The sequence below is a fragment of the Camelus ferus genome, chromosome 18, assembly GCF_009834535.1.
Source record: "Camelus ferus isolate YT-003-E chromosome 18, BCGSAC_Cfer_1.0, whole genome shotgun sequence".
Taxonomy (NCBI): Eukaryota; Metazoa; Chordata; class Mammalia; order Artiodactyla; family Camelidae; genus Camelus; species Camelus ferus.
This window is the reverse complement of record NC_045713.1, coordinates 31,234,429-31,366,404: the sequence shown is the minus strand read 5'-3', so window position 1 is coordinate 31,366,404 and position 131,976 is coordinate 31,234,429. Positions and strand designations below refer to the sequence as shown.

At 43.8% G+C, this 131,976-nt stretch overlaps 1 protein-coding gene, 1 non-coding gene and 1 pseudogene across 3 annotated transcripts; 2 read left to right on the top strand and 1 right to left on the bottom strand.

The window, feature by feature from the left end:
• Positions 1–53,031: 53,031 nt before the first annotated feature.
• USP31 (ubiquitin specific peptidase 31) lies at positions 53,032–123,081 on the bottom strand. 2 transcript variants are annotated; one of them, XM_032460877.1, is made up of 16 exons: positions 122,272–123,081; positions 93,245–93,382; positions 91,843–91,931; positions 91,659–91,751; positions 90,932–91,067; positions 88,523–88,667; positions 83,971–84,151; positions 81,305–81,416; positions 80,433–80,527; positions 78,935–79,012; positions 78,048–78,177; positions 72,178–72,297; positions 69,645–69,870; positions 65,161–65,319; positions 63,368–63,520; positions 53,032–61,288 (listed from the first exon to the last, which is right to left on the bottom strand). In XM_032460877.1, exons 1-16 carry the CDS (start codon positions 122,899–122,901, stop codon positions 59,721–59,723), a joined length of 4,053 nt encoding a protein of 1,350 aa, XP_032316768.1. In that variant the 5' UTR covers positions 122,902–123,081; the 3' UTR covers positions 53,032–59,720. The 2 variants fall into 2 exon arrangements, with proteins under 2 accessions (XP_032316768.1, XP_014421868.2); XM_014566382.2 differs by lacking the exons at positions 93,245–93,382; positions 122,272–123,081 and adding an exon at positions 92,481–92,563.
• Positions 75,372–77,239, top strand: LOC116657602 (annotated as a pseudogene).
• On the top strand, positions 75,698–75,824 carry LOC116657700. The gene has a single exon (XR_004312896.1). It is a non-coding gene; the product is annotated as a small nucleolar RNA SNORA22 (small nucleolar RNA).
• Positions 123,082–131,976: the final 8,895 nt, after the last annotated feature.

Genomic DNA, 131,976 nt, shown 5'->3' with positions numbered 1-131,976 from the left:
AAGAGGGTGAGAAGAGTCTCCCTTCTCCACAAGGCAGCACAGCTCGATGCCAAGAGAGACCCTTGCCTACAATTTCTCCCAAGGGGGAAAGGGAGAGCAGAGTGAGTGCCTGGCTTCCCCAGCCTAGAGGGACGTTGCCCAAGAAGCCCACTTCTGCATTGCCCTACCCGGTTCACCGAGGGGATCAGCACAGCCAAATAACTTGGGGGGAGCTAGGATCAGGGAAAAGGCACAGGGGCTCACAGCAATCACCCCATGGATCTCAAAACTCAGCCACAGATCCTTCTAACTGGCTCAGACTTCACCAAGTGGCCTGACCATGAATCCCTATGGAACTGCTCACCTGCAGCATCCCCAGCTGGCCAGTGCAGCCTGCAGTATGCCATGCATACCCCCCAAAACAGTGCATCTGAGTCTCTGCAAATGGGGTGCATGTACTCTTCCAGCAGGTACATCTAAACCCCCATAGACAGCACACCGGGTGTCAGCAGTGGGCGCTACTCTACAGGATTGGGAGAAAGCACAGACCTTGAACACTTCAAGGCACTGTCCTTAGCACCTGGCCTGACTGCAAGATCAGAGGAGGCACACAAGAAGGAATCCTAAGACTTTGCCCCCAAAGAGGGAACAAAAGAAGGGAATAGAAAGAATGAAGAAAAGAAATCTTTGAAGAAATAATGACTGAGAGTTTTCCAAAACTGATCAAGACACTCATTCTCAGACTTAAAAAGCACACAAATCCAATTTGAAAAAAAAAAGAAAACAAAACCACGCCTGTGCACATCACAGTGAAACTGAAGAATATTCAGGCTCCTCCTCAACACAACCCCACCTCCAGGAAGAAAGACCTTAAAAGCAGCCAGAAATAAAAGAAAAAGAAGGGGGAGGGTACAGCTCAGTGGCAGAGTCTGGGCTTAGCATGCATCAAGGCCCTGGGTTCAATCTCCAGTACCTCCATTAAAAAACAAAAAACAAACAAAAAAAAAAACCCTAATTACCTCTCCCTGTAAAAAATAAAGATACATTTTTTAAAAGAAATAGAAATTTGACTACAGAAAACATCTTAATAGCAGCAACGGAAACCTGTAGACAATGGAATGAGACATCAGTGTGCTGAAGGAAAGTAACTGTCAATTTAGAATCGTATACCTAGCTAAACTATCAGTCTCTAACAAGAACTAAATAATGCCATTTAAGACAAAATAGAATAATGTCTTCACTAAGGAATTAATAAAGGAAAGTATTTCAGGAAGGAAGACAATTGATCCCAGAAGATACATCTAAAATGTACAAAGAATTGTGCACAGAGTTTTATCTGTGGATTTGATGATTCTACATAAATTTGGCTAGAATCATAACAATAGAAGGCATCTCAATGATGTCCTAAAGCATGGATGGTTAGGTGTGCCTTCCAAAGATGCTGAAGTGTGCAAAAGCTCCTACTCTGAAACATGCTGGTCCAGAAAAATCTTTGTCCACCAGAACTTTTGAAAGCCTTTTCTGATGGATGTTCTACAGTTCCCCCATTGCTGAAGGGTACTCTCCCCTCTGGATGAAGTCAGCTTGCAACTTTACCCTCCATCAAAGCTACGGAGATGTTACTTTTCCAGATAATCCTTCAAATCCATATGTCAGATTTCTACCCACCTTACTGCAGTTCTGAATAAATCACCCTGATGCTTCATATAAGTATCAAACATATTTAAGGCTCTTATTTTATGTTAAACACAAAGTTTCCTTTGCCTTATGAAGACATCTGCCAGGAGAAAGGTAAGGCTGTTGGAAGCTTTTCATTTTTCTCATTGGTCTTTGATTCTGTGGCTAGAATTTTCTAAGATCTAGGAGCTTCAGGCAAATCTTTAGGCCCTGAGTCATCTAAAAGGTTTGTATCTTTATTTCACTACAAAAACCAGAGAAAATAAGACTAGTTGGGGTGCAGATCAAAGCTCCATTTTCCATTAGAGCCAAGTCATAAAATTTTAGACTTTGGTAACCAGATATATTGCTTCTCTATGAACTGAGTCCATGCCATTCTGCCACAGCAAAAAGGAAGAGCAATATTACATTCATGGGCTGAGGACATGGTTTTATTATCCTGAACCAAGATTTATTACCATGGACCTCATGAGATAAGTAACTCTGGTACTTAACTGCAATCATAAAAATAGCAGTCTTGTAAAAGTAAAAATTATTGTCTTTGGCAAACACTTCTCAAATTTATTTGATCAATACAGATCTTCTTTGACTTACAATGAATTTATGTCCTGGTAAACCCATTATAAGTTGAAAATCTCATAAGTCAAAAACTCATTTAATACCCCTACCCCACGAAGCATCATAGCTCAGCCTAGCCAACCTTAAATGGGCCATGCTCAGAACACTTACATTAGCCTACAGTTGGGCAAAAATCAACTAACACAACACCTGTTTTATAATGAAGTGTTGAATATCTCATGTACTGTATTGAGTCCTGTACTGAAAGAATGAGTGCTGGGTACAGAATGGTTGTAAGTTGTTTACCCTCATGATCACATGACTGACTGGGATGTGTGACTTGCTGCCACTGCCCAGCATCACAAGAAAATATCATACCAGGTATCATCGCCCGGGGAAAAGTTCAAAACTCAAAATTCAAAGTTCTGTTTCTACTGAACGTTTATCCCTTTCACACTATTGTAGAATCAAAAAAAAAAGTAAGTTGAAATATTGTAAGTCAGGGACAATCTGTATTAAATGACAGTCAACCAAGGTAATATTTTAGGGTATCTGTGTATATCTTGCTGCTAACTTAGGAGACTCACGGGGAGACTGTGTTGTCAACATCAAATGTCCTTGGAAGTGTGACTGAGGTTTTCCTAGTCCAGGCAAAAATAATAGTATGTACAAACTCATGATAGGGAGAAACAATACGGTTTGTTCAAGAACTATGAATAGCGTTCCTGCATGAGTACTGGGGGAGAAGAGTAGGATGTGAAATTGAAGGAATAAATAGTGGTCAGTTCGCAGTACTACGTCATGCTGACTATTTGCAACTTTATCTTATAACTAGATTTCTACCCAAAGGGTATTGATCTGGGAAGTAGCGTTAAAAGCACTTTATACTAAAAAGTATGGATGTATCCAATGTAGCATACAAAGGTGAATTTATAGCTTTAAATCATACTAATATCTAAAAAGGAAAAAAAGCATTTCATCTTAAATTTTTAAAAGGAGAAAAATCATACTCAAAGGAAAACAAAAGGAAGGAAATGACAAGGCTCTCAAAGCTCACTTTACACCTCATACTTTCTATTTTTCCTATCTCTTAAAATGTTCTTGTCCCTTTTTTGTCATATGCAAACTCCTATTCATCCCTCAAGACCCAAATCAAAGTTCTGTGAAATACTTCCTGAATCTCTCTATGCTAACACTGTACCTTGCACATACTTCATTTTTGCCATTATTTCTATATGTCTGTCTCCATCACTAGACTGTGACCTTCCTAAGAACAAGAGTTAGGTTTTTCTTTATCTTTGTATCCCCAACTCCTGGGACATCATCTAACACATAGTAGGTACTTTTCCCCATGTATTTATCAAGTGAATGAATGGCCCCCGTGGCTCTGGATTAACTGATGAAGTTATTTGATAGATATAGACTATTTAATCACTAGTCAATCAGGTCTTACATCAATCATTTGGATCAGGGGAGAAGTCTAGCTCAAAACATGTAACAGCCCCCCAGTAAATACTTTTTAGTGAGCCAGGAAGATGTGGTCCATCACAAAATAAGGAACTAAACCTCAGCATTATCATTATATTGATGTCCCATGGGGTCTGGGGTCAAAGATCTGTGACAAGGAAGTAATGCAAAATTGAGCCCTGAGACTGCAAGAAATACCAGAGGGCTCTAGGCCCGTATCAACCACCATGGTCCTGGGGACACTGATTGAGAAATTTGTTTATTGGGGTTGGCGACCTCTAGATTTGGATTTGTCTGTCTTCTCTCTAAGCCACTCATTAATCTGCAGGAAGTTCTCTGAGCCTTGATCATTACTGCCTTATTAGCATACCATTAATTTCTATGTCAAGTAGGGGTCACCGACGATCACTGTGACACAATCATTCTCCAAATGTAGGTAATTGAATCATTTAAATTTCTGAACAGAAATGAGAAGATACGTCTCAAAAAAAAATGGTCCAGTGGTAAGAGAACAAGGAGTATCCTTGAGTTAGAAACAACATTTTTGTAGAGTAGGAAAGAGAATGTCAAAAATTCCAGGCAAGGACTCTACATGTCCATGGTAAATGTCCAGAAAGGGAAAATCTGTAGGGACAGAAAGGAGAGTAGTGGTTGCCTGGGGCTAGAGTAGGGAAAGGAGGTTAAGTGTACGTGGGCTCAAGGAGTCTTACTGGGTGATGGAGATCTCTGAAACTGGATTATAGTGATGAATGCACAACTCTGTCCCGTTACTACAAATCGTTGAATTACACAGGTGAGTTCTGTGTATGATATGTAAATGATCCCTGAATAAACTTGTTGTTTAAACGATTTTAGCACATCGAGGCAGAAACAAAGTTTGGTCAGACACCACTTGTAGCAGCTTTGGATCCAGCCACACAGAGAATTAAGGAGACCGAGGCCAGGGAAGACCTAAGAAGGGGGTTGTGACAGAATGTTCACTGCAGCATGACTGTTTAACTTTCCACTCTAGAAAATGTCAAGCATGGATAGAAATGGAGAGAATGGTATCACCAACCTCCATGTACCCAGCACCCAGTTTGAACAATTATCCAACTTGTGGACAATTTTACTTTATCTAAATCTCCACCCACTTCATTAAGGGCATGACACAGCAATTAGCACCAAGATGGCAGAAGATTCAACTCCTAGTAGACCTTGAACTTCATTATCCGCTTATTGTGACACATTAGCATGGTAAATGGTACTCCCCCAGGTGCCATGATGGTTTCAAGGCTGACCATAAAAGGTCAAAAAGTGGGTGATGGCCCAATTCCTGGGAATCCCAGCCCCTTCCCCAAAGTAGTTGGAATAATCCTCATACTTGTTAGCATAGGAAGTTACCGAGCCCATAAAAACTAACAACATTGTACCTCCTGGTCACTCTCTCTTGCCTTCAGAATCCACCTGCAATCTGTCCATGGAGTGTGCATCTCTCTGAATAAATCTGCTTTTACTCAACTGTGGCTCGCTCTTGAATTCTTTCCTGTGGGAAGCCAAGGACCCTCGCTTGGTGGGACACATCCCAGGGACTCACCCAAGACCTGGGACACAGCCATCCTCTTGAGCTGCATTTTCCTGCATCACATCCTTTCCTTCATCTCATTATTATATCTAGAAGAGAAGCTAAAGGAAAGAAATTATTCAGTATCAACCAAAGAGTGGTCAGTCTTTGGTCAGCGGCAGCCTTGCCATGCCCAACTTGACATATGACATAGAATGGATATTCCAAGTTCTGTTGGAGGTGTGTAGAAATATTATGATGGACATGTTTTTCTGCCCAGCATACTATCACCCCTGTTCTGAAAAAAGCACCATGGTATTCTTATGTGGAACCACCTTCTCTCCCTGGCCCCCTCCCTTCCCCATCAACCGATAGGTTCCTGATGTTTAGGTGGGGCTGGTCCCACCCTCCGGCTCCAGGGATGGGCAAGTAAGCCAGTGAGGTCCCTGCATGTCCTTGGCTGCCGTTGTGGGTTCAAAAGGGAGCAGATGCCCACACTGAATCAATCAGAGCCAATGAATGTCATCCCAAGAGCCTTAGCTGGAACTATTGGGTGAAAAATTCTCTTTCTGTGAGATAAGCAAGCTAGTTGGATGTGAGCCTGGAGTCACAGAGGATCCGTCCTTGTTCCACTTGAGGAGGGTCTACCTGAGAATGAAGCCAACTGAGACAGTCCAGCAGAGCCAAGAGACAGAGACAAGTCCTCATCATGTTGTCATGGCTAAAGCCAACAGTGCCCTTGAACTTTACAGTTCATAAGCTAATAAGTTCTCTTTTTCTGTCACTTAAATCAAGAGTTCTGCCTCATGCAAATATCTGCCAGCCACCAGGAAGTCAGGATGGGATGTTTAAAGCATCCTTTCCATCTAACCTGTGGGAAATCTCTTTTTGAATACTAAGCTACCCTTGTCTCTCTCTCTCTCTCTCTCTCTCTTTTTTTTTTTTTTTTTTTGCTACTGGAAATTCAATATGCTAATTTTTTCTTTTCCTTTGGCATTCTCTAATAAAAAGAAAAATGGACTGCAGGGAACATTCTTTGACATGATACGAAGGTCTGTATTATCTAAATAAGTCATTCGGTTTAATAAGAAGCTCATCAAAACCCCAATAGAGAGAGACACAGGGGAAAAGGCAAAAGCAATTTATGCAAATACTGGGCAGGGAGGAGGGAATACAGGAGCCAAAGCATCCCCTTGGTGCCCAGATCAGCCTAACCCACTCTTCAGCGTCATGTGGCAGAGGCCTGGGGCCCAAGGACTGATAGCTTCCCGGATGAGGTGCGAATGAGGAACACCTCCAAACCAGAAAGAAGTTTTCCTGAGTCGTCTTGCCCCTTGTGGCTCTCCTGATAGCATCCTTGCCACTTTTCACGGGATGTAGATTGTATGAAGCTGGTGGAGAGGACTGGAGAATGGACTGAGAGAGGATTATGAATGTTTTTCCCCATAAAAAAAAAAAAAAGATTGCTTGCTTTATACAAGTTTTACGGGATAAGTATCACTTTGCGCCAGCCCTGCCCTGCTACACATTCTATTCCCATGATGCCAGACGGCACTCTGAGGACCATAAAATTTCCTACAATTCTTTAAGCCAGAATGGACTCTGCCCTTCTCCACATGACTCTAGAGCCAGGCAGCCTCACTGACTAAGCAGGAGAGGGTCCTGGTACTTCTCCCAGGTCACACCAAGTTGGTGAACACCAGCCTCCCTCGGCTACTCCAAATCTCTCCGACCCCTTTCTCCTCCCCACTCAGTATTGATTTCCAAAGCGAAGTGCTGTTCACAGGTTGACCTCCACTGAACTCCAAAATCACAGGGATTGGCTATCCTTGAGGGGTTGCCCCCTCCTCCCAGATAAGGAAGCAGTCATGCTAAAACCTCTCTTGTCCAGAGCCACAAATATAAAAATAATTCATTCACGCAGCAGCCATAATGATAAATAATAATCCATGCAAACTGTGTGTGTGTGTGTGTGTGTGCGCACCTATTTTGTGGCTGCACTCAATCAGGCAGGAAGAATACAAAGATAAACCAAGCTTGGTCTCTGCCCTCAAGGAGTTCTGGAAAAACTAAGCAAACAGTAAGTGGATGCCACCCACGTAAAATCATCAACTGTTAACAGAATTCCATATGAGGTTTGCTTGCAGATTGTCCACCTGCCTCTTTCCCACTGCCTCTGCGCTCCCTTGCAGTGCGCTGTCATTGCCCGACTCCCTCCCCAGCCCCAACCCATCCCGCCCACCCACCTACTCCCTCCCTCTATTTGCAGATTTGGGTTCCCTCCACCTTCCCCAGGTCCTGAACCCATCTTAAAAAGTTTTCCCTCCTGTGACGCTGAGCAGGGTGGATTTTTCTTGCACTGAACTCTGGTGGCACCCACAGCCTCTTTCCTGGCCACACCCACTCCTCCCTGGAATGCAGCCCTGCCCAAGAATGGGATTGCTGGATCATAGGATAAGTCTATTTTTTTTTTTTTTGAGGAATCTCCATACTGTTTTCCATAATGGCTGCACCAAATTGCATCCCTACTAACAGCGTTGGAAGGTTCCTTTTTCTCCACACTGTCGATGACTTATGAAACAGTGTTCAAAAATACACAGCTCCTTTGAGTTTGTTGGGGACACTGTAGTCTTACTGTTATTTGTAGAAAGTGTCACGATATTAATCAAACTTCAGAGGCGCTGTGATCCATTCTGGTCTCGGACTTTTCTGTGTTTAATCCTGGAGTCCGAAGAGACAGTTACAGTACCCTGTCACAGTCCAAGTAGCTTGTTTCCTCTCCCCCATTCCAGCTGCTCCTCCAATTCCTGAACCAATGGGACCCTTTCTGCCACTGCCCTGGCACCTCTCACTGTCTGCGTCCAGCTGGGAAAGCCCTGGTAAAACCCCAACAGCTGTGAGTCTAAGAAACAGGGAGTGAGAGAGACAGAAGATATTCCAGCTGCTGGGGTGGGGAGGTGGAATTCTGGCACCAGGACAGATTTGGAATGATTCAGCCCTAAATCGATCATCCATGTCAAGGGCCTTCTGTTCGGCATCCCCTATCTCATTCTGTTCAATTAGTCATCCATTAGAAAGACACATCAAATGTTTTACTAAAGAAAGTGGAACTCTAGTTTGAAACCCATTATTTTTCTCAATTAATCTTCTTCCTTCTGGTTCCTCCCTCCAGCCTATGTAATCTAGGTCTTGCAACTGAAAAAAATGCAGCAAAGGACACTGAATTTCCCAACAAATTTCTGTTTTATAAAAACACTCCCACCCAGGAGTATTATGTGCCAGGGTCCAGATCTGTGCTGCCCCGTGCTCACCCACGTGCTCTGCTTTTCAAGTAAAGGAAGGCACCCAAGGGCTGAGAGTCTTCCAAACTCATTAAGTAGAGGATTTACTCACTCAGTTTCTGTACCTACCATTCTGAGAGCCTGGCTGTGGCCTCCCCTCTCCAGCCCAAAAACGGTTTCCATTAATTCTATTGTGGAGTCTATATTAAGAATGTGCCAAATATAAAGGAAATTCTTAGCTACAATTTGTTTTTCCTGCTAAATTAAATTCAAATACCGTTTACTAAGCACGTGATACGCATTGAGCATTGGTGGGGAACACAAAACTGGGAAAATCTCAGTTCCTGTCCTCCGGGGGCTGATAAATTGAGATGGAGAGATGGACATACAGAAATAAATGAGCCACGGCAGATTCTGCTAGATGCTACGCGTGGGGCGTGTGATGCACACCACGTGGGCTGCCCAGATCTTCCCCGTATGACTTCATTCTCCCAGCTGCCGCGAGTGTTGGTTGCTGGGTCTTTCTGCCCTCAGCTGAGGGAATCTGGCTTGCTTCAGGTAATGCCTCCTCCCTGGGGGCAGCCTGATGCAATGAATTGCTGGTGTGGGGTTACAAGAGCCATATCTGAAGGGCTGTGGTACCCCCTGGATCAGCCAGAAGTCTATTTTGCAACTTTTTCAGGTAGTTAGATAAGTGGGGGCACCGGGCAGATAAGGCGGAGGAGAGCAGGGATGCTCTGGAAGATGGCAGCATGCCCACCTTCAGCACAAAGGGGCTTTATCTCCTCTAAGTGAGTGCTAGCAAGAAACTGGTTAGAATCCAACAGCCGCAACTGCATGGTAGTGACAAGGACCTAACCAGACCCAATGCTCATTGTAATGTAATTAGCATTGTGGTTTAGGCCCCTCCCTGGGTTTTTCTCTATGCATTATAGGTAAGGACGTGCACAAAAGGGATGCGCAAGACTAAGCACTCCAGGGGTAAGAGCCAGCAATCAATCAAAAGACCACCTCTAAGCGAGGGTATAAGAGAAGGGGCAGACAAGAACGGTCTGTTCTTGGATCAGCCCACCTTCTGCTCTTGGAGGTGTATTTTTCCTTTGCTAATAAATCCTTTAAAATTTTTCACTACACAATGCTTCGTCTCTTGTCTGAAATGTTATCTTTCGAGTATAACAGGCACTAGAGTCTTTTCCCTTCCTCTTTGGGGTGACAGCTTCGCCGTGGTTCAAATTTCTCCATCCACCCATTCCTGCTGCTCGAGCTCCCCCAGTGGTGCTGTATCCAAGACCACTCCCCCAGTATCTTTTCTACATGCAAATTTCTGCCTCAGACTCCATTTCCTTAGAACCCAAGCTATGATGAGGTACAAAGGGCAGAGGAATTTATTCAAACCAGAACATTTGGAAAGGCATTTTAGACCTTTATTCAACCACTGCCTATTGAGTACCTATTCTGGGGACGCAGCAACTGACAAGACAGACCTGGTCACTGCTCTCACAAAGAAACAAACAGGGATCGGTGCAAAGAAGGAAAGAACATGCTGTCAGCTAATGTTATGACAGAAAGTCATAGGGGAAGGCCCCTTTGGGCAGGGTGGCCCTCCCCCAAAATGTCGAAGGGATTGGCCATCTGCAGATAGGGGGGAAGCGAGTCCAGGTGGAGGAAATGGTAGGTGCAAAGGCCTTGAGACAGGAGGGCACTGAGTGTGTCTAAGGAACAGAATGAGGACCCACGTGACAAGATGAGAGGGAACACGGCGGGACCCAGATCACGTATGGCATTGAAAATTAGGTGTTCAGATTTTATTCTAAGAAAGATGGAAAGGCACTGGAGGCTTAAAGCTGGGGAGTGATGTTTTCTGCTGATTATTAAGTGAAGAAGGGATGAAAGCAGTGAGCGCCTACTTGGACATTGCATCACAGTGTTGGGTAGGGGTGACAGTGACTTGCGCTAGGGAAGTGGCAGAGGCAATGGAAAAGTACTAGACAACACTGAAGACAGGACAGCCAGAAAGGCTTGCTGACGTCCTGCTAGGTATGGGCAAGAAGAAGCAGCGAGGCCAGGATGAACCCCAGATCTGGGGCTTCAGCAACTGGATGGACAGTGGTGCCATTTACTAGAAAGAGGAAGAAGGATGAGTGGCTGATTTAAGGGCAGGCATTAGGTGAAAAGGATTCCGGGTGGAGGTAATAGTGGAGCCATCCAGATAGGAAAATTCAGCACACATTTGAGAACCTGCTGCTCATCTAATGAGTCTAATGTGGTTGGAGTGTAAGGTGTGTGGGCGTGGGAAGGAGAGTTGGGAGTCATTCAACAGGATAAGGAACACAGAAAATCAGGTTTGAGAGAAAAGGATAATTGAGTCTGTCTTGGGCATTTTAAGTCAGAGGTGACTGAGTTGTCTCTGGGTGGGAAGCGCTGTTGGCAGTTAAAAGCACTTCCCTGGAGTTCCGGGAGAAGTAAAGGCTGCAGCCAGAGGCTCCCCCGGTGGTTGAAGCTCTGGGCGGGGCTGAGATCACACAGACAGACACACCCACGCGATGAGGGTGGGGCTGAGAGTGGAGTCCTGGGGAACAGGGTTGCCGGGCAGGGTAGGGATCTATAAAAGGAGACTTCAGGGGTCAAGGGAAGTCAGGACAGCGCCAGAGAGCTCGGGGTCTTAGAAGCCAAAGGAGGAGAGAAAGACTTTCGCAAAGTGCAAGCTTCTTAAAGAATAGCCACCCCTACTCCTTTGCATCTTGAATCTTGTCTTCCTAACAAATGTGGCTGAATCTGATGGTTTTTTCTTTATATTATCTGACTTTTTTTTTTTTTACCCTTTTATTGAAGTATAGTCGGTTTACAATGTTGTGTTAGTCTCTGGGGTACAGCATAGTGATTCAGTTATCTCTATATATATTCCTTTTCATATTTTTCATTGTAGGCTATTACAAGGTACTGAATACAGTTCCCTGTGCTTCCCGGCAGGACCTTGTTATTTACCTAGTTTATATATAGCAGTATGTAGCTGCAAATCTGCTCGCTTTTATGGGAAGAACCTCCCGCACCTTCAGCAGAGCGTAAGTCCCTGGGGCCAGAGAGCTCTCCCAGCGACCCACGCCTCCCTCCCCCACCTTCATCCTCTCGGCTTTATCCTCTTTCCTCCCACCATTTCTCGCAATACCAAGGCTAAGCTTGGAAATACTGCCCTCTGGAAAGAAGGCAAAACAGGAAAGCACTTCTCACACTTTGAATGCATATGAATCACTGGAGAACTTGCTAAACTGCCACCCCAATTTGGGTTCAAAGGTGTGAGATGGGGCCCGAGAGTCTCTCTTTGCTGCTGCTGCATGGCTGCTGACCACACTTCGAGGCGCACTACTGTAAAGCAGCCTGGATGGAAATGCCGACTTCCTGTAGGCAGGCCTCTGGAGATGTACTAAGATAATAAAAATAACAGCAGGCGTTTATTGAGCTCTTACTATGTAGTGCTCACTGCTAAGTGCTTCCTTTGCGTTATCTTATTTAATCCTAAAACAACACTATGAGGGAGGCACGGTTACTAGTCTCATTTATTCTCAGAGAGTTTTGAGTAACTTGCCAAAGCTCACACAGCTTTGGCAGCGCTGAGGTTCTGTGTCTGTGTCCTCCCTGTGAGCCTGTGACCTAACCAGAGCTTACAACAGCGGCCCAAGCAGGTGGGATGTGCCAAGAAGCCGGCATGCTGAGGACTCTGCCAGCCCTGCTAGCAGAGACCTCTTGTGATGAGAATGGCCATCTGTCCATTGCAACAATGGTCCTCATCCACTCCCCATCATTGACGCGCATACTGGTGAAATTCACACAGACCCCAGCAACGTTTCTACTTTGCGCATGGTTAAAAAGTAAAAGAAACTTGAAGCAACTATAAATCACGACTCACAAGCAGTCCAATAACTCGCAACTGTCAGAGTTAAGACAACAACATCACAGCAACTGTCGATCACCGTGAACAACAGCCAAGACGAGACAGTCTGCACATGTGTGTGATTCTTGACCCACTAACTGTGATGCGGAGGGGTTGCCTTGTTTATGTTCCCTTTTCCATTCTCTGCTCTTTGGAATCGTGTCATTAAGTCCAGACCAAGCCCAAGAGAGGAGGTAATTAAGCTGGTTATTGATAATTTCGAGCCTCTGGATCCACCTACACCTGAAGCCGAACACTTCCAGCCTTCTCTTGAAGGCTGACATGATTCAATATGTTCTTTTATTGTTGGAACCAATTTGAGTTGAATTACTGTCACCTGCAAATGAAAGTCTACTAATGGATGCCCCTACCCTCTCCTTGTCTTCTTCCAATCCATCTTCTGCACAGAAGCCAGCATGATTGCTTAAGTGAATGTATGAAAAGTTCCCAGAACTACCACTAGGTCACAGCTTATTTGTACAAACGGTGTGATGAACATCTCTTGAGCTCTCAAACTGATGTAGCCCTGAGGCTTCAAGCCCATCTGCCTCTCTGGAATAATACATTCTGTTGACCCAACGCTGTCAGGAAAGCAGTCTATTTAGACTTGCTGTTTTACCACATTTTAAGAGCGTGGACACCCAGCAGTAGTTATAGACCTGGTCTCTAGCAAGGTGGAAGGAGGGGGTGCTTTGTCGATCTCAGTGACCCAGATTGGAGGTTAATGATCTTGCTGGGGCTGTTAAGTTAAATCCTGTGATTCTGCGTATTTCACAGTAATGAGAGGAGCCCTGATATACTGGAACCTTCAGTTCCTTGACTGTTCATTCTTTCCTTCAGTGACTATTCTTTGAGTTTGTTATGTACCTAGTACTGTGCCAGACTCAGGGAACACGATGCTGAACAAGACAACATCCTTACCATCGTGGTGCTTGTTTCTAGTGGGGAAACAGATGATAAAGAAGTAAACGAGGAAATAAACCAGGCGATTTCAGACGACAAGGTCCATGAGGGAAATAACAGAGAACTGACAAGAGAATACCTGATCGAGGAGGGGAGAGGAAGGCTTGGCATGGAGAGATATTTGCATTGGGAAGATATCGCTAAAAACCAAAAGGAGAAAAGGAACCAATCATGATAAACACTAAGGGGAGATCTTTCCAGGCACAGGGAACAGCAATGCCAAAGCCAGAAGGCAGGAAAGAGCTTGGTGTGTTCCAGAAACAAGAGAGAAGCCAGTGTGCGTATGATGTGGGGAGTGATGTGGGGAGAAGAGCAATCAGAGATGACATTGAAGAAGTGAGCAAGGGCCATCCGTAGGACCTTTGTAGCCATGGAAACAAGGCGTTGCAAGAAAGGAGCAACATGCTCTGGTTTATGTTCTCAAAAACCGCTCTGGCTGCTCAGCAGAAAATGGATTGCGAAGGGGCAGAATGGAAACAGAGAAGACCTGTGAGCTGTCGCTGAAGTCCAGGCAAGAGATGATGGTGACGGGATCCTACGCGGTGGCTATAGACTCAAGGACAAAGGGACAGATTTCTGATAATAGGACGTGCTGGTGAATTAGAAGTGAGGAAAACGCTGGTTCCTCGGTTTGGGGCTTGACACTGGACCATCACCTGAACTGAAGCAGAGAGTTCCACTTTGGACGCACTGCCTCTGTGACGCCCATTAGTGAGTAATAAAGCCGGGCATCTGCTGAGAGGGAGAAGTGGGGGAAAGGAGGGGGCATGAGAAGAGATGGAAACATTTGAAATAGTAGTCTCAGAGAACAAGTAAACAAATCTCATAGAGAACATGTGATGAGGTTTCTGGGGAGGGTTGTGTGCCCCTTTGAAATTTATGGTCCTGAAGCTAGCGTGAAGCGAGGCAGCCGAGAGGCATGATTTTCTCCAGAAGTATTCAGCTACACGAGTACAGACTGGTCCAACCACAGTATTGAGTTTTTCTGGATGAACAGATAAAAGGATAGTGGAGGATGTTTGAAATGATGCGATGATAGCAATGGGACATGGAATCTGCTTTGGATAAGAAATAATAGGAGGACATTCGAAAGGCTGGATGAAAACTTAACTGGGTCAATGGACTAGAGCTGCTTTGTCCAATATGAGAGTCACATGTGGCTACTGAGCACTTGAAATGAGGCTGGTCTGAACTGAGATGGTCAATAAGTGTAAAGAACATATATTTCAAAGACAGTATAAGAAAGAATGTTAAATGTCTCCATAAATTTTATATTGATTGCAGTGATAACATGATCACATTTTGAATCTATTGAGTTACTTTAAATTAATTTATCTGTTTATTTTATATTTCTTTAATGTGGCTACTAGAAAATTTTCAATGACATATATGGCTTGCATTATTTCTGTTGGACGGGGGCTGAACTAAAGGTTTCACTGAGTCGGGAACATGTCTGGAGTGGAGGGACTAGAGTAGGAGAGGAAACATCGGTCAAAAGTGGGAGAATTGAAATTCAGATTTAAGAGGTTGTACAGTTACTGTCAATGACGAGGCTGTGGGAAGTTGCTGAGGAGTGACGGGGAAAAGACCAGGGCTGTGTGGGGAGCTGCTGGCGCCATATTCTGTAGACTTCACTTGAAAAATTCTGGGTTTTTTTTTTTTTTTTTTTTTTTTTGGAAAGGAAAAATGTTTTGGAAGTAACAAAGGGGAGCCCTGAGGTACATGAGTTGAGACAGAAAAGCGAACAACACTTGGGAAGGCTGATCCGGAGGCTCAAGGAACTCTGGGCTTAAGCCAAGGCAAGAAACAAAGTTTGGAGGAGAAATTGAGAATATAGGGATGTCTGCTGGTTACAAACTGGGAATTTCAGAAAGCTCAGAGGAAATGTTCAGGGAGGGAAGTGAGGGGAGGTATAAAGTAAGCTGGTCCAATTAATGTGTAGAAAGCAGTACAGATCTAAGATTCTGGGTGATGACAGACACCCTAGAAGACGTGGACTTCTGAGAGTGAGTGATGCAATCAGCTATGTGCTGGTCCTGATCGTGTCCCCAAAGCAAGTGGATGATCAGCTGAAGCCATGCCCTGAATATTTAGCTTGATGGTTTGGAAGCCAAGTGACAATCTTCAGGCATCTGACATCCTCACTCTGGTTCTGAGAGATGTTTTAAAGTAACATCAATTAGTAACGATTTTAAAAAGAATAATTATTATAATGAGAGGTACCAGGAATAATCAGAACTTGCAATGATGTTGCTGTTGTGAAGATGACTTAGAAAGGGCTTTTGATTAAACTAGATCAATGACAAAAGATATTGGAAACAATGAGTGAGAATGTCTGCCAATGTGTCAGTGGACATGTGGGTGAAAATGCTGCTGGTGAAGAGTTTAAGAATGCTTACCTAGGAAGATGTGCTCCCAGAGAGATTTGTTTCTTTTCTAGCATTATTTAAACGATATATGTAGATTAGTTTATGCACTGAAAGGAATCAGGAGGAATCTACACTGACTAGTTAACTGAGGCCACCAATAGGAATTGAGATTTTAAAAAGGATGGTTACTTCTTTAGATTCTGCATATACATGATAGCATATATTTGTCTTTCTCTGTCTGACTTACTTCACTTAGTATAATAATCTCTACTTCCATTTATGATGATGCAAATGGCATTATTTCATTCTTTTTCATGGCTGAGTAGTATTCCATTATGTACGTATAACTGAATTACTATGCTGTACACCAGAAACCAACACAATGCTGTAAACCAACTATACTTCAATTTTTTTTAAAAAAGTGAAAAAAAGAAATGTTTACTATCATCATTATTTCTGTGATGTTAACATTTTTATAATGCACATATATTACTTCTGTAAACAGAATGTGTATACATACATACATGTATATATTTATATATAAATTTTGAAACTGCATTGAACAGAAAGCATACATATACATGTAAAATTTAAAATTCTATATAAATCCTTTCAAAAGGATTTGAGGTAACAATGCAGATGGTTAATATTTTAGGCTTTGTGGGCAACACGGTCTCTGTTGAAACTACTCAACATTGCCCTTGTAGCTTGAAAACAGCCATGGACAATATATAAATCGATAAGTATGACTGTTACTCAGTAAAAGCTGATTTACAAAAAGAGACAGTGGTCCCAGATTTGGTCCACGGGCCCTAGTTTGCCAACCCCTGAAATAATACACACACAGAATAAAGCAGTAGCCAATTGAAGAGAAGCAAAAAGGCAAGAGACATGGGCTTTCTCTTATGATTGCTTGACAAGAGTTATTTAATGTAATTCTGGGTGCAATTTGTACCTTGTTAAAACTTTTAAAGAGAAAAAAGATTAAAAAAAAAAAAAAAACAAGGCAAAGTTAATGAAACAATAATTTCAGACAACCTAAACTGATAAACGCCACTTACATTATCCAGAGGACTTACCTTGGAGCTTCTCAGAGGTCAAAGCAAAGAGGGAAACATGAGACTTTCAATCACCTCCCCTCAGCAGATAAAAGGAAACATCCCAGGTTAGCAGTAGAAGTTATCTTTTTTCCATTTTTTGAGCTTCAGGAGAATCTTGTTTTCCTTTGGGTTTTTATTTAGGGGAGGGTGACCACTTGAATTTTCCCAGGACTTTCCCACTTTTAGCACTGAGTGTTTTGTGTCTTGGGAAACTCCTCCATCCCAGTTTTAAACCTGGAAATCCTACATCCCAGAATCCAGGTAAAGCTCTCCTTAACTCCTGATACTGTGAGATAGTAAGCGGGTGCTGGGGAGAGGGAAATAGCTCAATAGTAGAGCACTGTCCTTAGCATGCATGAGGCCCTGGGTCAATCTTCAGTACCTCCATTAATTTAAAAAGCAAAAAAAAAAAAAATAAAAATATAAGTGGGTATTATTTTAAGTCACCAAGTTTGTAGTAATTAGTTACACAGAAATAGAAAACTAATATCACAAATTATCACTACCTGTCTCTGGGTTTACTAGATGAGGAGATACAGGATGATCAGGAGAGGAAATACTGCCCATATCTGGAGAACAAAGAAGAACAGACACAAGCCAGGGCATGTTTGCTCCAGAACTGCTGCCTGTTTATTGTGGGGCCCAGTTCCCCAAAGCTAACTGAGGACACCCTTTGCAGCTCCCTCCACACAGACAGCCCACACCCCAGTGCACACTCAAGCCTGGGAGGAGAGGAATTGGCAGAAAGAACATGGAAACAGACAGCATTACAGGGAAGGGGACACAGGCTAAGTAAGAAGGGAGCGGCTGAGGTCTGGGACTGCGTCGGGAGGAGCCTGGGTCTCCCTCGCTCCCAGGGGCTCTGTCTGTAGTGCTAACACCACACAGGAGAGTTATGTAACCCGAGCCTTGGGGCACAAATGAGGTCACGTCAGCATTTATACTCATAATCTGCTCGCTCAGACCCCTTCCTATTGGCTGTGCTAGTTGAGGCACAGGATAAGTTGCTGGAACAGAGAGATGCAAAAACACAGTCGTTCAAGCCAAGCAGAAGTTTGTTTCTCTGTCATGGAACATCCCAAAGATGAACGGTGGTCCTGAGCAAGGAAGTAAACTCATCTTCACAATATCACTCAGGGTCCCAGGTTCCTTCTACCTGAGGTTTTGTTCTCACCCAGGTCAGAGCTCATGCACCACCAAGTCCACATGCCAACCCCCAGAGAAGGGGAAAGAGAGGACACAGAGGCCAAGCAACATCCCACTGGCATGACCATGGCTATACCTGCTTGCAAGGGAGGCTGGGAAATGTAGTCTCCACTGGGTAGCCGTGGGGTCCTATTTCTAAAAGATGGGGAGATTACATTCTGCAGAGCAATAAGGAGTTCATGTGACAGCACCACTCCAGGAGAATGTCTCACACGTCCTTGAGCACCTCCTGGGTACCACAGTCCCTGTGCGTGGGCCAGCTCTGCTCCATCAGAGCTCCAGGGATGAGCACAGAAAGCTCTGACCTGACCTCCCCTTGGGCTCCCAGCACTGGGTGACAGTCTTAGTTTGGGATCCCACCAAGCAGAGCCAGAGGCAAGTATCTGGGTGCTGGTGGTTGACTTGAGAGGTGATCCCAAGAAGGAGGGGTAGAGGCAGGGAGAGTAATCAGGGAAGGCGAAGAAGCCAGCAAACGGCACGCTGCTGACCTGATCACTGCCGTGGGTAACTGCAACTCAGTCCCAATGTGGACACGCTGAGGAACCCTCTCTCTGAAGGACAGGAGCTGGGACATTTATCTGCTGCCTCTCTGTCCCATGGGTTGAGCCCTATGCCTGGGGGTGTTACCTCCCATGGAGGCAGAGAAGCAGAGAAAGAAGGGGGGCATGGAGGTGGACTTCCCATTATAGCCAAGGGGTGTGGGCTGGGCTGGGCTGGGGACATGGCCACTCTGTCTTCTCTGAGCCTTGAAATGAACCCTTAAAACGTCCTCATTACAGTTTCCTTGCTCTCATGCAACCCATCCTCCCAACTAATGTCCGGGGGTCCTGGGCTTCTACGTCCAGCCTTGGCTGGACACAGCAAACTTTGCCCGTTAACATGATTGTCTTCTGAATATTAAGTGAATTCACCAAAACATTGCCTGGCTCTCAAAAAATATTAACTATTATTATTATTATTATTATTATTATTATTATTATTATTATTATTATTATTATTATTGATTGAGGGCTAGATATGGACAATGCCTGATTGAGGGCTAGATATGGACAATTCCCACAAGGCCGGCTGTATGTAATATATAAGATAACATTATCTGGGGCCAAGATCACAGTTATTAAATGGAGCCAGGATTCATCCAGGCAACCTGATTCCCAATCTGACTGCTCTAGGCTGCTACGGCCATCCACCTCCACAGGGTAATCACCCGCAGCTTTATTATATCATAATATTGTGACGCTAATGTATGGGGCTACCTCAGAAAGCACCCAAGAAGAGTGCTCGGGGATGAGAAGGAACGCTGCAGGAATTCACAAAAGGAAGCCTTCAGGCAGCCTCCCCGCCCCAAGCAGGGCCAGACGTTCAGCCCTGAAGAGGCCGTCTCGGCTGCTATCATCACTGTGTCCTTCGACCGCTCCCACCAGATGGGAAGGATTAGGAGGCAGGGATGAGGTTGGGGCCTTGGTGAACACTAAATACTGCCGCGGGAGTTTTAGAGCTTTGGTATCAGTGATTTCAGCTTGGTTAGCTTTTTAGAACATGGCAAAGAAATTGGATATGGAGGGGCAGGTGCAGGGAGCAGCCGCTGGGTCTGGAAGGCTGCCACGCCACCTGCGAAGGGAGAGAGCAGAGGGGGAAGCTCATTAACCGTCTCCGGATCATTAACCCTGGTCCCCAGGGGCACAGTCACTGAGTTTGGACTTTTCGTCTCATCAGTTTGTCTGCGAGGGTCTCAGGGGGCTCCAGCCTGGGCCAGGGCTCTCATCACAGGAAGCAGGTGGTACAAGATGGAGGAGTCAGTAACCACTGTTATTTGGACAGAACAAAAAGACTATGGTTTACTGAAAGCATGTCTGCTGGGGTGGGGAAACTGAGGCTCAGAGAGGTTAATTAACTTGCCCAGAGCACACAGTTTGAAAGTGGCAGAGCCAGAGGCCAAATCGAGCCCATCTGGATCCCTAATCCGTATTCTTAACTATTACCTTGCCCTCTGTCTTGTAGGATGAATGACAACAGTTCTCCGTGGTCAGGGAGAGCTTCCAAGAATGTACCACAGGGGCCTGGACAGCAGCCAGAGGGGGGTAGACAGGAGGAGGCGTGTGGGTCATGCAAGTAACAGTCGATGATCCCTAGTTCAGTACATAGAGTAATTGGTCAGTATTTATTAAGTGCCTCCTATTTGTTAGGCTTTCAGGATGGAGGGGTGAATGAGAGAAACTGGGTCCCAGCCCCCAAGGGGAGGGTGCGGGAGAGGCGACACCACCTCCCACCCCAGGCTGGTTCCCTGTCCTTTCTCTGTCCCTCACACTTAGATTCTAATTTCTGTGTTAGATTTTCGGGCCAGTCTCTGATGGGTCCTGGTACAATTCTGGGCACAGAATCAGTGCTTCATTTGTCTTCACTGAACAGATCTGACCTGACCCCACAAGGAGAAGATGCTACCTGTCATAGGGTTTGGGGGACAGACCCTAAGGCCACCCAGCAGTGAGAAGCAGGTCAGACTTTGCCACTGCAATGAGATGGGAGCTGGTGGCCCAGCTTGGCTTCCCTCCGGACTGGGAACTATTTAGGGCTTCCTACTGGGGACTCAGGGGTCCTGCATCCCGGCTGCTCCAGGACTAGGCTAAATTCTGTCCCCTCTACCTGACCCTCCTCCACTTTCAGGCTCTTTTTCCTCTTTCAGAACTTTCTTCTTCACCTTCAGAGAAGCCTTCTCTCATCACCTGTCCCCAACCTCTAGAACTTTTAGCCCCTTCCCTCATCTTATTTTCCTCCAGAGCGCTTATCACTCTTAACATGCTATAGATTTTACAGACCGACTATTTTTTTTCTCGCTTGTCTCTCCAGCACAGAACATAAGCTCCGTGGAAGCAAAGATGTTTGCTTTTTGGTTAACTGCTGTGTCAAGTTCAATAAATATTTGTTGCATACATGGATGAATGAATGAATGAATGAATGAATAAATGAATCAATGTTACAGGAGCCAGCGGACTTCAGGCATCACCCGTAAGACACCAGCTACGCAGCGCAGCGGCAGCCTCCAAATAAGACAATTTGCATTTCAATAAACTCACTCAATGTTTGCCAATTAGCACATCCAGAAGGAAGGTATTTCAACACGTATGCTTTCTGTTTCGTACTTTAGTCTTATTTTTCTTTTGAAGTCATAGTGGCCGATCAGGGGAACACCATAAACCTTCCACTGCGTGAAGCCTTTAAATTCAGCCTTAAATACTGCAGCTCTCCATCCTGCCAAATCTTACCTATAAAACAGAGCCACCTAGCACAAAACTCAACTTACATTGTCTACATATTTTTTTAATTTTCCTCTAAAAGTTAGAACTTGTATCATTTCGATCTCAATCTTTCCTTTGAGTAAGTTTGACCTGGCTTGGGTATGGTTTAGTGGTGGGCGGAGGGGGTGAGGGGTGGAATGCAGATTCCTGGGCCCAGTGGGTCTGGGATAGAGCCTGGCCATAGACTCTGCTGTGAGAAACACCAGTCTTGCTTCTGTGAAGGATGGATTTCGTGTTTGAATCCATGGGAACATAAGATCGAAGGAGGGAGCCTCAAGCACCACACTGGTTAGTAAAAAGTCTACGTCCTCCAAATATTCTAAGTAGGCATGAAAAACCCCAAAGTGGTGCAGAGTCCAGGAGGAGAGGATGGGGACCTGCCCAGGACAGAGCAACAAGTAGATTTCTGCCTTGACTCCTGACAGCACTCCGTCCCCACCTCGTGTCCTGCCCAATTACACAATGTGTAATCTAATGCTGTGGGAGAGACTGAACACTGGGAAAGACTTTATTGTGGCCCTGGGAGAAGGTGTTTCCTATGGCCAATAAATGGGGCAATAGCATCCCCTTGAAGATAAGCTTGGAGCAAGTAACTAGATACATGATAATAGAAAACCCCCTCAATTTACTGCCAGCTAGATGGGCCTTTGACATCTTTTCAACTCTCCCAGAACCCAACTGAGCCCAATATACTAAAAAAAATGGGGCCCTAGCCGAGTCATCAGCCATGCATTTAAGCACTTTTGCTGCTAAGATGTTCACATCTCTCATCTCACTCTTTCTTCCCTGTAGGCATCTGGGTCCCTGAGCTGTGGTGGTTTACCCAAGGTCACCCAGCAAGTGTGGAAGGAAGCCCCTCATGGCACCTGTGATCTCAGCTCAGAGGAACTCTGGGCATCTTCCAGGGACAACCTCAGCTCCAAGGGGAGGTGCTGGTCACCGAAGGTAGACCAGTCTCACAGAGCAGGGGTTCCAACCCAGTGTCCACAGAGACCAGGTGGACAACACTGAAGACTGGAGTGGACTGGGCTGAAAACTGCATGCCCTCTACCTGGGGCAGCCTCTGCTCAGCCTCTTGCCACACAGATCCTACAGGTGTGTCAGGACCACCTGAAAGTCTAGACTTTAAAAGGAAATATTCTTATTTTTCAATGATGTCAAATAATTCCATTCTTCAAAAGTTGTGTGAGCCAAAGAAAATATATCCACGGACCTCCAATTTGCAATTCCCTTTATGGAAGAACGGGGAGCCTGGACAATACCTCTAGCAGGAATGTGGGATAAGAAGATGACTAGAAGCCTTGTTCTGTGACCAAGAGACAAGTTGGAAGCCCAGGACTTGGGGCCAGGAACCTCTTGATGAGATGGGACCGTCTCAACAGAAGGGTGGCCTGGGACTCCAGGACCCTGGAGATCAGCCTGCCAGGGGATGACACTCTGCTTCTCCTCACAGGGTCAGGTCTGCATCCTCCACTCTGGTTTGGTTTGGTCTTGGGACCGGGCTGGTCCAGCAAAGGGCTGAGGACGACAATGGGGAGCAAGGAGTGTGGGGGCAGGGGAGTGAAGAGTGGAGTGAACATCTCACTTCTGCCCTCCCAGCACCTACTCCTTCTTCTCTCAGTGTGGAATCACACAGCTTTTCTTTGGGGACCCACTCCTCTCCTGCCTCCAGTTCATGCAGTTTGATGGAGGTGACCTGGGGCTCCCACAGTGAGCCCATCATCCTGGGCTGTCCCTTGCTCCACAGTGATTGGCTCCAGGCCTGGCCAATCCACAAGTAGTATTCCACTCTCCAGCTGCCTTAGGCCATCAAAAATCCCACGTGCAATCTCCTTGACGGCTTGCCCATCACTGAATTAATCGCTATGCTCAGGAAATGGATCCTGATTGGACAGACCAGCTCCTATGGCCACCCTTGGAGCCAGGGATGAGGTCAGTCCCACCTGAACAGAGGGAGGGGGTGGGTAGTCACCTGACTTGTGAGTTCCTGTTCTATTTGTCCTGCAAATGTTTAAGCATCACAAAGGTAGGAAATCAAAACAGCCCTTGACTATTCTCTCATAGAGACATCCGCCATTGCTGCTGAGTGTGGATAAAAGTGTGGGCACCAGGTTCAGTTTCTGGTTATTCCACTCAGTGGCTGTTTGACCTTGGGTTAGTCATTTAGTATGGCATGCCTCAGTTTACTCATCCAAAAAAATGGAGATAATGCTCATATCTACCTCATTCAGCTATTTAAGAGAATCAAAGTTCTTAGGACAGTGCCAGCTGTTGTCTTCGTTTGAGATTCTGGAACCACTGCTCTTAGATCCCTCTCTCATGCCACGGTTTGGAGGGAGTCATGTGCAACCCTCACTCTGAGTTCCCTCATCTGCCAAAAGGATGTTGCAGGGGATTTGAGTCAGGCACTGCTGGGGAGGCTGGGTTCTAGATTCAACACTGAATGGGATGAAGTGGAGGTAAGTTGAATGCAGCAAAGGGGTGGGTGGTGGCTGGAATGAAACAGGAAAGATGGAGTAAATGGAAGAGAAATGAGTGGGGCAGATGGGAAGCAGAGGAGTGTGGGTGGAAGTGGGATGGGGTGATGTGAACAAGGGGAGGGGGAGGGGTGGTGTGAGGGGGGATGGAGGGAGGAAGGAAGAATTGGTGAAGTGGGGTAACATGAGGTAGGACCTGTCTCCTGATCAACACGGGGCACCCCCAGCATCGTTGTTATCTGACAGGGCACCACGGATGGTGTGGGGAGGGGTTCCTCAAGGCTGCCTTCCTCAGTAAGATCAACAAGAGGGAAGGGGAGAGAGAGGCCACGGTACAGATGTAAGTGTGGATCCCCCTAAGTGCACCTCAAAGCTCACCAAGACTTGTGTTTCCCTGTCCCTTAACCTGCAGAGCATCTCCCAGAGCCTTCTATGAGGACCTCAGCGAGGTGCTATGACCTTCATGCTATGACTTCACTCATGGTTCTGGTCCAGTTACTAGTGACAGAGGCCACCAGGCCCCCAAAATTAGTCTTCATGGTTGGGGGGTGGGGAAATCCCAGGCAATGAAGCAGCTATTCTCATCCCCTTTGAAACTGGCAGTGGTTAGGTGTCTTGCCCCATGTACCCAGCTAATGTCAGAACCTTGGTGAGAATCTACATTCCCAGAGTCCCAATTTAAGTCATTTTGGAGATGAGCTGACAAGTGAAGTGGGAAACAGACACCAAGTCACTGGCTCATTGTAAATTAGAGCTTCGTACTCCTCACTTCAGAGCACTGCTCCCATCCCACTCAGGACACAGCCTCCCTCTCCCCCTCCCCAGTCTGGGCTCAGGACACCCTGCAGAATGAAGCTCAGATCAGAATCTTCAGATACCTGGGAGCTCGCTGGCTATCGGTACATGCAGGGTTGTGAGTTCACTAATGAGTGCCCTGGCTGAGTAGGGCTTGGGTTGGTGGGCAAAGTGCTAGGAGGGTTCTAGTAAGCAGGTTGGTGATATGTTGGGACTTCTTGGCTGCAAAGAATAGAAAAGACACTCAAAGATACTTAAGCACCAAAAAAGTAAACAAATTGCCTTACATGCCTAAGAAGTCCGTGAGTTTGGATGCTTCAGTTACCAATACAGAGAGATGACATAGATATAGGTGGGGATACATATAAATACAGTTACAGATATACAGATACATATGCTCAGTTTTTATCATCAGGTTTCTGCCTCCCCTTCTCCATTCCTCACCTCTGATTTTGCTTTATTTTCAAGCTCACTGTTTCTACATGGTGGGAAAATGGCACTCAGAAATTTCTGTTTCAGTGATCCTTTCAGAACTGAGTCTCTTCTCAGTGCCCATGTTAATTCCTCTAACTCGACATGGCTCCCAGTTCCCCTGCCTCCCTCTCTCTGTGTTGTGGGAGCAGTGGGCGCAGAACTCACATGCTCAATTTTGAGTTTGGGTAAAAGCCTGGGTTTTGTAATTGAGAGTTCAAGACCCCATTATTGGTCATATCACTAGAGTCAGATGAAAAGAGGAAAGGGAGGGTCCCAGAAGTAGAGGAACGTAACAGTTTTCTATCAGATGTGGAGGTGGCATGGAGCAGAAAACGTGGGCCCAAGGCTCTGATGAGCCCAGGGATTTCAATCGTCCAGTGTGTGGACGTATCCAAGCATCTTTGCCTCCTCCCTCTGTCCTCTCTCAGTGATATTTCTTTCATTGATATTAAAAAAAAAACTTTTTATTTTAAGAAATTATAGATTCACATGCAGTTTTAAGGAAAAAATAGAGAAAGATCATAGCTCCTTTTACCCAATTTTCCCCAATGGTAACATCTTGCATAAATAGAATACAATATCACAACCAAGAAATTGACACTCATACAATCCACCAACCTTATTCAGATTTCACTAGTTTTACATTCACTTTTGTGAGTGTGTGTGTATGTGTGTGTGTGTGTGTGTGTGTGTGTGTGTGTGTGTTTAGCTCTATGCAATTTTATCATATGTGTAGATTTGTGTGACCAGCACCACAGCCAAGATCCACTACAAGAATCCTTTGTGGGGGTGGAGCATTTAGTTCAGTGGCAGAGTGGGTGCTTGGCATGCATGGGGTCCTGGGTTCAATCCCCAGTGCCTCCATTAAGGGGGGAGAAAATAAAAAATCCCTTGTGCTGTCCCTTCATAGCCACAGCCACCTGCCTCCCTCCCTTACTCTCTAATTCATGGCAACCTGGCTTCTTCATTTCTACAATTTTGTCATTTTTATAATTTTATCATTTCAAAAATGTTATTTAAATGGAAATGTACAATAAATAATCGTTGGGACTAGCTTCCCCCTGCCACCTCAGCCTAATTCCCTTGAGAGCCATCCAAGCTTTTGCATGTATCAATAGCTTGTTCCTTTTTGTTGTTGACCATGACCAGTCATTCATAGTATAGATGCTCCACAGTTTGTTTAACCATTCACCCATTGAAGGACATTTGGATTACTTCCAGTTATTGGTTATTATGCATAAAGCTGCTATGAACACTCATGTACAGGCTTTTGTGTGAACGTGAGTCTTCATTTCTCTGGGACAAATGCCCAAGGTACAATCGCTTTATTATAAGGAAAGCACATGTTTTATTTCATAAGAAACTGCCATATTCTTTTGGAGAGTGGCTGTATCATTTTACATCCCCACCAGCAATGAAGGAGTGATCCAGGTCCTTCACATCCTCACCAGCATTTGGTGTTATCACTTTTCTTTTTTTAATTTTAACCACCCTGATTGATACATAGTGCTATCTCATTATGGTTTTAATTTGCATTTCCCTCATGACCAATGATGTGAACTTATTTTCACACTGACTTCTCACTGACTTTTACAGGATCAATCTTGAGAACATTTTCTCACTTGGTGAATGAAGATAACAAGGACAGTAGCACTTACCACGCAGAGATGCTGTGAAAGTTCTCATGAAGCACCTGAATAATGATTGGCACATAAGTATTTTAAAAACATCAGCTATTACTATTCCTGTAAAAGAGGGGTTCACAGTGTAAGCTGCAGAGTCAAAAAGAACTTCACTCTACTGTAGGTGACAATCCCCTCCCTAAATCTAACTTCATTCCTCTATCAAACGGGAAGAATAGCATCATTTACCTTACAGGGTTGCCGTGAAACTCAGATAAGACATGCAAGGCACTTACTACAATGCCTAGAAAGTACTTAACTCTGTTTATCCCTCCAGTTTATCAGAGACCCCATTTAAGCCTTGTCTCCTTAACGGACTCTTCATGCCTCTCCCTCCATTGTTTTCCAGTCCACCAGGGTCAATCTGCTGGGGGTGGGGTTGCGGAATCCTGGGTACAAACTCTCCCTCTGAGGATTATTGTTCCATTGGGGCCCTCCACTGCTCCAGAAGAAACAGCCAGATTTGGCTGGGGAGCTGGGTGAGATCACATTTATCTGAGAAGCTTCCAAATGAAAACTAGCATTTGTACTTATTGCATTTCACCTCCAAATTTGATTACATTTCTCTCCCTCTGTAAATCTGCCTTCCCCTCTGCCAACTTATTATTAAAGCCAGGACGGAATTGGTGGAGTGGTATGTAAAATTTCCATCTTGGCTTTGACATTCCAGGAAGTTACAAACCAATTACAGCTGCTGGGCCTCAGGCCCTGATGAATCACAGAGCACAGCAAGGGATGGAAAGGGCCAGAGCGGGGACGTGAGGAAGATAGTGAGCTGGGGATCAAAGGTCAATTAAAATAAAACAGTCAATTTTAATTTGAATGTCTTGCTTATATTCACATCCCTTTCCCATAAATGAGAAAGTAAATGAAGCTTGTTCATTCGTGTGGGTGTGGTGTGTGTTTTTTGAGGACAGTGAGAGCTTTTGAAATGGTTTCAGCGTCTCAAAGATTTGAAATTTGAAAGGTCCCAGGGAGAAAACATGCAACCTGGTGGCGTGCCCATATGTCAGCAGCTGCCTAACAAAGAGCCATCGGCACTAGCCTTAGGGGTGTGTAGGTCTAAATGTCAGCAGTTCCAGCCTTGGGATAGGCACCTCTGTGTTTGAGCCTTGGTTCCATCACTTAACAGCTGTACGAGCAAAAGTGTGAGCAACTTCTCTGTGCCTCTATTTCCTCATCAGTAAAATGAAGATAATAGCACCTACCCCTGCTGGTTATTTTAAAGATTAAGATAAATAATGTACCCAAAGGGTCAAGCGTAATGCCTATCCAGGTGGTCAGTGTTGTTTCCTTTCTTCTTGGTCAGTGGATCTGAAGCCCAACCAGATGGCCTCAAACAACAATTTAACTAGATCTTAATTTAGTGGTATGCATCTTCCTGATGGGGGCTTGGGTTTCGAGGCAGTTGGTTTTAATTTCCTTGATGTGGGCGTCTTGATCCTGTCCCTCTCCTAGAGGCAAACGGTGGGAGCGGTTCAGCACCGTGGACAGCGAATATGCCGCCCGCCGGGTCATCGCTGAGTTCCTTCCGCAGACCGCGCCTTCCTGTCAGCTCAGGGCTCAAAGGCGCGCTGTGAGCTGTACAACGGACTTGGTGTTGGGCTGGAGCGTTATGGCTCTGGCCCTCCCAGGGGCGGACATTTGCTTTCAAGGCCATATTTCTCTTCTCCAGTTCAGAGAAGGGATTCTTCTTTCAAAAAACAAAACAAAACAGTTTTTTCCCCTGGGGCTGCTCTGTCTGCAGGCATGGGGTGCTGGAACAGGAAGGGAGAGACAAAGGTTACTAGAGAGAACTAGGAGTGGGAATTACCCACGGTAACCAAGGACAGTGTAGCTCAGGTAGAGAACTAAAAGAATTTTTTATAAGAGGCTAGTTGGTATGAATCTGAAGGATGTGGAAAAGAGACAAATGGGAGCATGGGTAGCAAATTCAATAGCCAGAGGAGTCAAGCCCGCGATGAAGCGAGATGTGATGCGTGGATCAAAGTGTTTCAGGACTAAGACCATGAATATAGTGGGCACCACAATGCCCTTTGGAGGTGATGCATAGAACATGCAGGAGAAGGTATCCACTTTAAAGGAGCTGGGTCAGCCTGGTGAGAACAAAAGGTAGCGCATGGTGCTGGGGGGGGTGGGGGGGAGGTGGACAGAGTCCAGAAATGGAGCAAAGCCCAGAGTGGTGGGTGAGGAGCAATGCAGTAGCAGTAATTTACTCTCCTTTCCCCTCCCTCCTCTGACCTTTCCTAGGACATTGAGAAAAATTTTAGCAAAAGTGGTGGTGATGGGGATTGTGGACATTTCCAAGAGGGAGGCAATAGGGGGGTGTTTCCCCACTCCATTCTCATATTCATCATTATGCCACAAACCATTGCCCTAGATGAAGAAGACAGCAAAACTGTGTACCTAGGGAAAAGTCCCAAATTAAGTCACAGTGTGCACATGGGGAGATTTCAAGAGCAGCTCTAGCAGAGGGGGTGGTGAGGTGGTGGTGTAAGTCTGAGACTGAAGGGAGAAGAAGGCAGAAAACACTATCCACACATAGCACACATCTACCTGGCATCAATCAACACCGGTTAATTCATTTGCAAGGTTTGGTTCCTGAGGAACACCTGCTCCTCTATTCCCTAAGCATCTGATGTTGTCCTTGAAACCAGAATGTCAGCTTCCCAGGGAGAAGCAGAGACACCAACAAACACAGCTGGCAGAAGTCACCAAGCTGGCCCTCCTTCCTCCTCCCAGCCCTGTACCTTTGCTGGCAAGGCCAACCCACAAGCTGCTCCCTCCCTCTGCCCACAGCTAAGACCTGCTCTGCAGGGATCCCTGGCATTCATGGTTGCCAAGGAATCCAGCCACCTTTCACCTGGTCCGTGTGCTGAGTGATCAAGTGGGGGCTCCAGGCCAGTGGAGAGGAAATCAGAGTCCCCCCCCCCCAATCCCCTCCTGGGTTCCTGCTCCTGCCTCTCTGTCTCTGACTGTGCTGCTCCTAGATCTAGATTAGGTCATACATGAAGAAGATTTTCTCATCTCTCCATAGCAGTGCTTTTCCAAGTGTGACCACAGTTTGGGACCCGAGAACCACCTGGGAAGTTATTCAAAATGCAAATTCTCCAGCCCCACCCCAGACCCACCCAGACCCACAACAACAAAAAACTCTGGAGATGAGATCCAGCAGCATGCTTAGGCAAGCCCTCCAGAGAATTCTGATGCACACTGATGTTTCAGAACACTTGTCTATAGGAACCACAGGAAGAAGATGCTGCAAATTCCATCATGTGTCATTGTTCCATTATTCACCCCAGGTGGTAGACTCCTGGATTAGTTCCCTATTTTTCTTACAACAACAAAAAGTCTGTATTGGACATTCTGTCATATATATCTTCATGAATCCCATTCATGTATTTCTGTAGGGCACAGTCTTAAAAATGGATTTGCTTGGACAAAGGATGCACGCACATTCAAACACTGACAGATACGCCAAATGGATCTCTCAAGGCACCAATTTGCATTCCCACCACAGAAAATGAAAGGGCACGTGTCCTCCACAGTCTTTCCAGCTTAAGCTAAGTGTTCTCAATGATTCCACTTTCTTTTCCAATCTGAGAGGTGAAAATGATATCTTGTTTTGGTTTGCATTTCTTTGAGAGTGAAATTGAGCATCTTTCCCTATGTTTATTAGCCATCTTAGCATCGTACTTTTTTTGGTTATCTCTATGTTCAGCAATCAACATGTATGGCTTGTATAATTAAAAAAAAAAAATAAAAAGAAAAATGCTGGCCCCCTCTTTTCTGCTAAGTGCTTTGCAGTCCACGAAGCAGCCAGATAAAAGCTTTAGGGCTGACTGTAGGGTGACCAACTGCAGCAGTTTGCAAGAATGGGCATGGGTGGGGTGGGGTTCCCAGGACATAGGACTTTCAGTGCTAAAAATGGGACAGTTCCAAGCAAATCGGAGTGAGTTGGTCACCCAGTTGAGTGATTTGCTCAGGGCATCACACAGCAAGTCAGTAGCCGGCCTGAGGGGAGGCTCCCAGACCCCTCATCCCCCGGTCCAGGGGTCCTTCTTCTCCCCCAGGCATCTCTGTGGAGAAACAAAAATGGACACGGGGGCACTAGGATTTGTCAATCTCATCCAACTAGACAGGAAGCTCCTTTTCCTCACTGACCTCTTAAACCCAGCATTTATGGCACAACCTGACAAAGAATCTGTAGCTAGAGTTAGACTAAAGGCATCATCACAAGGTTGAGGAAGGGAGAGACCCAACCCTGCATTACAGTCCCACTCTCGAATTTGGATCGAGGTTGAATGAATCCGCAGACACAAAGGGCTGACTGGATTCACTGTACTACACCTTTTTATATAAGAGACTCGAGCAGCTGCAGAGTCTGGTATCCACAGGGGGTCTTGGAACAAATCCTCTGTGGATACTGAAGGATGACTGTATCCTGAGCACACAAAATCAGAATCCATCCAATGATTTTTTTACAAGAAAATGTAGGTGAAAGATCATGGGTGTTGGACAGATTTGAGTTCTAATCATCCATGTACAATCACTTACAAGCTGCATAGCTTTGGAAAACCTCTCTGATCCTCAGTTTTCTCCTCTCTAAAATGGGACCAATAATACATACATCATAGCAGAATGTTTAAGACACAAGGAAGACACGGGGAAAAGAAGGCAAAGAGGGTAGATGATTCTTTCCCTCAAGGTGGGAGGAAACAGAACTGGAAGGGATCCATCCACTTGCCACAGGAAAATGAGCAGCATCTGCTTCGGGGCTGTGCACTCAAAGGCCTGGCCAAGCAGGCAGGTGGGCCTGAAACCCAGTCCACACTCCCCTCACCACGCCACGCTTCCCGGCACAGGGCTGAATGTGCCATGAGAAAGAGTCTCGTTTCTTCCTAGAAGGAGCCCTTCCCTTCTCACTGTGTGGCCTTGGGGCCGTGTCTATCCAGAGGAGGCACATTTTGCAAATGCACACAAAGATGCTGCCCAGACTGACAGCAGCCTTGATCTGCATGAGCCTTGCACACTGTGCCCTGCCCCACCACCCTCTCTCCAACCCTCAGAACATGGAGAATAGGCTCCTCTTCCTCGGACCCCAGCGCTGGGTCAGCCTAACCCCAACAGGTCATCTGAAGAGCAGTCTTCCACTCATTATGAATCATAAATCATTTGGGAAAGAGGACACTGTCTAAATGCTGGCATGAGGTCTCTGTGAATTACTATATGAGGCAGATGGCTGCCAATTAAGGAGGGACTGGCCATCATGGATCCAGTAGGGCCTCAAACAGGGCTCTGTTCCAGCTCTAAATCGTGAAGCACCTTTGCCCCAGCCTGGCCTGTTGTGTTTATAGACCCGACAGGAGCCCAGCTGTAGATACTGAGGGATGTCTTTGGGCAGAACACCAATCCTCCTGGCAGCCAGCCCCCGTTCAATTAAGAGAAGAAGAAAAGATGACTGCTGAATGTTCAGTTTATTTCCATCCAAAGATCCAACCCCAGGGAGAGGGTAATCTAATATATTCTGAGATGATTTAAACTCATTTAAATTTTAAAAAAATCTGCAGCCATGAGCTGTAGCAAAAAACCGGGGTTTGGCGACTCCACAGAACAAGCCAAAAATGTGACTCAGAAGAGAGAGGAAACCCACAGAGGTGATGTAAAGTATGACCACTCAACCAGCTAGCTAACCAACTAAACAGACAGGCAAATCAAGACCGGGCGATAAGCCTGCAACACCCTGCGAGGCCAGGATAGATGGTTCTTAGCTCTGCTTCCAATGATAAACCGGAATGAATTATCCTGGAGGAGAGAGAGCTGCTATCAATTAAACTGAAATAATACACTGATAAAAGAGCTGTGTGATGATCAATATTAAGCACATTCATTCAGATGCTGCACACACACCTCTCCTAGGCGCCTCATCCTTCACATCCACTCAGACACGGTGCCTGCCCTCCCTCTGATGCCGTCAGATGAGAAACCCCTCTCCCTCAGCCCAAGACCACCCAGGGACAGTGCCTCCACACACAGATCCCCACACACAGCCATCCCCCACCCACCCCAGCACCACATAGGGAAGGACCGGTGGCCAACCATCCGTGCCTAACAAGATGATGGAGATTCTGCAGCTCTAGTGGTGTCTCTCCACCCGCTATGGCCTTGTGTGCCCCCTGGCTCGGGTCACAGGATGCAAGCACAGCTCGCTCTCCCTAAGGGTGTAAGGACTCCGTCCACCTGGGGCTCCACGTAGGGAGTCAGGGAAATGCAGTCTTTGGCTGGGAACCAGGCACCTTCAGACTAACAGCAGGGGAGGTTGAAATCTCCTGGTGATTTCCAGCCTCACATTACTCTCAGGGTGTTACAGATGTTTGTGAATGATGAGTCCTTCCACATCTTACCAGGTGTGGTGGTTGTCACCCTCCGCCCCAAACAGCCTTCTCCTATATCTGCAGTGTGGAAGTTCCAAAGAAGAGGTGGGCAAAGTAGGGACATCTCAAAGGGCAGACAGCCTTCTTGAGTTCCAAAAAGCCTTACAGGGTGGCTTTTGAGTTGGTGCATTTCAAAGGTTCACAGTCCAGTTCTCAGTTTATTAAGCTGAAATGCTGTCTGGATTCTGACCGTTCCCCTGAGGTGGCCTCACTCAAAACTGGGTGGACCATGAGCTATAATTCCAAAGTATTCATTTCCAATGAGAAGTACAACTGTTCCATCAAGCCTAGGGGCCTGTACATTCTTTGCTCCAGAGAAAGCTGTGTGGGAAGCCAAATTATAGTCAAAAGTTTGCCAATTAAAAATAAAACTGAACAAAATGAGTTGGATTAACCTCAGATGTGGTGGCCTTGACGAGTTCAGCCAGGACCTGGGGCCTCTGACTTCTCATTCAGCTGCTGAACCCCACCACGGGTTCTCAAGAGAAGGCATGCTCCAGGGGAAAAGCACACTTTGCACAGAAAGGCTTTTGCCCCAAATCTAAACCTTTTGGCCCATTCCAGAGACAGGCCAAAGTCCTCCTCTGGCGCAAGTGGGTCTTCCTCTGGGCTCATTCCCCCTGTGTTTACTGCTTGATCTTGGCGCTTGTGGAAGACCCGGAGTTGCACCACTCAAGTGCCCCCTTCAAGAGATGCACGCTGCCCAGCGGCAAGCAGTGTGGGGGACTGACAGCCTCCATCTGGCAGCTCCTTCAGGGTCCTCAGCTTTTGAACCAAGGTCATACAAGGTGTTGTTACTACAGCCTGGCCTTTCCTGCTCAAAGCAGGACCCCTCTAATGGGCAACCTGTGCTCCAGAGCGCCCCCTCCTGGCAGAGACCTTGCAAGGTTTACAGTGTGGTCTCAAAGCACCTCTTGCCCTTCCTGCCTCCTCCTGTTACTCCTGGCAAAAACGTTTGCTTCTAATTTCATTGCAGGGTCCTGAGGAGCCCAGCCTGCAGCCATGCTCTAGATCAGAAGTCAACAAATTATGGTCCATTGGCCAACACTGACCTCTGACCTGTTTTTGTAAATAAAGTTTTATTGCCACACAGCTGAGCCTACTCATTTATTGTCTCTGACTGCTTTTGCACTACGACGGCAGGGTTGAATGGTTGCAGCCGAGACCTACAAAGCCTAAAATAGTTCACATCTGGCCCAGAAAAAAATTTTGCCAACCTTTGCTCTGGATATTACAAAGGCAACAAAAGACTAACGCAATGAGAAATGAGGGTCTCTTCCCAAGTCCTAGACCCACAAGCGTGAGACACAAACTCTGTCCCTCATTTCATGTGTGTTTCTCCCTGACTCATAACGGGTCTCGAACAAGACCCTGCTGTAGATAAGGAGCTACAAGCCCAGAGTTCAGAGCCTGAAAGTTATCAGAAGGTCAAGGATAGGATCTGCATCATTGTGTTCAGACTGGCTCCTCCCACTGGCCACCGCCTTCCTGATGAAGCAATCCTGCCATGCCCACTGTGTGTCTGAGCTTAAAGGGACCTACAGACTTTTGACCATGACCGTGAAAATCAGGAGCCAAGGTTGTGGGGTAATCTGTTAGTTACTCAGCAAACATCTACCACTTTGGGGAAGAGTACTCTGATTTTCCTTTGGGAAACCACCCCTCCCCCATTCATAATCACATGGTTTCTGCAGAGGCTAATCTTTCCTCTGGATCCAAGAATGAACATGTGACCTTAGCTTGGCTAATCCAAATGTTCCACTTCTCTGGACACCATAGCTGGATTGGAGGTGGGCACGTAGGCCAGGCTGGTCTTTGACCAGAGCCATTAGGAGAAGCAGTTTCTCTATCACCATTGCTGAAAGGCAGATCCATAACCCTGGTGCTTCCAGGAGCCACCTTGCCACCACCTAGGGAGAGCTTGTCTGAGAGTCATGCCAACACCTAGCAAAGCAGAGCTAAGGGTGAGGGAGACAGATTCCTACAGCCGTCATTTCAGCACCTGGATCCAGTGATGCCTGAAGCTACATCCAGCCATGGGGTTTTCAGTGACTTAAATCAACAGGTTCTGCATTTTGCTTAAACCAATCTGAGTGGTATTTTCTGTCATTTGCAACCCCAAAGACCTGGCTTGTACTAGGACTACATCCAGACCGTATCCTCACGACACTCTGGGTATTCCTGACAGAAGACTAGATGGAACTACTTGAAAGGGGGAGAAAGATGTCGAAAGGACACAAAGAAGTGACCTGGGCTTGTGCCCCTCATCCCCAGAAGCACAGGCAGGAGTCCTGGCTGCAGATACTCTGATCTCAGCGATGGATGGTATCTTTATCCCAAAGCCTCTGCTGTGATGGAGGTGCCCTCGGCAGGCATTTTTCCAGTTGCAGTGAAGCCATTCCTTCATGAAACAGTCTGAAGTTATTTCCAAATCCTTAAAGCTGGGTAACCAGGGGGGATGGTATTAGACGTATATATTCTATAATCCAGCATTTCACGAGACATCCAGGAGTTTCTTTTAAGCTGCCTCTCCTCTCTCCCAGGCAGAATTCTCATGTTGCTTCTCAGACATTAAAAATAAGATGAAAAAAACCCTGTCATTTAGGTCCAAACCAGCTTAGCTGAAAGGCTCCGGTCTCCACCCCAGCCAGCTGGTGGACACGCCCACCTTCCACCTCCTTGCTGTCTGTGCTGAGAGCCTTCATCCACCGTAGTCCAACCGACTTTTAGATCTGCAAGGCCGAGGAAACAGCTGAAATGCAACACAAAACTACACTATTTATATTTTCATTTCTATTAGAACTTTATAATGATTTTTTATTGAACTGAAGCTTAAAAGGCTCAAGACTGATCGTAATAGAACATTTAATTGTTTGCTTGTCTATCTCTCTCAGCCCTAATTAAATATTGTTTTTCACTGAGTAGCTTACACAGTGATGCTTTTTTCCCCGTCACTGAAGAGAGCAAGGGGACTGAGGCGGAATTCAGATGAGCCCAGACTCCCTTTGTGCTCACATCCTTTCATCCAGCAATGGGAAGCAGCGCCCTCTGCAGGGAGAATCACAGAGTTCTCGAGAACAGCTCCCAGAGGTGATGCTCTCATGCTGGTCCTCGGAGATGACCTGGCTGGTTAAAAGATGAGTTATGAGAGCTCACAGTACCTCGTAGGGTTTCCTATGGAAGCTACAGAGTCTTGGTCTTCAAAGCTGGTGTTGGAGCCATCGCTGGCAACTTTCTTTCTCTTACACCCTCCTTCTCAGCAGCACTGCCTTTAGTGTCACCAGAACTAGCCACTTCTCACCCCCATGCCATCATCCAGGTCCCAGCCACCTTCACCTTTCATGCAGATTATCACAGAAGCCTCTTAACTGGCCTTCTATATTTATCCCAGCCTCACCACGGTCAGCTCCCTCCGCAGCAGCCAGAGGACTTCCATCCCCCCACCCCCATCTCAGAACCCTCCAGTGGCTCCCAGCTCACGCAGAAGAAAGCCAGGGTCTGACAACGGCCTCCACCCTGCTGTTCCCACTGACCTTGTCTCCTGGTTCTCTCCCCTTTGCTCATTCAGCTCCAGCCACACTGACCTCCTTGCTGTCTCCTTGAATTCTCTTCACATGCTTCCTCTTTAGGGCTCTTCACTTGCCATCCCCTCCCCCTGGAATCCGACTCTCCCTGAAATCTGCATGCTCGCTCCCTCACTCCTTCCAGCCTTTATCCAAATGTCACCTCTCCGTGGGGCCTCTAACCATCCCATTTAAAATTCCAACTACCCCACACTCCCTATCCTCTATCTTGGTTTTATTTTTCTCCATAGATTTTACTCCTGACACACATTTTCAGTTCACCTGTTTATTTCGTTTATTGTTTATCTGCCCTTCTAGAATGTTAGTTCCAGGAGGGCAAGGATTTGTCTCTGTTGGTTTCACTGCTGAAACCCTGGTGTCTAGAAAATTCCCCAGCGCTAAGCAGGTGTGCAAATATTTTTTGAGTGAATGAAGTAAACGAAGTAAACGAATAAATGTCAATATGTACAAATGAGTGAATAGTCTGTCATTTGTCTCTGGCCATGAATTCCAGCGGCAAGGGTCTACTCTTGGCCAGGAGCCTGGATGCACTTGCATCTTGCATTCTAGGATTCTGGGCATGAAAGAAATCTTCCCATGGAGATGGAGATGCTGAGGGCATCGTCCAGTGGGCATCTCCGGAGACAGGACCCGACCTCAGAACAAGCCCTAATCTTCCAGCCATAAGTGCTGGTTTAATCCCAAGGCAAAACGGTGAAAGAGGAGGGAACTTGAACCTGAATTCAAAAGGGCCCTGGTTCATAGCATGAGAAGGGACAAGTTGACTTAGGGAGTTTCCCTGGAGGCATCAGATACAAGGACAGCTCAGTGAATGCATAGGACATCACTGTGAACACCCATAAATTTTGTGGGTGCCCTGGGAAGACAGATTTTGTCAGGGCACCAGGACAACCCAGGAAAAGCTTCTGGAATTGGGAGAGGGAAGTCCTGGTACAGCCAGGACCATCCCCTCTGAACAGGATTCATAGGATCATAGGGCCGAGGTCATGTGACCCATCTCAGAACCAAACTGATTGAGACACATCCTTCTCCAAATGCTGCTGGAGAGGCTGTTCCCCTTTATCCCCTACTCTCTAGGCCTGGAGTCCCAAACGTCTTACAAAAAAAGTATTTTTCCAAGAGACTTCATATTTAAGAACCTCATTCAGTTCAATCTAACATTTATTTATTCATCAAATTTTCAGGGTACGAGCATTTTACTTCTTGACATTTGTGTCAAACCTCCCACCGGAAATGTTGTACCGATTTATAGTGTCCCTTTCTCATAGCTTACTCTGAGTATCATGTTTTCACGTGCTTTGAGGAGAGTCAGACTTCCCAGAGATTTGTCTGTTTGATTTATCTTTTCAAAGTTCTAGTTCTTGATTTGATTAATCAATTCCACTGACTTTTTGCTTTGTGATTAATGTAGGCTCTTATCTTTATTAATTTCTTCTTCCCACTGTTATTTTGCTATTCATTTTCCAGCTCCTTATTTTGAATTCCTAACCCAATTATTCTCAGTCTTTCAACATTTAACCATATTTTTTTTAATATTCACAGAGATTTTCCTAAGGATAACTTTGGTCGCATCCCCATATGTATTTGTATACAGTGGTCTCATCACCTGAAAGACCTAAATAGGCTGTCTTTTCAGTATTGATTCCCACTTTGACAGAAGAGTTATTTTTTATTTTCTTTAATTTCCAAGTGGTTATCATTGATCTCAATCTAGGCATACTCTTGCTATGAACATGACCAGGAAATATAGTTTGGCATATTTTAATTTGGGGATTTGTTGTGGATTTGTTAACCTGGTACGTACCTCCTATCAGTCAGGATAGGTTAGGTTCAGCTGCAGTAATGAACAGCCAAAAAAAAAAAAATCTCAGTGGGGTAAGTAACAAGGGTAAGCTTCTCATCCCAGTCATTCAGGGGCCCAGGCTGATGGAAGCTCTATTCTGACACATGCTCCCATGATCAGAGGCAGCAAAAAGAGAGCCTTGCTCTTTAAACCATTTCTTTGACCATTTCATTGGCCAAAGAAAATTCAGATGCCTGAGTTCAACAGAGTGTGGATGTCTTATCCTCTAAAGGGAGGAGTACTGAGTACTCGTGAATAAACATCCTACCTTACACATTCAACAGATATGTACGAAGGACTATAGGCATATCTCCTACTATATGCCAAAGGCTGTTACAGAGATTGGGATGCTGGCATGTAATTGTTAGCTGGTATCCTGCTTCCTTTTCCCGTCCACTGTTCAGCCAGAGGTGGCCATGTGACCCAGATATAAATGGAAGAGGGTGCGGTTCCTGGGAAAGACTTTGCTTTTCTAATATTAGTGCTGCCCTGTCTTCTTCCTCCTTCTTTCTGTCTTGACTGCTAATGCGAGAACGGCCAAAAGAATCCCAGAAGTATTTGCCTTGACGTCACTGAGCATCTGAACCAACACCAGTGGCAACCTACCTCCAGATTTTCCATATGAAGAAAAAAAAATAATAACCCATGTTTGAACAAGCCAGTGTGGTTGTGTTACTTGTTACTTGCATCTGAAAGCATTCATGTGTCACAAAAGAATTCAGCATATAAACAAGATAGACAGTTTTCATCTTCAGCGAATGATAATCCTTTGGAAGTATTCTGTTGTGAGATAATAGAAAATTTGTGTGTGTGTGTGTGTGCGTGTATAGGTTTCTGACCCTGGTTCCTGCACAAATTTCCTAAAACCCTTGTAATCTCCTACGTGACAAGAACATGAGGAACATCTTTTGTTCTGATATTTGGTATCTGACCTCAGTGCCTGACATAAGAGCTCCTTGGAATTTCTTAGGTGACAGCAGTGTCTTTTGCTCTAATGAGGGGACTCTTGGCAGACTCCTGGGTGGAGGCTGGTCACCAGAAAAACCAAGACATAATTAGTAGCTTGCAATTTTCAACCCCATCCCCCCTAGTCTCCAGAGAGAGGAGAGAGGCTGGAAGTGGAGTTAATAATTGATCATGCCTATGTGAGGAAACCTCCATAAAAATCCAGTCGTATGGGGCTGTGGAACATCCAGGTCGGTGAACACATCCATGCGCTAGGAGGAACAGAGTTTCTGTGCTCAGGACCCTCCCAGACCTCACCCTATGTATCTCTTCATATGGTTGTTCATTCGTATCCTTTATCATCTCCTTTATTACCCTGGTAAATGTAAGTAAGGGTTTCCCTGAGTTCTGTGAGCTATTGTAGCAAATAATTAAATCCACAGCAAGTCGGGGCGGGGGTGGTTGTCATGGGAGCCTCTGATTTATAGCCGAGTCTGACCGAAGTTGTGGGTAACCTGGAAATCTGCTATGTGCAATTGGCAGTCTGAAGTCGGGGGCAGTCTCCTGGGACTGAGCCCTTACACTGTGGGGTCCGTGCTAACTCCAGTTAGTGTCAGAATTGAATTGAATTGTAGGACACCCAGTTGTCATCACAGAGAATTGCTTGGTGTGGGAAAAACTCCACACATCTGGTGTCAGAAGTGTCGCGAGCGTGGTAGGAAGTGAGAGTGAAGGAGAAAGACACAAGAGGACTTTTTTTCCTACCCATCTGTAGACAGCTGAAAACAAGGCTAAATGTGCATTCTAAATATGCAAAGGAGTTTATATGGCTCCAAATTATCATAAATCTCTATCTTTAAAAATATCCTGCGAAATTAGATTTGCAAAATGTTGATGACTGTTGAACAAAGAAACGATTCTTTCCCAATAAAACATATTTTTATCAATTACAATAGGCTTAACAAGCATACAAACAATTACTTAGCTTTCACTGTTCTGATTTTCAATACCAGCTTTATTGAGATGTAATTCACATAATCATATAATTCATCAATTTAAAAGTGTACAATTCAATGGATTTTTTAGTATATTCACAGAGTTGTACAACCATCACCACAATCTATTTTAGAATACTTTCAGCATCCCAGCAGGAAACTCTGTACCCGATTAGAATGTCTTCCTATTTCACCCTAACATGCCCTCAACTCCACTCCCATCCACAGCCCTTGGCAACTACTAATTTATTTTCTGTCTCTATGGATTTGCCTGTTCTGGGCATTTCATATAAATGGAGTGATACATCATGTGATCTTTTATGACTAGCTTCTGCCACTTACCGTGTTTTCACGTTTCATTCATGTTGTAACACGTATCAGAGCCTCATTCCCTTTTTACTCCTGAATATTACTCCTTTGTATGGACATACCACATTTTTATCCATTCATTGGTAGATGGACATTTGAGGTGCTTCCTTTTTTTTTTTTTTTTTTTTTGCTATCATGAATAATGCTGCAATGAATACTCAAGTACAAGTGTTTCTGTAGACCTGTTTTTGATTCTTTTGGGTGTATACCCAGGAATGGAACGGCATAGCACCCTGCTCTTACTCACATCATTGCTGTTTCCTCCCAAGCCCCTCCCCAGGAACGTGGCTTCACAACGTGTCACTTGCTCTGAGTCCTCAGGAACTCACTCTGATGAATTTCTCCATGTGTCTCGAGAGTTATCTCAGAAATAAGGTGAAGGCAGTTCAGTGTCAGTAGCTGAAGAAGTTTCATTAATGATTCCTCATGCTGATGAATCACGAGACCCAAGGAAAAGGAAATTCTACATTAGAATATTTGGTTATCTCACTGACCTCAGTGGCAGAAAGTTGAGATAAACACACGCCTCTGTTTACGGCATATTGTCTTCAGTGTGTGAAAATCTTTCTTTGCTTATTTTATTTATGCATTTATGCAGTTATTCCCCTCCCCCCTTAATTCATAACTGCCCTTTCCAGTTGGCCACCTAACACGTGCCGATCATGGCAGGATCCCCACCCTCCATACCTACAAGTGGTGAATGCAGGCTCCAGGCAGCACTGCGGGCACCCCACTCCCTAGAACCTCCATCCGTGGTTGGAAGCTCAGGGCTTGTCTCTCTGATGGTTCTGCACTCACCAGTCCTTGTCCTGATCTCCTTACTGACTCCTCAGATGCTGTGGGGTTTAGAGCAGTTGGCAGTGGAGGAGTCCTTTTACAAGTTCTTTGGCGAGTATCTTCTCAAGGTCACAGGTTGAGCTACCCCTTTCCCTCCACGCGGACTTCTCCACTGACGCCTTGTGAGGCTTCAGGCGTGGAGGGACTCCACTTTCATTTCTAGGCGTGGCCTAGAGCTTTCTCTTTTGTTTAAACTAAGACACTTCAGTGGGATACTGGGAGAGAGAGTCAGACACCCAGCTTTAAATTGTCATCTGGTCCGTAAAAATCCTTTTCTCCAGCTTATTTCTTTGCTGCCTCATCAGAGGGAAAAGCCTACATCACAGGAATCAAACTGACACTAGAATTCTTCCCCATTTCCAAGAGAAAAGCTACTGATGGCTACTGTGGCTCTCTTATTGTTCTGATAGAGCTGACCAGAGGAGACACATATAAATGTTTCTCTGTGAATAATGTGGGTCAATGAGGTTATTCCGTTCAAATCTTTCCCCCCACTGGGAGCTACATAAAGTCAGAGCATGTCCGTTCTGACCAACACTCTATCCGCGGTGTCTAGAACAATGTAGCTGAGGCACAGCAGGCATTCAATAAATGCTTGTTGAAAGAATGAGAAAATTTTCAGCAAAACACATTCCACAAGTGGAGTCTAAAATGAAAATGTAGGTGGGTGGGGGGCTTCAGCTGGACCTGCAGTTCCATGTTGGGACCCCAGAAACAGGGCATGTGGTCTGGCTGTAGATCATTGCTTCCTAATGACAGTGGGACAAGGGGGTCAAGGAGTAATGTCCTCCTGCCCTGGCGGGTTCTGGACAACAAACCTAGAACCAGAGCCAGTTGGGAGCAAACCCGGAGGTGAAACAGGAACCAGAGGGGTTTGTACTGCAGTTGTGAGAGATGCTGTAAATCAGGGTTATGTGGAACGCAAGAGGCACTTGACAGTGATGTTGGAGGGGGATGGACTTGGTCACCGGAGCCAGGGAAGGCTCTGCTGGTACTTGAGAAGAGACTAGCACAGATGAGCTAGGTGACAAAGGGAGAGGGAAATCCTTACTGTCTCGCCTCACTCTTTCCTGCTTCCCTTCTTTTTCTTCTCCCTCCTCTTTCTATTCATCCCCGTCCTCATCCTAGCATTCCGACTGTGCCCAAGTTAGTGCCAAAGGAAGCATGTCTTAGCTAGGGTGCAAGCTATGCTGCGGAAACAAAGCCCTGACCGTGGGATGCCTTAAATAAAATAATAGGCTTTGCTTTTCTCTCACGCGCTAGTCCAGAGCTACAGGGTTGTGACGTGTGGCTGCCATTTCTGCTCCAGGTGCTACCATTTCCCACCAACAAACAGGGGGAAAGAGAGGACGTGGAGGGCACCCTGCCTCCTTCTAAAAAAAATTGTGACCTGGACTTTGTGCACACCGCTCCCCTCTTACGCGATCCCGGCCGGAGTTCAGTCACATGGCCGTACCCGCCTGCAGGGAGGTTGGGAAATGCAGCCCCTGGCAGCACAGAGAAGGGATCATGGAGGACAATTACCAGTTTCTACTGCAAGAGGACAAGATCATTAACCCAGAGAAGCAAAGTCACTTCTCAATGCCTCTTTGCCTTAATTTTTTTTTAACTGAAGTGTAGTCAGTTTACAATGATGCGTCAGTTTCTATACTCTCAGTGCTTCTTAACCCTTGCCTGAGTGTTGACAGCTGTCCCTATTTCATGGGCTAGAGCAGGGAACCTGATGCAACCCCCACCCCGCCCCAAACCACAGTGAGTGGTCCACCCCAGAGCTTTTCCCAACTCTGACCATTTTAGAACCACCTTCATAATCTTTGCCATATTTATCATATGTGTCCCATGCGAAATCATGTCACAGCCCTTATATCAGAGGCGCAGGTGGCTTCCAGACCTTGTGCTACACGCCTCCTGCAGATGCTTCTGGCTCCTTCATGTCCTCCCTCATTTAACAGGGAAAAGCTAAGCAGGGAATCACAAAAATACACTCTCATCCAAGCCTCACCTTAGACCCATCAGATCAGAACCTTAGGTGAGGGTTCCAGAATTTAGAAAAAATTGTAAACTCCCCAGAGAATTCTACTGGGCAATGAGGGAAGAGATCTACCGCCTTAACACTTAGAGATACTCCTAAATTCCCACAGAGGGCAGAAAAGCTTTGTTCCTTTTTATTTCATGAAAAAAGGGTGCCTTGCTCAATCCTGGCTTGGAGGAGGGTCGTTCATCTCGTAAACCTAACATCACATTTCTGCTCATCCTTGGTGGAAAAGGGAGGCAAAGAGGGTTTCACTTGTCCAGTGGGTCAAGTAGACAGAAGGGGATGTATATTTCCCCACTGGCCATTCAACAAGTCAGCAAGCTCTTAACTCCTGCGCAAGACCTTTCCAGCATGGCTCCAGGCTGGGTCACTGAGCTCCAGGACCCTTCCTCACCCACTCCCCTTGCATGAAGATCAGGGAAATCCAATCACTCATCCCACTAACGCCAAGCACCAGACGTTTTTCTAAGTACTTCGCATATATGACACTGAGGCATAAAAATGTTAAACAATTTGCCTGAGGCCATAAATTGAGGAAGCGGTAAAGCGGTGGTCTGGCTCCAGAATCCATGATTTTACTTGTATTGTTTGTTTTCTGAGGGGAAGGTAATTAGGTTTTCTTCATTGACTTCTGCTTGGAAGAATTACTGGGAATTGAACCCAGGACCTCTTGGGTGCTAAGCATGCGCTCTACCACTTGAGCTCTACCCTTCCCCTGAGAATCTATAATTTTAACCTGCTACATTACACCACCCCTGCTGCAGGAAGGAAGGGGCTACTCCCATCCTCTGCCCACAGGTCAAAAGGAAGCCAACATGAGACTCAGATTGAACAAACATTTGTTGAGTATCTGAATGTGCAGAGAAACTCCCACTCTACCTCTCGTGGAGGTTCCGAAGCAACAGACACTCGAACCCTCCCCTCCTCCCTTCCTTGCCCCCTCGCCCACCTGTTCCCCAGAGAATCCCACTCGGGAGCCTCCAGAACAGCTCTGCCCCAGTCTGCCATCTGAGAACCCTCTGGGGGGCTGCCTTCCTCCTCCTTCTCCAAGTTCAGGGTGTCTCGGCCAAGGCTGGGCAACTGGTCACCCAGCTCTGCTCCCACTGTGATGGGGAGGAGGGAGAGCCTTCTAGACACGTGGTCTGGGCTGCTGCGCGGAGGCAGGCTCTCGGCCCTCAGCCCCCCGGGAGGGTCTGGCTGCTGAAGCCCCATTAGCCCAGACACGCCGGCTCAGGGAGAAGGCGTTCAGGGAACACGAGAGTGGTTGTTAAGTAGAAAGCACCACGCGTGTCCCCCCTGTTATTCCCTTTCTGCACTGTCACTCTGACAAGCTCTGACACAAGGGCATTAATTTTTCATGCCATGCTGCCGCAGACACACAGATTTGTTTAGAGCAAAGATAAATGAAATGCAAATGTGGCTGGAAGCCAGGGGCTGAGCCGCTGAGACAACAGGTCACACCCTGCTCCCGCCTCATCTGCCTGTCCCGTGACACCTGCAGCCACCACTTTACATCTGCCACATCCCGTGGCTCCGGGGAGCCAGAGGTGACTGCCGGGGACAGGGAACGCAACGTTCTCAGTGGGCAGCAGGAAAGTTGATTAAGAAAAATTCACTCCCTCAATGCATTTTCTGATTTCGTGTTTATCTTCATTCGAACCATCCTGGGTAGATGTGTTTTAATTGCAAGCCACTTCCATTCTTTTTCCAGAAGCAGGCAGGACATAAATTATAAAATAAATAAATGATTAAGAAACATCTAATTATTGTTACTCATTTCTTCCTTGAAGGTACTTCTAAGCCGCTTCTTATTAAAGTCATTCATCAAGGAGCCACCGTGCCCTTTCTGCAGGCGCTGCTCCCAGGACCGACGTGAGGCTCGCTGTCTCCCGAAACACGCACTGCTTAATAAACACGAGAATATTGATGGCTGTGAATTCCTCCCTCAGCCTAAACTCCAGCTTGATGGATTGATGCTTCCTAAACATGGCGAATATTTCTCCAGCCATTCATCAGCCCCACCACAAATACAGGTGGCAGCCCGAACAGACGTCAGCCTCTAACTGCTGCCCTCAGAGCAGACGTGGAGAGAAAGCCCGCATTTCCCACACGGGGACCTCATCAATTTTTCATGTGCTGCAGTCCCTCGACTTATTAAATATTTATAACAATGTCATTATTTACCAAACAAGCTACCAGGCTGTGTCCGAGGTCCCCAGAGCCAGACTCCTGCGTGTACGGAGAAGGGACCTCCCTCCTGTCCCCTCTTCCTCCAGAGAACCTTCTTATTAGAGACCATTGGGTCATGCAGACAGGTTTCTCGGCCATCCTGCACAAGCGCCTCTGTAGGTTTTCTCCAGGCTTTGGTAGAGGGACCTGCAGGGCGGAGGTGGATGGTCCAGCTGGGGACCAAGGCATGAGGAGGCTAAGGTGTCGTGAGTGAGGGCCGCCCACTAGACCCACGCCCCCTCCACCAGCTGCCATTCTGCCATCCTTGCCACACTGACCTCACCATTCCCCTGATCTGCCCCCCACATCCCTCTCTTCTGTCTGATTCCAGTCCAGAGCCCTAATGCTTCCAGGTAATGGCAGACCATGTCTCCAGCAACAAAGAACTCATTGGCCTCACAAAGATAAACTGAGCACCTGCAGGTGTGGGGCACTGCCCGGGGTGCTGGGGACAATGCGCGATGGCAGGCACAGGGGCTGCCTCCCCAGCACTCATCCCCCTCAAAAGCTTCTTCTCCACGGGAACTCCCTCCTCCCATCCCCCGACACTGGCTGGAAATGCCAGACACTCCCTTTCTTCACTTTCCTTGCAACTTGGTCACAGGCAGGAAATCAAGATCCTGGTCAAATGGGAGGTTTTCAGAGACCAGGGGGTGGCTCTGAGAAACAGTCCCCTCACTGGTCAAGACCCCTGGGCAGAGAGAGGTCCCATCTTTTTCAAATGGATGCTGCCCCTAAGGACAAGTCTGAGGACAAAGGCCAACAGGCCGAGAACTCAGATTGAAGAGCCTTGGTCCTGGCTGCCACTGTCAAGGCACTGAGCCCACAATGCACCTGCTCCGCTTCCAGACTTTTTGTTAAGTAAGTTTTTTAAGATGTCCTTCTTGCACCATCAGAATACTCCCACAATTAAAAATTGTTGCAGGCAGGATCCGCTGCTGGATGCTAAAATTAGTGGGTGCAAGTGTGAGGAGAGACAAGATATTTGCACAATCTGACATTAACTCCAAGACATTTATTAAGTTCACGGGGAAAAACAGTAACCTGACAGAGGAGAAACCCAGAAGACACCACCTTAACTGAATGGCCAAGGTTTTAACACCACCAGTCACAAGACATATCAAGGTCACGTTCTCCCGGGGACGCATTGCTTTTGTGATAATCTTGTCAAAAAATGCAAAATTTCAATCTAACCATGACAAGGTATGAAACAAATCCGAACAGAGATGCAGTCTGTATAACAAATGTCTCATAATCCTCAAAACTGTCAAGGTGGTGAGAGAGTGGGGGCTGTCAGTTTGGAGGAACTAAGAAGACACGACACTTACATAACATGGGACCTGGGATTGGTTTCTGGAACAGAAAAAAGACATTAGTGGAAAACTGGTAAAAATCCAAAGTCTGTAATTTGGTGAATAGTATTTTACCAATGTTAATTTCAAGCTTTGACAAGTATGTTGGTTTTGAAATATGCTGACATTAGGGGAAGCTGGGTGAAGAGTCTATGGGAATCTTCTGGACTATTTTTGCAACTTTTCTGTAAATCTAAAATTTTTTTTTTTTAAGTGTCAGAAGATTAAGCCAAGGAAGCTCTCCTTAGTTGTTTCCAAAAAGTAACAGTTTTCTCTCTTCCTGGATTTGCCATCGTAAAAACTACTCAGAGATTTCACATGAAAAAAGGACTTCATAGAGTGTAGAAGGAGTCCCTGTCTAGCAACTGCATTACTAAATGCAGCCGGGTATGTTGATTATCAAAATCCCTTATTTAATACAATGTAGGGTATTGGAGTAATAATCTAAAAAAACCCCACAAGTTTTGAAGTAGTGGGACTAGGTTCACATCCAAGATGTACCAATTGTGACTGGTGTGATTGTTAAGAAAGTTAATTACTTTATCTGCGCCTCAGTACACTTATGTATAAAACTGAAATAATGGAGCCAACCGTGGTTGGACATTTTGTTCCTTATAGCTGACAGCATCCAAAATGATACAAGTAACAGAGCAAACACAGACAAAGACTCTGCTCTCCTGGTGACTATAATCTGGTGGGGAAGACACATGATAAGACTGGTGCTAGTGAAGAAATAAATAAGATTGCAGAGACTGAGACGTGCTATGAAAATAAAATAGACAAGATAAAGAATGCCTGCAAAGTGGGACGATGACATTGGATTTAGGGGTCCAAGGAGGCCTTCCTGGGGGTCCACTTGAGATGAGAAAGGACTTGCTATATGAACCTGTAGGGGTAGAGTATTTCTGGTTAGAGAACCAGCAAGTGCCAAGGTCCTGTGGTCAGGACATTAAGGTGGCTTCTGTGCTTGCAGTGAAGGAAGAATGTGACATAAGATGGGATTGGAGAAGTGGGCAGATTAAAGAGGCTGATGCAAAAGCCCAGTCAAGAGACTGTGGTAACTTGGACTCAGGCGTCATCAGTGGAGAGAAAGAAGAGTGGACGGATTTAGGACATAATTGTGGAGGTAGGCTTGGTCACAGCTTGCAAATGGATTAGATGTAAGGATGTGGGTTGAGGGGAAAAGTGGAGTCAAGGGTGGACCCTGGGCTTCCAGACTGAGCAGCTGAAGTGGATGTGAAGCCATTTACTGAGCCCTAGAAGCAGATGGACAAGTGGATCAGAAGTAATATTCAAAGATATAATGGCTGAAGTTTCCCAAGTCTGATTCATGAAGTTCAGGATAGAAACAAACAAAGAAAAAAACCCCACACCTAAGCCCATTGTAATAAAACTGGTGGAAAACAAAGAGAGGCATCTTCAAAGCACTGATGGAAAAAAAAATCTTCAAAGGAACAGCTATAAGACTAACAACCGACTTATTCACAGAAATAATAAAAGGCAGAAAACCATGGAAAGAGAATGAAAGAAAATAACTTCCAACCTAGAATTCTATTCCCAGTGAAAATACTCTTCAAAAAGAAAGGCAAAATAAGGACATTTCCCATCAAATAAAAACTAAGAGAATGCCTCATTAGCATGGGCTTAAAAAAGAACTGCTAAGGGGAATTCTTCAGGAAGAAGGAAGATGATCACAGAAGAAACACAGAAATGCAGGAAGGAATGAAGAGCAACGGAAAGTAAACATCTTGGTAAATCTAAGTGAATATTGACTTCCAACTTAATAATGTTAGTGATATGAGTTATATACACAGACATCCCTTGGTATCCATGGGAGATTGGTTCTAGGACCCCCCTCGTCCCCCGCACTGCAGATACCAAGGTCCGAGGATGCTCAAGTCCCATACATAGGATGGCATAGTACAGTCGGCCCTCCATATGCACAGGTTCTGCCTCTGTGGATTCAACCAACCACAATACGGGATCCACAGATATGGAGGATTGACCGTTCATGTATGTTAAGTACACATAGAATTACAACACACAACAAATGGCAAATAGCAGAAAGGGTGAAATGGAAGTAAAGTGTTCTAAGGCCCTGAAGGGGTAAAAATTACTAAGCTGTCTTGGACTCTTGTAAATCAAGAATGCATGCTGAAAATATACCATAATAATGTAAGATTTTAATAATAGGGGCAACCGAGTGCAGGATATATGTGAATTCTCTTTACTATCTCTGCAATTTTTCTGTAAATCTAAAACTGTTCTAAAATTAAAAATTTATTTAAAAATTAAAAAAAAGAATGCATGCTGAAATCACAAGGATAACCACTAAAAGAAAAACAGAGGAATTAATAACAAATAAACAGAGGTGGAAAACTGGGATTCAAAAAAATGTTTGATTGATCTAAAAGAAAGGAGAGAAAAATATAAAACAGGTGGGATAAATATCAAAGAAACAGTAAGATAGTAGATAAAACTAAACATGGTAGTAATTTTATTAAATGTAAATAAATCAACAATGCCAATGAAGCCTCCCAAAGATCATATAGATACTATTAACCACACTTAGCAGGTGAAGAATTTGAGGCACAGAGAAGTTAACTGACCAAGGTCGTCCGGCTGGGAAGTCATGGTACCAGGATGCGAACCTAGCGGCTTGCCCTCGGGGCCCGAGCCTGTCACCTCCCCAGGGGCTTCCCTCCTCTCTGACCACCCATCACTGCTCTAGGTCAGCCCTTCCACAGGGCTGTACCCAGATTCCTGCAGCAAGTTCCTAACCCGGGGCTCCCTGTGCCACGTTGTTGCCATGGTGACCATGCTAGGTCACAGACTGGATCTCGGCTCTCTCCTAAGTTAAAGTCTCTTCCTGGATTCTCATGTACTTCAGGACAAATGTAGGGGGTCATAAAAGGTCCAACCAGATGAAGCCTCCGCCAGCCTCCTTCCCGCTTCATCCTCTGCTTCTTGCCTTCCTGCCCCTACATTCCAGGAAGACTGGACACCTGGGGTTTCCAGAAAGTACAAGCAGTTTCCCCAGCCTGGAATGTGTGAGTTAAGCTCTGGTGCCCGCTCCTCTGTAAAGCTCCCATGAGGGTCAGGGTCAGCCCTTCATCTCCGGAGCACTTACTCTGTGCCAGGCTCTGTGCTGAATGCTTTGTGGGCATCCTTCCTATTTAATTCTCACAAGTCAATGATGCAGGTACCATTCTTCTTCATCTTCTAGACAGGAGGGCTGACGCAGAAAGGTTAAGTGGATTTCCCCAAGCAAATCCATTAATTCTGTTAGTAACTATGTACTTAGGAACTACCATGTGCCTGGCACCCTCCTAGGTGGTGGGGGAAGAGCAGCACACAGAACGGGCAAACACCCCTGCTCTCCTGTGAGCATATAGACCACATCTGCATACGTTCAGTATATTGCATATGCATCGTACAGATACTGCGGTTGATGGTACTAAGCAATATGAAGACGGAGGGATAGAACATGAAGCTGGTTGCAGTGTTTTAAAAGGGAGGTCAGGGAAGGCTCTGACATCTGAGTAAAGATGTAAGGAGATAAGGGAGTGAGCCACGGGGCATTGTCTCTGAGACAGAACACCAGGAAGTGCGCTGGAGGTGGGGTGTGGACGTGGAGGTGCCTGGAGGGAGGAGCAGTGAGTACAAGGCGTGGCAGCGCACATGGAAATGTTCATTTCCTACCAACCAACCTGACCCCTGGCTAGACAGCGAGCTCCTTGGAGAATGGTCCTCTTTCCAGACAGGAGGCACTGCTAACTGAAGAAACTTGGATCTTTATTTTGAGTAAGACAAAGAGGCACCCTCCCCAGCACCACATTTTACAGACTTGGAACCCTGAGCCTGCGCCATCCCCCACCCCACGCCTTCCCCCCCAAGTCTCCGAAGGAACCAAGTCTGATGTGATGTCCCTGCATCTTGGGAACTGGATCTGTGTGCTGTGGGCCTCCAGGAAATCTTCCTGAACAAAGGAAAGGGAAGGAAGGAAGCCTGCCAGCAGCAGGGAGGCCTGATTCTGACTACACCACTGGCTTCACTCAAATTATCTTCCCACTTTCTTTAAGAAAAACTGAGCTCTTACAATTCCACAGAGCAGGTCAAATTCATGTCATACCCCTGACAGCTCTAAGAAACGGGGTGCAAGGCTGGTGGGTTTGGGGCACAGTGCAGAAACCCATCCCTCGGGGAGAGGAGAGCCCTTGTCCTCTGCGTGGCAAATGTCGGCAGCGGGTGAGAAACATGGCTGAGGCCGGACCAAGTCAAGACTGAATTCCAGAGGGTTCTACGTGAGGCAGAACCAAGCCCTGCCAAGAGGTGACGTCTGCCAGATGACCCACGTGGAAACGCCTGAGACGTGGAACAGAGCCGCAGAAAGGAAAACTGAGAGACCCACCTGGGAGAAGTCAGGAGCGGGTCTGGGAAAGAGAAAGGGGGTGGGGGGTGGGACAGGCCTCTAGCCACACCCTGTGGGGTGACGGTGGCCTGGAATCACTCGCAGGGCACGCAGAAACACGCGGTCCAGGGCGAGGGGCCTCATCGGGACTTTGCTTCTTCCCGGAAGACTGACAGAGGAGGGAAATGTTCAGGGAGATATTGATCATTCAAATATTTGAAAATTATCGCCAAGTTCTAAGGAGAATGCTCCTTAATATTTATATGACTGTGAAGTGTGTACTTTATGACACACAAACTCCTTCAGGCATAATGATGCCTCTTGAGTGATCACTGCCCAGCCTCAAGCACAGTATTACCATTTAGAGACATTTATAGCGCTGCACTGCAGGTTTTATGGCATGTGGGTCACACTTGCCCTCAGTTAGGAACAGTCTCCCTGCCCCAGCCCTCAACCATAATGCTCTGCTTTAGAAAAGTAAGATCTATGATCTGCATTCAACACCTTTTAGGAAAAATGATGGCTGGTGGTAACTTATCTAAACTGAAACCCTTGCTCCCCCCTGAAAATGCTACTCAACTCATATTGAGTAAGCATTTCCATAGAGGCTAAGAACTTACAGGCTGGACTTTCTAAATGCCTTTGATAACGGTGATCTCTAGTGCCCCCGAGTGCTCGTAAGTGGTATGACATCCTTAACAGGGAGTTCTGTCCTGAGAGGTGGTAAATTTTCACCAGCCACCTGGAAGTTTTTGTAAGAACAGGATGGTTGGAAACAACGATACCAGGGGCAAGAGAGGGCCCAGAAAAGGATGGTTCCCTTTATCACTGCTATTTCCTCCTATGATAAAAGTTTGGTAGAAGAGGGTAAATTATAGGAAATGTTGAAAGTCCATTAGAATTGAGTTAGAAATGTGAGTTCTTCTCCAGCTCTGTGGCCCAGGACAAACTGCCTCCTGGAGAAAATGGGAATATGAACCCTTGATTGTGAAGATTAAATAAGCATGGATATGGTTTTTTTGGTTTAAAATTTTACTTATAGAGTATCTGTATGTATCCTCCTGTCATGTTTTCATTTTAACACTACGATTTTAAAGCATTTTGAATACATCAGTGTAGTACAAGTACCTGCTTCATTTCCAAGGTTAGTCAACACCAAAAATATATAGGTTGGCAAAGGGGAGAAAGAGGAATGGCTTGAAGAGGGCATCATGTAATAAATTTATTATATTTTGTTACATTTTCCACTTTTCTCTTAATTCCAACTGTATACTATATAATCAACTGCTGTTCCAGAAATAAAACGTTTTAAACATAAAAATATAAATTCTGCTTCTTAAAAGTGCATACACCTTGAATAATAAAACATACAAATAAATAACACAAGTCAGTGACACATCGCATGCACTTATTCTAAAATAATTTAAAATGTATGTATGATACACTTTTTCTTCCAGCCTCAAGGAACGACATCCTGCCTTCCATATTACTGTGCAACTCAAGAAGGAAATTATATACAAATCACTATGAATGGTACGTGAACAATACCAAAACATTTTGTGTACAGTGATACGACATGCAGCTTTTAAGACAACTATAGAAATTCCAGTGTAAAAACTGAAGAGTTTAATCAAGAAACGATTTTTGTAATGGGGCTTGAATTCAATTTTAACCTGTGGTGGGAGGCACAGTTGGTGAGCAAACCTATAGGGAACATAAACGCATATTTGAAAGGCCCCCAAAGAGAACTTAGGCTTCAGAAAGACCTTCACTGCCTCCCCATTTGGTATAATGACACCTCACCGTTTAGAATAGCACCTAGGAAAATTCATATTGCATTTCCACCATTACAACAGGTTATCACTGCTCTGGGCAGCCTTTCGAAAGGAGCATTTCTAACTTGGGTGTTTACTTATATCTTATGACTTGAAATGCTGAAAACACCAGGTAAATTGTGTTTATTTCCTTTCTTTGTAGGCAGCATAATGCTCAACAGGATCAAACCACCTGAGAAGCAGAGCAGATTATTATTTTGAAAATGTTGTAGTGCATTCAGCTCACCACAGATGAAAACTAAATTTCACTTGCCTCCACAGGTAACAACATATACTGCCAAATTTGGGGAAGAACATTATTTGATTTTTTTTAATTACATGAAAAAAAAAATACCAAGGGTTACTGAAAAAAGACCCCCAAATCAAATGCTTCACATTAATTTTTAAACTAAAAAATTATTCCTGAAACTACATTCTGGAGAGTAGTGAGCTAAATAGGAAATTGGACGGCAGCCTAAGGTTTGCTATTATAATTACTACAAAGAGACAGTCTAGCAAAATCAGGGACCGGTTTTCCAAGGCCATTGAAGGCTCTACTTCAGCATTTTCTAACTCAGAGTGACTTCTCTGTGCCCCCGCGGGCCTGGCCCTGCCGAGGCCTCCAGGGGAAAGGCTCCAGGGAGGACGCAACCCCCACAGGGCACTCCGCCTGCTCCAGCAAACCAAAGACCACGGACCCCCACCAGATGGGCAAGTGCTGAGGCACAGACAGAGCTCCAGGCCCCTGAATCGGGCCTTGAATCAGAAAGGCTCCCCCCGGCCCCTTATGTCACGCAGGAGGTTGATATTAGTTCTCAGTCTCTCCTTGTTTTCTTTCCTCACCAAAGCAATAGAGGAATCTGAGTTGCTCCTGAGCACTTCCCACGGCAGTGATTCTCGCCATAGGTCTCAGCAAAGGGTGTGTCACAGTGGTTCTCAGTTCTGACTGCGAAGTAGAAACACCTAGGAGCTTTAAATCTCCGCGGTAATTCCTGGGACCTGCCCTTACACTAACTAGATCACAAGCCTGGGAGTGGGACCCAGGCATTTTTAAAAGTTCCCTAGATGATTCTATGAATGCTGGGTATCAGAATCTCAGACAAGTCATTCAGAAGAGGCTTGATGGAATCCTGGGGAGAGTACATGTGTGAGATTTGAAATAGCCTCCCGAGTCTGCCACAAATCTCCCTTCTCCCCTAAACTGGGAAACACCGGTTTTAGACGAACGTTAAGATGGCCCTAGAACCCAATCTACTGTCAGCATTACCGTAAATCCCACAGCTTAGTTTCATTGTAACCAGTGGCTGGGAAGCTCCGAAGTCTCTACAAAAGTGTTTTAAAATTATTAGCACGATTAGAAGCCACATTCTTTCCCTGTGACCGCGATAGAACCCTAGAAGATATAAAAAATTAAAATCTATAGAAAATGGCAGGTTATTTTTAGGACAAAATACTTTAGGAAAGTCTTCAGGCTAAATACAGTATATAAACCAGGGTGTGTTCAACATACCAGTTCCACTCTTGCTTGCAAAAATACTTATTTTACACACAATCTTGCCAATGATCAAAAAAAAAAAATTCCACAAAGAGAAACACGTGCAAAGCAAAAGAAATCACATTCATGCTCTGATACTGATTAAGCCACATTAAAAAAATTACAAATTCAAAAATAGAACTCCATGATCTAAGAGTTGCCTTTTTTTTTTTTTAAGTTATGCTGAGTGTAAGTAGTCTATATTTTTTCTACATTTTTTTATGAGTTGCTTGCATAGTAGTAAGAGCATGCTTTCTGGGTTAGGTGGAAGCCATGCAGAATTGTTTTCATTACTTGGGGGAGAAAATGATTGGTCATGCTCAAAAACACACACATCTGCCAAAACACACACTTTGAGAGTTGATCGAAAGGCAGTATAAGACAGAGTGTTCGTTTAAATAAAAGCACAGCGTTCCCTCCCCAAAATATGCAGTCAGGTTGAGCAATACCACATCCTTTAGGAAACTAAAGACAGCCAGCCTGCAGTCACAGCTGCTTCTTGTGTTTCTGTTTATGATAGAGGCACTGATTTGTCAGCAAGTTTTGCTCTTCTCAGTTCCAAATAATGCGAAGTTCAACGCACCTCATGGAATATGCGTTTTATTGAAACTGTGCTTATGATTTGCATTCTATCACAAAAATCCAACCTGGAAATACTAATTATCTTTGCATCCAATAATTATACAGCCTACCTAGGAAACAGTAACTTCAGCTGTTCAGTAATTTGTCAAAATGAAATGTAACGTCAGGTGTCAATCTACTTTTAAAAACGTGTTTATTTGAAATAAATGAGCTTTGTTCACAGCTCTTCTCTGTTCCATTGTCCCTAAAGGCTGCCACTGCTGATTCCTGTACATTCTGTTCCTGCTTTTCCCATGATAGTTATTTTTAAACGGATGACCGTTTTTCTCCCCACCCCCAACCCCCAACCAAAACCCTCACCTCCATCTCATACAGACACAGATGACCAAATTCTAATGCAAAGTGACTTCATAATGGATTTCCAACCCCTAAGTAGTAGAGACAGCTCTGAAAAAGAGGACGTGACAGTAAAACGTCTCTAAAGATGAAGAAGGGCACTTTTGGTTTCCAGAACAGAACAGACTTGCTCGAGAGGCCCATAAGCCTCAGCCGGTCACCAGGATCCATTTGACCTTTCTGTTCGGGAGGACTGTCGCTCCGTCTAGGACATCATCAGCATCCCCTGGGCTCCTCAGCTACAGCAAACTCCTGAAGCTCTCAGCTTGCCTTTACAAGCGAAGCCGGCCCTCAGTGATCGTTTGCAGAATGAGTGAATGATTACCGGAGAGGTGAGGGCAGCCTCACAGACAGTAGCAGTATTCTATCATAACAAATACTCCCACATCCATTTCTATTGGTCCAGCGTAGCGTTACTTACTTTCAGTTAGGCTGCTTTTAGGGTAAGGAAATACAGAAAAAGGTGGGAGAAGGTCTTGAGATGACATGAGCTTAACAGTCTCTTTGTGCTTCCACATTATCTAAGGGATCACAAAGGCAAGGTGGAGGGCTGTCTTAGGGAATGATACAGCCTCAGTGTGCTGGATGTTTACAGGAAAGGAAACCAAGAATAAACAAGGTTTTAAAAAGCAAACAAACATTACAGATGCAACACCAGTATCGGTGATTATTCTGTGCCAGCCAGGAAATGACTGCTCTCATCAGGCCCACTTGGTTGTCAACCAGAAACCCAGGGCTACCATCCTTAGTAGGTGAACTTTAACCCCAAAACCTATGTGCTCATTATGCCAAACATCATTGGGAAAAGGGAAAAACAAAACAAAACACCGGGTCCCTAACTCTACCAAAGGACTGCGTTGACCCAAGTATTAACTTTCTCATAAGACACTTCACACCACAACAAACACCTCCAAACTTCTGGGCAAAATATTCTTTCCTGTGGCTTAAACGTTGCACCTAGTAGTTAGGGATGAAGTTTTCATTGTTTGCCAATGTTACAGAAACATCATGGCCCAAAGACGCCTAGGCGATGCCATAACACGTCTGCTTTTCTTCCCATTTAAACCTGAAATAAGAACTAAACTCCACAGACATACAGTTCATAGATACCGAAAGTTTATTTCTAGATCCCATAGAAAATTAATGGAGCTTGCAGAGTTTTTGTTTTGTTTTGTTTTCTTAAGACACTATACATAAACAGAAAACCCATTCCTGGAGGACTCAAAAATAAAAATATTTACCACTGTGAAAATTAAACTAGATCCTATTAATGCTGAACTGTTTATAGCCCCTCCCAAAACGTACTGTTAAAACACTTTGTGTAGACAAACTGTGATTCTAAGACTGTTCAGAGCTTCTGATAGGAGATTTCAAATGAGATTTACCTATTAAAGAAAGACGAGAGGGTCAAAGTAGACAGATGTTCAATTCTTGGTACTGACGATCCCACATTTGGCGCATCTTTTTCAGGAGATAAAGGTGATACAGGAAAACTAGCAGTGACTAAACATGGATCGGGCTGTCAGTGCGCCGTTGGAAGCAGTAACAATATTGACGGCAGTCCCAGCACAGCAGAGGAGAGGGATGTTGCTCTGGGGAACGGGACACCTGCACGGTGAAACGAGGACACCTAGCAAACTGGTGAGTCCAGGGTTGAGTGCGGTGGGCAATAGGCTCATGTTAGATGGGTTTCACGAAGCACTAGTGTAACTTTCACAAGGCTGAGTGTGTTGTCTTCAATATTGCCAGGGTCTAAAATTCCAGCAACCCTCGACATAAGTTGCCTCCAGACTTGCAAGTTACCTGCTAATGCTCAAATCAGCAGCAAGATAAAGTTAAGTAACCCACTGGAAACATTTCCCAAGAGGTATTCATGGAAACAAAAGTGGGGGAAGGCAGTGTAGAATTCATAGTTATGCATGTAATAATATGTGTTCTGGTGACTTCACACACAGCAATACTGAAAAGGGAGATTATAAATGGATCTGTGCACCAAGAGTTCAGGAAGAACTTGAAGAGTCCATGACTTAAAAAAAAAAAAAAGCTAAATGTAAAAGTATATAAACTTAGCATGCTGTATTTCATGGCAAAGTGACATGCTATTCAGAGAGAATCAGAACCACGACTCCCTTGACATTTAAAAAAAAAAAAAAACAAAACAAAAAAAACCCAAACAGAAAAAAGCCCAAAATTCCAGAACACCTCCTAAAAGCTTGAAAAATATATATATCTTGCTTATCTGTGAATTTCTGTGCGGTTCCCTTTTTTTCCCAACAAGAAATGCAATTTGCACTGATAATGCCAGACGGAACGTGCTCCATCCTGCTTGTGAGCTCTGGGTAATAGATTAAATCTTCAGCACAGAAAAGAAATGACTGCGTTCCCGAAGGGGCAGTCACAACTAAGACTGACAGGCAGGGCCAGAAGTGCGCATGTAACACTCGGTCACACGTCACTCTAACGTACTGTCACTGACAGTTGGCATTAGGAAACTTCTTTCCTCTCCAAGTCATGAGACGAGGAGACACGGGCATGCACACACCGGAGGCACAGTGCTTTCAACTTCTAACCCAGAAAAAAACACCACCAGAGAAAGAAAATGGCACAGGCTCGCACATCCGGTTCAGAATCCATTTTTTTTTTTCTAGGCATCTTTTGAAGGTATTACCTGCTCTACTACATTTCAAAATCCCAATGGCCGTAGCTCGCAAATTTAGAAGGAAAAAAAAAATGAACTACTAGTGACTGGCTTTCTGGCTATCCAACCTGCCACCTCTTTAGGACGTATCCCAAGGGTCAAGACACCCATGGTGCACACATCTTTGCAGATATGAAGCTGGTGAAAGGCTTCACTTCTACCTCTAAAAACATCTATCTGTGGCAGTAGGAGAAACGACAGCCACCCACAGGCCACCTTCTTCTTCAACCCTTTCACTGACGCACCCTCCTAGACTAGCTGAGTATATACCTGAGAAACAGTAGTGTTAAAATATTGCCCTTTACAAAAACTGGTAGATGGGGCCAAAGTGCAGAGAGCGACAGTTTTCCCTCGGTTTGTTTGACTGTTAGTGTCACAGTTTTTAGAGCTCCCGGTGCCACACGACAATCCGCAGTGAGGACAAATTCCACTCAGATGAAACCCAAGTCAAATAATTCATCCTTCTACAGAGCACACTAATGGTAGCTTAACTGGTTCACAGGTTTCAAATCCCTAGTGTCCAACAAAAGTCATTAGAGTTCTCTAGGGAGAAATATGCACAGTTACTAAAGGGACCGCCCAGGGAATCGACTACGATGACTCCAGTTAGCTTGGTATCAATGCTTTGCCTATGGCTGTTATTTGGTTCAATGGCAGAATAAGGCGACGCTTTTAACAATTTGCAATTCAGTTCTCCTCACGCACACACAGACACTCAAACGTACACACGCACGCGCGCGCACACACACACAGTCAGGCACGTGACCCAAAAAATACAAAACAAAAGCATAGAGGGCTTTGGTGGGAGGGAAGAGGTTCTAAATAAATAAACATCTTTACAGATAAAACACTTGGACTGCAGAAGTATCACTGAGGTTTTTGAGAAGGCCGTGCAGAGGTTTGCATGCTAGAAGGTAACTTTTTTGAGGGTTTCTCAGCAGACTGCCTGCCACCAGGAGACGAGGGCACTCCGGAATCTAGCTGGGAAGACTTGGACCTGCGAGCGGACAGCAGGGAATGTTTAGCAGAAGTGGGGTCCTTAGAGATAAGCTGCTCCTTTCCGACTGCACTGGCATTTGGCTGCTGCGAACCTGGCGGCTGGCAGCCTTTCTCAGCCTTGTCACCCACGCCGCTCTTACAGACCGCCTTGACGGCGCTCCCGCCAGCCTTCTTGGACAGCAAGGTTGTCTTGCCAAGATCCGTCGACCGCCGGGTTTCCTTCTGCCTCAGGGCTGACTTGAAGAAGGACAGCCCCTTGTCCTCAGACTTGCTGTCCCTCTTCAGGCCGGCCTTCACGCTCATGCTGGGGGAGCGCAGGCTGGCCATGGAGGAGCTCCGCACGTGCCTGCCGTCCCCCCTGCCGTCCCCGGCTCTGGCCTGGCTCACGCGAGGGGAATTGGGTTTGGAGCTGGAGGTGACGCTGGCTCTGTCGGAAACCAGGCTTTGTCTGGAGCCCTCTCTACTCAAGCTCCTGTCAGAAGTCCTGCTCTTTCCTGGAGGGAAGGGGCCCCTTAGGGCGGGGCCTGAGGCTTTTTTGGCAGATGTGGAGGAAGCAGCGTGAGCGAGGGAAGATGCCGACTTCTGCTTCTGGAGAGATGGGGATGACACGAAGTCCTGGGATTTGGGGGAGGATTCCTTTTTTGGGGCAGGGGCAGGGGAGGAATGCCGTCCACTGGCCCGGGAAGAAGAATCTGCTTTGCTTCGGGAGCGGGAGGGCTTTGTGGAAACTTTGACAGGAACAGGAGAAGAAGGAGACGTACTGGAAAGAGATGATTCCTGGCTTGCCAAGACTGGCCTCCCCTTCCGCAAGCTTCTTTCTGCCTCAGAAGCGCCTTTGGAGCTGGGCGATCTCTTGGCTGTGCTCTCGGGTTTCTTTGCAAGCGAGCCAGGCTGGCTCGGGGGTTTCGCCTCTTTGACGGGAGAGCTGTCTACAGAATCGCTCTGATCCACATAAGCAATCTGGTTATTGTTATCAAACGGATCAGAGACAGGAGGCAAGTGATCCCCTTGTGCTGAGCTCTCGCTCTGTGTGTCTACAACACTGGAGTTCAATCTACGGGCGTCTGACTCGTCTTTGAACACACCTTCCATGACAGCCAGAGGCGCCCGACCCACAGCCTTGTGCTCCCGTCGACTGTGACTATCGCTTGAGTCCTGGTAAAAGCTAGAAAGGTTCCTCAAGCTCCCAAAGCAAGAAATGGAGACCTTGTCGTCCGCTGCCTCCCCGATCTTCTCCAAGGTGGAGGCGGAGGTGTGAATCGGAGAGTCCCCTGAGAAGCGGGAAGGGGAACTGGAGCGCATCTGCAGCTTGGCTGACAGGGACCAGGAGGGTCTGATGCAGTTTTCGTTGACCGCCAAGGGGCTGGTGACGGAAGATCTGGACGACAAGCTCTGGCGCTGGACGCTTCTCACGAAGGGGCGAGTGGAGAAACCTCCTGAAGGCAGCAAAGAGAGTATCGTTAAGCTAAGGCGACAAAACATCTTGGTAATACCTAAAGATGGAAGGAAGATGGAAGGAAGGCGTGGGGTGGGAGGAGCGTGACCTCAGAGCTCGTACATCTAGGGTCAAGGGGCAGCTATGTGACTTCAACTTTTCTGAACCCAGTTCCCTTATGTGTAAAATAGGGACGTTCTAACTTAGGGATCAGCAGTGCCCCTTCTTGCTCTGTAACAGGGGTCAGCAGACTTTTCCTCCAAAGGCCCCCACACTAAGTATTTCAGGCCTTGTGGGCCAGCTGCTCAACTCTGCCACCACAGGGCAAAAGCAGCTGCAGGGAACACATAAACAGATGGGAGTGGCTGTTCCAATATTTTTTTTTTTTTTAAATAAAGGCAGGGGCCGTATTTGGCCTGTGGGCTATACTTTGCTATCCCTTGTTGTAACTCATAGAGCTGCCATAAGGATTAAATAAAAATCTTAAAAGTCCTGGGCCCAGCACCTGGCACCATGTGGCTCCTCAATAAATGTGCGCGACTTCATTTATGGCTTCTTCATCTTGCTGAGGACATCGGGGCTCACAGCAGGGACCCCCACCCAAGACCACACAAATATTTAGACACAGCTAATACCAGAACCACAGCCCCCTCCCCCTGACTCAGTGCCACGAGTAGGCTGCCTGTCGTTGACTATGAAAGCGGATCCGTGGAAAGAACTAAAGAGACAATACATTCCTACCTCGGGTGACTTAAAACTTCCAAGGAAAATACTCATAATCAGAACAGAATACTCCTATTTTAAGTGACTTAAAACTTCCAAAGAAAATATTCTAAATTAAATTCTGCACACACTTGATACTGCAGCTTTGGTATTTGTAAAACTCTGGATGAGATCCTAAGAGATGGGCCCTACTCTGTGGGCGCCACCCTCCACCACTGCAGGATCATGATGCTTCAGCGGGTATCAATTTCACCAACTACACCGCTTAAAAATAGATTGGGGCAAACCATATCTAGGCTTATTCTTAAAACAGCAGTCAATGTTAAGTTTAAAGGCTGCGTTGAAAATAACATGTAAATAACAAACGAGCCAAGGTTCCTGGTCAGTTTTTCATAAAATGTCAGGAGCTACAGACATTAGCTTAGCAATTTATAGCCCAAGACTCTTATTCTACAAGTAAAGAAGCAACAGCCAAAGGAAGGGGGGCAGAGCTGGAACCCTGTCGTAGGTCCTCCTCTGGCATCCGTCTTCCAACCTCCTGCTCCTTCCCTCTATTTCACGTTCTCAGAATTACCCACCACCACTAGAGGCGGCTTACTAGAAGCCATCGAAGTGCCGGCCGCAGAATGAGACTGGCCGGGAGGTGAGTCCCCGTCCTCATTAGAGACGTGGAGCTCACTCCCTTCTCCTCGCAACTCTCAGCGCTCCGCCCATTCCTGCCCACACCGCCCGGGGGTCCCTGTGAGAGCTGAGGGCTGTGCTGCCATGTTCAAGCGCTAAGTGAAGGCAGAAAACCAGAGCTCAAGTTGTACCAAATTTTCAAAGTTTTTATACCGTGACGATCTTCTCAATTCCTAAAAACTACCTTTATGCAGAGGCAACGGTTTTGTTCTAAATGCTTCCATACTTACAAGAACACACGTCAGATCCCTCTAAGGGACTAAGGGACAGTGTGGTGGGAAGGTGAGAAGCCGAAGAGCCGGGAGCCTCCGGGCCAGGCTCAGCACAGCTGCTAGTCAGCCGGGGGCCTCACTGCGTCCCCTTACAGCTATTTGAAGATTTTAAAAAGCACTTTGAAAAAAATGTATACATTATTGCAGAGTTAAAGCTCCAGCCTCCACACAAGGCCTTAAAAGTGGGAAATAATGAAGTGGAAGGAACAAGTCCTAAGCCACAGGAAAAGCAAATGACCCTGTTATATACAGTGTCACTTACGATCGTAACCCACAGCCATGCAACCCACACTCTGCAGCCCCTTTTATGTTCTCCACCATAACTTAGTTCCTAAACGTGAGGGACCCTGTGCTGTGTGCCTGGGGTGCCATTTTGGAGATCGGTCACCAAAACCCAGACCCACCATCGTCTTCACTCCTTTCCCCCGTCATCTCCACCGACTCGGACAGCGAGGCCAGGGAGGTGCGTCTGGAGGAGGCTGCAGAGGTCACGCTGGCTTGCTTGCTGCCCGGGAGCCGGCTCACCCAGTGTTCGCACAGGGAGGAACTGGTGGAGCCTGCAGAAAAAGAAGCGGGCGTCGAGGTCAGGCCAGGATCTCGGGGCCCGCCTGCCCTGCGCACGCCATCAGGAAGGGCTGCTGCCCGAGCCGGGGGTGGCCACTGTCCTCACCACCAGGTCAGCCTTAACCCCCAGGCCCCACATTGTGCCTGCTCAAATACCCTGTTAGGATGAAAAGAAGGACAGACTCCTACACTATCTGCAGTAATAAAACCCAAGTACAGGAATGGGTACTTCATAACGCAAAGTCCAAGTCTTAAGTGCTGGCGATACAATGGAACAGAGACAATCGTTCATATATTCATTTATTCTGCAAACATTTGCTGAGGCTGAGCTCACACCCTCCTCCTTGCCAGTCACTGTTCTAAGCACTTGTAGGAATATTTCTGACACAGAGAGAAGAAACCAAGTAGCAGTGCACTGTTATTTTCTTGGCCTTACTGTTAAGTGGTATTTTAAAATCACTTTCACAATATTAATATACAAACACACGTGCACACACAGGGCTACGTGCCATTCTGTCCTGTTTCAGGGAGGCCCTTCAATATATATTAGAGCAACAGAAACTGTTCTTGAAATTGAGAACATGAGGCAGCGTGACTGTCTCAAGTAGACCTCAAGAAAGGGTAATTTCTGAGCATACCTCAGCCCCTGGAAAGCCCTGCGGGACGCAGTGGAGCCCTGGAGCTCCCACCTTTCCATTAACTAAGAGCACGCCTACAGACAGTGGGGTGTGCTGGGAGCGGGGGGTGGGGAGGGGGGGTCTGACTCCAGCAGGGGTCGCTCTGCTTCAGCGATGCTTCCTTTTCGTGGCGTTGAGCTTCAAGGGGAGCAGGGATTAAGATTCTCTAACCTGATCACACATTACCATGTCCTAGTCCTCTAGTCTCTTAAACTCCACTTCGGCATTAAGAAGCATGCATCCCCTGGTTTGGATTGCGTGTGGCTGCGTCAACATCGCATGTGGGTGCTGCTTCCTGCATTTATTAAACACAGCAGACTAGATCCCATCAAGCTAAACCCAAGCCATCGAATATTATTGCAACCTTCAATCCTTCCCCTAACAGAAGAGGCTGATCTTACGGGAAAAAAGAACAATTTCTATTGGTGCTTTACAAAAGGCTTTAACGCATGTTTACCTAATGAGACACAACAAAGACCCCAGGAGACAGGCAGCCTGATTACACCCAGACTACAGATGACAGGTACGTGGCTTGGGCAGGACGTGCTCCAAGAGAACTCGACCAAGATGTGACAAAGCCGAGTCTCCGTTCTATTTCCAGATCGCTCAGTCCCTCTACTCTGAGAGCAGCATGTCATGCTGCTTTTTTCACTCACTCAGACATGTGTTTGCTCCACAAGTAAACACCGCGGGCTTACTCTGAACCGGGCTCCACTCCAACTCCAGCCCCTGGAAAGCCCTGAGGGACACAGCCACTCCTAGTTCACAGCCGCTCCTACATCCCACCCCCATTTCCTTGACTGCAATCCTTCTGGTTTCCAGATTATATGCAACTGTGAGAATTAATCTGATCCAACTGACAGAATCATGAGACTTTCTGGAGAAACTCTCTGGACCATTAATTACAATTTTCTGCTCGGGGGAAAAAACTGCCCAAATGCAGAGTCAGGCCTTACCTGCCACCGAGCTGTTGGCCGACCATGATGGAATGGCTGTCCGCCTCTGGTAGAAGAGGATGTAGGCCGTCTGCGTGCAGACCTCATCTTCCGACAGCTGCTGCACCTCACTGTCGTCGAAGCAGTACCAGAGCCCGTCCACCGAGTTCTTACAGAACGCTGCCAAAAAGAGCCCACCAGCGATCAGCACCAGGCGTGGCGGCGCCGCTACTCCACGCCACCCACACACATCGTTTCTTTGGCTCACAGAATTAATTCAAGAACCTTCTAAGGCTACAGGTAGTAACACAGAGAGAGGTTAAAAAAATCCAAATTCCAAACCACATTTGGGCAAAATGTTTCAAGAAATTCCAAACTATTACAAATGGATGAAATTCTATTTAATCTCAGAAAACACAACACACTTATTTAAACCAGTGGGTCTCAGCCAGGGACAATTTTGCCCCCTAGGAGATATTTGGTAATGAATGGAGAAACTTTTGACTGTCACAGCTGAGGAGGGTAGGGGAGGATACTACTGGCTTCTAGTCGGTAGAGACCAGGGATGCTGCTAAACATCCTACAATGCTCAGGACAGCCTCACAATGAAGAACTACCCAGCAAAAACGTTAATAGTGCCAGGAGTGAGAAACTCTGGGGTTTTTTTGTTTGTTTGAATGGAGGTACTGGGGATTGAACCCAGGACCTTGTGCATGCTAAGCACTCGCTCTACCACTGAGCTATACCCCATCCTCTGTGAAACTCTGTTTAAAACATGTTGTAACATATTAGTGTTTACGAGAGATAGAAAATAGAATTAGAAATAATAGTAGCAGTGGATAACATTTGTTTAGCACTTACTACGTGCATCTCATTTAATCCTATGGGATATGTCCTATTATTATTCCCGTTTTACAGAGGCTCAAAAAGATTAACCAGCTTGTCCAAGGCCATGCAGCTGGTGAAGGGAAGGGCCCAGCTCATTTCAGGACTGTCCAATCCCTGAGCTTACTGTTAAACCCGACCCTACCCGGTCGCTCTCAGAGGTAGCACAAACGATGCCTCATGAAGTCCCCAGGCAAACCGAGAACATCTGAGCTCATGAATGCACGCGGCCTGCTCTCTGGTTCAAATTCTAAGCCTGAGATAAAAACAGAGCATCCAAGTACCAGCAAGAACAGACACAACTTAGTGTTTGTGAAGCCACATCACCCTGTAAGGACATATCAAGGAGCAGGTAAGCCTGATCCAGGAAGGTATGTTCTTATTACACTTGCTAAAAACACCCATTTATTTGGGGTGAAAGTAAGTGCGCGCTAGAATATTTGGTTAACGCTGGATCAGTAGGGCCCCAGGGGCACGAGGCGGGACTCCCCCCGTCGGCCGCTACTACTTTTCTAAGCACAGACTCCCAGGAGATGAAAGGGACCCGGGAGAGGAAGGGCTGTTCCAGACAGGTCTGGAAAAAAAAGAGCAGAATAAGACTCTGAGGCTGCAGGGAGGGAAGTGGTCCGCAGCTGCAGACTCACTAGAACCAGAGGGGAGAGAGCTGGAGACACATGCAGCGAACGGAGCAGGTAAGGCAGCACCCATTTGCTCGATGGCGTCGGGTCAGGCTTGATGCACAGACAATCCCGCTGGTGGGGGGCTGCTATTCGGGGTGGAGGTGGGGGTGACGGTAAGAGAAGGTGCCAGAGCAACCCTGTGCTAGCTTCAGCCTGTTTCTCTTCAGGACGGTCTGTCCTCAGGCATGGCGTGGAAACCCGGGCAGCACCGTGACTCACTAATGCATCAACGATGTACTTATAAAATAATTCTGTGTGCTTTTCTTCCTAGCACCACTTTCTGAGGTGTTTTCTAGACCGGTACTACTCAAATTGTGGCTCACAGACTGGTCACAAGATAAGCCAAAACGAGGTAAGTATTTTAAAAAGTTCATGGCAGTATGACACTGCATGATATTCTTAATGCATTTTTGCAAAAATACTGGGTTCATGAAAGACTGGAAAATTTTTTAAAGGTTTAAAAGAGTTTTTTAAAGGTTCTTCATCACAGATGGGTTGAGAAGCACCGTTCTAGAATCCTTACACAAGTCAGCCATGCACGTACCGTGTAATTATAGTTAGAATCAGTGTGAAGTAAAGACCACGGCAAAATAAACACTCCGAATGAAAGCTCAAAAACAAGGTACCCTTAACTCAACGATGCTGAGGTACTTCAAATGTTCTTCCCCGAAGAGCAGTGATACGGCCTAAGTACGGGAAAGGGGAAGTAATGCAGCGGGCTTGAGCTCCGCCCAGGTAACAGGCCCCGCAAGGAGGCAGGACCACTTCTGGCTCCCTCATGCGGTCGCCAGGTTAGAATAAGGGGCTCACCTGAGGGCACAGAGCTGGGAAGGCGTGTTTGGCTCCTAACCCACACTCCTCTCACCAGTTTGCACCACCTCCGAGGTAGGTACGGGTTTCCAGGCACTTTCCAGAGCCTGTTCTACGTAAAGAGCAACACGATAGGCTAAAATCTAGCACTATCCTATCTTCCTCAACAATTTCTTGCTAGAAACTACACAACGTGCTCATCATACTTTCCTGAGAAGCAGCATTACACTTTCCTGGAAGATGCGTTCTTTACCAGAGGAAGCTAGCTGAACACCAACCAGGGATGCTGGCCAAGGCGTCACTTCACCAGCTGAGTACATAATTCTGTGACTCAGCATCAAAGACCACAGATGACCAGTAATGCCACGAAAGCAAGAATCCAACTGGACACACAGCATTTATTATACAAGTGGCCCCCATAAAATATAAGTGTGAAATATGTAAGACACAAAAAAACAGTATTAAAATTTGGTTTATATCAAATACGAGGTAAAACATATTGAAACATTTAATTAATATTAACTTTGTGCTCTATGGACTGAGAGGATCTACTGAACTTCTCTATCTCCTTTTTTTCTCCTTGAACGTGCTTCCTAGGGCAAGTAGCGGCCATCCACACCGTTCCACTATGAAATACACTCCAAGACGGGATCACTCTGCTCACAAGTAACTGCTGCCTGCAACAACTAAATATTGAAAGAACTTGAACTAAAAGGGTCTCAAGAACGAAAGACTGTTGTATCCAGTCACCTCCCCGCCCCCTGCCTCCTGGAGGGAAGAGCAGGTTGAGAGATTAAATATAACGGGCCAAGGACGGGGTCCGGGGCCCGATGGGCTCCTTCACCTCGCTGGTGGGGGGTGAGGGCTAACTGCCAGGGGAGAGTCTGAAACACCAACTGGAAGGGTCTACCCTCCTCCACCTTCCCCTACCTTTGCGAACCACTAGCACCCTGGGGCCTTGTTGCAGAAACCACTGAGTTGAGGAAGAAGAAGTGTCCCACAGAAGTGTACGTGCCAGAGAAGCTGAGTGGGAAGGATGCCGAAATCCGAGTCTTGGCCACCCATGCAGTAGGGGTACCCTCACATCAAGTCCCCCACACGCAGGGGTCCCAGCAAGAAGCCCCCAAATCCACCTGCTTGCCCCAGGTGCATGCATGCCCTTACCCAACAATACCATTCCTGAGACTCAATCTCCAGGAAATACAGAAGTAAAATACAGAAGAGGTGACTATGCACAAAGATGTTCATCAATGTTATCTTCAAAGTTAAAAATTAGAAACAATGTATGTGTGTTCAACAATGGGGGACAGTCATATAACATTAGAGATCTATCAACAGAAGATTCTGTGGTCATTAAAAATAGTGTTTATAAGAATTAAGCATCTCCCCCATTAGCCCATAAGGCCCTCACGTGTGGGCAGCAAGTTGCTAACCCCTGCAATGGGGAGTTATTGTTTAACAACTATGGAATTTCAACTTGGGAAGATGAAAAAAATTCTGGAGATGGACAGTGGTGATGGCTGCACAAAGATGTGAATGTACTTAATGCTACAGAACCATATACTTAAAGTGGTTAAAACGGTAAATTTTGTTATGTATATTTTATCACAGTTTCTAAAAATGTTTAGAGTGGTTATTTTTGAGTGATAAGCCCATGGGTTGATGGTATTGTTTTTCCTACCTCTCTCCAGTCTCTAAATTTCATATGATGAGTACTGTTGCTTTTACAAATGAAAAAGTAAATTTAACCTTAAAATGAAAAATCTTGCCAAGTCACTTTAAAGACACTATAAAAGTGATTGACAATTGCTCCAAGCAAGGGAGATAGATGCCAGGACCTCAAGAAAGGAGAGCAAAACTTTCAACGGGGCTTGTAGGTGAGGTCAACAAAGCGAGTCCTGGGTGAGCCAGACGATGCCATCGTCTGCACACACCCTTCCCGGCTCAGGTCAGACTGCGACCAGACGATCCAACTCAGGACAGAGACCCAGAGGATGAAAACCGCCCGCACAGTTGCCACACTGCCTGCTGGAAAAGAAAGTGAGGCTCTAAAGCAAAGCAGCCCTGTCACAAGCAAAACGCGTCGGGAGGAATGGTCAGCATGGACGCCCGGCCTCTCGCGCTGCAGACCTGTGTAGTGCCCCCCTTGCATGGTGCCGTGATGATTGCACACAGCATACAGGTCATAGATGTAGTCCTCAGGGTCCCTCCCGAGTCCGTAGGGCCGTCTCCACGGAGACCAATGGGATGGCAAGCTCCAGCTGCTCTGGCTTCTCTTAACTACATGAGGTGTCATGTCCAGGCCAGTCAAAGGGAACTTGACCATGTTCTGAAGTTTCATACGCCTGTCTCCTTCCTGTTACAAGAAGAAAAACAAGTTCTGATGATATTTCCATGCAAACAGATGGCAGGTCAGTTCAGTGTGGAACGCAGACTCCATCAGCTGAAGGAGGTCTGAGTTACCTATCGGACGTTTCCCAAGACACACACGAAATAAGGAAACAGACTAATCGTTTCAACTACCTGGAGGACCAGGTATTAATACTTACCAGAAATGGAATCAGTGATGATCTACATGTACAGGATGATGAGCCTCTCTGAGTCTTCATTTCCTTAACTGATAAAGGGTTTTTTGGTCTTTAACTTGCAAAATGACCATTTCAGGTGGTCCATCCTGAGACCTCAGTCACAGAGACATGAAAAGTAATGGGACAGTAACACACGTGAAGGGCAGAGCCCGGCGCCGGCGGAGAACAGCTGTTCACACAGCAGGGCCTCTTTCCTCCCACCTCCCCCAGCAGGCACATGAAAAGCCAACAGCGACTCAGCCCAATACATTCATTTAGCTGACAATCCTGGGTAATCTGTACTTCCCATTAAACCCACTGAGAGATCCTTTGAAATCTGTCGGTTGAATAGATATTTACCAATGTTTCCTGCGTCTATGGGAGCTCTAAAAAACTAATCGGACACACATAATGCCGATCCTAAGGAGCTACGGGTCAGCCAAGGGAAGAAAATGTTCATAAAAAAAGGCAGGATGGGCCCTGGATGGTCAGGAAGGTCAGGCTAAAGAATCTGAATCTTGTTCTGCAGTCAAGGGGGAAGCACTGAGGCTATGAGGGAGGAGGAGGTGACGTCAGCAGAGTGGTCATAAACAGTGCCTGAAACACGGCAGAAAGGGAAGAGCAGTGTTGGTTAAGGAAAGAATTAAAAGACACTGCAATTGCAACCAGCTGGGAAGTATCAGAAGCCTGAACTGGCAGGGTGACACCAAGAATGGGGAGACGGGGACACGTACAGGAGGCAGTGGAGAGGCACAGCCAAGCTGAACAGGTGACTGCCCAGGTGACAGGGACAGGAAAGAAGACAAAGATGGCAATGCAGTTTTGAGTTGGGGTGCTGGAAGGGTGATCCTATGTCTTCAAAAGAAACAGGGAGCAAAGGAAATCAGTCTGTGTGTGTGGAAGGAGACAGAGAAGGCTAGGGTCCAAACCCTCAAGCAGCAGTCCACCTGCAGATCCCAATGGAAGATGCAGCTGGGACCCTCAAGGCAAATGCCCACTCTTCACTAGTACAGGAGCTGGACATCAAACCTCTGTGTGAAAACAGCCCCACCCCGGGGACCACGCACGTGTCCTCCAACACCTTCACTTCATCAGAGGTCCTCGACATCTCTCAAACCTATCCAGGTCCCTCCATCGGCACCACCGCAACCCTACTGCAAGCCATCATCATGCCTCCCCCGGATGCCTGCAATGGCCGCCTGCAGGTCTCCCATCCTCTCCCTGTGGCCTCCAGCCCTCCACACAGCAGCCTGAATGCTCTTCAAAACAAAGACTGGGAAGTGCTGCTTCTCTGCTTCAGAATCTCACTCTGCCTGCAAGGTTCTGCTGGGACGACCAACCCCACTCGCCTCTTCTACCTTAACTCACGTCTTCCCCTGGCAGCCCCCAGAGCCCCACCAGCCTCTGCTTTCAGCCCCGTGTGCATGCTCTGCACCCACGGCGCCCTCGGCCACGACGCGTGTGCAGCCCTGCTCCCCACCTCACCTGGTACAGGCCTCCTCCTAGTATTTCAGATACAAGCCTTCTCAAAGCCAGGCTCAGAGACCTCTCCTAGCGTTTACCTCCCATTTACCTCTCTTACGATAGGGCTGCCAGGACAACTCTAACCTTAGGAATAGAGAGCCTTTTTGGGAAAACTGGCTCACAAAGCAAGACAACTCAAAGCAGAGTTTCTTTGCATATACTTATGACTCATCTCCCCAACTGTACAGCAGCTTCTTGGAAGCAGGACGACACCCGTTATCACTTTAGGTAGAAATAGAATTCTACCCGCCCCCAGAAAGGAGCTCAATTGTTTTTTTAAATCCCAGAGTACACTTACTTGAGCACAACATTCTAAAATCTAAAGCAAATCCTCAGGAACAAAGTAAAACAGCTACAGTATGAACTAAAATGTTTAGGGTTTAAAGGGTCACAGGATGCTCGAACTTTGCTTTGGGAAAGAACAAAACATGGCCCCACAGGGACAGCTGTGTGTCTGTAACACAGATCACTGGATCAAACAGGGACACCAAAGACCACTCCATGCTCCCCACCAGTAGGGGGCGCAAGAAGCTTGGCCACAGCTTTTTTCCCAGGATAGAGGTCTGCCTTACCTGGCGAAATCTCTTCAGGTGCACGATAAGCACATCGGGCAGGGTCCAGAGGCTGAGTGTGATGCTCCCCTGCTGCAGCTGCTTGCAGTGCGGGCAACGCCAGGCGTCATCTGGGGCAAGCTGAAAACAAGGAGCACGACCTCTGTTAAGCGCCACTTAAGGCACGACTTTTTTATAGGAGACGGCTGGACTCACTTCTTGGCCAGGCCATGGTACAACTCAGAATCTCTCCAGAAACTACGTACGATGGGAGTCAGTGGGAAAACACAATCCAAAGTGCTGCCTGGCTAGAGCTGGCACCCAAACATTTGCTAAACAGATTACATCTCAGAAAGGAGCAGCTTGTCTAGGTGAACACTGTACAGAGGATGTTGAAAGTCACAGAAGCACGTCACGCTCAGCACACTCCCAAACTCAACTCATCGCCTTTCTAGCAATATAGTTCCCCTTCCTCCCCTCCCTGCATGTCCCACCTCAGCAAATACCATTACCACCCATCAAGAGCAAAATTCAGGGGGTTATCCCAAACCCTCAAGCCCTTCCCTCCTCCTCCGCTCCACGTCCATCCAAAGTAACGCTGCCGCTCTTCACACCTGTCTCCTCCTGTCCGTCCCCCTAACCCACCTTCATTGAAAGTCCTCACTCGCTCTTACCTGGTCTTCCTCAAGTTTCTTCACTGTCCTCCCGCAAGCATCAAACTGCTCCAAACAACTCTCCCTGCCTGCCATCAACAAGATCTTCCTCAACATCAGTCTGAGGCCCCAAATCCACATATGTCATCTCTGCAGGCAAGGATTTTGGGATGGAGACACAGAGGTACTAATACGGCATGTCTGATGAGAGATTTTTTAAATCTACTCTGGAATTCAGAAGCTGTATCAGACCTGGACCATCAACATGACGAGGTAAGGGAAGCCATGGGAATGGATGGTGATGCCCACTGAGATGGAAGAGAAAGGAGCCAAGGCCAGAGTCTTGGGGAACGCTGATTTCTAAGAGAAACACAAAAGTTGACAAACCACCAGAACCTGAGGACACACACCCAGAAAAACAGGCAAATCAGGAGCACTGCTTTTATGCATATCAAGAAAAGAGAGTGGCAGGCACAGGGTGGATACCATATCCTATGGAGAGGTCAAATGCAGACTGAGCAAAGGCCACTAAATTGAGCAAACTAGGGGCCACTGAAAACTTCGGAGAGCAGTGTCAGGAACGCAAGTCAGACAGATGACGAGGTTGGGGAGGGAGTAAGTGGAAAGACTGAAACCACTAATGGTAAAGTTAGGCAGAAAAGAGGAGAAAGACTGGCCTGGTAGTTTGAAAGGGAAGGAGAACTGAGGGGATTTTTTTCAGGACAGGGAGACTCAATCATGCGCGTAGGAAAGATGAGGAGAGACAGAAGTCTGGGTGGATGAAAGTGAATCAGAAAATTAAACTGGAGGGACCTAAACTCATCCGGTAAGTCCACATCTGTGTGACATGCTGTCTACATGCATGGCCATCCAGCTCAGTGCACGTGGTAAAGGAGCCAGGTGTGGTTAATTTGTTCTTAAATTCCAATACATCATAAACAGATACTCTTCTGTGAGACACAGTAAGAATGTCATGACAATGTCTAATAGCTTTGACAGTTTCTAAAACACTTCTCAGTTTCTGTGCTTATCTACAAAGAGCTCCGGGACCTGCACAGCACACGTAGGGCAACGCGGTCCAGCTAAATGCCTCGCAAATGAAAGGGGCTGGCTCCGGAGGCGGCCGGTCCGTTTTCAGACAGTCTTTTACCAAGTTCTTCCTCATATGACGACAAACTCACTCTCTCTCTAATTTCCAATCTTTAATTCTACTTTTTAGATAAAATTAAGTCGAATCCCTCATCCACAAGATGGTCCTTGAAGTACCTGAAAATAACTATCAGGCCCCACGTAAGGCTTCCCTCATCAAGACATAATCAGCCGTGTCAGGATTTCCAGACACACCATTCCCTACCCACGCTCTCTGTTTGTGCCCCAGCTTGTCAGTCTCTTAATGTGAACGTTTAAGGTAATGAGAAAAGCAGTGCTATCACCTCTGAGTTCTAGAACCTATTTCTAAAGCATCCTTAGACAACCAACTGCGGCTGACACCTACATGATGTTGCTGACGGTTACTGGTCTTACAGGCAACTTGACCCCAAGACTATCATCACACAGCCCACTGCTAAGTCCTACCTTCTCCTCAGCTGTATCTGTGTTATTTTTGGACCCAATAACTGGACCTAATAGCTATTTGAATCCAATAACTGAAATTCTCAAGGAATAGCCCCCTTCATGCATTCTGGTAAATATTTTTTGAATGTTTTCTATGTGCCGGAAACTGCTACACAGGCTAGTATTATTTTATGACGAGGATAGATTTTCTTACCTGCTGTCCCCCAGACACGCTGGACTCATTATTGTTTCTCAACCTTCCTTCCTATCCCAGGACCTTCACTTCCTTTAAGTACCTGTTTAACCCCACTAGACTGTAAAGAGCTTGAGGGCACAAATGTTGTCTGTCTTGGTGCCTGCCGTATCCCCGGCACCTAGCACAGCACCTAGCACAGCACCTAGCACACAGCACGTACTTAACAGACATGTACGGAGCAAACAAACCTCAACTAAAATATATAACCTAGCTTGTTTTGCTTTTGTTTTGTTTTGGGGGGGAGGGTAATTAGGTTTACTTATTTAATTTTTTTAGAGGAGGTTCTGGGGGTTGAACCCATGCTAAGGACCTCCTGCATGCTAAGCATGTGCTCTAGCGCTTGAGCAACACCCTCCCCCTAGCTAGCTAGAAAGATCACTGAGATGTTTCACAGTGTTGCATCTAGTAGATTGGCTTGCTTTAATTAAGCTTTGTGACATCCCCAAATCAATTAAAAAAAAAAAAGCTAAATAGGATAAGGTGCTACACAGAGCGTATAATCAACCAGTTTCAAAGCCAATTATTTTATATAAGCCCCAAATTTGAAAGATATGTCTAATGAAAAACTACTAAAGGCACTAGCTATTAACCGCCTGGGAGAGAAAAGACTCAGTGAGAAGATAAAAACCAATTTTCAAATATTTGAAGCATAGATAAGTAGAAGAAAATTAAGACTTGTCCTCAACCGTTCTTACTGAACTCAAGAGAGAGAACACCTGCTGGTTGTGGTAACTCGGGGACACAGTTCAGGTTAACTTCGGTCACCATGGGAGATACCCAAAGAGGAAATGGTGTCTCTTTAGTAAGCAAATGCCTCAAAACTAAAGCTGTACAAACAGCAGCTGAGCAGTCATCTATCTGAAATCAGGCAGAAGAACTCAACCATTAGAAAAAAGAAGTTTTAAAGTCCTCTCCAACCCTGAAATGGCATGATTCCCTCGACGCAAGAGTGAGTAACAATCAGTAGCCAGAATTATAATCCTAAACATCAACTCAAGATTAGATGAACTCCAAGAGCCCTCATCAAGGTTTCTCAAGGTGCTCAAACCTGGAGAGGCTGAAAAACCACATAGGCCTGTTGTGCAGTGGACACCAAGTGTGCTTTAGCTCCTTGGCTTTGATTCTGTGGTAGAGCAATGTCTGTTCTTTTCCTCTACACTGAAAGAACTACTTATGCTTTTAAATATATTCAGAACATCATATTAACGTTCAGCACATCATTTTAATGGTATTAAGAGTATGAATGACCCAGAATGCCCCTCTGTAAATTTACTTTATCATGAACTACAGTTGGCATCTAACTGAAGATCTCCCTGTCAGTGGTGGTTTTGTAACTATGCGTTTATTAGAGGGTCTTCATCCCAGAATAATAACAGAAGGATTTGAAGCTGCAAAGGGAAAGGGACTTCAGTTTGGGGAACAAGTCAAAATACGCAAAGAGATGAACAGGGAAAGGCTTATAGATGTGGCCAGAACATCTCTATGTACTAAAGTTCATGCTAAACTTGCTGAAGTTTTAACAGAAGCTGAAATGGACTTCATTTTGGCCATTAAAAAAAAAAGATCAATGTATTAACCTCTTCATGGCTGAGATCATGAAGATGAAATAAATTTTAAACCTATACAAGCTTAATCTTGTTTTGGACCATGGGACACGGCATCCTGATACGAAAAAAAAAAAGTATAAAATGCATACATCCTTACATGCAATGTACCATAGAACAGGAAAAAACAGATGTTAAAAAGAAAGTGTGGTGGTGATTCAGATGAAGAGCTTGTTATTAATCAAAATGGCATTGACCCCTTCGCCTTAGATGCTCTTGCAAAAGAAGGCACAGGAGCTCCGCAGAGAGCTGAAAGGAGAAATGTGGAAAGGCTGACTCTTGCTTGCAATGAGGTAGCCCTAAATTCTGCTGATGACCTAAATCCCGGCTGGGACACGCAGGACTTGTCTATGACTACACACAGGGAGAAGCGAAGTTTGCCTTTACTGAGAAACGAGAACAATCCTCACTCCATCACATTATTGGTCAAAGGACCAAATAAGCATGCCCTCACCAAATCAAAGATACAACAAAAGATGGCTTGAGGGCTGTTAAAACTGCTATAGATGATGGCTGTGTCATTTCACGTGCTGGTGCGGTGGAAGCGGCGACGGCCGAAGCCCTGATTAAATGTAAGTACAGACAGTGAAAAGGGCAGGGCCCAACCTGGGAGTTCAAGTATCTGCTATTGCATTGCTCACTATTCACAAGGTTCTTGTGCAGAACTCTGGTTTTGACCTTCAGGAAACACTAGTTCAAGTTCAACTGGAGCATTCAGAATCAGGTCAACTTGTGGGTCGGGTCACCTGAACACAGGTGAGCCAGTGGTAGGCATATAGGATAACCACTGTGTAAAGAAACAGCTTCTTCATCCTTGTACTGTGACTGCCACCGACATTTTATTGGTTGATGAAATCATGAGAGCTGGAATGTCTTCTCTAAAAGGCTGAACTGAAGCTTCCCCTGTATCATCTGAATCATGAAGACTCTACACAGTGAGCCTCGGAATAGAGCTATGGAATTTTGGTCCAAGCTTCAAATGATTTTCAAAGTTATTCTTTTCCCCATATGAAAAAAGGAGAGAAAACTGGCACCTATACAGATTTTGAAGTTCCGAAATTATAATTACAGTCTTTTTAAAACCACACTGCAATGTACACACAAACAGCAGGCTGTATTTATCCAATGAACAGGATGTTTTGCTTTAGCTTCAGTTATATAAAAATGTATGTTAGATAAGCATATGCGATCTACCTTGTTATTAAATGTTCTTTGTTGGGCAGAGAGAAAAACCACACCTAGGCACGGGCCCTGTGCATTACCTGTCCATCCAATCACTCAAATATTTACTGAGTCCCTACTACCTGCAAAGCACTGTGCTGAGTGGCCTAAAGCATGCTGTCCAACAGAACGTTAAGTCTGTATCTACACTGTCCAGTATGAGAGCCGCCAGCCACATGTGTCCACTGAGTCTCTGAAATGGGGCTAATGGAACTGAGAAACAGAATTTTTAGTTTTAATTAATTTTAATTGTAATTTAAGTAACTCATGGCACCTATGTTTTTAGTAGCAAAAAGTTGAGAACCACTGAATCTAGTTACTAAAGAAAATAATTTAAAATCTCTAAATTGAAACCAAAAAACAACTTTATCATTAATCATCAAAAAGTGAAAAAAGAAGGAAGTAGACAAAGGTTCGTTTCTAGAGCATTTCAATTAATCAAGAGTTCGAGAAATGTAAACTGCCTTTTGTTAAGGTCCTAAAAGGAATAACACTAAGATGCCCACCACAAGTGCAGAACCTAGTAAATGCAAAAATCCTGGGGAGTTTTCTGGGGTATAGTCTGTTCCTACCCTCACCCAAGAAACGCTGCCCAATCCTTACCCGTTCCTCTTTGGTGTAGAGTTGGAAACACTGGGATAAAGTGCAAGTCTGAGGCTGATGGTGACGCTCCCTTTGCAGACGGACGCTTTCTGCATCAGGGATATACTCATCTTCAGTATTTACAAACAAACTGCCATCGGGAGAAAAAAGCATTTATCAGAGAATGTCTTACAAAACTGACACAAAATACAATCAACAGCTTCACACTATAGCTATAAATTCATAACCAAAAAGACCAACAAGTAAGAAAGTAAAAGTGGCAATCCAACTTTTCAGTGTTCCAAAATGTTCTTGAAAAGTTCTCTATCTATAAAGTTATTTCCAAGAAATAACTTGGAATTGGTTTTTCTGGAATTGGCCACAAACTGTGCTGACTAATTCATACATTCTTGTCCTTTGTATCAAAGGGCATGCATTTGGCGTAACTGTCTAGAATTAATGGGCCTGTAACAAAAATCAAAGTAATCTGACCTACACAGTAGTTAATGAATACACAGCTTCTGTCTCATTAAGCAGCAAACAAATGTTCTAAGGTTTGGAGATCCAGACAACAGACTGTATAGGAGAGAAATTATTAATAAACTGCTTAAATAGGGGGGAAGGTGTAGCTCAGTGGTAGAGCACATGCTTAGCAATGCATGAGGTCCTGGGTTCAATCCCCAGCATCCTCCACTAAAAATAAATAAATGAATAAATAAACCTAACTACCTCCCCTCACCAAACAACAACAACAAAAAATAGAATCAGAACAAACTTTTAAAGGATTAGCAACATACATTTTCTTCCTTAAAGAGAGGTTTGTGTTTCAACTACTTTGAAAGATCAAAGTATGCTATTAAAATGAATTAAACAGTGACTCTATAAACATTAAGTAAAAAAGTACTTACAAATCTTTTGTCTCCTTGTCCCATTCTACCACTAATTTCACATGAGCAGTGCCACCTGGTCCACAAGATTTTAGGGCCCTGCAGGATGGGGAGTGGTGTCTCATATTATTTTCTAAATAAATTGTTTTAAATATGATTGTCCTACCTAAAATCATGTGATTACTAAAAGTCTCCATCATCATCGTTCCCCATCAGAAAAAGTTTCTAGTGAGACCATTATAATCTCATATTTAATAACTAGAGTACAAAGGAAAAATCCTTAAATTAAAACATCCAACATAGAAATAAAGATACTGGAAGAAATTTAGTACCACACTACAAAGCTATCCACAGTAACTCTTAGATGTTACCATCTTTCCAATTACTGTCCAGTTTCTCACCAGGACTGACAGGATGGCAGTCTCTCTGGGAACAAAGTCTGCTCCTGCACCTCTCCTCCTCCCCCTATAAACCATGCCTAGTCCCTGGACTGTGCCCACGCCAATTTAAACTTGAGGGGTGTCCTGCAAAGCACCCCCCAAGTTTCACCTCACTTTTCCCCCTGAGCTCCTTGGCTCCTTGTCATCTTCAGAGACACTCAGCATTAACTGAGTCAATATTACACATAAAATGGGTTTTTTTTATGTTTTGCAATGTTTTGAATCATTATCTAATCTATTAACTCTCACCTTTAAAACCAAACAGTGAGCTGTTTTCAAACGGAACAGTGTTGTACACTTTTTTGGAATCCTGACATGCAGGCACTACAATATTTATTGAAAAAACCATTATAATAAAAACGTGTTTTTATACTTATATGTATCCATAGCGTGTCTATATACACATATCTGTTCTTTTATTAATAATGTAGAGTGTTGTAATATAACAGAGGTGGCAGAGCAGAGTGACTAATTCTAAGGGGGGTGGGGAGGAGGAACAGTGTGAAGAGAGGCTCAAAAGGAAGGGATTATCAACGGAGGAAACCACACGTGCAGAGGCACAATACAACCAACTGTACGTGCAAACAATCCTCACTACTCGGATGCCGCTGAAGGTTTAAGACAGTGGGGAGAGAAGAACGAGGCCTGACAGAAGGGAAGTAACCAGGGTTCAAACTGTGAAGAACTTCCTTTACTGTGGAAACTGGGTTCCAGCTTTTAGGCCACGGGTCACCATTTAAGGATTTCAAGGAGGACAGTGGTCTGATTAGAATTCTACTTTGGAAAACTTCAATCTTGGTGAGTATGAAAGTGCAATTCATCTGCAGTTTTGAAACATAGATTCATTTACTTTCCTAACTAATTCACTTTCCTAAATACTCCAAGCTTTTCTGATTCCAAAAAAGATCATAAAACATATCCTACTCAAACAAGAATTTAAAATAAAGTAAGTGCTTACTTTCTAAATGAGCCTGAGTAACCTACCACACTTCCATGGAAATTGTATTAGACATCACTGGAAATCACACACGAGCATATACGAAATTCTAGAAGGTGATTTTAATTTTTTTTGTTTTTACCTTTCTACTGTTGGGTGGCACAGGGGCTGCTCCTCCTGGGGCAGCAAGTATGTTATTCCCACAACACTGACCACACGCAAACTGAACGGGCACACCTGCGTCAAATGGTAAAGGAGAATCAGGCCGGGTTTCTCTTCGAGGGCATCTGTTTCACAGAGGCATTTCCAAAACAGATTAGAGGGACAGCAAACTGTTCTGCAAAACGCTTCTCCACAATATTATGTTAGGTTGTTGGGCCGCTCTAATACACTTTAAATACAATTTACCCAAATGAAATTTACGTATCAAATATGTTATGCAAGACAAGTAATATGTTGCTTTAGCTGAACGTTAACTTAAGTTTTCCACGGATACCTTAACATAGTAATCATAATTCTGAAATACACAGACAGATATTCTATGAAATCTCTCCAAGTTGACCATGTGCTAAGCTTTATTAGACAAAATATTATAAAGGCGGGTGTGTATAGCTTAGGTGATAGAGCACATGCTTAGGAAGCACAAGGTCCTGGGTTCAATCCCCAGCACCTCCATCAAAAAACTAAACAAATAAATAAATCTAATTCCAGCCCCAACAAAAAAATAATTAATTGAATAAAATAATTTTTAAAATATTATAAAGGAACACCTAGCAGTTCACAGAAGACCTTGCAGTGGCCAGCTCCCTTGAGAAAATGAGGGATAATTCCTTAGTGTTAAAAATCTGAACACAGCTGACTACATTAAACATGCTTTCTCCAGGGCTTCCCAACATTCCAGCGCAGTGTTTAGTCTTCCCTGAGGGCAAAGGTATGAATTTCCAATTTCACTGCAGTGACTGTTTCTTCAGTGGTTACACACATGCTACACCGGAGTATCAAAGGCTTACACACCTGAATGCAAACCGTGGGCCTCAAGAAATACTTCATCTTCTCCAAGATTTCCTTCTGTAGAAGGTCCCATGCTATTGTCTTCTCTAAGTGCAGCACAAAGGGCAGTCCAAATCTAACACACATAAACACTGTAATCACCTTCAAAAGTATGACAACTCCTTTAATACGATAATTCCTTATTCGTGACCTTTTTAAATGGAGTCACAATACAATTAGTTTTAGGACAGTTCTCAAAATAAAACAAATAGGAAACTTAACACTTTCATTAAGTGGATGAAAGAGTCAGAAGAGAAACTTAGGTTTCTAAACAAAATTAAACAACTCATATACCAAAATGGCTTCCCATAGCTCATGATGCTAGGATATTACACAGCCAGGTGACAGGGTTAGTGGGGACGGAGGAAAGCAGGTGGGAGTGGACGCGAGTCGAGTGAACAGCATGGGCCAAACATATAAGGGGTCAGATGCCAGAGGAACAGTCAGAGAGGACTGCAAGGTCTAGCAGGGAGGCGGCCGTAGCCTGGTAGCCTGACCACGAGGAAGGCACTAGCAAGCAAGCGACACTGAAAGTCAGCTGCTAGCCTAGGGCAGAAGTCACACAGCCCCTGCCAAGTTTCCTACCCAGTACTGAGCTCACAGGTGTTAGAGAACCAGACACGGTGCCGTGGTTCTCAGCCATGGCTGAAGGCTGCTGTCACGGAGGGAGCTTTACAACACGTGCCCAAGAGCAGGTCCCCGAGATCCTGCTGTAATCACTCTGGTCTGTGGCTCAAGCACTGAAATGCTTTAGGGCTTCCCAGGTAGTTCTGATATGCTGCCAAGGGGGAGGAGCTCTGCCTCGCCTTAACTCTCACCCAAACCCCAGCCACTCAGACCTACCTGCTGTGCCCTGAATGCATCCGACTCACACATCCAATGCACAGCCAATCCCCTCAGCCTGGAATACCCTTCCCATTGCTCTTTTAGGCTGTTTCCCACTCATCCACATAAGGACCCAGTGCAGGATCTTCTCCAGAAAGCACCATGTTGATCTGTTCTCTGAGTGCTCTGCACCACAGCACTACTGCCCTGCAAATACTGCCTGCCTATTCCCCCGCGCCTCCACCAGCCCACTGTGGGTTATCTGACAGCAGAGGCTATGACTTACTCATCTTAGTAGCACAAACAGCCAATGCCTGGAAAATAGCAGATGCTGAATGAATGAACAAATGAATGAATACACAAACAGATAAATCCCAACTCAGGGCAAAGCAGAGGTCCTCAGGTCACCAAGAAACCTGCTCCTAGCAAATACCAGTTCACTCAAAGCAGTATTCAACAGCCAGCCTACCTGCCTATAAGCTGTGAGGTGAAGTACGTTACAAGCACAATGTGAAAACCGGCTGGCCGTATTCATCATATGAGAATGTCTTCGCTTTTAAGAGACCAGCATCATGAAGGGGATTCCATTAAGTTATTTTATACAAATACAATAAGCTGCCTTTCCTTCCGTCCTCCTAGTCTCAGCCTCTTTGTACCTGATGTCCCCTTTTCATGAGATCCTTTCCCCAAGGCTCACACAGCCCACACCTTCTCCCTCAGCTCAGCCCAGCTGCGCCTCCTCAGGGAGGCCCTCCCTGACCTCCCCGTCTGATACAGTTTTGCCAACCTCACCCCACCACTGGCACTTTCTATCATACCAGCCTGTTTAAGTATCTTCAAAGTGGTAATGATGTCTGAAGTTAAACGTGTTTACTTGGTTTTAGTTGCTCTGTCCTAACGAGGATGCAAGCTCCAGAAGAACACAGATCCTGCTGTATCTCTAATGTTTAAAACAGTGTCCGACACACTGTAAACAATACAGTATTTGCTGATGAACACCGTAAATAGACAAATCAACACATTTTGCATTTATATTATTTACCATTCTTCAATAAGAAACTTATTTCAAAGCAACATTTTAAAAGTTTAATATAAATGCTACCCTGACGAATTTCAAAGCAACATTTTAAAAGTTTAATATAAATGCTACCCTGATGAATACTAGAGACACAGTATTCTTCCTCCCTGAAATGTAGCTTTATCTTGTTACTACTCAGGTTACATTATTACGATGATAAAGTCACTTTCAAAGACAGCCTGAAACTCCCACAAATTCTTACACTGGGAAACAGATTTGAGACAGATTTCTAACTCCCAAATTTCCAACTAAATGCGGCTGAATGAAAAGTGGTGCCATTTGCTGAGACAGGAAATACTGGAGGGCCAGGTTTACAGGGAAAGATAATGAGTTTAGTCTGGAACATAAGATTGAGGTGCACATACCATCCAAGTAGATTTGTTAAAAAACTTAAAAAAAAAATGTTGTTAAGAAAGTAGCTGGATATGGGTCTATAGGTCTAAAGCCTCAAAAGGATCTTGAGCTGAAAATATACATGTGAAATGAGCTTTTGAAAACTGCATGAGCTTGAAAAGCTTTTTTAACTCAGACTCTATCATCCTAATTTTATATTCTCCCCCTCCCAAACCCTCAAATCAGGTCAACTGACACACATGCTCTTTTTAAAGAACAGAATCAAAAATTAACTACTAAAAGTAAGGATTTTTTTAGCTCTATTTTTTAAGACATTTGAAAATATTAGACTTTCAAAGTCTTAACACTTATTAGAAAATAGGCTGGTTTTCACCTTTTCCCTTGCTGCCCAGTGCAGGCTCGGTTACACACTAACAGAACAATCTTGTCGCTCCCTGGTTTTGCAGGGCGCAGGTCCACTTTCCCTTGCTTTGCGGCTGCTTGTGTTGGAGAAGACAGTCTATGATGATCCAAGCCAAATTTCAAGTGGTTTAGGTTGTTGTTTAAATGGATTCCTAAAATAAAATAAAAACTTACTTTATCTCTTCAAAAGATTTTATTCACCCATTACAAGAAAGATTTACCCATTAGAGAAATTAAGTTGTCATTATGTAATTTCAACTGCAATTGAGAAAAGGAACAAATGATCTACTTTGAGATTATTCACCTAGCCATTAAGATAATTTTTAGCATCCGTTATCTCATTTAAACTGACCTTACCTATCTCAAAAACTGAAAATTAAAACTCTTCACTTCAACGAACATTACATACAGTTTTAGAATGACAATTTTGCAGAGCTGATCCCCCAAGACAAATTTAAAGTAAGACCATACAACCAGCAACCAAATAAAATGTTTTAATAAAACATAAAGACTGGTACATGTGGAATAATCTTCAATATTCCAACAGCAGCTTCTTTTCCCCGATTGAAGAGCCAGATTTACAAGAAATTTGCAGAACTTTAATACAATCAGCTAGACTGGATTGAACTACATTAAAGTGAACAAAAATATATGTCTGACAGGCACAGTAGTGGTTGCTGAAAACCACGTCTTCAGAAATGCCCCAAAGCAGAGCTTTCTGTCAATCAGAGGTACTCAGCACAGAGCACCTGTCCCTGCACCTAGTCTGAACTCAATAATTACTTGATTAAATAACTGCTCATCTCTTCAATCCTTTAGAACTAGAGTCTAAGGAAATGTTACTCAGATGATACTAGGGAACAGAAAAAGCCCTCCACCACCACCACACCAAAAAAATAATACCACCATCACCAGAAGGAAAATAAAATAAAAGGTGGTTTACACAGAAGTATTCATAGCAAAACTCCATCAAGAACCTAAATATCCAGCAATAGGAGGTTTGTTGAACCTATGAGGTATGTCAGTGTTACAGCAATTTAAAATGACAAATGCATATTTAATACCAAAATAAATTCCAGATGAATTAGTTTAAAAATTAAGAACACAGACGCTAGAAATAAGGAAGAACTGAATCTTCACCAAGCTATTAGAGGAAAGAAAACTTTTTAAGCATTCCATAAAAAAAACACAAAAGAGCAACAGATTTCCCTTCATAACCTTTTTAAACTTTGGTATGAGAAAATAAATAGAAGTCTGAATCTCAGACGATGAATGGGTTCTTTTCCCAGGTTCTTGGTAGAAGGAAGGCTGGGAAGACCTGTTCTGCTAAAAGTGATCAGGATTCCTAACGAGATGAGAGGACACCACTCAGCTGCTCAGAAACCAAGCTCTGCATTCAAAGTCTAGACCTGTTACTACCAGTGGTGTGACCCCCGCCCGTTACCGAACCTAAGTCTTAGCTCCCTGATCTGTAAACTGGAGAAAAGAGGAGTCCCATGTGTACTGGTCAAAATATTCATGAGGCCTTTATAAAGAAGAGGCTTACACATATTCACTACGTGGTATATTCTTCCAACAAAGGCACTCACTCTCTCGCTAGACTATATACCCTTGGACCTCACCAAACTCACTTATAAACAGAAACTTAGTGCTAACCCTAAGCAACTGGGCTACAAAGGGGGCTTTGGGGAAACTTCCAGTTGGACAAATGTTATCTGTGCTCTTGCTATGTATCAGGAACTATACTGAACTGCTGGGTACAGAAAGATGAAGCAAAATGTAGTCTCAACCACAGAGAATTTCACAGCGTGGTAGGAAGGCTAGAGAAGAAAACAGATCATTTCCACACAAAATGCTATTGTCAGAGATCAGCAGAAGCTACACTGAACTCAGGAGAGCAGGAGTCAATCAGCCAGCCTGGGGTGGGGGGACGTGGGGAAAGGCTTTCTGGACAAGGTGATTTTGATGACTGGCTATTTTTGACTATAATGCAATTAAAATTAGAAAACAACATAAACAAACAAAAGCACATGCATAAAAATGCAACAACTAGAAAACAAACAAAAAAAGCTCCCAAGTCAAAGAATGAAAACTGAAACAACAGACTGTCTGAAAAATAATAATGTAAATATGAGTAGACCAGAGAAAACTGAATCCTAAGCTGGCAGTGGAGAAAGCTGACCAACCTAATATACAGTATGACCAAAAGGTTCAGAAACTAGAAGCACTAGAGACCTCTGGAAGCAGAGGTGAAGGAAAAGAAGAACTAAAATAAGAGACCTTTCTACAGAGTCACCTTTCTACGGAGAACAGTCTCTTCAACAAATGGTGCTGGGACTACTGAATATTCACATGTAAAAGAAAGGAGATGAATTCCTACTTCACACCACTCACAAAAATTAACTCAAAATGAGTCAAAGACCTAAACGTAAGAGCTATAACTATAAAACACCTAGAAGAAAACATAGCTGTAAATCTTCATGGCCTTGGAATCCATTTGGTGATGGATTCTTTGATATGACATCAAAAGCAAAAGCAACAAAAGGGAAAAAAAAGATAAATCAGACTTTATCAAAATTAAGAACTTTTGTGCATCAAAGGACACTATAAGAAAGTAAAAAGATAACCCAAAGAATAGGAGAAAATATTTGCAAGTCATATATCTGAGAAGGGTCTAGTATCCAGCATATGTAAACAACACTTACAACTCAAAAACAAGAAGACAAACAACCTAATTTTAAAATAGGGAAAGGACTTGAACAGACATTTCTCTAAAGAGTATATACAAATGGCCAACAATCACATGAAACGATGATCAACACCATTTACCATTAGGAAAATGCGAGTAAAAATCACAATGACATTAACACTTCACACCCCCTAGGACAGCTTTAATTAAAAAGACAGAAAATAACAAATATTAACAAGAATATGGAGAAATTGTAACTCTCACACATTGCTGGTGGGAATGAAAAATGCTGTGGAAAACAGTCTGGCAATTCCTCCGAAGGTTAAATACAGAATTACCATATGACCCAGCATTTTCACTTTTAGGTATATCCTCAGAAAGAACTGAAAATAGGTATTCAAACAAATACCTGTGCATGAATGATCATAGCAGCACTATTTCATAATAGCCAAAAGGCGGAAACAACCCAAATGTCCATCAATGGATAAACAAAATGTGGTATATACATACAACGGAGTAACGTTCAGCCATAACAAGGAATAAAAGACCGATATATCCTACAATGTGGATGAATCTTGAAATATTATGCTAAGCGAAAGAAGCAAGTCACAAAAGGCCACATAGTATTGATTCCATTCATATAAAAGTTTAGACCAGGGAAACCTACAGACAGAAAGTAGAATTGTGGTTGCTTAGAAATGGGCAAGATGGGGAGATTGGGAGGTGGTCTTAGGGTAGACAAAGTAGGAGCTAATGAGACAGGAGCTGGAGAAATGAATTTGCAACAGAGGGAACACTAGGGAGAGTATTAAAGCATGTGGCATGTTCAAGGAATAAAGAGTAACTTGGATAGAATACATGAGGAATAAGATGGAATATAGCAGAGGGGCTGGAAAAAAGGCAAAGACTAAATCATGAAGGGCCATGCATCTTCCAAGGTGTTTAGATTTAATCGTAGACAAAGACCAAGAGGAACCACTGGTACATCAGTAAGCATGTAACATGATCAGAACTGTATGTTGGATTAAGTCTTGTGGCACTGTGAAGAAATAACTGAACGGGTACAGAAGTTACTAGAAAAGCCCAGCTGAGACTGGTCTGTACTGTGTCAGTGGCAGTAGAATCAAGAGGAAAGCTGCAGAGTGTTTGATCAGTTCTTTGTGAATTTTGAGGGAGAAGTCAAAATTTGAGGGAGTAGTGGGACCCAGCTCGGGTGAAGAGACAAATGGAGATGCTGCATTCCATGGAAGAAATGCACGAGGAACTAAGGCAGAAATGCTCAGTGTAAGATGCCTGTGGGACTCTAAGGAGGGATTCCAGTTGTCAGCTGTAAGTCAGGGAACAGAACCAGAAGAAAAGAGGGGGCTAGTGGAGAGTTTAGTTCGAAAAATTCACAGCAGGAGCAAATACTGGTAAGACTGGGTAGAGAAACAGTTTTCAAACTTTCATGTGCATCAGAATCACCTGTTGAAAACAGACTGCTGGGCCCTGTCCCCAGCATTTCTCATTAAGTGGGTCTGGGGTGGCATCCAAGAATTTGCATTTCTAGCCAGTTCCCAGATGACACTGATGCTTTGATAACCACTGGAGTAGAGCAAAAAGAAGAGAAGCCCTAGGATCTTGAAGGACACTAAGGCCAGGAACAAAGTTCTTCCCAGGAACTCCCTTCTTACAGGGAAACAGGTTACCTAAAATTGATATCATCATAAAAAGATGTGTTATGTGTATTTTACCACAATTTTAAAAACTATACCATCATATAATAATCTAAAAGGGTAGACAGTTGTTAAACCTGCAAACCCAGGTGGTATTATGGAAACAGATGCTCATTTACCTCTTTGACTGAGAATTCCTTCAGGCCTAAATATTTCTGGAGTCTCAAAGGCAAAAATGCAGTCGCTTTCATGGACTGTTTCCAGGTCGTCTGTGTCACAAAAGGAACGATGGAACCCATCATAGTACATTTCTGTTAACACAATCTAAAAATGGGAAAAATGTAAATAGTTGGATAACTGGAAAGTCGGTATGAACTGATCTCCCAATCCAGCTGTGAACTTCTCCAGACCAGCAGGACTACAGTGATCTAAGGGCTCGGAAACAACTCACTGAGCCCACAGGATCTGCCTCTGATAAGACAGTCTTGGAAGCACAATACCTCTGCGATTGTGTAACAACACACTCTGATTTCAGAGTGCTGTGCCACCAAACCCAGAGTTCCTCTAAGTCTTGGTGAAGAGACTCAGCAGACATAAAGTCTAACCCCCTTGTTTCACGGGGAGGAAGAAACCAAAGAGAGATGGAGTGACTTGCCTAAGGTTATACAACCATTCAGTCTCGTAGCGGGGACAGAGTCCACATCTGACTCTGAGACTTTCTCCCACACCATTAAATTTTCTTCTTTTCAGATTAAAAAATGTCAAATGGATATTTGCATCAGAAAAAAATGAAATCAACTCAAATGTCCAATGATGGGAGCTAGTGAACTATACTCCAGTTCTACCGGAATTATAAAGCAAATGCAAAGAATGAGTTGCATACATTTGCACAAACATGGAAAGATTTCCTAAGTAAATATAAAAAGGAGGGAGAGAACAGTGTGTATACATGATTCAGTTTTCATAAAATATTAAATATAGCATATGCACAGGAAAAATATGAATGAATATACAACACAGTATTAAAGTTAGGTAACCCTTAGTTCTAAGATACTCAGTACAAGATACTTTCACTTACTAAGCTAAGTTCTGAAACAGTTGAGTATCTTATAATGAAACAGAAAAGCAAAAGATGGGGGAAAAGACAATGGAGACATTTAGAGACTTCATTATGTGCTCAGCTGCACCGCCCAGTGAAAAAGCACCGGACTGGGCCTGAAGAGGTTCCAGTCCCGGCCTGCCACCAACCAGCCCTGTGATCTTGAACAAATCACATGGTTTCTCTGGGCCTTCTTCAAATGAGGGGGTTGGACTGGACCCCTAAGGTCCCCTCAACTATCACAGACATACTGCGTATGAGTCTATGAGGTGAAAGGGGCTGATAGCATATTCCACAAATAGTCCAAGAAATAGATTTCTGGCACATTTTTCTTCTAATGATTTTAATCACCACGTTGTTTTCCCGCAGGTGAACATGCAAGTATAACTCACTTTCTCCAGCAAGCTTAGGTCAAAACCAAACTTGTAATTGTATCATTCATTTAAACCACACGCAAAAAGAGCCAGAAGCTTACAACCAGATTTTGCCTCGGACACATACCTAAACCTCCCTCCCTCTTTCTGTCTTTTCCCTCATCTCGAAAAAAAAAAAAAGAAGAAGAATCAATGAGCACTTCAGAGTAAGAAGAACACGAATCTTATTAATCTGCCAGTACTTGGCCTATGAAAATATAAGATATTTGCTGTATCAGGGCAACACTGTTGATTGTATTTGTTTTATTGTGGTAACTTCCCAAATGAGAACACAGGAGGCCAAAGTACAAAACACCTTTATTATTCACGTGATTACACAGCAGCTTCCAGAAGTTATTTACAGAAAAGCTATTCAGCCACTGAATCATGTTTCCTCAGTAAGTTTTAAATAGGGAATTTTCTTCCCAAATAAAACCATAATATTTAATTGTGTGAAAAAAAAAAAAAGTGCGTGCAAAAGTATGTCAAGTTACAAACAGGCCAGAAGTATTTGGGGTCAGTATAAATACTTATCAAAAAGTAAAGAAAGGTGGGGGGAGGTACAACTTTCCTTCTCATCCCTAAACAGGATAAGAGACTTCAATCAGCTTTAATCAGAAAATAAACCAAACTGAGCACCCGAATGTAACTGTACTAGTAAGATGTTCACTCTTTCCACCATAATGGGAAGGGATTTTTCAAGAGCCAGCAGTTGAGTTTTCTAAGCCTCTCTGACCTTCAAACACCACAGGATGCTCTTCCTATGCTCACATACGCATCCCTAAGAATGACTTAAAAGAGGGTAACTAATTATAAACAAAGCTAGAAGAGGTCTTCGTGTAGTTACAGCTTTTCCTCTGAAATATACATATACACAATTAAACGAAGCATAAGAAGTTCGTGTGTATATTTTTCTCCTTTGGATCTTGATTTTTTATTTTCCCTTCAACACCAGAAGCAAGTGGTTTTAAATCTCTATCTAACCGTATTTGGCAGAGAACTGTTCAGAGATGCCACTAAAAGAGAAAGCAACACTTTTGTGGCTCGTGCGTAATCGGTCCCAGCAAGCTTATTACCTGATCAGTGGGGATCTTTGTTTCCATAGACACTGCTTCCCGGAGCCTGGCGACAGTCCCAGACAGAGGCACGGCCACGCCAATCCGCATGCAGTGAGAACATTTCCCTTCATACACTACAGTGACATAGAGAGGCCTGTACAGATCAAAGTCAGATCTTCTCATTAGTCACTTATTTCAACTAAAATAGAGAAGCAAAACAACCCCGAAAACAGCAAAACTGAAGTTAACCCACACCTTTAGTTGGACTTAAGGAGAACTACCAAACAATAAACAAGAGCTCGTTGGAAAAGGTAATCCTTATGAAGCAAAAACAGCTTTGTATCAATACTTGGTTCTGTGCTTTGTGTTTTCTTTAAAACAGGGTAACGCCTAGAAATTTTGAGAAACAGTTCAAATAAAGCAGCTAATTAAAAGTGGAACGTAAGGTCTTCAGAGGCTTCAGAAAGCACTCCACAACCCTCTCCTGCCCCCACACCACAGGTGGACGGCCAGCTGCACGGCCCACAACCAGATCAACCGAAAAGACTGGCTTGCCCCATGCACCCGCTTGCCCTGTAAACTCAGACAGGCGCTTACAAACTTCTGTAAGGATTTAATAATGCCTGTATTTAACTTATCACTAATGCTATCACTTGTCTAAACATATAAGAAGCCCTAACAGGAGCCTACAGAGGAAAAGGAACACACAGGAACATAGTCTTAATTTCATTAACCCTGTTCTTACCTTGTGTGGGGTAGAGGAATTGGCAAAGAAATGCAGAGGAAAGGATCAAAAGTGTTGCTCTGCTTCTGACAGTGAGGACACGTCAGAGAAGATCTTCAAAAACAAAAACGTAAGACGCTCACATTAAGATCGCCCAGAGCTACGTTAAGCAGGTAACATAAGGGAAAATTGCATTTGCTCCTACCTGTACTGGGCTTGAAAAAGTTCTTGAACAAAGGTGCTACAGACAGGAAAAGATGGCCCCTCAGGCATCAAATTGGTCTCTGATGGTGGCTAAAAAAACAAATAAATAAAATACAATTTCACAGACTAGAAGTGCCAGTTCTTGATTGAAGATGAGCCTAAAAATGTCACAAATATCCTTGACCTCCTTTATAAGTTATGTGTCAGATCCAGATGTTTCAGGGAAAGGCTTCTGCTAAAGGAACCAGAACACAGCTGCCAGGATGTGGGTCACACAGACTCACCTCCTCACAGGCTCTCCCGGAGAGCGGTGCTGACCCCTCTCTCCACCCCAGCCAGGCAGTCAGGGAGTCCTTAACCAGGTACTCCCAGCCCCCTCCAATGCTCAAAGTGCCCCCTCCAACCTCTTCCAGGAAATAATCCCAACCATTCAAAAGTACCAATTCTTCCCCTGCCTAAATTCTCTAGCATCTATTAGCTCTGCTGCCCATTTGGGCATAAATCATCCCACTTCACATGTTACTCATTAACCTTTCCGTGTCCCTCCCCCTAACAATTAGTTACTAAGCATCTGCCACCACTGCAGAGAGCACCGTAAAGGGCGTTAGGATTCAAAGATAATAAGACACAGTGCCTGACCTTGAGTACGTCTCAATCTGGTGGGAGAGTCAGCCACAAGCATAAAGTCATATGACAGTACAGAGTGTTCAGGCACAAAGGACCTTCAATCAGAATAATTTAACAGCTTACCAAAACTAGAAATTTAAAATTTAAGATACAGAAAAGAATTACCAAAAATTTTTAAAAGCTGAGAGAGGAAAACAACACTTTAGTCTTAATTACCTCTATTGTATAAATCATTTTACCCATCACCTTAAGACTACATAAACAAAAATTGAGAATGAATCACGGTTGCTCAGTAAGAATATTCTAAGGGTTCAGCTCCTACACTCAAATCTAATCCTAACAGCAGAGACATCCATACATTTCCTTTTTGATTGTGTATTCTATTCCAGTGATCGACAGACTATGTCTCATTGGAATAGAAAGCAAATTTCTGCTTTAAAAAAGGTTAGTGAGATGGAATCACTTAATGTTGCTCTAAAGCTAGTCATACATGCAAATGTGTCCCCTCTCATAAGAGTGTAAGCTCCTTGGAGACAGTCTCTTGTATCTGGCACTGCCAGCACAGTGGCAAGCATGGGGAAGCATCCCCTAAGTACCCATGAATTTCAAACTCACCCAGAGCTTAGTCAGCTTCACTATATTAACTAATTGCAAACCGCAGCAACTCCTCAGAGGAGGTTTGGTAGAAGAATCGACACTCTCTCCTATTCCGTTCACCAAATGGCCACTGAGCCCCAGCTCACAGCTCCCTGATGGCCCTGCGGGAACGCCTTTACCTTCAGAGGAGGCTGGCCGCTCTGCTTCACAGCATGATTGAGGTCTTCATGAACTCGGTCCAAAAGCCACAGCAGAAACTCCTGGGCATCGTGCTGGGAATTTCCCCGATATTGCAGTGCATTCTTTGACACAATACTCTATACAGGTAAATAAATCAGCATGAATAGTTGTGAGTTCCTGGCTCTAAAGATAAACTATTCATAATCCCAATGAAGAATGCTGTTAGAGAGTACTTCCTGGAAAGACAGCAAATATAAAAACAGATGCTCAATGTAAAAACCCCACCCATGAACCAAAAACTTTTAAATGCACCCACCCAACAATCCTACTTTCAGGAATATATCTAAGGGAAACCATCAAAACAGCATGCTAAGACTTCTAAGAAGATATTCATTCACTAATAGCAAAACTCTGGTAATAACTTCTACATCTTAAAAATGAGAATTGTTACAAATATCAAATCATTATGTTGTTAACCTGAAACTAATATAATGTTATATGTGAATAATACCTCAATTTTTAAAAGAGAAAAAATGAGAATTGGCTAAATATCACAGTATTAGATTATAAACTGAAGTATAAAATAAACAAATCTACATAAGGTAAATGAGTGAATAAATAAGTAAGCAGAGACAAATCTTCCTTATAGACGAATTCTAAATAATTTATGTCAGTAACCCCCGCCTCCAGGAGTTAGACCTTAACCACCACTATGGGCTGTGACAGTTGACTTGCTTCCAAAGATTAGAGTTAGCAAAGAGGGGTAGCCAGTATAAGGTCACAGGTGAACTGGTTAATTAAGATTAAGATCTGGGGCTCTGGAAAATATAGCTTGGGTTCAAATCTGTCCAACCACTATTTGGGAGGTCAGACCTACTTTCCTCAGAAGTAAAATGGATAGGGGGCAGGGGTAGAGCGCTCAATGGTAGAGTGCGTTCTTAGCATGCATGAAGTCCAGGGTTCAATCCCCAGTACCTCCATTTGAGAAAAAAACAAAAAAACAAAACAAAGTAAAAAGGAAAATAATGATTTAGTGTAATGGTTAAGTGAGAATGCATGCAAAGCATTTCACATTAAATGACATATAATAAGCACTCTAATTTTAGCTATGAGTATCGAATTGAAGTGGGGAGAAAGGAGGGGAGACAACTGCACACAGAGCAGACAGGAGACAAATGAAATGATGAGGCAAGAAATAATAAGGGCTGAGCGAAGTCTGTGAGGACAAATTTGAGAGAGATTTAGGAACTGAAGCAGTAGAATCATTAGGATTTCCACCTAATGAACATGGAAAATGAGGAAGGAGGCATTAATGTCATCCTGGTGTCTTATGTGGATGATGGGCCACTGGTGGTTCCCTTCATCGAGACAAAATAAAAAAGGAAGAAGTCTACAAAAGAGGGTGATGAGTTCCCATTAGAATCCACTGTAGTTGAAGTTCTGTGCAATCTCCAAATGGAAGTATTTGGTAAACAACCAAAAAATACAGACCTGCTCAATGGAAGAGTCTGTGCTAAGTGGGACAAAGATTTGGGGGTCAACAGATGGGTGGTTACTTGAAATCATGAGTATGACTAAGACTGCCCAGGCAAGATCACGAGAGATCAAGCCAGAGGACAGAATCCAGAGGAAGGCTATCTTTAGCGGGCCCTCAAAGGAGACCAAGAAAAGGTCATTAAAGACGTGGCTAGAATATCAGGAGAAAGAAGCCCCAAGAGTCAAGAGAGAGTGATCAGTAATGTTAAAAGTTGAAGAATGATCAAGTAAGTCAAAGAACTAATAACTGTCCATTGTATTTTCCAATTACTTTCAGTGGCAGGGTGGGGGGCAGGGTCGTTCTCAGCATATGCAGCCTAAGAAACAAATTAACTGAAATCAAATGCTTCTTCATGTGTCAAAGCAGCTATATTTTATGCACAATGTCCATGAAATTCAGGATGGAGACAACATTCAATTCTTTATGAGAGATTAATTGGGAGCTCGAGATTTGCAAGTATTAACTACTATATATAAAATAAATAAAAAACAAATTTCTCCTGTATAGCACAGGGAACTATATTCAATATCTTGTAGTAACCTATAATGAAAAATATGAAAACGAACATATATGTATGTGTATGTATGATTGAAACATTATGCTGTACACCAGAAACTGACACATTGTAACTGACTATACTTCAGTGAAAAAAAAAAATTCCTTATCAGGATTGCACTAAACTTGATTTATGCTTCCCGCCACTCTCACTGCAACTCACCCAGCATTTATCGTCCAATCACTATGTACAAGGTGCTGCGCTGAAGCTGCTCAACAAGATTCTTGTTGGGCAGGACTAAACAAGCAGCAGGACCTCCGCTTCCCTCTGAAACTAGGGCGAAAGCGGCTCTGCGTCAGCCCCGCCCTAAATCACTAACTACATCTCCAACTAAAAGAAATTTTACAGGAAACCCCACTGAACATACACAACACAAAGGCTCCTTTTCCCTTCACAATGGTGACTTCTTCCCACTGCAGGGACCCAAGGGACTCTTTATTTTACTTCTTCCCCTGACAAAACAAAGCACTGAATGATCTAATAACCACCCTTTAGTGCACATTGCAGAAGGAAGAAACACAGTAGGAGTTAAGGAACCTGGGCTGGAGCACAGCTCTGCCACACACTGGTTGTCTCATGTAACTCACCTAACCTGGGATTTCCTGGCTGTACGTCAGAACAGCGGAGCTGGGCCATCACAGAGACCTGGCACACCAAATCTTCACCCAAGCTCTGCCCCTAGAGTCCCAGCAAGTGATTTGGTTTTTGTCTGGGGCCACATCTGACACTTCTTTGGTTGTCTTTTATGATTTTTTTCCATAATTAAATCTTAGTTTATTTGATGTCCTAAAATTAATCCTTCTGTATTTTTGTAGCTTTTTAAAAAGTTGACTATCACTAGAATATGTCATCTGAAAATATAAGCATTGTTACAATCTAAGGAATCACTTATATTTGTCACTTCTATGAAAAATAGAGTATGAACCTTCTCAAAATTAACCTATGTAATTTGTGTCTATTTTATAGAACTTGGGTATGGTGTTGGTTTGTAAAAACATTAAACTGAATCTGTTGCTTTAAATCCTTTACTTCCTATTATAAATACATTTAACCATCATTCCAATTTTCCACTCAGGATGATGCCTAACATCTAGCTACTAAACAATGAAGTAAAAGTCAAAACACACTGTAGGGCTTTCAAGTCTCATAAAATTTCTCTCTACCCTTCAAATAAAACCTTAAGGCCTAGAATTACAGAGAACTTTTTTTCCCCTTAAAGAAAATAAGGGAGAGGGGGCGAACATTGGAAGCATGGCCCAGAACAGAAAAAGAATTAAGTCTATCCAACTGGAGCTATAAAATTAAACACAGGGTTCTTTCTTTTCATAGAGCCCTTGTCCAGAAGCAGCAAAATCCTGGGCTCTGGGGAAAAGACATCGTTTACCTGACTCCAGGAAGAAGATGAAAAGCAATGGCAACTGGCAATTTCCCTCCCTGGGGAACGGACCTGGCAGTATTGGTTGGACATGAGTTGGCGCACTCTTTGGGGGAGCTTGCCAAAACTCATCAAATGAAATCATCACTCCCTTTCCTTGATTCTACGCCAGAAAAAACATGGAATATATTTCAGTGATTCTGGGAAAGAACAGAAGAACTTGGGAGGACATTAAAATTTACATTTTAAGAGAAAGATGAAGTGTAAAAAGCTGGGTTCAGAGATGGTATCTCACAGCGAAACTTGATTTCTGGATGTGCTGGAAAGAACAGAACAATAAACACTTGTCTTGAGAAAAGTTTCATCTCTTGTATCTGACATTCTGGATACCTAAGTTGGTAAAGAATTAATTAACTAAAAACACAGAGGATGAAATTGGTACAAATTGGGACAAATGTACACTGTAAAGACAGATATGACCCATAAGAATCAGTAATAGAGAAAGTGTCTGTACAACAGAATTCCACACCAGGGTACAGAACACAGCCACACTCAAACAGGGCTCTCTGTGACCTTCATCTAGCTCTGCCTCCTTATCTTCACCTCTGGTGGGGAGGTCTTTTCACATAACAGCACAAATGAGGCAGAGAGGCCCTCAGTATTAGCCTCCAGACTTCCACACATACTTTCCCTATGCCTGGAGTGCCCTCCACTCTCATCTCCCAATGCAACCCCCTCCCAACTCTCCTTCCTTAGCAGGATGGAGCTGGGACCCTGGTGGGAGAGGGGACAGACTGAAAAGGAAGAAGACAACGGGAAAGGAGCTTCCATCCAGGACAGAAAGACAACTCAGGGAGAACAGCAGAGAATGCCACACACAACCCGTTCTTGTGTTCATGTTTGTTACAGGGAAACGTGAGTTATTTCTGATACAGAGCTCCTTGATCCTTCCAGTCAGAGGCCCTAACATAAGGTAACTCAAGTACAGGTGTCCCTCAGATCCAGGTTCTCAAAAGCCAAGCTCAGGAACTAAAACAATTTGGATAGCAAGGGATACTTGCAATTATAAGACTAGCTTTCTGTATTAAACAAACTCGTTAAGTAACCACGAAGACGTGGTAGCAGGGGACTCGCTGCTGAAATAAAGAACAGGAAAGGGTATATTCTTTTCTTAAAGAAAAGGCTATAATAAAAGGATTGAGAAATGGTTACTGCATTTCAAGAAATTACAGTTAAGGGTGGAGGTATGGTCAAGATCATTAGAGCCAGAATAAAAGGGAGAAATATAAAAAGAAATACACCGCAAGTGGTTCAGCCAGATGAACAGTGAGAAAAGATTTCTCAACAGATCATAGAGCTATATTGGTAGAAAACACAGCAGCAAGAGAAAACCTCCAAGTACTGAAACAGTGGTTGGAAGTTTCTGCCAGAAATGCAATAGAAACAGAAAGACTGGATTCTGAATACCTGGGTCTAAGTCCTCTTTCCATCACCTCTTACTCAATGTGTAGTTTTTCTGAGTCTCGGCTATCTTTTCTGCAAAATGATCATGCTTTTCTGAGTTGATTATTGTGAGGCTTTAATGAGATCTTAAAAGCATTTTAAATTCTAAACATCTGCTATTATCTAAGTTTCAAAAAAAATCAAGAAAAAGGCAAGGAATAATCCTGTGGTATAGTATAATCCTGGAAAATGTCAAAGACAAAGAGAGGAAAATACCTAAAGCATTGGCTCCTGACCCTTGGAATCACTTGGGGAAGTTTTTTAAAAAATAAAACCACCCATGGCAGCAGTCTAGAGATGCTGACTTAATTAGATCTATAGTGGGACCTGATCATCGCTAATTTTTCTTTCAAATGTGATTTTTTTAAGACAGTTCTATTTCTAATGTGAAGCCAAAAATATAAGAAAGGACATGGCCACACAAAGAAAACTCTGAAGTTTCACTTCCAAAAGCATTAAAACTTCTGGGAGGCTCTTTTGTCATAACTGTATTAGATCAGTTATTACATTTTATTCAAACCACCAGGACATATAATCTCGTATCTGTCTCCACCACTAGACAGTGATCAGAAATGTCTTATTCAATATTACTTCCCCAAAACCTAGCAAATGCAATACTTGACACAAAGGGTAACAATAATAATTAGTTAATATTTAAGTGATTATCATGTATCAGGCTTTATACTAATTATTTATAGGTATTATTTCCTATAAAATTAACCCCCAGAAATTCCCTATGCTGGTAAGTATTAACATTACAGATAAAAACACATTACAAAGTAAAGTGAAGTAACTTGTCCAAAGTTACCACTATTCTTGAACCTCATCTGATTAAAATGGCCTGAAAACATTTTTAGTCATAATCATTTCGTTCAATAAATGTTTTTTTTCCTTATACAACTCAGGATCATGTAGGGCTTGAGGTTCATCATCTGAACACCATTCTCAGTGCAGACACAAAACATGTGTTGGAGACAGAACTACAGCTGCACCAAGCCCGAGGCTTCTGGGAGTTTATTTGCTTTTAAATAAATCCTTGTTAATCAGTGTTTGTTTTGCCGTAATCTGCATTTTTTCCTATGACTGAAATATGGCCCAGAAACAAAAATGCAGTTTATCTAATTGAGATTTTATAATCTGAGGAATAAGGAGGAATTCGGACTATGCCAGAAGATCAAGTTGCAGCTTGTGAAGAAGTGTGCCCGGCTCGAGTGCCCAGGATGCCAGAGAGAGCAAGCCAGAGACAGCCTTGGAGAACCGCGTCTGTCTCTCATCAGCACACCCAAAGGGGAGTGCTCTTTACCTTCTAATGCTCAAGCTGTTCGGCTGGTAGAGATGATTCTGTCCATTCTTCCAGAACACTCTAAAGCCCAGCCGACTCATGTTTATGTATCTGATCAAGTAACTCAAGTAACTCAAGAGTATCTTCTTTTTGGTCTCCTTGACATTTTCCAACACAATCTAAAATTCTTCCCAATTATAGTAAAATAAAGCTTCTTAAAAGCTTTTTTTTTTAAAGGAGGAAGGGGGAATTTTGGCTAACTACCAACAGAATCAAAAAAGCAAACATCCAGCCCTGATGTGGCTAAAAGGTCATCATATGGGAAATGTAATCATCTCCAACAGTTAAAATTCAAAATAGAAAAACTAGAAAAGCCACCTAAATACCTAACAAGTTATTATATACTCCTTCCATGGAATAATACACGTTTGAGAGTTTTAGAAAACATGAAGTAATAAATACATAATAAAATTAAGTGAAAAGAAGATACAAAACTGCATATGAACTTGATTTCAAACTTTTTTTTAACATTTTTTTATTGATTTATAATCATTTTACAATGTTGTGTCAAATTCCAGTGTTCAGCACAATTTTTCAGTCATTCATGGACATATACACACTCATTGTCACATTTTTTTTCTCTGTGAGCTACCATAACATTTTGTGTATATTTCCCTGTGCTATACAGTGTAATCTTGTTTATCTATTTTACAATTTTGAAATTCCAGTCTATCCCTTCCCATCCTCCGCCCCCCTGGCAACCACAAGTCTATATTCTCTGTCTATGAGTCTATTTCTGTCCTGTATTTACGCTTTGTTTTTGTTTGTTTGTTTGTTTTTGTTTTTGTTTTTTAGATTCCACATATGAGCGATCTCATATGGTATTTTTCTTTCTCTTTCTGGCTTACATCACTTAGAATGACATTCTCCAGGAGCATCCATGTTGCTGCAAATGGCATTATGTTGTCGGTTTTTATGGCTGAGTAGTATTCCATTGTATAAATATACCACATCTTCTTTATTCAGTCATCTGTTGATGGACATTTAGGCTATTTCCATGTTTTGGCTATTGTAAATAGTGCTGCTATGAACATTGGGGTGCAGGTGTCATCCTGAAGTAGGGTTCCTTCTGGATACAAGCCCAGGAGTGGGATTCCTGGGTCATACAGTAAGTCTATTCCTAGTCTTTTGAGGAATCGCCACACTGTTAAAAAAACATTTTCAAAGATCTTCTTGTTTTTTATCCTTGTAAATGTACACCAAAATATTAACAGTCATTTTCTTAAAGTGGTAAGTTTGGGGTGATTTTTCTTTTTCTTCTTTACTCATTTCAGTATTTTCTATGTTTTCTAAAATGAATTTGTTAATAACAATAACCAAGCAGTACTTAAGGATGATCTTATGATAGCACACCCTGGTATTCTGGCCAAGGAACCCAAATCTTATGCACAGGAGACAGGGATGGCCAAAAAAAAAAAAAAAAAGATCTTATTTCTAGCTGAGGCTTTAGCCCCAAATCCTGGAGAGTCCAGCTGCACTATGCTAAGAATTTTTTTTTTTCTCTGCTAGATAGACCTAGGGAGTCTTAAATCTAAGTTTCCTCCCTGTATGAACCCTAAACCCAAAGCCCAAATCAACCTTTGGATCTTACCACTAGGGAGAAAAAGTGACAGCAGATAGCATCAAAGGAAAATGAGGAAAAGAGAGGGGAAAAGAAGAGTTTTGCCTACAGCCACCACCAGGGGCCTTTTCAGGCCTCCCTGGCTCACCAGGTGGGAGGTGCAAGCTTAGCCCTAGGAAGAGAAAGAAGAACCCAGCAGCAGCTTCCTGATCAAGTGGAGAGAAGCAGATGGGGAACATGAGCCTGGTTTATGAACTCAGCACATGGCCCTGCTCACCAGCACGGGGCCAACGAATGTTCCTGGCTGAGTGTCACTCCTCTCGGGGTGGGAGGAAAGAGACCCACAATCATCAGATGTGGGATATGACGGGAAAGACAAGGAGTGGGGGAGGCATGAGGCCCTGAACTACTCCGAGGCCAAACATGCATTTATTTCTTCTATAATCAGTAGTGTGTGTGTGTTCACTGGCAAAGTATACATCCTCTTGGTTTTGAATACATTGGTATTCAATGATAAACAGATCTAAAATGTTTTTAACCAAATAGACAATTTTATAAAGGGATTCAAAATATTCTGGGAATAATCTTGCTTTGAATCAATGTTCTGTTTCTGCACTTTGGTAACTAAAACATCAAACAGTAGAAATCAAGAGCTATTATTCATCAGTAGATAGAGATCCAGCAAGTTTCACTATAAGTTATGCATCGTATTGCCATAAACCCAGAGCACTCCCAAAAAATTTTAACTGGCTAAAGCTTTCAGGTCACGGGCCTGCCATATCACTCTTCTCCACACCAGCACTGCGCATGCTTGATGGTTAAGCCAGGCCAACTAACAAGCCACACAGAGGTATCCTCTCCAAATCAGTCCTGGCCTCCGCCAGTCATTTCAACCCTCACCACAAGCATCAGAGCATAAGACCAACCACAGTGCAAGTGTCCGGGATATTCTGGCTCCAGGCTTTTCCCAGAAAAGGGCAACTTAGAACCTTCCCAGTCTAGGCTGGTCTGACCTGCCCCAATCTTGGCCAATGCTAGTCGGTGCACATCGGCCCGAATGTGAATGTGAAAGCTAAATGGAACAGTGTGTGAACACACAGAGAGCAAACAAAGAGAAGTCTGTGAAATCAAAACAGGTAATTCCCTAAATTATCGAAATGTTACTAGCATATAAGTATCCTCCCACTTTAAAGACCAGATGAAGCTGACCTACCTTACTATCAACAAATAAATTCAAATTAAAACAATAAAAATGCTATTTTCCACTTATCAACTTAAAGATATCTTTTTGCAACAGTAGGGTGTGATAATTCTTACATTGCTAACAGAACCACCCTTCTGTAAAATAAAGTAACAATATGATTTTTCAAAATAGATAACCACTGACAAAGGAATTTCACTTCTAAATATCCTAAAGAAATAATCAAAATGAAAGATTCATGTAAAAAATATGTTCACTGCAACCAGAAACCATCCAAAAATAGGTTACAGTACCTTCGTACAATGATCTAAAGAGTTTTTGTGAAGAAAATTACTCGTAATACAATATGAAATGAAAATCACATAATGCAAAACTGTATGCACAGTTAGACCCCAATTATGCTAAAATATACACAAAACGAAGAAAAAGAGTAACATGCCAAGCAGTTTTCATACATTTTCAATTCTTCAACTTTTATACATTTTTCAAGTTTTCTACAATATTTTGGATATTACTCTTATCAAAATAGATGTTACCCATAACGAATTCTTACAAAAGAAACCAGACACCGAAGAATACTTACTGCAAATCAAAATCACAATGAGATACCACTTCACACCCACTAGGATGGCTGTTAACAGAAGACAGACAATAACAAGTGCTGACAAGGATGCAAAGAAACTACAACCCTCACACACTGCTGGTGGGAATGTAAGATGGTGCAGCCGCTGTGGGAAACAGCTGGACAGCTGCTCAGAAAGTTAAGGGTGGAGTTGCCATATGATCTAGCAATTTTACTCTTAGGCATACACCCAAAAGAGATGAACACATACTTCCACACAAAAATTCGCAGATGAATGTTTATAGCAGCTTTATTTGTAACAGCCAAAAAAGCAGAGATAATCCAAATGTCAGTCAAGAAGTGAACAGATAAACAAAACATGGTACATTGACATAATGGAATATTTCTCAGCCATAGAAGGGTACGAAGTATGATACATGGCACAACACGATAAACCTTAAAAACATCATGCTAAGTGGCAGAAGCCAAATTCAAAAGGCCACGTGTGATTCCATTTATATGAAATATCCAGAATAGGAAAAATCTATGGAAACAAAGTAGATTAATGGATAGCTAGGCTGGGACATTGGGAGCAATGAACAGTGACTGCTAATTGATATGGGGTTTCCTGGGGGATGATAAAAATGTTCTAAAATTGATTGTGATGATGGATGCACAACTCTGTGAGTACACTAAAAACCACTGAATTGTACACTTTAAGTGGGTGACATATATGGGATGTAAATTATATCTCAATATAGCTGTCTTTTAAAAGAAAATATACTTTATTTCAGTCATAATAAAATTCAAGAATAGGCAGGACTACTCAACGGTGCTAGAAGCCAGGAAAGTGGTTTACCTTTGGGGAAAAGGGAGAGGGTGGGGTTTGGGAGGGAGGAAAAGAGGGAGCTTGTGGAATGCCGGTGACGAGTCATTTCTTGATCTGGTTGATACAATATTAACGTTTAGGATTCACTGAGCTCTACGCCCATGCTGTGATGCATTTTTCTGTATGTATGCCATAGTTCATTAAGAAGTTTTTCTTTTTAAACTGACTTTAAAAAGGAAAACCCTAAAGTTTCTTAACTTAGCCAGACTCTCAAGCCCTAGCTTAGTATATTTAGTCTCATTTGAGCCAATGCTATTTATATGGTTACTTAACTAGAAGCAGATTAGAAAATGCAGAATATAAGAATGAGGAAGTAGGAGGCACAGGCTCCCAGGATAAAGCAAGAGAAAACTAAGGGAGGACCATGAAGAAAAATGGTGGGGAAGAAGAGGGAGTATTATAAACAGCAGAAATAAGAATTCAAACAATACAGCAATCCAGAACCATTCAGAAAGTCCTACACAGTCCTGCTAGCCCCAAGAAACCTCCATATTACAGACGAAAAGTGCAATAAATGATGCTCATAATAGAGACTGTGAATCACCAAAGAAAGAATAAAGTATGTTCAGGATATCCCTGAAAAAATGAGTTTGTAAAATATGCTATCAAGCCATCTATTGAAAAAAAAAAAGTTAAACTTTTAAAGACTTGATATTTAAAAAAATAATTATCCAGGAAATAGCTTATATAAAATTTATTCCCTCAAAAAGCCAGATGAATGGGTTACATTGTGCTATTCAAAAAAGATCATACAATGACAAGACAATGGCACAGAATATATCATACTGAGAGGTACCCTCTTGGGGGACAGATGCCCTAGTGAGTCACTAGAGATTTAAATACCACCCCCTAAAAAACAGTCTACAATTCAAGAGGGCAGCACACATGCATCAAAGGTGCGATCAAAACAATTAGAGTCACAAGACCTAGAGACCTAGAGAAAATTTAAGGTGGAACACATTTATTTCTCTCCAGCACTTAACTGTAGTGACTTTTTGTAGGATCTTCCATATCTTCCTTCTCCCAGGGTCCCTTTCCTACGTCCCAGGCTTGCTCTCATAAGCTGCGTTGGTGGGTGCATGGATAGGGGGATCGGCTGGTTGGTTTTTCCTGCTAAAGGGTTTCCATCACTCAGGTGTAAAGAAATCAGTGGTTGTTACACAGCATGATCTGTGAGGCTGGTATTACCAAATGGCAATGAAAAGGGAAATAAGGCAACAGAGGCTCGGTGACCACCCCAAGATCACAGCCATACCAGGATTCTGACTAAATGCAAAATTCACAGGTTCGCAGAGTTTCAAAAGGAAAGGAGCAGACCTGCACCCTGGCTGCCCTCACCCTCCTCGCAGCACTGTCCTCCAATGCTGACAGCCTGAAGCCGCAGAGAGAACTGGGTATCACCAGGAAGTGGGTGGGCCAGTTACTACAACCCAACCAGCTGCCTGGTGTCACAACAGAACCTCAAAGGGTAACGACCAACAGGTCTCCAACGTCCCAACCTTTCCTCCTGCTGGATATGAGATAAAAAGCTGCCAAAGCTCCTCTTTCTCTCCTGCCTGCAGGGAAATGAGGCTACTCTCCTTCCTTCATGTCACTATTAAAATCCTGAAATCATTAACTGGTAGCTATTTCCCATGAGCTGCTGCTTTTAAAGCAGTTTGTCTTTTCTTCAGCTATTCTACTTTCTTATAACTTCTATGGAGTAAAGACTCTAAAATGAGGGAGATTTACTAAGTTGTCACTGCACTGTCAAAAAGGGTAAAACTGAAGAATGTTCCAAGTTAATGTAACTTTATAACTGCTAGGAGCACTTCTGGTCAGAAAAGAGGTTCTTTCTATTATGTGTTCTTTTCCAGCTTCGGAGAGCCTTGGACCTTAAAGAAGAGGTTGAATTTCCTTTTCCACAGTTTAAAAACAGCCTTTTTATGCCCTGATCATTGCTCAAAGTAAAACAGATACAGAAGTGAATTCCCTGCTCACTCATTCACCCATGAACACACACACAAAGGACAGGACCAGACACTATGGGGAATAAACGGAGTTACAGAATTAAAGATCTGTAGACATGTCTCTGTTTCTTTATCTGTAAAACAGAAATAGTAATATGTATCTCTACCTTACAAAGTTATAAGGAACACATAACATAATCCCCTGTGCAGGGCATATAGTAAGCACTCCTATGTTAACTACAGGAAAAAAGCAAGATGAGGAAAATTATGTACGTACAGTGTGCCACTACTTATGTAAATAAGAAGGAGGTTATAAATACACATATATACATACACATATTTGCCTATATTAAAACAATGAAAGAATAAATCATAAAATTTAGGAAGAAAGAGAACAGGACATAGGAATCAGAAACAGAATCTAGACTTCTTCGAGCAGATGTTTTGTAGATTTGACTTCAGGCCATAAATTTTATTTTTTACATAATTATGCAACAAAGCTAAATTTTAAAAGCAACTCTTCAAATCAAAAGCAAAAAGAAACAAATGAATTTAACTATATATCAAGTTGGTAACAAAGCCACACTAAGAACTATTCCAAGTGACTTTTAAACATAATAATTTGACTATACAGACCTAGTAGGACACATCCTAGGGCAAAAATAAATTAAATAAATGAATAAATAAATCTTAACCCTTTTTCAAATACTCCTATTGTTTGTGGTAATATTGGGACTATTATACTGAGACTTACAAATGCATCTGTGAGATCATGTAAATGAGAATTTACACTAGTGCTATGAATAGGATTTTCAGCATGGGAGAAAGAAAATACAGATGTAAGATCAACGAGGTTAAATAAAAACCCTGAAATCCTGAATGGAATGACCAATACGAATGCATGACTTATTATATCTTTAAAACAAATTACACATTTCCTAGCTCTGTCTACTTAGAACACAGAGATACCACAGACACCTCTAGTGCCCAAACTATGGGTGGACCATTTGTCACCAAAAGAAACCAGGGCTCCTTAAAGAAATGACTGATTCCAGATCTGGACAGGAAACATGTAAGATGAGCCTGACAAATCTTAACTTCCTGCATTCTGGTTTGATGTCACAGACTAATTACTGGTGGTATTGTGTCAAAAGGATTTGGTGGCCAGTCAATCCGTCCCAAAGGCCAAAAGAGGGACAAACTGGCTATAAGGTTAATAACTGTAATTGACTGAAATATTTAGAGAAACATTTAGAGAAAATTACTAGTAATTGTACATCTACTGAATCTAACCATTTTTTTAAGTGGGGCTGGTTTTATGCATGCCTTTCTTATCTCATTTTTCTGAAAAAGTTTAACTGCCAATGTAAGAAATTTATACCACATTGGTATAAAATTGGTATATAAAAAATAAAGGCAATTTTTGAGAAGACAAAAAAATTAATTACAGAGAAGCTTTAAGATTAATCTGGCAGCAATAAAAACTGTCAAGAGGACAAAGTTTAGAAATGGGGATGGGTACTCAGGTAGCCACAGGCTTGGAACGAACACCTTCCTTCTCACCACCTTCCATTTCTGAAATACAATGTGTGAGTTTCTGTACTAAACCCCCACTTACGGCTTCTTCTTTAACCTCATTAGAACCATGCAAGGTTGGAGTTCTGGGTCTGCTGCTTCCTGGCACTAAATCCCTCTATCTTAATTTTAAAACTAGAATAGCAGTGCTTCTTTCACAGGGCTGCTGTGAAGATTTAATGAAAAAACTGTATATGAATGTACTTTGTAAATGATCTGGCTCCACACAAATAAATGGTATTAACATCATTATGATTATTATTGTTTCTTAGATCTCCGAACAATCAGATAGCTCTGCCTTGCTCTTAAAGATGTGAAGACCGAGTTAAAAGTCAAAGAATTTACTGAGCTGGTGATGAGCTTTACAAAGGTTCCTTACAGTTGAAGCAACAAAGGCATTTCCTGACCAGTCCTGTGCAATCTTCTAAAGCGTGAACTGTTTGTTTGTGGACACACTGTTTGCTACCATCCAAGCTCAACAACTGGTGGGGCGAAGCAACAGATGCTGGGTGCCTGGCCAATTCCTCCAGGAACTGCCAGAGTCTGTGGCATAAAACAATGGGAAAGATCACAATCAAGTTAAAGACAAGATATCTCAATGTGCTCCACTGCAAAAATGTTGTTTGTTAAACATAAAAAGGTCATTTGAGGAACAGCCAATGAACAACTAATTAGCAGAGCAAACAAGAATATTTTTGAAGGAAAAAGCCACAGAGGACAGAACTTTAAATTACTCAGTTTTGAATGATTTATTTTGCACAACTATATATAAAGGGTTTTTTTGTGGAAACCATGAGGTCATTGTTTTCCAGAATCTTCACTATAGGAAACAGCTGTGGGGAACTACACAAACAGAGAACACTGCCCTATTTAGTAGCCCCTCATTGTGACAAGTGTATAGATGGGGACAGGAAAAATCCATCAAACCACACACTAGTAACAAAACAAAAGTGGCAGAGTCAAACTAAAACTTCAAGCTTCACAAAGGAAGATGTAAAACAACTAACTCAGGATAAGCATCTGTATTATTACATCTGTACCAATTTCAGAGAGACTGTCATGTTTAGCTGAGATCAGCTCCTTTCTATATGGGTCACCAAAAACTTAAAGGATTCACTTTGCACAGTGCCTGATTTATGAGAGACATTTAACAAATACAATAACAACAACAACAAAAAAGCTTCCCTAGGGCTCTTATGTTCAAATGCTATGCAACCTGTCTAAACCTGAACTTGTCCACCCACCTCCAGAACTCTTTTCCATTCTGTGCTTCCAGTCTTGAAGAGCACCACCCCAAGACTCCCTGTTTCAAAACCTCAAAGTTATTTTCATCTCCTCATCTTATCCACTCTTCGCATAAAGCTGCCAAATGCTGTCAACTCTGCTACAAATATACACTTTGTATATGTTCAAAAGTCAGCGGAAAGGAGCAGGAGGCAAGGAAAGGGAAGGAAATAAATGGGACCCAGCATAACCTGAGGTGAGTGACTCTCCTTTACAACACCACCCAGGACTCTGCTTAAACTTGTCCAGTGATTTAAAGAAACACTATTAGGTGAGGCAGCTCATTCCATTTTCAGAAAACTTGCTCAAAAAGTTCTGTATACTGAAGCATGCCACCCCTTTCTCCAGTTTCTCCCCTCCTCTCTCAAGGCTTAAAGCCTAAGTGTGATTACGGCCCTCAAGTGAGGTCTGACCCACGTGCACAACAGAAGTGGCCCATCGCTGGCACATCTACATCTACAACCCAGGCTGGTCTGCAAGCTGTCCTCACTCATGGCATCTTCAGTTCAGATTAAGCAATACATTGTCCAGCTCTGAAAAAGTAAAGCCGAATAAGACACACTCATTGCAGTCGAGGGCCTCACAGTGGAGGAGACAGACATGAACGGGTTTAGGAAACAGAATCCTCTTGCCTCTAAGAGGAAATATTTCTACACTTTTCACAGTCATTCAACATGCGGATTATCTGATCCTTGGAAGAATGTATAAATAAATCCATCCAGTTCTGTTATCTTCTGGGGAACAGGCAGTTCTTTTAATAACTCTTTCAATTTCTTCCTCAGTTACTGGTCAAACCAGGTTTTCTTACTGTAACATTATTAGTTTACATTTTGTTGAAAGTGATGGATTTTATCAGTGACAGGCAGACCTTCAGCAAAGATGGTTATCTATCCCAAGTTAATGTATATATTTAACACTAAAATTCACACAGGACTGGTTTTTGAAACCTGACAAAATGATTGCAAAATTTGTACGGAGAACTTTTAAAGAACAACAAGATAGCTCACCTCTTACCCAAGGTATGTAGTACTTTTCTGCACCGGTTTTAGTCATGCTTAATACTGCAGAACAAAAATTTCACAGTGGTAGGGGCGGAGAATAGCATGAAAAGAACAAGCAGCAACAATGCCATGTGGTACCAATAAAAGTACTGATGAAACAGAACACAAAATTCAGAAATAGACCATAACACTAAATATGGAGAAGTCTTTTACAAATAAACAGGGTAATGATAAGGCTGGGGTAACACTACCAGTTAACACTCACTTAGCACTGATGGTATGCCAGGCCCTCAGGCAAATTTTCCTCTTATTTGTTTTCAGAACAACCAATGAGGTAGATATACTATTGTCCCCATTTTACAGATGAAGAAACTAAGCCCCAAGAGTTAAGTGCCCAAGGTAGTTCCATGGCTAGTCAGTGGTGCAGCCAGGACTGGAACACAGGCAGTCTGGCTCCCCAGTCCAGGCTCTCAGCCACTCACTATACTATACAAGATGGGAAACCTCACCTTAAAATAAATCCCCACTTTACACATACACCAAAGCAAGCTCCAAATGTTGAAGAGATAAATATTTTGGAACATGATAGAAAAACCAACAAAAAATAAAATAGAGAAGTTACATACAAGCATAACTTTTCAGCTATACTATACAGTAATAAAAGCAATAAGGGAGAAGGACAGGTTCAACACACTAAAACCTTTTGTAACATACAAAGTAACAAAACTAAAAGAGTAAGAGACTGAGAGAAGTATCTTTATCAAATGTATCAGGGCTTAATGAAGTTGTTACCTTAACAATCTACTCTCTATAAAGAGCTCTAATAAAGTTTTTAAAAAAAGAAAAGAGAAGAAAAGAAGTTTCAAAATCCCAAGAGACACCATGAGCAAGTGGGATTTACTTCTGGAATAAAAAGAGGTTCAACATCTGAAAATCAATCAATGTAATATGCCATATTAATAGAATGAAAGAAAAATACATGATCATCTCAGTTGATGCAGAAAACGCATTTGACAAAAATTCAACATTCCTTCATGATAAAGACACTCAACAAAACTCACAAAAAAACTGTTGGAGCTAATAGATAAATTCAGCGAAGTTCAGGATACAATATCAACACACAAAGACCTGTTGCATTTCTACACACTAGCAATGAACAACCCAAAAAGGGAATTAAGAAAACAGTTCCATGTATAACAGCATGAAAAAGAATAAAATACTTGGGGATAAATTTAACCAAGGAGATGGTGAAAAATCTGTACAGTGAAAACTACAAAACTTCAGCGAAGGAAATTAAAGGCAACAGAAATGTTAAAAACAAAAAAACACTCCATGTTCATGAACTGGAAGACTTAATATTGTTACAATTATATTTCTACCCAAAGGATCTACAGATTTTAGTGCAATTCCTATTAAGATCCTAAAGGCATTTTTGGTTTTTATTTTATTTTATTTTTGCAGAAAGAAAAGCCTATTCTAAAATTCACATGGAATCCCCAAGGACTCCAAAGCCAAAACAATCTTTAAAAAGAAGAACAAATTTGAAAGAATTAAGCTTCCTGATTTCAAACTTACTACACAGCTACAGTAATCAAAACAACGTGGTACTTAAACAAAGACAGACACATAGATCAATGGAATAGAATAAAGAGCCTAGCAATAAACCCTCTCATATACAGTCAATTGATTTTTGACAAGGGCACCAAGACCATTCAACAAAGAAAGTAGTCTTTTCAACAATGGTGCTGGGAAAACTAAATATCCACAAGCAAAAGTATGAAGTTATAACCTTACCTTACACCATATACACAAGTTAATTCAAAATGGATCAAAGACCTAAATATAAGAATTAAAACTGTAAAAGTTTTAGTAGAAAACATAAAGGGAAAGCTTCATGACGTTGGATTTGGCCATGATTTCTTGGATCTGACACCAAAAGCACAGGGAACAGAAGAAAAAAAAAAATAGGTAAATTGGACTTCATCAAAAATAAAAACTTTGTACATCAAAGGATAATTATCAAAAGAGTAAAACAACAACCTTCAGAATGGGAGGAAATAGTTGCTAATCATATATCTGATAAGGATTAATAGCCAGAATATATAAAGGACTCCTACAACTTAACATCAACTACAACAAAAAATCCAACTCAAAAATGAGGAAAGCAGCTTAGATAGACGTTTCTCCAAAGATGATATACAAATGGTCACTAAGCACTTGAAAAGAAGGTCTAAGCCATTAGTTAAATCATTAATGACTAATGATAATTAGTCATTAGAGAAATGCAAATCAAAACTACAATGAGATAATACTTCACATATGCTAGGATGGGTAATATCAAAAAAAAAAAAAAACCCAGAAAATATCAAAAAAAAAAAAAGAAAAACAGAAAATAAGAAGTGTTGGCAAGGATATGGAGAACCTGGAACCCTCATACATTGCTGGTGGGAACGTACAATGATGCAGTCACTGTTGAAAAGTTTGACAGTTTCTCAAAAAGTTAAGCACAGAATTACCATATGATACAAAAGAATTGAAAACAGGGACACACATAGATACTTGCATGCCTATGTTCATAACATCATTATTCACAATAGCCAAAAAGCAAAACCAACCCAGGTGTCCATCAGTAGATGAATGGATAAACAAAATGTAGTATATACATATAAAGTAATATTATTCAGCCATAAAAAGAAATGAAATTCTGCTACATGCTACAAGGATGAATATTGAAAACATCACCCTAAGTAAGCCAGACACAAAAGGATTTTGTGCATTGTATTGTGTGATTCTATTTACGTGGGGTACCTAGAATAGGCAAATTCAGAGAGACAGGAAGTAGAACAGAGGTTACCAGGGACTAGAGGGGAGTCATTGCTTAATGTATACAGAGTTCCTGTTTAGGATGATGAAAAAATTCTGGAAATGGAAAGTGGCTGATGGTTGCACAACACTGTGAATGTACTTAATGCCACCAAGAGTTGTACTTAGAAGCAATTAAAATGGTAAATTTTGTTATGTGTATTTTACCAAAAAAAATTTTTTAATTGGGAAAAAATGCCCATAGACAAATGAGCAAAGAATGAATATAAACTGACAATAACAAATTTAAATTATCAACTCCAACGCATTCTACAAATGGTTTGAATACCGAACATGCACCATTCACCGGACTGGGTGAAGTTTATGGTCAAAACAGCAGCACTGTAATTTTTATAATAATAAGTCAAAAAGATGTCCAGAAGCTTTTGATGCTCTGAGAACATGCCTGGAAATTTATCCTAAATAAATAACACAACAAAACAAAAGGCTATAAACATGATTCAGGTTCATTGTAATAAAAAAGGGTAGCGGGGAACTACCCAATAAAAGAGGACTGGATGATTAAATTATTGCTTAGCAATATGATACAGATGTATTATTAAATATTAAACAGTATTATGAGCACTATCTAGAAATATGGGGAAATGTTTTATAAGTTGCATGAAAAAAAGTCATAATCCAAAATGGCCTGGCCAGGATGATAGCAATTACGTAAAATATGTATATATGTGGACAAGTACAAAAATGTAAACTGATGGCACTTTAAGGCAATGTGTTCAGCACAAGTGAGACCACAAATGTCATCATCACTGCATACTACCGTGAGTTCAAGTTGAAGCTCTGCCCCTGCAAACGTGTCAAGAACCAAACTAGATCAAGTCAAAATAACAGATTTAGTGCTAGTTTATGTCGCTAATTGGAAAGATACATTTAAAGCCTCAGAATGGAGGTTTTATAACAAATAAAAATCTCTAGCCAAAACTCCACCCTACACTACTATTTTCTTTCATGAGTTACCACGAGACCTCAAACATAACATGTCTAAAATAGAACCAGCACCTCTGAAAACCGAGGGCAGCCTCGGTTTCCCAAATGTGACCAGGCTCAAAGAGGCTAAGATATATTCTGTTCCCTCTTGAAGCCCCCTGTCCTCTCTCATCATCACCCCACCCATCCTCAATGTCCCTGGGCTCGGAGTGAGCATTATTTTTAAAATAAATAAAAGAAACAGACAATCATACCACAAGCCTGTCTGAAATTCCTTAGTGGCTGCCCTCACAAGATGCTGTTCTCTGACATAGCATCCAAGGACGGAGGTCAGAGATCTAACTCTGGCCAAAGCATCACACAGTGACCTTCTCCCCATTCCATCCACCCCCAACCACGTCCCCTACCCTTCTGCTCCAATCACACTAACCTTGAAATGATTAGGATAAGCCAAGTATTTTGAGGTTCTCAGCCTTTGCACTTGATGGATTTTCTGACCTGGAAAGGCCTTTCCCACCTCTCCACCTCTCCCTTTACCCACCCAGAGGATTCCTACCAAAGCCTTCAAGACAGTCCAGGTATCAGGGGGAGGGTATAGCTCAGTGGTAGAGTGTGTGCCTAGCATGCATGAGGTCCGGGGTTCGATCCCCAGTACTTCCATTAAAGATAAATAAATAAAAACCTAATTACCTCTCCCCCAAAATTAAATAAGTAAACAAATAAATTTTACAAAAAACAAAGAAACAGTCCAGGTATAATTTCTTCAGGCCCCCACAACCCTCACATTCCTTCTTCAAGTGATCTCTCCCCTGGGTTCGCACAGCCTCTGTCACAGTGCTTATCCTACTCTACTGCAACCGTTTCTTTACTCCGCCTTCCCTCCTAGACTCGGATTAAGGGCATGGACAATCTCACTCATATTCATAGCCCCAGTGCCTCCCAAAACAGTACCAGCACAAGAAATGTGCTCAATAAATCTGTGAGCTTAATGAATCATGTCAACAAAATACGAACCAGAATTTGACTCTTAATGGGTATAAACTGATGTTTCCACAGCTCTGCACTATATTCAGGGTTAAGAACAGGAAATCAACCTAAATAAACCAGGTTTCACAACGCTGCTTTCCTGGTTTTCTGCCTCTCTCTCTGGCTGCACCTTCAACAAGTCCACTAAGTCCCCCTCCTCCTATCCTCTTGTTTTCAGTTTCCCCCAAGGGCCTGACCTTGGGCTTCTGATCCTTACACACTCAGTGCTCCTGGCTTCAGTTACCACCTCTACGCAGTTAACTCCAAGTCTCCACAGCTAGTCCTGAATTGCACCATATTTCCAACTGTCTATTAAGACTCCTTAGATATCCCATGTCCCCCAGCCCCAATATTTCAAATTAAATTCATGGTCTCCCCTGCTCCTGTGTTCTCCAACTGCTCTGTCTCTATCAGACTTCCCCTATTTTCTCCATCACCCAGGTCGGAAACCTCGGTGTTACCTTTACCTCTCCATCTCCTGAAGTGCCCTTAATGATGTCACGGCGTCCTCCCGAATGTCTCCGCGGTTCACCCTTTCCCCCTCCTTTTCCCTCAGGTCATACCTCTGATTGCCCTCTCCCTGATTTACCTTCTTCTCCATCTGATTCATTTTTTGCTCACCATCAGACCCATTTTCCTAAAACATCTTTTTTCATCAAATCAGAGTCTGCACAGCTCAAGAAGCTTCAATTTTGAATCACTACTGATTGCAGCCTCAAGGCTAAACTGTTGGGACAGACTTTCAAGGCCACCCATAATTTGTCCCCTCGCATCTCCTCAGCCATCTACATTTATGTCCCCTCCTCTCCAAATCAGTGGTTCTCAACCAGGGACAATTTTGCCCCCCAAGGGACATTTGGCAATGTTTGGAGACAGTTTTGATTACCATGACTGGGGTGAGGGAAGGGAGTACTATCAGCATCCAGTGGGTAGAGCACAGGGACACTGCTCAACATTCTCCAAGGCCAGGACAGCCCCCCCACAACAAAGAATCATCCAGCCATTAATGCCGGTATGTCAACAGTGCCAAGGCTGAAAAAAGTGCTCCAAATCAAATCCCCACCACAGACAGCCCAGTGGCCTCTCTGACCCTAGACAATGTTCCAATGCTGCGCCTTTGCTCAGAAGATTTCCTCGACAATCTGGAATGGCATCTCTTCTCCCCTTAACTATCCAAGCCTTTATCTTCAAGTCCCATTCAAAGCCATATTTCATAGCTTTATACACCATCTATAGACTGATGACTCCCACATCTTTATCTCCAGCCAGTCCCAACCTTCTGAACTCCAGACTCCCTTATCAAGCTGTCTACTAGACATCTGACAAGTGTCCTGTTTAACACATCTGAACTCCTGATCCCTCAAAACTGCTGCTCAAGGAAGTGCACAGCTCCAGTAATCACTCTGCTGCTCAAAACACGAAGGAGTTATTCTGGCAGATCCCCTCTGCCTCAGTGCCTCCCCTGGAATCAATCCTTTAGCAAGTCCTGTCGAATCCACTTCCAGATATATCTCAAATCCATTCACTTGTCCACCGCGTCCACCACCACCTTTACCTGGTCTATCACAAGAGCCTCCTCACTGGCCTCCCTGCTTCCAGTCTACATTCACTATTTAGCACTGAGAATGATCATTTCACATTTCAATGAGCTTGTGTCAGAACTCTGCTTAAAACCTGCAACAGCTCCCCACTGCTCTTAGAATCAAATCTAAATCCCTTAGCTACGAGAGGATCTTAAAGGATCCGGCCTCAGCCTACACGGCCCCCTGTTTCAGCCTCATCTATCCTGCGCTCTCCTAGCTCTCTAACCCATGAAAAAGGCCTGTCAGATTTTCACAGGTACCCTCAACCCCTGCCCCTCTGCAGAGCCTTCTGAATAAATTTTATTCCCCTGCCTGGCCACACCCATTATTCTCTCTCATACACCTAATCTCTTCCTTCTTGGCTCTTAAAATTTTAAATTCCACCTTTATCAGTGTGTGTGACCATCTGCCTCCCTGTTACCGTAGAAGTTCCAGGGAGGAATGGACCGTGTGACCTCACACCATTTTTTTCACCATCACTATACCACGTGGTTTACCCCTACATACGCAGTGACTAGCACAGCATGTGGCATGGAGTTAGGCGCTCCATACATTCATAAATTTGTCGAAGCTTAACTGCCAATAATGAATGAACGAATCCTGTCCTTACACTTCAGCTCATATCTATTTCACCCTTCTCTGAACTCCCACTGAACTTTCCCAGTCAATGCAGTTTTTAAAAAACTTTCCTATAAACAGGTAAGATCTCTGAGGGCAAGAACTTTGTCCTATAATCGTCCTACTTAATCCTCTATTCCCAGCCCCTCCCCTAAACTAGCCCCTCTACCCACAGTAATTGCTCAGTAAAAGCGGTGCGCGTCAGCAAACACGAGAGTCCGTAACTGCCCTGAGCTTCTTCACTCCCCAGCTAGTCCTCTTTCCACTTTTCTCACGCGTGCCCATGAGCCCCCTTCCCACCTGGTAAGAAGCTGCAAACACCAGGTGGACACTCACTGGAGAGAGAGCCAGATGTTTAAGACAAGTGGAGAACAGGCATACCTAGAGGAAACAAAACTGACCTACGTGAAAGAAAATAAGCTTGAAAACTGAAGAGCGGGGCAGTCACTTGTAAGAGGAAGCAACCGTCAGGGGCGAGGCCCTAGCATGCAGCTGGAGGGGTCAGGCTTTCGCTGGGCAATCTGGTAAGCAAGCCAACAGTTTAAATGCACTTTCCCTCTCACTCGGCAGCGCCTCGTCTAAGACTCACTCCTTAGAAAAGGAGGCTTGACATATGTTGAAGGACTGGCTATAATGCTTAAAAATTTTATACAGCCAAAACATCCATCAGTGGCTTCTATACAGCTGTTAAAAAGAATGAGTTGGACTTGGACGTACTAACCAAAAACAACAAAACTATGCTGCCCGTGATACATTTGAAAGTCCATGGCTGGGTCATAGGGGAAAGCAAGTCACAGAGCTCTACAGGGAGTAGGAGCCCATCAATGTAAAAGACGTGTTTATATACGCATTTAAATGACCTGAAAGGATAATTTTTTAAGGAAGACTTCCAAAAGCGCCTAAGTCTCAGGAGCAATAGCACACATACAAAGCTAACTGCAACTGACCTTATTTTCTCTGCAACTCAGCCTTGCAATCTTACAGGAAATAAAAAAATTAAAAAAAAATGCTACATGTTTCAACAAGTCCACCCTGCCTGTTTATGTTTTTCTGTTGAGACCTGTCGTTTCAGCGGTTGTACTGATAAGGCAACCACAGATCCAGGGCTCAATGTGCACATATGTCAGCATGGCCGGGGTGACAAAGTGGGGAAGTGAGAGCTCTGGTTCTGCTCCCTCAGCCTGCAGCCTGCAGCCTGCAGCCAGCAGGCGGACACTCACATCTCACCCAGGTGTCCTTCCAAGTCTAAAACTTGATGATTCTCTCACCTCCTTTCTCCTCCAGAGATGTGGAGCTTCACTAAAAGTGGCAGGGTTTGACAGATAAGGGAACTGACCAGGAAGAAACATACTTTCTACTTATTACTGTCACAAGTCTGAATATGATCTACACAATTTCATCTTTTTTTCTACTTTTCAAATGAATTTGAGGGATACCCTGAAGTTAGATTACTACTTGGGAACCACTATGAAACACCAAAACCAGGAAAACTTTTTATTATAAATCTACAGCATAAAATCAGAGCCCCCCAGCACAAGTCCACAACAAAGTACGGTGTGAAACCGAGCCAGTGTAAGCCCCTGACTGCTAGCTGGTCTGCACTATCCATTTATACACATACACTCCCTTTGTAACCCAAGAACTCTCACTAATAAATAAGCACCACCAGGCACCAAAGTTCAAGGAAAAAAATATGGGAAGGAAAATTCATCAATTCCTTTTTGTTTTTACTGCAAATTTGGAAGGAGTTCCCACAGTTCTTTTATCAGTTGTTCTAGCTGTTCTTTAGAAGCACAGCTTGAAAACTGCTGCTATAAAACCTATCTTTGTTACTTGAAAGATGATCGTCCATCTTTTACTTACTGCAAAAGGGCACTGAGTACTAGAAGTCAGACAGCATCTGTATGAACCCGGAGCATCCATGCTAGCTTCCTATTAAAGTTAGGACAATAGGATGATTTCCTCCTAAAACAGCATATTGAGCATTCAGGTTTCAAAATGACTTACTCTCAGAGTTACTAAGAAAGTGATTCAAGGATTCTGCCAGTGAAGTCTATTACTCTTCTGCTGCAGCATACACAGAGAGAAGTTACAAGGTAGCCACCTAAAGGCTGGGAAAGTAAAGAAAACCTGCATTAAGGGAGCTCAAACCATTCTTTCAATAGTTTCTCCCAACCTCAGCGCTACTGCCATTTGGGGCTGGATAATTCTTTTTGAGGGATAATGACTGCACGTTGTACGATAGCCTCATCCGTGGAATCTCCCCACTAGTTGCCAGCAGCACCCCACACCAGTTGTAACACCCAAGTAAGTGTCTCCAGACATCACCAAGTGTTCCCAGGAGTGAGGGGCTGGGGAAGCAAAAGTGCCCTGGAGAACTACTCTAAGAACAGGAGAAAAACGTCTGTGTAAGAAGAGAAAAAAGATCCAAGTAGCAGCTAGAGAAGTTTCTTAAAGCTTACAAAGGTTGGGTCAGTCAACCCATTTCATTCTGGAAAATGAATACAACCTTAACAACCATCTAGCTCAGCCAAAACCAAAAATACGTTTACCTGGCAAGCTCCTTAAGACGATAAAAATACAGTCAAAGCCATATGAAGTGCTTTTGGAGACCTCGAGGCAAATTACCTCAAGATGGCAAATTGGTTTCATCTCCTGTGCCAACTGGTAGTGGCTGCCTGGAGCCCAGAACTCAACAGGATTCTGAGGCTGAATGTGAGCTCATGAGAAGGGTATCTGCATCAACGTCTGCCACCAGCAGGCAATGCGGGCGTGGTGACCAGTATGCCAGGCACCCACTTTCTTGGCATTCTATTTCCTTTATGCTTCACGGGCAGGTACAGTGATTTCCCAAATGAGTGCCTGCCACATGGTAGGTGAGGCACTTTGGTGGGCTGCCTACAAGGTAATCCCCTCCTTTCCTCATCTCTTCTATTAAGGCAGGAAAACCCAAATACCACCATCCTGCCTCCATGGCAGCCAAGCAAGAGTGGTCAAGTGACATGATTACAGTCAATGAGATGTAGACAGAAGCCTGCTAAGGGGACTTCTGGAAGAACTTTTATTTCTCTAATGACTTCCTGCCTCAATTGGGTAGAATGCCCTGCGGTGACAAACATTAAGGACAAACAGCCAGTAACAGCTAAAGACGAGACAATGAAAACACAGAAATGGCCTAAGTCCTTCTTGGGACCATAAAGCCACTGCACCACCTTAGAACCGCCTACTCCAGACGTCTTACAGGTGGACTAATTCAACACCTTGACTGCTTAAGGCATCGTGGTTCGAGCTTCCTCTTTCTGATGCAGAAGGTATGCCTAACTGACCAGGTAAACTGTCAATAAATGGGAAGTGAATGAATGAATGCAAAGTGAAACCTACTAAAGGGTCAGAAGATTACATTTTTTTAAAATAGTGCCTCTAAGACATTGTTCAACTTTGCCAAAGCATGCTATAAATCAGTCTCTGCTTTTCTAGAATTATTGACCCATTTCTGTTACAGTTTTTTAATAAATAAAAAAGTGAATACAGCCTCTTAAAAAGCAATGGAAATGTTCACATACAAAAATGCTGGAGAAACTGATTTTCACATTGTAGAAAAGAATAGAAAACCAAACTGAAGACACTGAGCTCTGACCTTGAAAAGTCTGCAATTGCTGTGGCTACCTTCAGGCAAGTATTAGCAAAAAGAAAAAAGAAAAAGACTGATATAGCTGGTTAGTTGCCATTCTCTCCTAATTTCTTATTCTGAAATCTCTGACATGGATTTCTTTTTCTCCAGTCCCTATCCCAGTTAAGTATTTCCATTCAAATATCCAAGATCAAACAGAAACCATTTTTTCTTTGAGAAAAACAGGGTAGAACAACATAAATAAATATAAAAAACTGTAAGTAAAATGTATTAAAAGGGGAGGAGTGGCCCTTGGCAGTACTGTTCCTCAGCAAGAAAGCGGGTCCTCAACCAAGTGAGAGCTTACCTTAGCTAGCCTACTGTTTTATATTTTAATCAAATCATTTACTCTTAAATAAATGTTGTAGAAAGAAACTTCACAGCACCAGTGGAAAGCAAGTACCACTTGCCATAATAGAAGCCAAATGTAAAAACAAATCCAACGAAAGCATAACCTTATTAAATTCTACCTAGTGTTGCTAATTAAAGTTTCTAAACTTGAAATCTGTTCTTTGTTTAAAAAAAAAAAAGGTGGGGGAGTGAGCAAGAGGCTACCACCAAGTTGAGACTTTCTCTTGGGCACAATCAGGACAGAAAGAAAGGAAAAGGAATTAACTTTCTTACTGTGTGACTTCATTCTATTTAATTCTATTTATATCCATTTCCCACCTAAAAGTAGCCCTCATACAATCTCAAATCATCTTCCCCTTTTGCTTAGAATAAGAGCCCATTTCCTTAGTGCAGCCTAAAGGATGCTACACCATCTGGCCCCAACCCACCACTCACTCACAGCTCTCATGTACTCACGACAAGGACCCAAGGGCCACATCTAGCCCACCGCTTGTTTCAGTTTGGCCCATGAGCTAAGAATGATTTGTAGAGATGAATATGTGTCATGAATCTGACGACAGGGAACATTAATTTTGAACTCCAATTAAGCTAAATAAACATCCTCGCCAAAAAAAGAATCTCATTCTTATCACTAGCAGAACTGTATTACAAAACATGGTACTCAATTAGCACAATACTTTTATTTTAGGCAATAAAAACGTATAGAAAAGTGTTTTCTCTTGTTATGTAAGTACCTACATAATATCCTGGATTTTGCATCTCGACCAGCAAAGCATAAAATATTTGCTGTGCGGCCCTTTACAGAAAGGTTTGCCCATCTGTTGGCCAAGCGCACCGGACTCTTTACCACCTCAGGGCGTCCACACTTCTCCTTACACCTGGGAAGTGCTTCCCCGGAGCTCCTCAAGGCTGGCTCTCCTTGGGGTTACTCAAATCTCAGAACCTCACCTCCTCCTGGAGAGGTCAACCTAACCCTTCCCCCTCCCCATTTATCATACTCTGCCAGCATATCAGTCACATCACCAGGTTTTACTTCTTTCAAACCACTATCTGATATTACCTCCTTAACTTTTTAAAGTTTTTAGTAACAAAAATAGTAGCAGCAAATGCCCATAGTACTACGCTCGATGGAAGCATTTTACAAACCAGGTTGAACCCTATAAAAGTGCCAATCTGTACCTCAGAACGATCAAAAATGGGTAATTTCATAGCGTTCAACCTAATATACCAACTTCTTAGCAGCTCACAACCACGTATGAGGTAGGGACCAGAGGAGGAGACTGTAGCACAGAGAGGTTGAGTAACTTGCACGCGGTCACACAGCTAGTAAGTGGCAGAACAAGGATTTGAACCCAAGCTCAACACTCCCATCCCCAAGAATGTAAGTTCCAGGAAGGTGGACTATCTTGTTCACTGTCCCATCCCTCCCCTACGCCCAACACAGGGCTTGGCATGGAACATGCCCTTAATAAATACGCGATGAATGAACGAGAGTGGCTCCCCCTTACAATCAGCTCTATCTGCCGGGGCTCGGGGCCCAAACCTCTCTCTTTAGGCAACCAGTGCAATTGGCCCACTGGGCGCGACCGAAGGGGGAAGGGAGCCTTGGGCAGGCGGTGCCCCAAGGGCTCACCTTGAAGTCGCGGCTGTGCTGCGGGGTGTACTCCAGGGTCCAGAGGGCCCGTACCAGGTGCGCCAGCTGCTCGGTGACCTCGCCCTGGCCCTGCGCGCCGCGGCCCGCGGGCTGCTCGGGGTCAGGCGAGGGCTCGGGCCGCCCCGCCCGGTACTGGCCGAGCGCCAGGTACTCGGCGAAGAGCTCTGTGTTGCTGAGGCACTGCAGCGTGGCGTTCATGAAGCACGTGTTGCCGTGGTTCCGGAGCCCCGTCACCCCGGGCACCGGCTCCGCGGCGGCGGCGGCGGGCGGCGCGGGCGAGGCGGGCGGCGGCGGGCACGGCGGCGGCGGCGTGGGCGCGGCGGCCGGCCCGGGCGGGAAGCAGCTGCGGAGGCCGCCGCGGTCCGGGGCGGCGCCCTCGGAGCTAAGGTGCGAGAGCGTGGACAGCGTCTTAAGGACGCGGCTCATGAAGCTGCCCACCGAGCGCGCCGACGAGGGCGAGGAGGGCGCGGCCGGCCCGGGGCCGCCAGCGCCGCCGCCGCCGCCCGCGCGGCCGCTCCGGAACAGCCGCTTGCTGAAGGAGCGCTTCTCCTTCCCGCCCGCCGCCGCCGGCGGCGGCGGCCCGGGCCCGGGCGCCGTTACCTTGGACATGGCGGCGGCCGCCGACGCTCATCACCGCGTCCGCCCGCCCGGCCCGGGGCCCCGCCACGGCCGCCGCCGCATCCCGCCGCGCCGCGCCTCACCGAGCCGGGGGGCTGGACGCCCCACACACCTCAGAGCGCCGCCGAGCGAGGGAGCGAGCGAGCCGCGGCCAGCGGGGCGGGCGGGCGCGCGCGAGATCCGCCCAGCTGGCCCGCTCACGTGATCCGCCTCCGGCACCGCCCGCCCCGCGCTGAAGCCGCCGCAGCCGCCATGTTGACTGAGGGAAGGGAGCCGCCTCCCCGGCCGGAGGCGATGACTCGCCGCTCCGGGCGCAGTCCTGGTGCGTGAAGCCCGAGGGAGGCCATGTCTAGTGTGGGCAAGGTCCAGGCGCCTTGGGGAGCTTTGGGCTCGCACCCAGTGGTGGACCTCTGGGGTGAGTCTCCATCATCGCTGATCTGATGGTGAAGGCATTGGGAAAGTGCAGGGATCAGGATGCCGCCCCTTGCCAGACCCCGGAAGAAGTGATGGACATAGCCCTGACCGGACCTGGGCAAGCTAGCCTCGCCCGGCTCCCGAGGGACCCCGACCGCCTGCGTGCCGCTTTGAACGTCATCACAGTGCCTGGCACGACCCGGCAGGCTTGTCTTCCAGGCGGCACTTTGAAGTCGAGTGAAACGATATTATAAGAATTACCATCCTTTTCAGACCAGCCTTTAAAAAAAATCCCTGAGCTCTACCATCATTTATTCATTCGTTCAACAGATACTGTTACTTGCCAGCACTGTCCCAGACCCTGGGAATACGACAAAGTGTGAAACTAACAGGGTTTCTGCTTACCCTCCTGTTTGTGGATGCTGACAATAGTTGCTGTGTTCCCAGCATTTGTTGAGCATGCAATATCTTCTTCAATCTTCCATTCAGTTCCTTTGAGATTGATAAGACTGTTATCCATGTCAAACCCAAGCGTGTTGCAAAGCCCCTAGACTTGACTTCTAAACAAAAGGTCACAGAGCCATAAATATCAGAAGGACCCACCTAGGTCATATCAGTAAGCGAAGAATTCTCGTGTTTGAATCATCATACTGACCATTACTAAGTGACTTGAATATCAGTGTTGGGGAGATTATACGAAACGGTGGGGACTCCGGCAAACTGCAAATCAACGTCCTTCTAAAGGGGGTGGCTGCCACTCAACTCCAGCCAATTGTTCCCACGTGAAAATCAGGGCTCAGATCATCTGATTTTTTAAGAGAAGGTGGAAATCCTATTTTTAAATGTCGGTTCAATTTAAAGAGAAAAAATAGTACAAAAAAAAAAAGTGCCCCTTTGTCCTGCCTTCAGCCCCAAATCCACTCGCTTGTGATCTCTGTAGATTCATCTCTTTGCTAACCCTTAGCCTGAGTACTGGTTACTGCAGAAGGGAGAAATCAGGGAAATCAAAGTCTTTCCTCTTTTTAAAACAAATCCCACCTTACACCATATTTCAAAGTAAATGGCTTTTGCCTCTGGCCTCCCATCCAGCAGTAAGTAGGACCCTTATGGTGACACCCCCATGGATTCTTTGCCCTAGCCCCCGAATCACCTCGACTCGCACCTTCTAGTCAAAACATTCATTCCTAACTGCATCTTGAGCTCGTCTGGACATCAGAATGCAATCTGATCATTTATTCTAAAGTGTGAATGCGGTGGCCCTCAACCCTTGCAGACATGTTTGAGAATTTTCAAATATGAAAATTGTGGAGGAGGGAGGGATTAAAAAAAAGGAATAGATTTTGGTGAAATTTCAAGCAGTTTGACAACATTTTATCACAATATTCAGCCATTAAGTTAAAAATTGGTTTGTTTGCTTGCTTTCTTGTTTGTTTCTAGTAGATTGGAAGGGTCTTGGGATGGTCTCTGTAGATTTCAGCCTGACTTGGAAGTTAACCCCCAAGGTTTACTTCCCTATGCTGCGTTTTTTTTTTGGGGGGGGGGGGTTAGCACTTCTCCATTTTGAACTCCTGTCCATAGCACCCATCAAAATCTGGGAAAGACTATCAGCTGTTAAGGTAGAGACTAGATCTGTTTTGCTGACCAAAGATTCCGAGAACTGACCATGTTCTCATAAATGTTTGGTTAAATGAATACACTGCTTTAGAAGGAAATTGAGCCTACCAACAGCTTTTCATCCCCCACATCTTATGCCCTAAACCCATGTCTAATTTAAGCCACAGCTATAAACTGTGTAAGCCACTGCAAGTGTGATAGCCCCCCCTCCCCCCACCTCAGAAGTCTATTCTTCATTTCTTTGCTTTTCTTCCTGCAGATTCTCCCTAAAGCCAAAGAACTCTGGCTAGAGTTGAATTAACAAGCCTCTCTTCCCTAACAGGGGCAGCCCTCAACTGGTGGAGTCTTAGCTGAAATATGACCGCGTTGCCTGGGCCCTCCCCTCCAGTCCAAGCAAGCCACTTGGGATCCCATGGCTGTCATGTGCTTCAAAGAAATTAGGGCCCCTTAGCACCCACCTTGGCACCACCACACAGGGGCATCCTAGGGCTCACCACACCCCTTTGAACATGGCCGCCTCCCCAAACCTGATACTACCTAGTTGCCACTCCCATCTTTTCCCACCAGCACGGGGGTGGAATCAAAAAATGTAATTGCTATAGTTCAGCAGTAATCGGAGGCTGGTTTCCTTGGTCACTAGAGTCCAATAGAATACAATTCTGTCTGACTTTCCTCCTGTCGGGGGAGTGTCCCCCAGTCTCTGCTTGCAGTCCAGCATTATGGAATGTCTTGCTCTGCCCCCCCAGACCCTCAAGCAATTTGATCCAGACATATGGGCCTTGGGTAGGTGGGGTATAGCTCAGTGGTAGAGCACATGTTTAGCATGCACAAGGTCCTGGGTTCACTCTCCAGTACCTTCAGTTAAAAAAAAAAAAAAAAAGAAGGAAAAAAAAAGAACAGACATATGGGCCTTTGTTCAAGTGGTATTCTCTGTCCCAAACACCTTTCTCTGAGCCTCTTCAATTATCCAACCGCTCCTTATCCTTGAAGTCTCACCTTAGATATCACCTGCTCCAGGAGGCGTCCCTTCCACAGGCATCTCTCAGTCATGACACTAAGTTTACCATACCGGAAGTCTGCTTACAACCTGTCACCTGCTCTGAAGTGAGGGCTTCAAGCCAACAGAGGCTCCTCTTACCCATTATTGGATCATTAGTAAGGTAGCCATCAGATAGAGTGTTGATTATTTGGCAGCTGTAATACCCAAACATCTGAACTCCTTCATGAAACATAGGAACCCCCTTCCCAATCTGGCCCTACTCACCATTCCAGGCTTATTGGTCCCCATGGGGCCCCAAAGCTGACCTATTCCAGTTTGACCAGAACAGGTTTGGAAAGAATCCCTAGTTGGAGTGCTCTGATGGTCATTCTTTAAGATCCACCCCAGACAACATTCTGTAGTAAATCCTCTACCGTCCCTCTCTGTACCCACCCCTTACCGCCAAGCTAGGGAAACACAAGTTAGAAACAACAGGGCAGTGAGTATTGTCATGATCTAAACTTGGTCCATCCCTGCAACTATCTCCTTAAGCTGACACCTTGGACCGAAGGGCATGCAAATTTCATATTTTGACACCTATTGTCAAGCTCACCTCAAGAAAGATTTTATCCTGCCAACAATTATGGGGGTGTGTGGGGGGAGGTCACACATTTCCCAAACCCAAGGCAGTATTGATATTTTCAGTCTTTTTCACATTGGCAAATTTGATGAACAAAAAATGGCATGTTAATATGCTTTTAACTGTAGGAGTGAAGTTGAACATCATATTCTGGTCTTGCAGTCATCCAACATCTACACAGACTTTCTATTTGAAGAGGATACCAAATTATGCAGGACAACTCAAGCTCCATTATGAAAACTGAGCAGGGGCTGGGGAGAAGGTACTCCCCTTCCCATTCCTGGAATCTAGAGCCCAGGAAGATGACTTAAGAAAGACCAGTCAGATGCTCCCACCTGGATCTTGGCTCTGGATGTATTGATACAAGGTTGGAGATAATGTAGCAAATTAGGGAATCTGGTAGCTTTATGTTCAGCAGAAGGTCCAGTGGTGGCAGTACTAGGAATGGGGGCAGTGAGTGTCCAGCTGGCTGCTCTAGTGGTGAGTTCTTACTGGTGTCTGCCTCCCTGCATTTCTGCCCAAGCCTGTTTCTCCAGCTCTGTTTATTCTATGAGCTAACTTATAGTCTTCCTATAAATTCCTTTGTTGCTAAAACTAACCAGTGTCAGTCTCCATTGTTTGCAATCAAGAAGGTGACTGGTAATGCCTTTTTATTAGCACTTGGTAGTTTTGCTGGTGTGATTTACCTGTGCACATCATTTGCCTATTTTTCCTTTGGTGTGTTCCTTTTATCAATACTGGTTAATAAAAGTACTTTGTGTATGAGTTATATTATTCCTTGGTCTATGCCATTCCATTTGGTTATTTACCTTTCACCATATTTATAGCATTTCTACATCAAATAGAGAATTTTAATTATTTTATATACTCAAATTGAACCTTTTGTTCTTTAAAGGTTTGTGATTTTTTTTTTCAAACACGCTTAGACATTCCAAGAGCATAAGAATACTCATCTGTGTTTTCATTTAGTGCTGTTATGGTTTCTTTTTTTTTTTTAATTCCTTTTTCTTACTTTTAGTAGAAAGGCTCCATAAGGAATTTATTTTTGTGTAAGAAATGAGGTAAGAATCTTACCTTTTTCCTCACCTACATGGCTAGCCGGTTGTCCTAACACCATTTTTTTTTTTAATAACCTAAACTTTTCCACTGCTTTAAAATATCACTTTTTATCATATATTAGACTCCACATACATTCAGAGTTTTTTAAATCTCTTTTTACCTTATTTGACATGTCTTTATATTCCACGATAATACAATTTAGAATATATTGAAATGTTTGGTAGAGCAATACTTCCTAGTATTTTATTGGCCATTCTCTCAGATGAATTTAATTATTGGGGGGATTAATTTATACAGATTAAGGAAAATTTGACATCATCATAATATGTATCTTCTTATCTGAGAATAAAGTATTTTTTTAAAAATTATGCAAAAGTTCTCCATGTCCCTCAGAGTACTATGAATTTCCTTCCATAGGTCTGTGTAATATTAATAAGCATATTCCTGGGGGAGGGTATAGGTCAGTTGTAGAGCACATGCTTAGCAGGCACGAGGTCCTGGGTTCAATCCCCAGTACCTCCATTAATATAAATAAGTAAGTAAATAAACCTAATTACCTCCCCCCAAAAACAAAACAAAACAAAACAAAATTAATGAGTGTATTCCTGTTTGTTGCTATTATGAATGGGGTATTTTATGCCATTATTTATGCCAATATATTTTCTGTTGCTTGTCTCTAGCACAGAATTATTTTTGCAACTAGCCACCTTGATGTACTTGAGTTCTTTCTCACAATTTTAAATTGGTTCTCTTAGGTTTTTCAGGAATTCATATCAATGTATAAGATAATAACCTGGCCTCATCTTTTAAAACATTTGTAGCTCATCTTTTCCTTTCTCTTTTCTAGTTGCCCTTCTAGAATTCTGTTAAGGAATAGAAATTAGAGTGGGAAAGCCTGCCTTGTTCCTGACGTTATGCTTCACCATTGACCTTGATGGTTGCTTTTGGTCTGAGATATATATTATTTATTGCATTAAAGTGATATCCATTCACTTCTACTTCAGAAAAGGTTTATTATCAGAAATGGGTCTTGAATCTTATCAAATGCCTCTGGGCATCAACAGAAATGAGAAGATATTTTTCCTCACTTTGACCTGTAGACCCATCCCAAGTTCTTGGTAGCAAACAACATAAACTACTTTCAGCTAACTTAAACAGAAAGAATTCTAAGTGAAGTAAGCCAGAAAGAGAAAGAAAAATACCATATGAGATTGCTCATATGTGGAATCTAAAAAAACAAACAAACAAACAAACAAACAAACAAACAAAGCGTAAATACAAAACAGAAATAGACTCATAGACATAGAATACAAAATTGTGGTTGCCAAGGGGGCGGGGTGGGAAGGGATAGACTGGGATTTCAAAGTGTAAAATAGATTAACAAGATTATACTGTATGGCACAGGGAAATATATACAAGATCTTATGGTAGCTCACAGAGAAAAAATGTGACAATGAATATATATATGTTCATGTATAACTGAAAAATTGTGCTCTACACTGGAATTTGACACAACATTGTAAAATGATTATAAATCAATTAAAAATGTTAAAAAAAAAAAAAAAAAACAGGAAGAGAGTTTTTTGAGAGGATGGATCTCCAGAAGCTCATAGAACTGTGAGAAAAGCTTCAGAATTAGAGTTGGGAAACCAAGGAAGACTGTACATAGTCAGGACCCTGCACCAGAAAATGCTGCCTTAAGCATCTTAAGTGTAAAGATGAAGCTGGACACCCTGCTGGCACCACCATGGGATGATGGCAGCCACATTTCTGGACCCTTGGTTCTGTTCTAGCAGATATGAATAATCTTGAATAATTTCTGATTGTCCTTGAACTTTTGCTATCATACCTTCAAAATTCTAAGCCCAAGGTGGAAGCATTCATTTGATTGAGCCAAACCCTAGGTCCAAACACTAGCTGCTGGGAAGTTGGATGGGAACCATATCTTCTTACAGCTTCCTTAGTGGGAGACAGACCTGCCCCTGCCCCATTCATTCCCTCCAAAAAGAAGACTATTCAAAGCTGGTCAGTTTTTTAAAAACCACTGTGAAGCCTCCCTATTTTCTTTAGACTCTGAAACAATTTAAAGGATGTATTTTCAAAAGTTGTAAGAATTTACCCAGTTTACTCTCTGGATCTAGTAGAGCAAGCAGTTTTTTGAAATAGTCTGTAATTTCCATCCATTAATATTGGTCTGCTTCAATTTTCTTTCTCCTACTGAATTAATTTTAGTCATTTTATTTTGCTAGAAAATCACCTGTGTTTTCCAATTTGCTGGCAAAATCTTACAAAGAATTATCTTAAAATTCTACTTTTTGTTTGTTTTTTGGTTCAGGACCATGGAAGTGAGTTAAAAATATCCCTCTATTTGTGACTCTGTTATCATTGGTGTGTGGCAATGGCCTCCCCTGTCCCTAAGTTCTTTCTTCTTTTCAAGAAGCTCCAGGATTGCGCCCCACCTAGACCCATGAGATCCTTCAGCCCATTCTGTGTGCCCATCCCCCAGCTGTGTGCGTTGCTTGGACTCTCTTTGCACCTGTGACTCTCTTCTGGCACTTGCCTTTGGGCTACTGCACTGCCCCGTCTACACCGCAGAGAGCTGGAAGTGCCTGGGGCTTATGTCTCCTGGGATGACCCTTAGCCAATGACTATTGGGTACAGGAGTATGGAAGCCAGCTTCTCTGCCTCCGTTGTGACAAATTCTGAGGTATACCTTATATTTGAGAGCTTCCTGCAAGATTAAGATGAAGGTACTCCTTCCAGGACCTTGCACCAAATCCCATCTTTGCTTGACTTCTTCCTTTTCCATGACCTGCTCCCCTCACCCCTGATGAGTTTCTTCCATGAGCTCTTCCTAAAACCCACTTACCCATGAGTTCTCATCTTGGTGTCTTGTTCTGGGGAGCTGGTCTAAATCAAAGATGATTTAATTCAGTCCCTGCCCTTAAAGATTGGCATACGATCTAATGAATTATACTGTAACACCTAGATGTCTTCTGCATATGAATGAAATCTGGTGAGAGTACAGAGGATGAAGTTAATAACTCAACTGGGAGGAGACAGTGAACATTGCATTTAGAATGTATTAGTTAATCAGGGTTTTTAAGGATGAAGAGGAGTTGGCCAGATAGGAAATATAGTGTGGAGATGGGGTGTTACAAGCAGAAACAAAATGGTCAAAAACTTACAATTACAAATAACATGTGGTTTCTATGCTTTAGGAATTCAAAATGTAGTGAGTGAACTTGGGAAACCAAACAGATCTCAGAGAAATTATGAATAAAAATATTAAAAAGGGATTTTTAAAAGGGCTAGAATAAAGATGTTGTTCTAGCATCAGAGAATGGAGTTGGGTTTGGAAGAAAGAAAATGAGTTTTCTAGTCAAGGAAGGGAGTAAAGGAAATTTAAGAAGAGAAAAATTGCATGTGTAATGACATAGGGACAGGAAAAGTCTTCATATGTCAATGAGGCTCAAGTTCAAGGTAGTTGGACAGACTCAGAAATCCATGATAAGCAAAGTGTTACCAAGTCCAAATGCATTCTGCTCACCCCATGACAAACCAATAAATCAGGGGACAAGGTGCTGGGGCAAGGAATGACGACTTTATTTAGAAAGCTGGCAGACCGAGAAGATGGCAGACTAATGTCCTGAAGAACCATTTTCCAAGTCAGAATTCAAGTTCCTTTTATACTAAAAAGGGAAGGGGGTGTGGTTGTTGCAAACTTCTTGGTGTGGAATCTTTTGTTCTTGCAGCTGTCCACATGGGTCAGGTCATGATGTCCTTGTAAATCTCCAACAGAACAAATACTGTTTTCTATTCTACAACTTTTTATCTTTATGTGAATGGAAAAGTGTTAATACCCTTGAAAGTCAGAGCCTTGAGAATAGACTATCCTGTATATTTCAGGCTACAGGCAAACATTCTTTTACAAAAGTTGCAGAACCAGCAAGACTAAACCTAGTAAACAGAGCATAGGGTTAAAGCCAAAGGAACAGGTCTAATGTGGAGTCAGATTTGCTCTTTTCTATTACAAAAGTATGTTCTTGGCATTCATTTCCTTTTGAAAGGAAGAGTCTCAGTGTGGTGCTCAAATGTTTTGCAAACTCCCCACCACTTGCTAATCTCTTTCTTTCTCTCCTCTGTTTACACACAAGTTCAGAGCCTTCGGCAGGCAGCAGTAGTAATGGGGTAGTTTGTGGGGTTCACATCCCACATGCTCTTTGAGAACCTGGCTACTCCTTAACAAGAGTAGAATGTGTACCCCTTCCCTTTTGAAATTTGGTGAGCTTCTGAAACTGCCTTGACTAATAGAATTCAGCAGAAGTGACACTATGCGACTTCTGAGGCCAGGTCGTAA

Bases quoted from the DNA above. Each gene is read 5' to 3' on its own strand.
- USP31 (XM_032460877.1), bottom strand. From the start codon at position 122,901: ATGTCCAAGGTAACGGCGCCCGGGCCCGGGCCGCCGCCGCCGGCGGCG. The intron at 91,752-91,842 runs GTAGGAGCAAAT...TTGTTTTTGAAG, and splicing joins CTTTTTCAAGCCCAGTACAG to ATCTTCTCTGACGTGTCCTC. The intron at 80,528-81,304 runs GTGTGTAAGCCT...CATTTGACGCAG, and splicing joins GGCCCACGGTTTGCATTCAG to GTGTGCCCGTTCAGTTTGCG.